The 102,568-nt window shown below is 40.6% G+C and overlaps 5 protein-coding genes across 9 annotated transcripts; 3 read left to right on the top strand and 2 right to left on the bottom strand.

The window, feature by feature from the left end:
* Window positions 1-1,542: 1,542 nt before the first annotated feature.
* c17h6orf136 (chromosome 17 C6orf136 homolog) lies at window positions 1,543-28,574 on the bottom strand. Of its 2 annotated transcripts, none has more exons than XM_046417419.1 (7): window positions 28,322-28,574; window positions 17,304-17,475; window positions 13,109-13,783; window positions 7,197-7,285; window positions 6,899-7,099; window positions 6,627-6,696; window positions 1,543-3,056 (listed from the first exon to the last, which is right to left on the bottom strand). In XM_046417419.1, exons 2-7 carry the CDS (start codon window positions 17,334-17,336, stop codon window positions 2,913-2,915), a joined length of 1,212 nt encoding a protein of 403 aa, XP_046273375.1. In that variant the 5' UTR covers window positions 17,337-17,475; window positions 28,322-28,574; the 3' UTR covers window positions 1,543-2,912. The 2 variants fall into 2 exon arrangements, with proteins under 2 accessions (XP_046273375.1, XP_046273374.1); XM_046417418.1 differs by having other exon boundaries at window positions 17,238-17,475; window positions 28,322-28,569.
* Window positions 28,575-31,828: 3,254 nt separating this feature from the next.
* abcf1 (ATP-binding cassette, sub-family F (GCN20), member 1) lies at window positions 31,829-59,842 on the top strand. Of its 3 annotated transcripts, none has more exons than XM_046418465.1 (27): window positions 31,829-32,040; window positions 35,831-35,877; window positions 35,995-36,072; window positions 38,422-38,539; window positions 38,634-38,668; window positions 38,751-38,834; window positions 41,592-41,642; window positions 41,901-41,978; window positions 43,088-43,144; window positions 43,247-43,327; window positions 43,410-43,505; window positions 44,308-44,430; window positions 44,632-44,732; window positions 48,391-48,476; window positions 48,559-48,698; window positions 50,327-50,475; window positions 50,564-50,647; window positions 51,948-52,072; window positions 52,485-52,597; window positions 52,940-53,114; window positions 55,388-55,462; window positions 56,519-56,589; window positions 56,666-56,698; window positions 58,437-58,605; window positions 58,693-58,757; window positions 58,832-58,904; window positions 59,385-59,842. In XM_046418465.1, the coding sequence occupies exons 1-27, from the start codon at window positions 31,980-31,982 to the stop codon at window positions 59,549-59,551; spliced, it is 2,535 nt and encodes an 844-aa protein (XP_046274421.1). In that variant the 5' UTR covers window positions 31,829-31,979; the 3' UTR covers window positions 59,552-59,842. The 3 variants fall into 3 exon arrangements, with proteins under 3 accessions (XP_046274421.1, XP_046274420.1, XP_046274422.1); XM_046418464.1 differs by having other exon boundaries at window positions 31,841-32,040; window positions 35,828-35,877; XM_046418466.1 differs by lacking the exon at window positions 43,088-43,144 and having other exon boundaries at window positions 31,841-32,040; window positions 35,828-35,877.
* mrps18b (mitochondrial ribosomal protein S18B) lies at window positions 59,835-67,717 on the bottom strand. The gene is made up of 7 exons (XM_046418469.1): window positions 67,567-67,717; window positions 67,101-67,260; window positions 66,923-67,020; window positions 66,343-66,411; window positions 61,687-61,753; window positions 61,538-61,597; window positions 59,835-60,215 (listed from the first exon to the last, which is right to left on the bottom strand). The coding sequence occupies exons 1-7, from the start codon at window positions 67,657-67,659 to the stop codon at window positions 60,019-60,021; spliced, it is 744 nt and encodes a 247-aa protein (XP_046274425.1). The 5' UTR covers window positions 67,660-67,717; the 3' UTR covers window positions 59,835-60,018.
* Window positions 67,718-68,402: 685 nt separating this feature from the next.
* On the top strand, window positions 68,403-81,395 carry ppp1r10 (protein phosphatase 1, regulatory subunit 10). Of its 2 annotated transcripts, none has more exons than XM_046418468.1 (18): window positions 68,403-68,887; window positions 71,960-72,068; window positions 72,180-72,266; window positions 72,574-72,709; window positions 72,812-72,863; window positions 72,958-73,047; window positions 73,139-73,267; window positions 73,349-73,454; window positions 73,598-73,701; window positions 73,817-73,944; window positions 74,216-74,375; window positions 74,506-74,649; window positions 75,474-75,720; window positions 75,851-75,926; window positions 76,051-76,269; window positions 76,924-77,047; window positions 77,172-77,537; window positions 77,997-81,395. In XM_046418468.1, the coding sequence occupies exons 2-18, from the start codon at window positions 71,962-71,964 to the stop codon at window positions 78,155-78,157; spliced, it is 2,436 nt and encodes an 811-aa protein (XP_046274424.1). In that variant the 5' UTR covers window positions 68,403-68,887; window positions 71,960-71,961; the 3' UTR covers window positions 78,158-81,395. The 2 variants fall into 2 exon arrangements, with proteins under 2 accessions (XP_046274424.1, XP_046274423.1); XM_046418467.1 differs by lacking the exon at window positions 68,403-68,887 and adding an exon at window positions 70,200-70,222.
* Window positions 81,396-83,636: 2,241 nt separating this feature from the next.
* On the top strand, window positions 83,637-86,397 carry agr2 (anterior gradient 2). The gene is made up of 8 exons (XM_046418618.1): window positions 83,637-83,747; window positions 84,499-84,623; window positions 84,740-84,803; window positions 84,912-84,964; window positions 85,125-85,201; window positions 85,678-85,741; window positions 86,148-86,231; window positions 86,343-86,397. Exons 2-8 carry the CDS (start codon window positions 84,512-84,514, stop codon window positions 86,390-86,392), a joined length of 504 nt encoding a protein of 167 aa, XP_046274574.1. The 5' UTR covers window positions 83,637-83,747; window positions 84,499-84,511; the 3' UTR covers window positions 86,393-86,397.
* The last annotated feature ends 16,171 nt before the right edge of the window (window positions 86,398-102,568 follow it).

Raw genomic sequence — 102,568 nt, 5'->3', positions numbered from 1 at the left:
TGCTCCTGCATTTTTTTTTCCCAGTAAAAAATTCTATCAAATTCTGATTATTCTTCCCAGTGAAACTATTCTTCATTTAATCCGACTGGTGGGAATACAATGTAGCACTTTAATCTGACCACAGAGAAGTAAGGTCAGGTTTGCTCAAAAGACAAGCTTGTCAGTCTGGTTGTTGAGCTGTGTGGAAATGAATGGATGTCCAGTGTTTGGTTTATTGGTACTCGTAGTCTGCAGCAAAGATACCGCAAGATCTTGAAAATATGATGATCCGAAAAATAATTTTTAACTGTCACAACATAAAACTTTAGCTGCTTTCACCTATCAAACCAAAACACACACAAACCTGTGTATTCATGTCAAATCAAAGCTCATATTGATACACAATGATACTGGCACCATGGCTTCCACTGTCTTTAACTAGGATATACTGGAAGATATTCAAGCTGATTTGGCACTAATTAACTCTTCCCAAGTATTGCTGGCCAGTTCCAAATGGAGAACAGCAACAACGACAGACAAAACAACTATGGGAAAATCCTTTTGATATGGTGACTGAGATGCTGGCATACCTTTCTGATTGAAGGACATGGTGGTGGCAATAATATTAACCAATTATATTTGAGAGTGCTTTGGTTGCATGCAGATAAACAGTCTGTGTGCTGAATAAGAGAGACGGAACACATTATCCGAAATGCACTCCTGGAACCCATCTTCGATCACTGGTTTAGCTTAGCTTTAACCGTAAACAACTAATGGTGCAGTATATTTATTTATTATTAATTTTTTTTTCATCGTCATGCAGACAAGCAGACGTCATCACAGTGAACTACCACACCAACATTCGTTCCTGGGAGGTTGGTTTGGAGGTGAGACACTGAGCAGGGTTTGAATACATCCTTAAATCATTATACATTCTGCTTTGTACAGGAATTCCTACTTTTAATCTTTGTTTACTGCGCTTTTATTAGTATTTATTGCATGCACTTTTATCTTAAGTCTGTGGACACTGCTAGAATTTGTGAATTTCTCTTGGGGATGAACAAAGTATCTATCTATCTTATCTTCTCTCTCAATCTTTACTCATTCATCCCAATTTAGTTATTTTTCATGAACATCGAAATCACAGCTCCACAATTACAGGAAAGACCGTCTAAAAGTGTGCACCCCATTCATGTAATTCATTGCTTGTACTACAGAACATAGAATGCTCCTTACATATTTTTTTTCTTTTGTGTGTGTTTATAAGCATATAATCTGGATAGTTTGTTTAGGTGACGACAAAATGAAATCTTAACCCTCAATCCTGTCAAGATTTCTATAGTTCTATAATCTGAGCCGAGTGAATTGTGAATAGTTTTGGGGAAATGAACCAAACCAGTGGTAAAAGCAGCTGTGGTTTGCATGAACAGGAGTTGTATATATAATCAAAGAATGATTTTGATCAATAGCACCACATCCATACCACCCTTCTACCTCAAAGTTCCCATCACTGTACCCAAACATGTTTGAAAATAGTATCTCTAAGAAGACTAAGAGTCAAAGTAGATTTTAAAACAAGTTTTAATCTATATAGAGCTAAAGTTGCAGTGAGTGTGCTGAGAGACTCATCAGTCTGTGTTCCATGAAAACATCCTCTTTGAGTTGATTCTAAAAATGTTGCAAGACACTGAAGAAATCAGGCATTGTAATGTATAAGAATCTGGCTTTGGGAATATGCACTTTTTTTGTCCAGTAACGCTGGTTATGATATGATGATCGAGCATCTGCTGTGGTAATGAACACACCAACTTCCCCAGGACCAGGCTCAGGTCAGCAATCGCTGATCAACAAGAAGCCACTGTGGGTATTTAATAATAATTCAACATTTTAATAATTCAACATTTTTTTGAAATGCACTTATTCCTTTTCTGAGAATGAAACATCAATCTTATGTCTGTGGAAGCAGTTAAAAGCAACTAGTCTAGCTCTGTCCAACCGTCTAAAAGTACATCTAACAACATCTCCACAGCTCAGTGGTTAACATGATGTATCCTGTAGTAGTCAAACAGAAATGTCGAGAAGTTGTTCTAGCAACTCTCCCCTTTTATATTTCTGTTTGTATAAAGACTAAACAAAAGTATCAAACGTTTGATCTGCTTTATATCCATTTGAAGTTTATCTATAAAGCTCTGGGAGACTGCTTGCTCTAATATATGTTTTTTGTTTGTTTTTTGCATCAGATTCCATGCATCCCAAATCTCTACAACATACATGGTGGTTGCAAATTAGATGGACCCATAGTCAGAATTGTCACAATGACAAGATCCAAGTTGAAAAACACAAAACTTTCCTTTAATACACAGACATGAGCTTGACATTGATCTTCTCACAATATAAAGAAAGCAAATTTTGAGCTATTCCTTTAAGGAAGACCAATTAATGTTTAGTTGCTCATTTGGTGACAAGCTTCGTAAAGCAGCACCATCTCAAATGTGTTGCAGCAGTAGATGTTAGCACTGCATCACAAATTTTAACTAAAGACCTACATCTTTGAGATTTCTGTCACCATATGTATGTACTGATGTTAGGCAACAAGTGTAATGCTGATCAGTTAAATATTGTATTCAGTTTATTAATAGAAAACCTGAACTTTATGTCATGAAATTTCAAATTGTAGATATTTTTCTTGGAGTTTTAAAGGACCCATCTTTAAAGGAGTAGGAGCAGCAGTTTCTATTTTGAAATTTGAAAAATAAAAGCCAAATTTACTAATTTAGAAAAAGGAAAAACAGTTTGAATTCTTGACTTTGCATTTAACTCATGGGCAACATTATGAGACTTCAGGGAAGAGAGCTGAGAATGAATTAAACCTTTCAGAATCATACACACTACTGATTCCAAATGGAAGTATTTCTCCAGTCATTGTCCTTAGGTCAGTTTCTGATCTGTTGAAGCGAGGACAGGAAGAGGGGCAGCAGACTGAGTGTAGGTCGTTGTTCGTGCACACCAAGTGCTACCAGAGCCCCTGCCATGAGGGACGTTACTCTGGGCAGGACAGGGGGCTGAGCCGGCATCATCTGTCACACAGAGACAAAGAACAATTATACAAGAACCTCTGCACGATGCACAAAACAGCCGTGCAGCTAGTCATTTGGTTGACATTCTAAATTGACACACAAAATAAATAGCTTCCGTTCAGTTAAGGTGTTCTTTTTTTTTAAAGGAAAGGAAAGTGACATATCTTGTCATTGGAGGGAACTCACTCCAATGAAATTTGTTCTCTGCATTTAACCCACCCAAGTGACGTGCACACACACACAGCAAACCCGGGGCAGTGGGCGACCGCGTGCAGCGCCCGGGGAGCAGTGGGGGTTAGGTACCTTGCTCAAGGGTACCTCAGCCATGGACACCGGGACGGGGAATCGAACCAGCGATCCACCGGTTACGGGTCCGACGCCCTAACCGCTGATCCACGACTGCCCCCCAATATTGTGGGATATTAAGCAACTTAAACTGAGAACATTTGTTTCTATTTTCAGTTTCAATTAACTTGCAAGCTCAGCAACACCAAAAGGCCTGGAAGACCATGCAAAACAACTAAATTGGACGGTCGCAGAATTCTGTCATTAGTGAAGAAAAACTCTTTCAAGTCAAGAACACTCTTGAGGAGCGAGGTGTTTCACTGTCAAAGTCTACAGTCTAGAGACGGCTTCATGAATGTAAATACAGAGGCTTCACAACAAAAGTGCAAACCACTGGTAATGCTCAAGATTGTAAAAATTGTATTGTATTGTAGGTTGTATTATATGTATACTACTACATGTTTATATGTTGGGCATATAGAGGGCTAACATCTACCGGAGTCAAATTCCTTGTATACGTGACTGTACTTGGCCAATAAACCTGATTCTGATTCTTTTCTCTCTTTCCGGACATCATTGGAGTGCCGCTGCTTGCAAAAGTGTGTCCGTACCAGCAGAGCCACCTGTACCTGTTCTCAGTGCTACGCAAGCAGACATTTATTGGCTGAAGACAGTCCACACCTCCATCCTCTTGCTACCAGGTCACAGTTTGCCTCACTGAACATGACCATCAGTATGCAGCACAGACAGTGGCTTAAATCATCAATATCTCATTGCTGCTCAGCGCAGGACTCTTCCTCCTGAACTGGCGACAGAAATAGGGAAGGCAATGGCAGTTTGTCCTGATCCTCTTCACGGTTGCAGCTGTGGCAGGGGCCTATCTTATCTTCCCCAGCAAATTAGGAAGGGTTTGCTCGCTTGTCCTGTGAAAAAAAAGAATCCCAATCCTTCCTGATAGCATCAACCACATGCAGACAACATCTGAGGGAGCTGTCAGAGTGAGCGAACAGACCCCCTTGAGCACAGCCAAGCTGCAGAATCAGCTTGCACAGGGTTCCTAGCATGACTGGAGGGATCCCCGTCCCAGACGGAGAGGAACCGCAGCCACTGCTGTCACTCAGTCTTAGCAAACAGCCGCCCAGCCCTCCTCTCTGTGCCTTTCTTTCTGCCAAGAACAGGCAGTCAGTCTGTACCATGTCCATCCTATGTGGGGAATGTGTACTTTTTAGCAACAAAAGCTGGACATAGCAACTCCTTTCAGGGCCTGCCATCTGCTATAAAGAGTTTGTTTGCCTCTCTCCCCACTGAATGTAATGCAACTGTTCAAGCACACTTCCTACCTTCACCCGCCTGTCTCCTCTGCCATGCACAGACATAATACATGAGCAGCATGAATCTGATTTACAATATGAGCTTTTCGAATTTTAGCAGACTTTTGCTCTCACAATACCCCAGCAGTTCTCACAGCAGCAGAGAGGACTCTTTCTTGGCTGTCAAAATGCCCACAGAGGCCCCACATCACATAGGATGCAAATTCATTTTTCAGACCTCTGTTCAGTGTAGTGAAATCTGCTGTCAATGAGAGAATGGATGACAGAATTCATAGGAAAAGTGTTACAGGATACTGTCATATCATCTGCATCAGAAGCAGCCACTAAGAAGTCCTGGGAAAGGTCCCACCAAGCGAGGTGAACTAGGGTAATTATTCTTGTCCTGTCTTTAGTGCCAAAGAGAACAGGCGAGATCAATTCTCAACCTGTCTCTCTTCAACAAATCCATAATGGGTTTTTTTTTGTAATTCCGGTGATCATGAAATGCATGGAGAGACTAGTGTTACAACATGTCAAGGCCCATATCCCATCTGGCTGTGACCCACATCAGTTCGTCCACAGGTCCAACAGATCCACAGATGATGCCATCTCCATCGCCCTCCATAACGCTCTCCGCCACATTGTAAGCCCCAAAACATACATCAGGATGTTGTTTGTGGATTTCAGCTAGGCATTCAACTCCATCAGCCCCAGCTGACTGATCAACAAACTGCAGGCACTGCAACTTGGAACCTCCCTTTGCCTGTGGATCAAGGACTTCCTGACTAACAGACCCCAACAGGTCAGGATGGGCACCTCCACATCCTCCACCATCGTCTTCAATACTGGTGTGTGTGTGTGTGTTCTGAGTCCAGTCCTGTACACTCATAACTGTGCCGCCATCCATGGCTCCAACACCCTCATCAAATTTGCAGACGATACAACCATTGACTGGTCAATAATGATGACGAGGCACCATATAGGCAGGAGGTCCAAGCACTGGCAACCTGGTGCAGTAACCTCAACCTCAACACCAGGAAGACAAAAGAACTCATCATCAACTTCCATAAGACAAGGACTACACCACACTCAGGCCTGAGCATCAATGGGGAAGAAGTGGAGCGGGTCAAAAAAATTCAAGTTGCTCGGACTGCACATCTCAGAGGACCTGGGTTGGATTGTGAACACCACCCACATCATTAAAAAGGCCCAGCAGCAACTCTTTTTCCTGAGAACACTGAAGAGGAACAAACTGCCTCCACGTCTGCTGAAAAACTTTTACCACTGCACAATACTGTCCTGACCTACGGATGAACAGTGTGGTATGCCAGCTGCACTGCGAATGAAAAGAAACAACTGCAGCGAGTCATCAAGACTGCTCAGTGGATCATTGGCTCCCCAGTACCACATCCACTACTCAAGCCAGCTCCTCCGACAGGCCATAAAGATCTACAACGACCCAGTCCATTCAGGACACACTCTATTCTCCAACCTCCCATCTGGCAGACTCAGACCCCCCCCCCCCCCAAAACCAAATCAAAGTATGGTCTAGACCTACTCTATTTGGAAAGTGTCATGATAACTTTTGTTGTGATTTGGCAGTTTATAAATTAATTGAATTGAAATGAAATAACCCCCCCACCACACACACACACACACACACACACACACACACACACACACAACCCTGAAAGATAAAACAGTACAGAAAATGGATGGATGGATGGAAGGGAAGCACCTCCTCCCCAGTTACTTTTAAAGGGCAAACAAGACTGAAGCCTGATTATGCTAAAAAGAACTGCTAGTTCGATTGTCTAACATTGTCAAAAACCAGCAGTGGTATCGGGGGATGGTTGCATCCAACAACTTTGGGAACTTGGAAATACAGACTGAAAAAAGTTTGGGAGCCAAAACAAAACACTAGGCACTAATGTCAGCAAGTACTTAATGGTATAAAAGACAGTTAGCTGCTTACCTTTTCAACTTTATGACAGTGAATGAGTCCATCCTGTCCAATGTAAAATGTAGAGAATGCATCATATGACCTATCAGATGAAATATGGATTGAGTTCAATTGCAAACCATTGAAACAAAAGACTTAAAAATACTTAACATTTGAAATTGAAACATTCTGTATACTGCATGCTTAATAAAGCAAGGCCCTAAAAACTTCAAAATTCTCCTTCTCAGACTAAACCATGTTACACCACTTAACAACAGATCCAGTTTGGATGTATTCTATGTTACCTGTACAGGTGAGATTTGTCTTTCTGATAGAAGTGCAGCAGTAGAGAGTGGAAGGGAAGGCCCCTGATCCTCCAGCGAGCCTTAATGGTCCCATCCTCAATGTGCTTAGTGAGTTTCAACACCTCTAGCCGAGCCTCAGCATAGTAACATAGACAAAGGAGCCGCCAGAGGGAGAGGATGAGCTGGTACACCACACGGCCTCTACACCAAGACACGCAACAGCAGTCAGGTCAGGCAAGAAATGACACAATAAGACCTGCATGTAATAATGCATCTTCGTTAGACAAAACATATTCACCTGGTCTTGGTATTCATGAGTCCATTGATGAATTCCATATCATTTGAGTACATGGTGTAATCATGGCTCTTCATAAAGAAACTTGGAAGCTGCAAAAAAATACAGAAAATTCATTCACTGATATTGAGGTCTTCATATCTTTACACTTAGTTACCAGTACAGTATTATACTACATACAGTTAGTTCCATATACTGTATACTTGAATAAGTATAAGTTTTTTGAAAAGCTCTATGGGTTGAGATCAGGTGACTGACTTGGCCAGTGACGAACATCTCATTTCTTTGCCTTGAGAAAGTCTTCGGTTGCCTTTGCTGTATGTTTTGGGTCATTATCCTGTATCTGCAGCCTGAAGCAGTGTCCTATCAGTTTTCATCATTAGGCAGAATCTGAGCAGAGAGTATAACCCTTAACACTTCAGAATTCACTCCACTACTTTCACGAGCAGTCAGGTCATCAGTAAACACCAGTGACCCAGCTTCATTGGTAGCCATACATGGCCCTGCCATAACAATACCTCCACAGTGTTTGACAGATAATGTGGTATGCTTCGGATCATGAATTGTTCCTTTCCTTCTCCATACTTTTCTCTTCCCATCTTGCTGGTACAAGTTAATCTTGGTTTCATCAGTCCAAAGAAAATTATTCTGCAACTGGGTAGGGCTTTTAGGTCTCCTCTGGCAAAGCCTAATTTGGCCTTTCTGTTCTTGAGCATTACCAGTGGTTTGCACTTTTGTTATGAAGCCTCTGTATTTACATTCAATGAAGCCGTCTCTAGACTGTAGACTTTGACAGTGAAACGCCTACCCCCTCAAGAGTGCCCTTGACAGAATTTTTTCTTCACCAATGACAGAATTCTGCAGTCATCCACTTAAGTTGTTTTGCATGGTCTTCCAGGCCTTTTGGCGTTGCTGAGCTTGCCAGTTAATTTCTGTTGTTTTGGCCACTTCCAATGTTTTTGCTATTTCTCTGATGGGTTTAATTTGTTCTTTTTTTTCCCCACCCTAAAGATGGCCTCTACCACTAGCATAGATATTTCTTTGGACTTAATGTTGAGTGTTCCAGTAAACAGCTACCAAATGTAACACGCAGAACCAACTCCAGACCTTAATATGCTTGATCTGTCATGGACTAACAAGGGAACAGTTCATACCTGGCCATGAAACTTTTACCCTGGAAATGTATATATATTACGGGTGGAACGGATCACAAAATTCACGGTTCGGATCGTGTCACGGTTTTTGATCCACGGTTCAGATCATTTTTCGGATCAACAAAAAGGAAATAAATGGACCAGAATAACAAAAAATCCCTTTCAATTTATTTTTGGAACACTTCAAAACATATATGTAGTAAAACATATACAAAACACTTAAAAAAATATATAAACATAACACTTCAAAGGTTTTGCCCACTGAGTATTTAGAAAAACAAAACACTAATGAAATCTTGGAATTTGTGCAATTAAGTGCAATTAAGTATTTGGAAAAACTAAACACCAATGAAATGTCTGAAGTTAACATGTTTAAAAAAAATGTCTGCAGCTATAAACAACAATCAATATAAAAAACAATCCGTAATCTTTTTAATACCGCGCTGATGTTGTAGGAAAAGGCTGTGAAAAGTTGCTGTTGACTTTTTTTTCGGTTGTCGTCAGTGACACAGTTGGGTGATGTCGCTTCATATGGGTCAACATGCTAGATGAATTGCCATGCTTGTAAGACTTTCTCATGCCACAGTGCCGACATATCGTAACAGTTTTGTCCACTAACCTTCTCCCATCGTTACTGTAATGAACAGGAAAGGCAAAGTGCTGCCATATAGCTGATTTAAAAGACGCCGGTGGCCCCTCTAGCACTTGATCTCGTGGTCCTCCGCTTGCCACGCTGACACACTGCGCTTGTAACATACACGTGCAAACTGGCCTGCTCACGTCAGCGTACGACCGGCTTGTTTTAAAAATAATGAACCATTGAATCATTGCCTTCCAGAATAAAACACAGCCAATCCGCGGTACACATGCGTTCCGAACCGTGGCAAGTGATCCGTAATCTTCCGATTCTGAAACTGCTTGCCAGCCATTTGTCCCATCATTTATGAGCCACCAAAACTGGGACTGGGTGTATAGAAATGCTTGTAATTCCAAAATGGTTAATGCCATTGATGCCATGGTTAAAGCTCAAAGCCTTTACACATCTTGAGTGTTTCATTTCAAAATCAACGTGGTGGTGTACAACAATGTCAGCCACCAACTCATACCACCCAAGAGCAGGAAAGCGTGCTTGAGACACTCATTTGTGCCCACTGCAATCAGATTGGTAAACAGCAGTGGAGACCACTGACATCACCATCACCAGACTGTCAGTCCACCATAGCCCCTTTCACTGTATACTGCACTATCCACTTTTCGATAATACTGCACTACACTTGTGCATATACGGTGTGTGTATTCTGTTGTTACTATTAAATACATCTTGAGTGTTTCATTTCAAAATCAACGTGGTGGTGTACAACAATGTCAGCCACCAACTCATACCACCCAAGAGCAGGACAGAGCACTTCAGACGCCCAGTGCAATCAGACTGTAACAGTATCATCGTCGCCAATGTCGCTCAATGTCGCCACTCAGATACAAAAGATTATGTCCTACATCTATTAACAGAAAATGACCAACGTACTGATACGCCTCCGAACATTTCAGGTTATTCATCACCTCAATGTCTGTAGCAATAGAAACAGCTAAATATGCTAAGTTATTGGTGGCCACCTCTTTAGTTCATCTTCCTATTCCAAGATAGTAGAAGAGGTATAAATATGTTGTCCTTCTTAAGGTGTAACAGGTCATGTCCCCACATCTTAAATGGAGATTGAATGATTGATTTGTTTATCTTTGCCACAGAAATCATTAGCTTCCAGTTTAGTGACAAAACAGACTACGCACATAATGCACATAATCCCCATAATCCCCACACTTTGGCTTATCAGACCACATCTCATTGGAAATGATTCAAGCCTTCAGACCTCTGTGAAAACTGTCCAAGTATGGAGCAAAGAATCCACTTTGCTGCTGCAGGCCTGTTTTGAAAACAGACTGGGAATTGTTTGTACAGAGTACGGACTTTGAGGAATACAGCTCATCCGTTTAAACTTACATAGCCTTCTGCACCGACACGGGATTAGCCAAGAATACCATCAAGAGGTTCCCAAACCAAAAGCCATGGTTCAACAGGAAAGTACATTCCCTGCACAGGACATGAGTCGCTGCCTACAGGTCAGGGGACAGGCTAACTTACAGTAATGCCCCGGAGAGAACTGAAGGAGGGCAATAAGGTACGTAAATACAGATACCAGCAGTGTCACTTTGGAAACAACAACAACCCCTGCAGCATGTGAACAGGGATTAAAGCTACAACAGGGGCAGCACCTCACTGACCAACCATAACACCACACTCCCTGACACCCTGAATGAGTTCCGGGCTTTAACAACCACACCAGGAGTGGGAGCCCAGACAACAACACCACCACCCAAAGAGAAGTCCATACTCGTCACCTGGTACGATCGACTCTGAGGAAGATTAACATCACTGAAGCACACAACACTGAACTTTCATCACAAACTGCACTCACTGTAACACACAGCCTAAATCATGTGATGTCACAGTCACTGTATAAATACATTACATGAAGACTTTCTACCAGCAATCAGTCCAAAGCCTGAACTCAATCATAATTCATTATTCTTAGCCTTTCACACCCAACCTGGAAAAAAGTGCAGCTAATGTTAATTGTTACAGTACACCGCGCTCCAGGTATATACTCTTTTTTATCTGAATTCTCAGAGTTTATATCAAGTCTTGTCCTTAAAACAAATAAATTATTGTGGGTGATTTTAATATCCATGGGGACAACAAGAAGAGCCACTGTCTACCCACAAAATCCTCTTTTATCAGACCATTGTTTAATATCTTTTTTTTATTATTTCCATTACCTGACTACAAGCCACTAGGAAAAAATTCTGACACTAGGTGTCTATCTGATAGTAGTGTGGCAAAATTTAAGGAAGTGATACAATCAGCATTTATTTCCGTATCACATCTCAGTATAAAGGAACACTCTGATGCTAAGGAAGAGTCTCATGCTAACTATTGCCCCTCTAACCGTTAAGGCAAGAGGCTATTGCTGTGGTACAACTCTGAGATCCGCAGATTAACGCAAAACACAAAAAAATTAGAAGAATTTTGCCGGATCTGGCACAAGAGTTTCAAATCATACAGAAAGGCCCCATTCTCCTCCTCACAAATAAAACCCTAAATAGTCAACCAACATCTTATCTCAAAGGGCCTATAGTACCTTATTATCCCACTAGAACTCAACACTCCCAGGATGCAGGGTTACTTGTGGTTCCTATAGTCAGCAAAAGTAGAATGGGAACCAGAGCTCAAGTTCCCTTCCTATGGAATCATCTTTCAGCTTCGGTCAGGGAGGCAGACACCCTCTCTATGTTCAAGAGCAGACTTAAAACTTTCCTTTTTGACAAAGCTTATGGTGAGGGTTGGCCCGTAGTTATGCTGCTCTTGGCTTAGACTGCTGGGGATCTCCTATGATGCACCGAGCTTCTCTCTCCTCCTATTATTCTCCTTCCACACATATTCATGTCCCATCAATGCATGTCACTAACTTGACTTCTTCCCCAGGGCCTTTGTGCTTCCTCGTTTCTCAGGTTCCCATGGATCATGTCTGGACTTCCTGTTGCGGACATATTTCCCACCAATGACCGTTATTACCATTATTTCTGCATTATTGTTATAATTAATACTACTACTATCACAATCATTATTGTTAATACTATTATTGTCATTCCAATACTCTGTTATCACTGTTGTTATGTATCTCTGTATATGTACTCCCACACTCTCTTGCCCTCGCTCTCTCTCTCTCTCTCTCTCTCAAAACCCAACCAAGGCAGAAGGCCACCCACATTGAGCCTGGTCTTCTCCGAGGTTTCTGCCTTCTAAAAGGAAATTTTTCCAAGCTTGCTCATGGGGTTTTGTTGGGTCTCTCTAAAAATCATATTAAAGAGTTTGGTCTGGACCTGCTGCAATTGTTATGAGACAACCGTTGTTGTGATTTGGCACCATCTGTGAATTTCCCCACTGTGGGTCAAGAAAGGAAATCTTATCTAAATAAATTGAATTGAACTGAATTGTCCAAACCTAATATAAAAATAATAGGGGGCAGTATTTGTTTTTGGTGTTGTTGTTTGTTTTTTTGAAGCCACATACACACACACTCATGCTCAAACATGGGCATTAGTAACATATTTAGATAAGAAGCTATTTCTTTGATCTCCTGACTGACCAAAATGCATGTAATTATTAGCTTACCATTAGCTTACTAAGAAATAATATATACTTTAGGCAGCTAATTTTTGATGGTTTTAATTTAATGTAAATGCTGCCAGCTGAATATGTTAACCCGCTTTCTGCCATTTTTGTTATTAATACTGTGCAGAAGAACTAGGCACAGTAGAGGGACAGAGCTACTGTTAGCTACCAGACTGCTGCTGAGAGCTCTAAAGCAACTGCCAAGAGTCAAACCCAATTCTGCTCTGATTCGCAGCCATATACCAGCTCGAAGAAAGCAAGCTGGTATATTTGTTAAACTTTTGGGATTAAAATACATCACAACATACACAGAGAGTGTGACTTCATTCTCTGCTTCGGACGCCATTGCTTCAATATATCTTCATATAACAAATTGCAAGTCGTTTGATGCCACATTATTGTTTAGAATCTCACATATAGAATCTTTAAATAATGATACTTATTAAGTTGCAAAACCACTTCAGGAATGACAGACAGTAAAATTCAATTCAACTTCAATTCACTTATTCCGACACAGTGCGCATTCTTACCTCTATCCTCAGTCTTTCATACATTTTGGCCAGTTTCTCCTCTTTTTCACAGTCTCCTTCAGTATGGTTGCCCTCCACTCTCTCTGTATGGCTATACAGAGAGGTAGGAGGCAGCAGAATCAGATCCAGAGGCTTTGTGTCAAGTTCAATATCCTGCCTTGATTTCAGCCTTCTCCCAGGCTCAGCAACCGGGCAATGAAAACAATAAAACTGAGAGCCACACATGAATGGTGCAGGACACCTCTCTGCTTCAAACAGGCTTCTGAAACAGCCATGTTCTCTCTTTACAGCATCAACACTGTTTCTCTTGAAGCTGTCAACGCTTATGTCATCCTCCCTGCTACCATCCACTGTGGTCAACGAGAAAAAGAACTCAGGGGGCTTGTGAGCCCCCAGAGCAAGGAGGTCTCCTAGTTTATTTTGACCAGACAGAGGGAGCTCCAGCAGGGTGTGGATGTCATCTGACTCACCCTGTCGCACCAGCACACACACACTGAGCGATTCTTCGCAGTCTCCCTCATAGTAACCCCCTCTCTGAGGCTGGCTGGCATGATGAAATGGATGAGACAGTTTTGGCTGCTTAATGTTCTGATATCTCAAGCTGTTGGGGGCTGCCAGGGCCCATGGTGCATTGCTCAGAGTGCGTGTCTGACGGATCCACTGCCAGTCAATCGCCTGAAAGAAAGATAAGATTACATTACAATAGCAGTCTGACATTGTAAGAAAAATTATTAACAGTGTTAATAGAGAAACCCAATCTACACAAAATTTTTGAGGCTGATACCAATATCTGAGGGAGAAAAAAGATAATATATTGGCTTGAAGTGCTTAATAGTTATAGCACTAACACATTTAGATAATAATCCTTAAATCCGGTCACGTGGTTATTACACTTTTTGTGACCAAGATATATAATAGGCAGGCTATTTCACCACTTGTTAGTGTATACTGTACTTTTGTGTATTGAAGGCAACACTGCAGGGGTTTCCCTCGGATTCTGGAGCCAGGGCATGGTTAACGTTCACAAAAATGCAGAGGGCAAGGGTAAACGATTAACTTCTGTTCTGTTGAAACAGTTAAAAAAAGACTCTACGGGAGGGGTCTCAAACTTAACTTATCTGGGGGCCACTGGAGGTAGAGTCTGGGTGAGGTCGAGTGGCATCAAGTATTCCACAAAAAAAGGGTTTCAAGTATTCCAAAAAAAGTACAACTGATCCAATCTTCTCAATCTTTATTAATAATAATTCAGAACATGAACGGTTCTTCAGAATATAGGCTTCTCTGACCTACTCCTTGCTGCCAGAGACCTGGCAGTGCTTCCTCTTACACAGCTGAACCACATTTGGCTTGACGGAGGAAGCAGTTGAGACCCTCAGTATGGCCTGAAGATGCTCATCAGTAAGTCTGAACCTGTACTTTGATTTATTAAAGTTCATGGTGGAAAAGAGCTTTTCACACAGATAGGTGCTCCCAAAAAGGCACATGGTCCTCTTGAACATCCTGGGAAGCTCAGGGAAGGTGGGGGGCAATTCCCTCAAAAAATGTCCAAGCTTGTCTGCTTTTCCACTCACCTCCCTGAACTTGGCTTTGAGTTCAGAATTGCACTGCAGGTCAATTAGCTCCATCTGAAGCACAGGAGGGGCATCTTCCACATCGAAGAAGGGGTCAGCAAGAATTTGAAAAGTGGCTGTGTGTGTCTTGAAGTCCGCAAACCTGTGATCAAATTCCTCCTGTAGCTTTACAATGGCATCAGCAACTGAATGGTGTGCCCAAATCCATGAGTGCCTTGCATGCTGGGAAATGGCAGAGGTTTGTCTGAGAAAGCTGGGCTTTCCATAACACAAGTTTTGTGGAGAATGCTCTGACATTGTCACAGGCAGCACTAACAAGCTGCCCCTGACCTTGTAACTTCTTGTTCGGTTCATTCAGCTCCTGTGTGATGTCAACAAGAAAAGCGAAGTCCATGAGCCATTTGGGATCACTTAGCACAGGAACAGCCATCCCATCCTTCTCCATGAAGGCTTTCACTTCTGCTCTCAACTCTAAAAACCTCTGGCTCAGCAGTTTTTCGCCTGCTGTGCCAACGTACCTCAGTGAAGTAGAGCACATCCTCATATGCTGACTTTACTTCTTTCAAAAAGGTGCAGAACTGCCGGTGCTTTAAGCTCCACAATCTGATATAATGCATTTCACAATGACAAACATCACATTGTCAAACTTCAGGCAATTGCTCCAAAGGGCCTGCTGATGGATAATGCAGTGCAGAGCAATGGCCTCCTCCACACCCTCCTCTTCCAGTTTTCTTTGAACAAGTGCCACCAGTCCATTTCTCCTCCCTGTCATTGATGGCACTCCGTCCATTGTTATTCCAGCAAAACTCTTCCATGGTAAGCCGGCATCCACAATGGTATCACACAGCCAGCGGAATATCTCCCGAGTGGCGGTCTGGCCATACACTGCAATCACTGTGAGCAACTCCTCTGTCACTTCAAAATTGTCGTCAACACCACGAACATACATTACGAGCAGCAGCCAGTGACATCTGTGCTTTCGTCAAGAGCAACTCAGTATGCATGGAAATGTTTGGCTTTCTCACGCAGTTGATCGTAAATGTTACCCGACAGGTCAGAAATGCGCTCTGCCACTGTGTTTCTAAACTGACCCTTCTTTTCCAGACAGACTATACTTGCAGCCTATAACATGCACTTTTTGATGAACTCGCCGTCTTTGAATGGCTTTCCTGCCTTAGCAATCATCTCACTCGCCACGTAGCTAGCTTCGACTGCCACATCACTCTTTTTGCTTGCTTCCTTGAAAAAATCTTGCCTCTGTAGACATGTTTTAAGATTGGCGACCCGGTCCTCTCTCATATCTCCCTGGTATTTTGCATACTCCTCTGCATGTCTAGTTGAGTAATGACGTCTGATGTTGTATTCCTTGTGCACCGCAACTTTCTCTGTGCATATAAGACATGTCGTGGTGCCCCTGTGCTCAACAAAAAATATTCCGTCTCCCACTTCTCCTGAAATTGTCTGTGCTCATCGCCAACCTTTCTCTTCACGACAGGTTTTGAGAAAGACATGACTGGGGCTGGGTGACAAAAAAATGCATTTGTACTGGGTGACACTTTGTGACATTCCCGAATCATGTTTCAAGTGACTAACATTGCTAGTGCGCTTGCTGTCACAAGCCTGAGCTATGGTACGCCACAAGTGCAAATACAAAACACCCAGGGCAACGACCCGCCACGTGCGTATAAGGAAAAACACGCGGGCCGTACTAAACTTTGATGTCGGGGGGGCACAAAATATCCTGTGGGCCTCAAGTGGCCAGTGGGAAGCAAGTTTGAGACCCCTGCTCTAAGGTGTCTTATGTCTTTCACACATTGTATTTTATTTATTTGATTTGAACATGACCCAAAATATAAAAAAAACAACAAGCTGTAATTTTAAGGGGAGCTGAACGCTGGAACAATATCTAGACCATGGTTTATAGCTTTAAAACCAGGGTCTGAGGTAACAAAAAGTGGAAAATTGTGCCACTGTCTGACAAGTCCACATTTCAGGTTGTTTATGGAAATCTTGGACATTATGTCGTCTAGGCCTAAACTGAAACAATATTTATTAACTAATGGTTTTTACAATATCTTATTTTAAGAGATGCTGCAGCCCTCCTTTAAAAAGTCACAAAAAATGACATTTTCTTAAAACTACTCCATTTTGTAATTTTATCCTTTGAAATATACCAGAATATTAGTTATTTCTCTGATTATCTATTTATTTCCAAAGCATTTACTATAAAGTTACGACAGAAACAATGTGAATTTGTTGCACTTGTTGGTGGTGTTCCTAAATGTTGTGCTGGTTTACCTAAAATTTTCATGAGGGAGCACCGGTGCTGTGAAATTTTTTTTTCCTCCTCTCTCACAACAAAAGCACTTCTTCCCAGTACTCCACAGCACCCTGCTAGTGCATGTTTGTCTGGACAAAAAGCTATGTGGATGCTCTTACTGAGTGTTGTTGAATAATTGAATAATTGAAAAGTTGATGTAACAGAGTGTCCCAATATTTCTGACATCTTACATTTTATACTGCATCCTAAGTTGTGAACATGACATAATGCAGATTACCTGACTCAGACTCCAGATCTGTTTTTTGATGGGTTGTCTTCTGCTGTGGCTGCAGACAAAACTCACCCACAAGGCAATGCCCCCTCTGCTCACAGCCATTCACCACAGGGGCCAGGGCAACTGCAGTCACCAGCTGATCATCACCCAGAGTATGGTGAGCACCACAAAGACACACAGACAGTATCTTCAGGACCTTTTTGACTCAGAATGATACAGCAGGCTCTTCACTTCAACAGACCTGAAACCACAGAGAGGGCAGAACTTGTGACAGATAGCACTTCACTGGTTGGCAGGATGTTAAAATCAAGCAATGCTATACTACTAGAACACTACAAAAAAGCATAAAATATAACTGATGAAAATATATGCCTGCCAGTGTTCAAATTCATGGGTTGGGAAACAAACAGCCTCAGAGACCGGAGGCCAGTTTAGAACTGTAGCTTGTGAGTGTGTATGTTAAGGAAAGACAGAATGTAGGTCTTTTTAAATCATTTTCATCTAGGGCTGACCTTTCTTACATTGAGGGTCATCCATTATCATGTTAACCAACATCCAAATCAGAATTCGAATATTGTTTTTGTTTTTTTGGTCCAACAGGAAAGAAGCACTGTATTGGCTGCATCAAAATAACCAAGCAAAAGACTGATAAAAAGAAAGAAATGTCCTCTTTGGAATTTAACTCGTCGCCTGTACACATAAAAACCAAGCACCTATCTCTTAGTACTTCTGCTCCATGCACAAAAGCTGTTCAGTGAGCAAGGGGCTGAGATATGGACAGTGGATGATGCCCCCTCCCCTTTTACTAAACACTAAAAATTACAATAATAGCAAGTTCCATAAATCAAGCCCTGGTTCTTTTTGTAGGATTCACTCTACTAAGACCACATTGCACTCACCTACCACTCAGTCCCGGATCACCCTGGTATAACCCAGTTTATTTCTATGCACTCAGAGATCAATTCTGAGTTTACCCGAGAGCAAAATAATCTTTATCTTGTTAATCAACCTTGTCGTTAAACTTATTTTTTTTGCTGTCATGAGTGTTCTGCATTATGGGTCTTAGGTCCCTCCCATTATGGGTCAAGAAAGTATGACATAATGAATCGAGGAAGAATAGACTTTTTAAATCAGAAGTGTTTTGAACATCTTTGGAAACCATCACACCAACACCCTTTTCCTGGAAAGTTTCTGGACAACGAAGCACAAATTATGAGGACTTGCAAATGAACATTGCTAGTACATGAGTGTTTGTGTTTTCCCCAAGCCCCCGAGAACAGCACTGGGCTTTGAAGCCAATTAGTGGCCAAACATGTGACTACAACTTCAAGTCACACACACACACACACACTAGCTGTTAAACATCACAACCCCCATGTTTCTATATCAGAATTTGATCCATTCGGTCCAAGTGTGTTTGGAAAATCTAGAAAAGCTACACAATTAAATAATTTCATCCCCATTCAATTTAAATTTTTACATAATGCCAAATAACAACAAAAGCTGTCCTGACATAGAGCACAGAAATATAAAATATAGAAACATGTAATTAATACTAAAGACAAAATTCAGAAAAAAACAAAGCATACACACATCCATAAAGTTTCAACTCAATTCAGTTTATTTACATAACGCCAATTCACAACAAAAGTTATCTCATGACACCTTCCAAATTCCCCCATGAGCAAGCGCTTGGCGACAGTGGTGAGGAAAAACTGCCTTTTAGAAGGGAGAAACCACGGAGCAGACCCTGGCTCTAGATGGGCGACCACCTGCCTTGACCGGTTAGAGTTCAGTGCATTGTGGGAGATCCCCCAGCAGTCTAAACCTATAGCAGCATAACTAGGGACCAGCCTAGTCCAGCCCTAACTACAAGCTTTATCAAAAAGGAAAGTCTTTAATCTACTCTTAAAAGTAGAAATGGTGTCCGCCTCCCGGACCGAAACCAGGAGATGGTTCCATAGTAAAGCAGTTCGATAACGAAAGGCTCTGGCTGGCTGCCGATCTACTTTTGAAGACTCTAGGACTTGTGGTATAATTTTTTTAAAAAAAAAACTTTTATAAAAAGTTGTGATGAGCTAAAGTTGTAGTATGCATTGTCATATGATAGCATGAAGTAGTCGTGTTATGTTCTGATTTTGATTGAAAGAAAAGCAAGATACAGCTGTATTAAAAAGGTACAACTGTTTAAGGGCCTGTAAGCTATGGAAGGTTAAATAATAACCAAATAACCGAATTAGAATAAATCAGATAAATAAATCAAAAATAATGGCCTGGGGAAAGTAACCAGCTAACCCAGGGTGAGCCAACCTAATGGTGTAAAATGTCCCCAACTGACCCAAGGCTGACCCAGGGCAAAAAGATGACTTAATGGTAAAAATAAAGATGGTAAAGGGATGGACAATAGGCATGGAAAGGTCCAGACCTTAAGGTATATAAAGAGAAGCCACCAGCCATTTTATTCAGAGCCCTTCATGTGTACTCAGTGTGCATTGTGAACAAGCTGTCCTTTTCTGTCGACATTAAAGTCTTTGCTGCTCAGACTCCTGCCTCCTGTTGACGATTATACCGGACTTCGAGAGAAGATTTTCCCTGAACAATTAGACACAGCTAAAACTTAATGAATTTAATGTTTTGTGGCTCTGGGCCTCGGCTCTGAGTCCGCACTACAGAACCACAAGTAACCCTCCATCTTGAGAACGTAAAGCTCTGATGGGATAATAGGGGACTGTCAACTCTTTCAGGGCTTTATACGTGAGGAGAAGAATTTTGAACTCTATCCTGGATTTTACAGGTAGCCAATGTAGAAAAGTCAGTAAAGGAGAAATATGATCTCTGATGCTGCTTCTTGTGAGAAATTGTGCAGCAGCGTTCTGGATTAGCTGGAGAGTCTTGAGAGATGTATTGGGGCAACCTGATAAAAGGGAGAATCCAGCCTGGAAGTAATAAATGCATGGACTAATTTGTGCCCAATTTTTGCAATACTGCAGAGGTGACTCTCTGAATAACTCTTGGATTCCTTACAGTGGAGCTTGAGGCCAAGGCATCTAGCATTGCTATATCATTGGAAAATTTGTTTCTAAGGTGTTCAGGGCCCAAAACAATAACTTCAGCGTTGTCTGAATTTGGACTTCAGACATGCCCGAAGTTTGGCGAGCTAATTTGTTTCATCTGATTTCATTGACAAGTAGAGTTGTGTGTCATCTGCACAACAATGATTAATGTGTGATTAAAACAATGAGTCAGTTTATATACACTGACAGAAGCTGATCGAATCTAATGAAGAGATAAATGCTGTACAAAGACTATCGTTGTTATTGTTCACATGAATATTGAAATCACCCACAATAATGACTTTATTTTTTATACTTACCAATACTTTATTAGGACTAGGGTGGCATGTTGGTGCAGAGGCTAGCACTGCTGCCTCACAGCAAGAGGGTCCCAGGTTCGTATCCCAATTCTGTGCGGAGTTTGCATGTAGGTTAATTGGCTACACACCTAGGGTATTCTACACCCTAGATGAGTGTGTGGTTGTCTGTCATTTTGTGCCAGCCCAGTTACTGACTGATCACTGACACCACCTCTTGCCTATAGTCAGGCTCCAGCCCCCGCGCGACTCCATCTGATAAGCGGTATAGAAAATGAATGAATGGAGGGAGGGATGGCAGGATGGATGTCAAGGACGAGTTTTTCCAGGTTTGGTGTGAAAGGCTACGAATAAGGCTTTCAAATGAATTATAATTGAGTCTCGGCTTTGGACTGATCTTTTAGACAAAATAAGTCCATATCATAATCTGACATTAAGCCATTTACTAAAACACCTTTAGATGACAGAGACCACCCCCCTCCATTTGTCTCTTTCATTATATTCTGCACTATTGCACTAACCACTTTAGGACAGTACCACACCACTCCTGTACATAAACAGTGTGTGTATTCTGTTTTTAGTATTTAAAGCATTATAGTTTACTTGTAGAGTTGCAGTTGCAGGCTTTTTTGACTCAATTTTATCATTCAGTCTAAAGCCCAAAGTCAACTACCGTTTATTCAAAAGCCTTATTCTTAGGCTTTCACACCCAACTTGGAAAACGATACAACCAATTTGTATTGTTGTAGTGTACTGTGCTTCTGAACCTGTCTGAATTTCTACTGGAATTTTCAGAGTTTCTATCGAGTCTAGTCCCTAAAACGAATAAAGTAATTATTATGGGCGAGTTCAATATCCGTGTGGACAATGAGAACGATGGCCTTTGCACAGCATTTATCACTCCATTAGGCTTCGGTCAGTGTGTACATAAACCCACTCACTGTTTTAATCACACTCTCGACCTTGTTTTGACATATGGCATTGAAATAGAACATGTAATAGTCTTTGAACAAAATCCTCTTATCTGACCATTGTTTAATAACTTTTGAGTTTATACTACTTGACTACATAACACCAAAAAAAACTCCTACACCAGATACCCGTCTGATATTGCTGTGTCTAAATGAAAGCAATTCTATTGTCATTTACTTCAGTATCATGCTCTATTACTGCAGAACATTACAATATTAAAGAAAAATCTTATGCCAATTGTAGTCCGTCTCAATTCGACCATTTTGTGGACAGTACAGCCAGCTCATTAAGGACAAAAATCGACTCTGTTGCCCTGCTAAAAATGAAACACATAAAGCAAAAGAGACTAACACCATGTAGGGAAGGGCGATATATTGTCAAAAACATTCCCCATGATAAGAATATGTCATTCCACGATAAAAACGATACATCCTCATTGATGACGTATGTAAGTGTGCGACACACTCACAGCCCAACACGTGTGGAATATTGACAACAATGGCGGAAGACAGAGCAGATACGCCAGGTAGCGAGCAGTTCGTTCCGAAAAGGGGCTCCAGCTCCGTTATCTGGAACTGGTTTGGTTTGACGAAGTCTGACGCTGAGCAGCAATTTACCACGTGCAAGGTTTGCAAACAAACAGTGCATACAATGGACAGCAACACGATTAATTTGTTCCACCACCTCAAACACAAGCACAAACCGCAATACGACAATAGCCAGAAAATGGCCAAGGATGCAGAAGCAGTGTCAACTTCATCCAAAGAAACCATCAACTGAGACGAAACTTGTATTTGCATTTGCTCATTCCACACTGTATGATGATCAGAGGAAACAGTGTCAAAACGTTTTAATACATTTTTAATAAATAACTTGTTTAGACTTGTTTGTTTGGTGTCACTCACTACATTTTTGCAGTACAGGTGTACTACTTTGGCGACAGATTTATAGTCAAAAAGATTAGGTTGAATTGGTGTTTATTTTATTTATCGTCATTTTTATTGTTACCGTGATTAATACCAGAAATTATCGGGATAAATTTTTTAGTCCACATCGCCTATCCCTAGCGCCATGGTATAGTACTGAGGTTTGCAAATTAAAGCAAAATGCGCAAACACTTGAAAGGAAATGGCTCCTCCAAACGCACAGAATCTCACTCAATTTGGCAAGACAGCCTTAGATCGTACAGGAAGGCCTTACGGAATGCAAGAGCAGAGCAGGGTAACAAGCATACCCCCAGGTTTCTGCAGGTGTACTGATTAAAAACTCATTTTAGAGATCATATTTCTCCTGTATTGGCGTCACTACACTGGCTGCCGGTAAAATTGAACATAGAACATTCTCCTCCTTACACATAAAACCCTAAATAGTCAGGCATGATCTTATCTCAAACAGCTCATAGCACTTTATTATCCAAGTAAAACTCGACGCTCCCAGGATGCAGGGTTACTTGTGGTTCCTAGAGTCAGCAAAAGTCGACTCGGAACCAGAGCCTTTAGTTATTAAGCTCCGTTCCTATGGAATCATCTTCCAGCTTCGGTCTGGGAGGCAGACACCCTCTCTACGTTTAAAAGGAGACTTAAAACTCTCCTTTGTGATAAAGCTTATATTCAGGGCCTGCCTAGGCTGGCCCCTAATTATGCTAGTATAGGCTTAGACTGCCAGGGGACTTCCTGTCATCTGAGTGAACTGACAAAGCTCAGGTGTAAATGGATTCATCAGAGGATCTTGGCAAGTGTCATACCTCAGTCAAGAGGCAACCTGAAATCCACAGGAAGAGGCATCAAAATGAACACTGTGACCTGAAAGCTTGCTATGCATAACATGAAACGGAAAATTCAAATACATTCCACTAAATGTGAAGATTAGGACCAGAATCAATCAGTAGCACTATTAAAAAACTATTTAAATTCATTTTCATCAGAAAAAAGTGTTTTGGGGGTTTAATTACTCTTTCAAGATTTTTTGTTTATTATACATCACTACAGATTGTCAATATTGACTTTAAGCATCAAAAACATGTGCCCATGCGCACACACACCAAAAGAAAAAGTGATCCATTCTAAATATTTATTTTTAAAAATTAACTAGAATCACAATGGTTTCATTTTTAGAACCTAAAATAGAGTAGGCCCTACACCCTCAGCCTATCATAATCATAATAATGATGAGGTTGAGAGGTCAGAGAGGCCAGTAAGGCCATTATCCATTATGTTTGTTGTTATGATTTTACCTAACATGCAAATTTCAAGCAAACAGGTTGGGGTGAAAAAAAAAAAAAAAAAAAAAAAAAAAAAAAATATATATATATATATATATATATATAATAAAAAGTTGATAGTTCCCTATTATCCCACCATAGCTTTACATTGTGGTTCCCAGAGTCTTCAAAAGTAGATTGGGAACCAGAGCCAGAGCTATCAAGCTCCTCTACTGTGGAACCATCTTCCGGTTTCGGTCCAGGAGGCGGACACCCTTTTAACATTTAAGAGTAGACTAAAAACTTTGCTTTTTGAGAAGGCTTATAGTTAGGGCTGGCCTAGTAATGCTGCTATCGAGCTAGACTCCCATCATTATATACAGCTATGCATCTCTGCTTGTGTGCTCCTTCTCTTACGCCCCACCCCCCTCTCCCTCTCTCCCTCTCTCTCCTTGTCTATCTTTCTCCTGCCCTCTCTCTCTCTCTCAACCCAACCCGTCAAGGCAGATGGCCGCCCATCTTGAGCCGGGGTCTGCTCCGAGGTTTCTGCCTTCTAAAAGGCAGTTTTTCCTCGCCACTGTCGCCAAGTGCTTGCTGGGGGAATGTTGGGTTCTTTGTATTACAACATAATTAAAGAGTTCAGTCTAGACCTGCTCTAATTGGAAAGTGTCATGAGATAACTTTTGTTGTGAATTCACGCTATGTAAATAAACTAAATTGAATTAAATTGAATTTTTTCAAAAAAAGCGCAAGAACATTGCTTGGATTGATATAGAAAACGGGGTAACCTGGGTCTAGGATTATTTCTCAACAAAAAATGTTGCAGATTTTAAAAGATTAGATACATCAGTTTGGCTTACTTGAAAGAAAAAATGGAAAATTTGTTAAACGTGTCCATCTACCTGAATTGATCTTTGGTAATAAGTTGTTGTTGTTTACCAACACAAATCATAAAATCACCATCATCATAAAGGTAACATTATCAGTGGCAACTGCCCACACAGTAGAGTTATTATGACTAGATGTCGCATTGATTCAATTACAGAATCAGAACTGCATTCTGTGTGAGAACAACCCTGCCACCCAGCCAATGACGTTGTTCCTCCTGGATCTACACTGTTCTCATAGGTGACAAAATCAGATAATCTGCAGCACAGTCCTCAGCTGCTTCAGTTAGTGAGAAGTTTTTCAACTACATAAGCAATTTACTTTCTGAGATCAGCAATTCCTTCAGTTGCATGGTAACTTGCATGATTCTGCTTCACTGTGGTGTCACTTGGCAGACAAAACTAAGGTCTATGTGCCAAGATTACATTTGGATTTAGTGGTCTTTTCAAACCAGAAATAATTGCTTACTTGAATATTTAAAATTAATTGCTGTTTCATATTGTACTTTCCACCCCGCATGCTGATAAATACTCGGTTTTCTTGCACTACAACCTTTACAGGTGAACTTAATTTAACCTTCTCTATACTTTTGTATGCACATGTCCAACTGTTTTGTTTCAGCACTTTTTGCATAACATGCTGTTCTCTAACAAGTGTTTGATCCATGAATTGAAAAATTAAAAAAGTTAAATGTTCTGCTCAATGACAATTTGTACTGACACAGTCCTCTTCATCATGTTGTTCACATTTTGACATCATGAGACCAAGACAACACCTAACAACTGAGCAACAGTACCTGGCCATTGCAGGGTTTCAAACAGGATGTTCTCAGAGGAAAGTTGCCTGGAGACTGGAAGAGTCACAGAAACAGTACCGGATGATGAATGCGTCTGAACTCAAGGCATGTTGAACTCCAGGCACCCGAGTGTCATGTCTGACCAATCATCAGTACGATCCGCGTGCTAGATGACCTGCAAGGGTATCTGACCACACCACCAGGCACAGCCATCATTGCCTTGCATGGGCCAGGGAGCATTTGCATTGGACAAGGAACCAGTGGGCCTAGGTGCTGTTCTCTGATGAAAGTCGATTCACACTGCGGAGAAATGATGGTCCCCAACGCTGTTGGACACATCAAGGAGAATGCTGTGCATCCACTGTTGTCACCAGATGAGCCTTTGGATGTGGTGGCGTTACAGTCTGGACAGGTGTGTCTAGTCAATGCAGAACTGCCCTACACCTTGTGAAATGGTGCCATGACAAGCCAATACTACCTAAATAACATCATTAATCCAGTCATAGTGCCTCTACATGAGCAACACAGCCCTGATTTCATCTTCAGGGATGACAATGCCCCAGCTCATCAAGGCTGCATCATCAGGGAATGGCTGCTGGAGGCTGGGGTACCATAGCCCTGCACCCCAGAACCTCGATGAACTAAGCGCAGCGCTTCAAGAAGAGTGAAATGCCATGCCTCAGCAGACAATAAGTCAACTTGTGAACAGCATGAGATGTCATTGTCAAGCTGTAACTGATGCTCAAGGAAACTTGACAAGTTATTGAAACAGACATTTTTTGTTGCGGTATACCCACCACTGTTGTTAGCTTTTGTTTCAATAAATTGGTTGAGAAGAAAGAAGTATAAAGACCAGTTTGACAGTAAGCGAAACACCAGACCAGTATATCAAATTTTATGACCCAGCGTCACACTTGACTCAGCAATTGCTCTCATTGTACTGTAACGGTTATTATTTCACATAACAACCATTCAACTTTTCCTCTTCTAAAGTTTAACATTAAATTTTAAAAAAATGCACCTTGATGGCAGCTCCTATTTTTGAAGTGCACATGTGAATGTGAGGGCTTTTAATTTAAAAGACAGGAAGCATTTCAAGGTTTCTGTAACGTTAACAGGACAAACAGGAGAAGACCACACAAGGCTTTTTACTAAAGTATTCATTCATATATTTTCTATACCACTTGTCCGTCAGGGTCATGGGGTGGCTAAAGCCTATCCCAGCTGACTGCGGGCGAGAGGTGGGATACATCCTGGACTGCTCGTCAGACAATCACAGGGCTCACACAAAGACAGACAACCACACACTCACACACGCACACCTATGGGCAATGTAGAGTAGCCAATGTAAAGGAAGCCGGAGAACCCTGAGAAAACCCACACAGGCACAGGGAGAACATGCAAACTCCTGGCAACAGTGTTAACCACTGCACCGCCGTACTAAAGTATTATAGTGAGTAATGTTAGATGGCATAAACTGCACCAAATAATTGCCAATGAGTTCTCTCATATGGACATTAGTCAGAGTTATAAAGCAGCACTGTTTGCGCAACTCTCAACTACAGTACATGACAACAAAACAGGGAAGCACCACCCTATGGTGCGGATCTGATCAACTATCTCAAGGCACCTGCTAACTTGCATAGCATAAATTCAAGTCAATTTAAACATGTATACTGGACAAGACCACCAAAACCCAAAAATCAGACTAACCTTAATTATAATATTGTTGTGATAATATTCACAGTATATTCACAGTGCTGCTAAACTGGGTCCAATAACTGATAATGCCATAAGCTAACCAATTTTGCTAGCAATGAACCAGAACAATACATTTGCATTAAAACTGAAAGATTAAAAAATGCAGCAAAAGATGAATGCAAAGTCCTGATAATTATGTGAAGATTTGAAGAGGGAAAATAAATGCTGCATTGGTATCACGTTGGAACTGTAAAGCCAAGCAAACTCTAGTTGAAAGAACTGATGGATTTTTCCCTGATTTGGGTCTTCCAAAGAGGCTATTCTAGGAGCGCATGACCTGCAGCTCACCACAAGTTAATAATCAGAGACTCGATGGTGACAGTTGAGAATGAATGAACATTCAAAAAATGAAATGTGTCCTTACAAAACATACGTCCAGAACTGAAAAGGAACTGCACAGCACCTATAAGTCTCGACCAAGTATAAATCTTCTCGATGAATACTGTCGGGTTGAGCTCCTTCGGCAAAGTTGTTTTCAGATCATCACTTGGTGACATGTCATGGGGACGCCGTGGTTTTTAACATCTTACAAAATAGACAATTTAGCTAAAATGACCTAAATAGTGAGTAATAATCAGAACCTAAAATTGGTCGCATCACTAATATAACACAGTGCAGCACGTGTCATTACCAACTATTCTCCGTTAAAAACCTGGTAATTTCTAGGCGTGACACCACTCGTGAATGATAACCGTGAGAATTAAGAATGAGCATCTGGCAACACAACTGAGACAAAGTATGACAGTTATTTAAGTTTTTTTTTTAAAAACGGCACAAAGGCAAGGTCGTCGCTACTATTTATCACACTGACCTAATCCTTTTTGTAATGCCAGTCAACATTTACTTATATCATGTTAAGTACCCACTGACTTAACAGCGCCTATATATTGTTAATTTTAACAATTACACAATCTCTACAAATAGCCCGATCATGGGGCTCGAGATAGCTTCCCTTATGGGTTGACGTTAGCTTATATGCTGTCAAATAGCGCTGTTTGTCTACAGCGACAGCTAATGATAGCTGCTAGATAGCTAAGCGAACTAGCTACCTGCTACTATTAAGCTAGCTACCGGCTTCTCAAACGTAACTGCAATATTACCTTTTACTAAAGAAAATCCGCTGAAATCAGTTGAAGTGGTTGTTCAGGTCAGGTCAGGCTTTGGGCAATAACTTCGGCAGCAGGTTTTGCAAGTAGGTTATCGTTAGAAAGCACTACTTTGCTAACTTACACAAATGTCATTCTAACCCTGTATGTCCTTGCCAGGCCAAACACGCCTCACGCAGTAAGTCGTTATGCTGCCTTCACTGCTATTGGAAATGGTGGCACCTCCACTGTAGTATAACTACCATTTATGACAAACGATGTGATACAAGACAGAGAAAACGGGAAATGTGTTAAGTCCTTGCAAGGAGTGTACCATTTATTTATCACATCAACAAAACGTTTTTCGCCCTGAATTTAAGAAGCGTTTGAAATGCGTAAGCTATTTAAAACGAACAAACAAATGAGCGTTTTTTATGACGTTATAAAAAGCCCACGTTTGTCTTTTCTGCTTCCGCTTAAATGGACATTTTTCTTTTTCTAATGCCATTATTACTGTTATTTATAAAAAAGAAAAAAAAGGAAGACCCTCTGAAATGTTCAAGATTCAAGAGATTCAAAGCATTTATTGTCATGTGCACAATAAGGAAACAGGTTTCCCTGTACAATGAAATTTTTACTTTGCAATTTGAGAAGAGCATGCAAAAAGTAAATATAAAATATAAACAATGAATAAGTAAGGTAAAGTAAAGCTATATACATAAATGTACATGTGTGCTACATGAGCTGTTGTGTAAAGAATGAATAATTGTGCAAAAACTGCCAGGAGGTAAACAGCATGGTACATGTGCAATTATTGAATATTAAGGTGTACGAAAAGTAGACAATATTGCAGTTACTGTGTTACTAGATGTAAACAGTCAGAATGTGCAATTGTACAGTCCATTGTTACAGACTCCTGTCAGCTGTTGAGCAGTCTGATGGCGGAGGAAAAGAAAGAGTTCCTGAGTCTGGCTTGTTATCTTATCTTTAATTTCATATGCTTAATTTCTTTGCCTGCTGTACTCTAACTCTTTATTTTCAAACTATTGCACACTTTTTCTTTTTGCACTCTATTCTCTTCTTGTGAGCTGAAAAATGAATTTTCCCACTGTAGGATCAATAAACTTCATCTTATCTTACTCACCGGCACCAACCTCCACCTGCATCATCTCCTTCCCTCTGCTTCTACGCTCCCTGCTGTCCCTGCTCATCAACCAACCATATCTCATGTTGTTAACTGCTTTCCTGCCTGTACAACATCCATTGCACGTCTGCCTGTCCTGGGTGAGGGATCCCTCCTCTGTTGCTCACCCTGAGGTTTCTTCCATTTTTTCCTGTTAAAGGTTTTTCTGGGAGTTTTTCCTTAGTCGATGTGAGGGTCGAAGGGCAGAGGATGTTGCTGATGTTATGTTAAGCCCTTTGAGACAAACTGCTTGTAAAAATGGGCTATACAAATAAAGTTGTCTTGTCCTGTCCTGTCTATTGTCAAGGCCTTGCCATCAGCTGACTCTCCAGCTGTTCCTGGAGGAGACACAGGAGTGTTTGTCATTTGAGATAAGTGCAACCGCATGGCCCAGGTCAACCTTTACTCTCAGGGGTGATAACAGAGGAGTAAAAAGAATTCCCCTACATTCGAGTTTCAGATCCTTTTTTTCTTTTTTCTTTTTTTTTTAACTTTCGGGTCTCATTTTTTCAGTTTCAAACTTTTGGCCCACAACTGGTGTGGAGGGTGTGGCATCGGCTTTGAGAAGCATGGAATCATGAGTGACAGCATAACAAAGAAAGCTGAGGTCACGTTCTTTTCAGGGAACATAGATACTGTGAGAAGTATGACTCCACACTTTCTATACATATCATATTCACATTATTGGCTGTGAAAAAACTGACGCCTTTGATAAGGTTCTGTTTAGCAAGCTGTTTTAAACTGAACTTGGCCCTGATTGCAGTATAAGAGCAATAAACGATGTCAGATTGTGTAGTTCAACAGCTACACTTTTATTATGTATTGGCTAGCAATGGGACAGGACCAAGACAACCGGCAGGTTGAAATGTCAGCGCAGAAGAAATGAAAGAGCTAGTTTTGAATAGATACTCTGCTAAATTGGCTAAAGATACTTCTTCCACCACTGTAAGTCTCACAATAACACATACTAATCAACTGATCTTGGGATACTCAGCATCTAACCCAGCAACTCCTGTGTTCTGCACAGTACAATTACTGTTTTTGTTATTGGAATCTGGTTGAGATTGCCCAGTAACCTATTTATTTGGCATATTTTCCACCATGGGTAGGGGGGCTTTGCTGAGTTCACAGTTACATGTGGAAGTGGGAAACGTCAAATGTGAAAATGTAGCTGTTGAACTGCACGATGAACTGCACAGTTTATTGCTCTTAAACTGCTACTGGTGCCAAGTTCGGTTTGAAATGGCTTGCTGAATCTTATCAATGGCATCAGTTTTTTCACAGCCCATAATGTGAATATGGTGTTTGGGATGGTGTATGGGATAGATGGAGAATGTTCAGTCAGGGGGAGCTGATGGAGGCAGCTCCTGGTGGGCAAACTGGGCCGTGAAAGCCAGGAGCAGTAGATTGGTTGATGAGCAGGGACGGCAGGCAGAGTAGAAGCAGAGGGACGGAGGTGATGCAGGTGGAGGTTGGTGCTGGTGGATGGAGCTCTGGAGAAATCTGTGAAGACACAGAGAGAGTGCGAGATACCAAGGCCAGACTACACAGTATAACAGATAAAGACAGAACAGCAAATGTGTAGAAGGAGAAGAGAGGAGAGGAGATGGCTCCTTGTATCCTGGTGTGTCCCCCAGCAGTCTAAGCCTATGGCAGCATAGCTATAAAATGGTTCAGTTACGTGAGCCAGCCCTAACTATAAGGTCTATCACAGAGGAATGATTTTAGACTGGACTTAAATGTGGAGAGAGTGTCTGCCTCTTTGACCCATGGAGAGAGTTGGTTCCACAGTGGTGGAGCACGGTAGCTGAAAGCTCTACCTCCCAGTCTGTTTTTAGAGATACTGGGAACCACTAGCAGACCTGCATTCTGGGAGGGAATGCGAACGAGGGAGGTATTCAGCCTTCTTTGTTATGCTGTCACTCATGATTCCATGCCTCTGAAAGCTGATGCCATGCCTCCCAAGACAAATCTGGGCCAAATGTTTGAAACTGAAAAAAATGAGACCCAAAAGTGAAAAAAAAATAAATAAATAAATAAGATTTGAAAATATAAAAAGAGACGAATCTGTAAACACAAAACCTGCAACTGAAAAAATAAAACCTCAGATATTGAAATAGATATGAAAGTGAAAACTTAAAATAAATAACTAAATAAAAATTATATTTAAACTGTAAAAAAATTCCTATGCTTAATTTTAGTTTGAGTACAATGTTGTGTTGTATTCAGCTTCTTCAGGAAGGCACAACTGTTGAAAAAAAAAAGGTAGGAATTAACTTACTCCAGAAGATGGCAGTAATGCGACATTAAGGATGCCAGTTGCCCTTAAACCTCAAAGAAGAAGAATTAACTTATTGGTTACCCGGCATGTGCATCATCATCACGTTGTTGGGCCCTAGGACATGAATGTGGCCGGTAAGTCTTCCTGGATAGAAACAGGACATAGTTATAGCTACGTTATATCCAGAAAGTCGCAGTTTAAGTAACAAAATGCCCAAGAAATTGAAAGAAGAAGCAGAGTGGGTGGACGACGACGTCACCCCGACAGCTGGTAAGTAAACGTTAATGTGAAGTGAGAAGCTAACTCGTAGCTTTATAGCTAGTTGACGTTAGTCCAGCAAGCCGTAGCCCGCATGAGCCTTCAGTTATGTTAAACTCCACTGAAAATGTTCCATTTTAAAATTAGACTACTTATTGGCAACGGTGTATGTCGGGACATAAACGATATGAATTTTTTCATTAATCTATTTTTTGATCAATTCAGATTTACGATCATTCACGTCAGGAAAATAATTTCACTAAAATCTAAATCTGTATAAACAAAGAAAATTCCTCACTAGGTAGCTAACATTAGATGGCGTTAAATAGGGCCTTTAACACTATAGGTAGCGTTAAAGTAATCGTGCAAATGACAGTGTTATGAAGAAGCTAACCAATGTTTGATAAGCATCTCATCTACATAAATGTTGTATGTGCGTATGCTTTCGATAGGTTTTTCCAAAGGACTGTAATAAGCAAAATATGGCTGCAACCTTTTAACTTCAGTGCAGCACTACGATACATACAACGGGTCACTTGGCCATCAAATGTGTCTATGGCAACATTATACCACAATGTTATACTTCAAGTGATAGAAAACTTGGACGCCGTCATGTTCCACAGTGACATGAAGAGAGCCATGGCGTGTCGGTCGCACTCATGAAGATGATGCAATACTATTATAAGTCTCGACGTAAGTTAAATACGTGAAATAATATCAGTTTATTCTCAGTTGGATTGAGATTAAAATTCCAGACCCTCATGTTTTAGGCTGTTCACATCCCTGTAGAGTGAACAATAAAGACCACTAGCTCTTTAAACAGACGGGTGACAAATGAATTGCAACGTAACACTTTACGTTGCAGTTCATTTGTTAATAACATATTGTTCGACCCTGAGCCTCCAGAACAGCTTCAGTGCCTCTTGTCATAGAGCATTCTTCATGGTGTTGACAGACAATACAGATAGCCTTCAGTTCTCATTGACTGCCTGCAAATAATTTTACACCAAACATTAAAAAATGGTCATTTGATTTAAGTGGATCTTAACTTGACCTGTTGTTCATAAAGGTCTACAACCAACACTGTTTATCTATAGATGTAAACACTCTGAAAGCCGAGAGTCCGTGTTTAATCTCTGTTTAATTAATAATGTGTAATACTAGATTATAGATGCTATAATGTAGAACTTTTATCCAGAGGTTGAAATACAAAATAGGAAATAGTGATCCACCAATCCACTTTTTTCTGTTCCAATATCATTCCAGTGCCTGAACTGAGTTAACTACTGATATTGATACTAATACCGATACCATAGCTCTTTTTTTCTTAATTATTTTTGTTGCTATTATTGTTGATGTGTGTAAGATTACCTGAGACTGAAACTGACCTTCAGTTTAGCAGTGAAAAGTGTTTGGGTTCATATCCAGTCAGAAAGCTTTATAGTTTTCTTTCAGGCTCTGTTTAGGAGTTATGCAGGGTTTGAAGTTATTGTCAATTATTGTATCATTTTTGTATTGTTTTGACTGGTATAGCAGTTTTTATTAGACATCCCATTTCTTTTTCATTTTCCCGATTGTTCTTAGCGTTCCACTTGCCTGAACACAGAGTTGATTTGTCTCTGGCAAGAGTTAATGCCAAGACTTGCAGTGTAGCATTAACATTCTCAGCTGCCAATTTCACTGTTGTTAGTGTTGTTCATGGACTATTGAAAACATCAGGCAATAGAATCTCGATCAGAAAATTGATCTGTAACATCTGTTTGATGTTCCATGAGTCGGTTGGGTCAGAATTCAAATCACAAGTGCAATATTTAGGATTACTTTCTGGACTACCTCATACTTGTACACACTTGCGCATGCATACTTAGGCTGCTATATGTTAAAATCGGCTTATTTAAATGCTTAGCTTATTTAAATGTATAGTTTTATATTCTATTTTCTGTTTAGCTTATATTCTATTACTTTGTACATATTTTTATAGTTACTTACTGCTCCCGGGACCTGAGTCCTAATTTCATACCATAAACGTGAATGTGAGCTGGTATGACAATAAAGACTCCTTGAATCCTTGAATTGTAACCTGATATCAAAATTGGATTGTTCTCAACTTTTGAACGAAACTGTGCAAATTAAATATATAATTAAAAAAAATATATAAAAAGTAGAAATGTTGCAAATTAGCCACTGGTCATTGCTGACTTTTGAGCCGTCTACCATCCTAATATTATGATTTAAAATCTACCGTCCAATGTCGGTGCCGTTAGCGTCCAATTGAATTGAACTCAGCAACGAGAGAGAGAGAGGAAGAATGGGAGGAAAAGAGATGGACACACAGACAGAGATGCAACAGCAATATTAATTAGTATTTGAATGATAAAAATCAATATTAACAATAATATTAATGATAGTAGTAGCAGTAGTAATGATAATTAATTATTATTTATTTTATTATTAAAAAATGTGACACATCGTAAACAGTAGTTACTGTCAAGCAGGACCACAGCAGGAGGTCCAGACACGATCCATGGAAACCTGTGAGACGAGAAAGCACAAAGACTCTGGGGAAGAAGTCAAGTTAGTGACACGCGTTAATGGGACATGAATGTGTGTATGGTTGTTGGTGTTAATCTTAATTAAGTTTTTATGTAGAACTTCTCTTTTTGTATTTGGTGTAATTAATTTAGGTGGTCGGGGGACAGACACAATCTGTATGGTTTTTAGGGTGGATAACTTGTAGAGGAAGCGCAGAGAGGCGTGTAGGACTTGACTCTCTTTCCTGGTCTGAACTTAGTTTGTTAAGAATCACAGTCAGATTTTGAGTAGGATGAATTCCGTCTCTCCTAATCAGACCAGGTTTTTCCCCAGAAAGTCTGCCAGTTGTCTCCAAAGTCCACATTGGTTGCTGGACACCACCTCGACAGCCAGCGATTGAAGATGACATGCGGCTAAACATGTCATCACTGGTCAGATTGGGTAGGGGTCCAGAGAAAACTATGGAGTCCGACATAGTTTTTGCAAATGTACACAGTGATTCAACATTAATTTTAGTGACCTCCAACTGGCGCAGTCGCAGTCGTTACCACTAACTTGTATTGCAGTCTTACTGTATATATATATATATGCTATCGTTAACCAGCACTTTTAAATATGACTCTGTGTCGCCCACTCTGACCCCAGGAATGCATTCGACTATGGTCGCTGGTGTTGCTAACTTCACGTTTCTCACTATGGAGCTATCAGTTACCAGAATTGGTTTGAAAAGGAAATCACGCTGGGGGAACCATGGGCTTTTGCTTAGGACTTTGCTTCCTTGGCACAGCCACCCAACCTCCCTGGCCACCAGCTGGCTAGGAGGAGCTGCACTAGGTCTGTCCACACTGGCTACTGGGGACTGCCTCACTGTTGTAGATAGTGATTTGTTTTCAGTGTTGCGTTGCCTTGCGTCCAGTTCGCTGAGCCTGGCCTCCAGTGCTGCAAATAAGCTACATTTATTACATCTAAGACTGAGTGAGAGAGGGAAACTATTGCTGATCAATAAGCTAAGCTAGCTAGCATTAGAGAACTAAACGACTGCAAGATAAGTGAGAAAAATGGAACATGGAAGTGAGTGAGGTGAACAGATGTGGATTCAAAACCACAAGAGACCAACTATGGAAAGACAAAGTATGCTGCAAGTACCCCACACAGCAGCAGGAGCACTGTCCTAATAATATCAGACAGCGTGGTACATATTAGTTTTCCCATTTCTCTGAAGCCCACTGATGGTTTTGTGAAAGTAAAAATCTTTTTTTTTCCTCAGCAGAAAAACCTGTGAAAAAGGGGAAGAAAGATAAAAAGGGAAAAAAAAGTGTGAGTACTTACAATGGCTTATGTGTTATTTTCCACGCACTAAAATGTTGATAGCTGATGTTTCTTCGACATTTCTGTGTCATAGTATGGATTTGTTGTGTGAATATTTTTCTCCAGTTCTTTGAGGAACTCGCCACAGAAAGCAACCCTGTGAAGACAAATGAGGAAGTTGTGAAAGACACTCAAGGAAAACAGGTAATCTTCATTCACAGAGGGTCTGACTCAGAAGAATACTGGATTGTATTAGTGCTGATCCTGTCATATTTTAAATGATAACGGTTTTTAAAAAGCCGATCAACATTTTCTTTTTGTCCACTGAACTCTAATATATTTTGTTAACATTGGCCTGCCAAGTGTTGCAGGACTTCTCTGTTGTAACAAATTACTCAAATTACTGTCAAAATTAGTGAATGAATGAATTTATTTGTGGATCACAGCAAATGAGTCTGAGTTCTGGAAGCCATTTTACCAAAATAGTATTGCCCTTCAGCCTGTTTTCCGCAGGCAACGCGATGTGACGATGTCATCCAGGGCAGGTACATGGTTGATGATGTTCTGTGCACACCAGGATGATGTGTGTGAGGACACCCTCAGTGGAGCAGCAGTAGAACGACACCAAAAGCTGTTTGACAGGTTTACCTTCCTGAGCATTCTTGGGAAGTACAGCGGCTTTTGTGCCTTCTTGACCAGTGCTGTGATGTTTGTTGTCCATGAGAGGTCCTCTGAAATGTGTGTGCCCAGGAATTTGAAGCTGTATACCCTCTCAACTCTCTTCCTGTTAATGTGCAGTGGCACATGGACATCCTGCTTTTTCCTGAAGTTAATTATGAGTTCTTTTGTTTTTTTGATGTTAACAGTCAAATTGTTTTCTGTGCACCACTCTGTCAGCCTCTGTACCTCCTGTCTGTAGGCAGACTTGTCTCCGTTGGTTGTCAGCCCCACCTTAGTTGTGTCACCTGTAAATTTGACTGTGGTGTTGCTGTTATGAGCAGGTACACAGTCAAGAGTATACAGAGCATAGAACACGCAGCCTTGTGGGGCTCCTGTGCGAGTGTCAGAGTAGAGGAGTGATGTATGCCCATCCTAATTGACTGTGGCCGGTTTGTCAGAAAGTCTTTAATCCACAGGCAGATGTTTTGCTTTATGCCCAGGTCGAACATCTTGGAGAACAGTCTGCTGGGTAAGATGGTGTTAAATGCAGAGTTGTAATCCACAAACAGATGTGCATGTGCTCCTTGTTATTCCAGGTGGCGCAATACAATATGGAGGGCGGTGGAGATAGCATGTTCTCTCCACCTCGAAGGATTGGTTGAGTTGATCTGCCACTAAAGTGCTGCTCCTGATCAGGCTGCTGGTGTTATTCTTCCTAGTGATGCTCTGCCATGCTGCTGGTAGGCAGCTTTAGAGTCTCTCATGCCCTTCTTCAGGTTTGCTCTGGCTGTGCTGTACTGGTGCGACTTACCAGACCGGAAGGCAGCATTGCAGGTCTTCAGCAGAAGTTGCACATCCCTGGTCATCCACAGATTTCAGTATTGTCATCCCCAAATACAGTCCAGTCAGTGCAACTGAAACAGTCCTGCAGCTGTCCAGAAGTCCCCCTCTGGTCACACTTTTATTGCTCCTGCAGTTGGTTTCACTATGTTGGTAAGTGGTCTGTATGCTGGACTCAAAAACAAGATGTGGTCAGACTGTCTGAGTTGGAGGAGAGGTGATGCCTTAAACTCATGCTTGATGGTGCTGTGAACATGGTCAAGTATGTTCTTTCCTTTCGTGGGACACTGGACATGTTGGTGAAATTTGGGAAGGACAGTCTTTGGCTTTGTTGAAATTGCCTGTGATTACAATAATTCCATCAGGATGAGCCTGCTGTTGTTTGCTAATGGCAGTTAGCAAGTGGCCCAAGGCTTATGTGGTGTTGGCATCAGGAAGTATGTGATTAAGACAACTGTAAACTCTTGTGTCAGACAGTAGGGAAGACATCTTACAGATAAATATTCCAAGTCTGGGATGCATTGAGTGTCGGTTGTCACGGTCTTTGTGCACTAGTTGTTGGTCATGCTAACACAAAGCCGCTCTCCTCTGCTCTTACTGGAGTCTGTTGTCCTGTTGGCTTGGTGTGCTAAGCTGCCGACTAGCCCAATAGCTTGTGCTGGGATAGTAATCCACGTCTACGTGATTACCATAACACAACAGTCCTGAATGTCGATTTTGTTGGAGAGTGAGCTTGCGTTTGTGAGGAAGAGGCTCGGCAGTGGAGACTTGTGCGGGTCTCTGCCTAGCCTAGCTTGTATCCAACCTCGCTTCTGCTTCCTCCGTCTGTGATGTCTTCATCACTTCCCTGTGGGAAGACTGATCCATGGAGAGCCTGGTGGGCTGATGAGCTCTGACAGGATGTCGTGTCTGGGGTTTTCCAGGTTGAAAATACAGCTTCAGGACATCAAACTGATCCATGGAATGCTGAGCCACTGCATGTACACACACTGCCATCGTACTCTAAAATACCCTAAGATGTCTTTTTCCTGATTCTGACCTTTTCAACCTCAGAAAAAGAAGAAAGACAGACGAAAAGGAAAGGATGGAGATGCAGATGAGGATGATGAGGATGTCATGTTCAAGCTGAAAAACCTTATAGTGCAAGCAAGTGATGAGGAAGACGAGCCAGGTCTGCCATTTTTAGACTGATTCTTGAAATTAAATAATTCTTATTCTCACATTTGTGCAGTCATTGTTCAGTAAACTGTCTTTTCTTTTTGCAGTCATCACTCCCAGTAAAGGAAACACAAAGAAGAAGGTTTGTCATCAGTTTGTGCGCCATCTCTATTTTCCTGACTTTTCACATGTTAAAGGTGTAAAGCATCTCTGGTGTCCTTCAGGGTGGAAATATTTTTGCTGCTCTCAGCCAGGGGCAGAGTGATGAGGATGCTAGTTTGGAGGAAGAAGATAAACCAACAAGCAAGGTATGGTGCTGTATTTCATATAGCTTAAAATGCTCATTTTTAGGTTTATACCTTTATTTTTGGGGTCTGTTAATATATTTACATGATTTAATGGTCAAAACATATTATTCTCATACTGTTCATTGCCATGTACCCATTTTGCATTTTAGGCCAGTTCTCTTTAAGACACCCCTCCCAGTAAATGCAGTCTGTTCTGAGTGGTCAGCCACACAGGCCTGAGCCAGTACCTGTCATTGTGTTTGTGCTCAGCTTTGCCTGTGGTTTCCTGTTAGCTTCAGTTCTACTGTGAACGTGACCACAAAAAGCGCCACTGAACCACAAACTTTACCACCACGCACACAAGAATCTGATCTGTGGTAGCCCTGGCCTCACTTTCCAGACAAGACAAGACAACTTTATTTGTATAGCCCAAATACACAAGCAGTTTGTCTCAAAGGGCTTTACATAACATCATAGCAACATCCCCTGCCGTTTGACCCTCACATCGACTAAGGAAAAACTCCCAGAAAAACCTTTAACAGGAAAAATGGAAGAAACCTCAGGGTGAGCAACAGAGGAGGGATCCCTCACCCAGGACGGGCAGACGTGCAATGGATGTTGTACAGGCAGGAAAGCAGTTAACACCATGAGATATGGGATAGATAGTGAATGTTCAGTCAGGAGAGAGCTGATGGAGGCAGCTCCTGGTGGGCAGGCTGGGCCGTGAACGGTGAAAGCAGGAGCAGCAAGTTGGTTGATGAGCAGGGACAGCAGGGAGCGTAGAAGCAGAGGGAAGGAGGTGATGCAGGTGGAGGTTGGTGCCGGTGGATGGAGCTCTGGAGAAATCTGTGAAGACACAGAGAGAGTGCGAGACACCAAGGCCAGACTACACAGTATAACAGATAAAGACGGAACAGCAAATGTGTAGAAGGAGAGGAGAGGAGAGGAGATGGCTCCTTGTATCCTGGTGTGTCCCCCAGCAGTCTAAGCCTATGGCAGCATAGCTATAAAATGGTTCAGTTACGTGAGCCAGCCCTAACTATAAGCTCTATCATGGAGGAATGTTTTTGGGCTGGACTTAAATGTGGAGAGCTTGTCTGCCTCTCTGACCAATGGAGAGAGTTGGTTCCACAGTAGTGGAGCACAGCAACTGAAGGCCCTACCTCCCAGTCTGTTTTTAGAGATACTGGGAACCACTAGCAGAATCAGAATCAGAAGCCTTTATTGTCATTGTACATCCAAAATTGTAACATCCTTGGAGTGGTGTTGTTCTATATCTACATTTAAATATGTAAAAGACAAGACAAGACAACTTTATTTGTATAGCCCATCCAAGGTTTGTCAGAGAGCACACTCCAACCTCAGGGATCTGAACTCTCTGTCTGCCATTGCCTTGTGTGCTCCATGCCATTGACTAGTGTGACTCCTGTGTGGTGGATGCACACCTATAGCGGCAGTATTGAAATTGCTGCCCTTTGTTGTATTGTTGTGCTACAGTTAAACAGTTTTGTTTTGTTTTTTTTATCCCTGCCAATTCTTATTTTGTCTTATTCAAGACAATTCTCACAAAATTATATTCAATTATTATGTGTGATTATAGATTTAGGATAATGCTTAATTAATTAAATAATTACAATAATTATATTGTAATATACTATTATTTTTTTTAGTTATTGTTCTCTCATATCCCTCTCTCCTGGTCTAGACGGTTTTTCATTGCCACTGTCTTATTTAGGCTATATCCACACTAATTTGTTTCATTTGAAACACTTGTTATGTTTGCGCCTCTCGTCCACACTACTCCAGCGTTTTTCAACTTCTGAAACAAAGCAATTTTGATACGCTGAATGGTCTAGTCTAGTAGTCAGCCTTGAAGTAACAAAAGTATGTAAGAATTTTTCAGCATCACTCTGAGAGAGGACGCTCCTAATCTTAGCAATATTACGGAGGTGAAAGAAGACAGTCTTAGAGATCTGTTTAATGTGATGGATAAATGACATGTCCTGATCGAAGATAACGCTGAAGTTCCTCATGGTCGTACTGGAGGCCAAAGTAATGCGGTCCAGAGAGAGAATATTATCAGTTATTCTAGTTCGGAGATGTTTGGGGCCAAAAACAATGGCCTCGCCTTTTGTCTGAGTTTAATATTAAAAAAAATTGAGGTCATCCAGACCTTTATGTCCTTAAGACATGCCTGGAGCCTGGCTAACGGCTCTGTTTCTTCAGGCTTTAAGGATAAATACAGCTAAGTGTCATCAGCATAACAATGAAAGTTTATGTCATGTTTCTGAATAATATTTCCTAGAGGGAGCAGGTATAAGGTGAACAGGATTGGCCCAAGCACTGAACCTTGTAGAACACTGTGATTAATCCTTAAATGTAAAGAAGAAACATCATTAACGTGAACAAAGTGAAATCTATCTGATAAAAATCTGTGTAGGTGATCAGTTAACTGACTTGCAACCACCCTTTCAAGCATCTTAGAAACAAATGGGAGGTTGGATATCGGCCTATAGTTTGCTAAGGTGTTTGGGTCAAGTGAAGGATTTTTAAGTAAAGGGCTGATAACAGCACTTTTAAATGCCTGTGGTACATAACCTGTTGTTAAAGACAAGTTGATTTGAACAACAATGTAACTTGATAATGTCGAATCCTAAAAGCATCCTAATGTGGTTTCCTTTGAATTTGATGCTTGAGGCAGCATGTTATCTGCTTTGGCAGACAAACTTTTTTAAAGTTTTGGGTGTATCTTTGTGTGTCTGTACGTCTGTGATACAGGAGAAAAAGACGGACAAGAAAAAGGACAAATCTAAGCCCAAGAAGACAAAGGTAGAAGCTGGAAAATCTTCCCCATGCCTTCTGTTTTGTGCTGTTTGATTTGTCTTTTCTATCTACCCATTAATCTATGTGGACAAAATATGATTGTGGATCACAGATTAGCATCACAGTGTATTTTCTTTTTCATGTGTTCTCATGTCAGACTCTAATTTCACTCTGTTGTCTGCTTGGCAGTTCACAAGTCTTTTCTGTATGAATCAGTCAATCAATCTGAGTCTCTTGAGTGGTTTTTGTGCATGCACTTGTTAGGTTGCATCTGATGAGGAAGATGAGGATGATGAAGAGACAACTATGAAACAGACCAAGAAGGTAGAAGCCCAGCCTAAGGTGGGTGCTGTGAAGATCTAAAACTTTATGAATACTCGAGCTGAACAGGCACTATATGAATTTTAACACATATTATAAAATGGCTACCTTTTATATAGATAGACCTGCTCAATGCTCTGAGCCACAGCTGCCATCACTGGTTGCCTATTTGGTAGTCGTGCACCCCCAAACAATGATCGTGCATTCATAGTTTAGCAACTGTAATTAGGATAGCAGGCCTATGTTATGTAGCATAAATAACATTTTAATTGGTTTTATTTACAATACTGTACTATAAATCTAGGCCTAACTGGCACTTCTCTAGCTCTGCCTGTTAGCTTTAATCTCAGCCTGTTTGCGTGGTATCAAGTATGTAGCCATCACATAGAGGGCACTTATAAAGAAAATAGTGGCTGAGAAACATAAAAAAGTCAGATAGAAAAGACATTTTCAGCCAACTCTCTCAAATGATGTATTAACATCAGTTAACAGTAGCGCACAACTGAATGCGTCTGTTAGAAAATAAAAGATACTGTTGTTTAATTTTGTATAAAATCAAGGACTGTTCTTGATTGAATTTACGCCTCAAGGTCCTGTGTCCCTTCCCCTGACAGATCAGAGCTGTTTTGGCAGCACTAAGGGGACCTAGAAAATGTTAAGCAGGTGGTATTGATGTTGTGACTGATCGCACGATTGATTGTTTTGTTTTTTGTTTTTTTTTTAAACTACAGAATTACTGTCTTACATGTTGTGGCTAACAGGTAGTTCTTTATACCTAGGTTCATTTTCGGAGAGATGGAAGGATAAAACGTTAGGGAAATACTGACCTAGGATTTATTGTTTACATTTTACATAGTGTTTACATACAAGTAAATTTCCCCACTGCAGGATCAAAAAAGTTCATCTTATCTTATTTAGTGTTGTGACTGGTCGATAAGTCTGTTCACTGTCTTTGATGCTGTGACAAATTTCTTTTGAAAACTAAAACATTGTACAAGCATTAGACCTGTTCACTCAAATTTTTGATGCAGAATAAAAAGTGTTGATTTTACCACAGACACATTTTTAGTCACACGCATCTCTATATCTGTGTTTTTCTCTGGGTTTAAAAACAAATTTTTTTTTTTTAGTCACCAGAAATTGATGAGGGCGAGAAGCCAAAGAAGGATAAGAAAGAGCAACACCAGGCAAGTAATAATTACTGATCACAGTGATTACTGATGACCCTTTTCTTTAACCTAACGTGGAGAATCTGTCAGTCATGATGTAATGTAACTCTGCCTATGTAGAAAGGAAAACCTGTAGAGAGATCACGGAGTCAAGATGAAGATGAGGAGGACGATGAGAGCGATGGAGGTGATATGATGATGGTATGTTTGTCCTCCATATAGCTGTCTCTTCTCTACTTTGGATCAATGTGTGAACTTTTCTTTCTCTGGCTGTAACCACCAGAGTGCTGAGGATGTAATTGCAGAACAGGCCAAGCAGCAGGAAGATGACCCATTTGCTAACCTTAGCAAAAAGGAGAAAAAGAAGAAAAAGAAACAGGTAATCCTTACAAATGCTTTTATGATCCTTTAAATTAAACTACAAATCTCAGTCTGTAGTGGTTTCCAGACTTTCGAACAAAGCATTTCCTTTTCATTTTTTTTATGATGCTGTGCAATGAGCAGATAAATAGTGAGCATAAAATGATCAATAATGTAAGTTAAATATGTTTTTCATTTTGTTGAAACAGTAAAGCTAGCTTACATTTTTGTTCTTTATTGTGTAGTAGTGTTTTGTCTTTTGTCATTTGATGTCTCTTGACCTTATTTGGCTATTGTAAGTGAATCCACATCTTGAAGATTTTCTTGATAATACACTGTCCTGGACTTGCAATACCTTATAACAACACTGGCACAGTACTTGCAGCTTGTCCTGTGAGATCTGCACATCACCTGACATTTCATAAGTAAATGATAATCTTTTGCTGGGGCGGGGTTAAGTACAAGCTGCTCATAATAGTTGAAACATCATAAATATGTAGCTGTGGTGAGACAAACACCGAGGTATGTTCCGCTTTGACCTATATGTTGATTGATAGGGTGACTTTGATATTTCTTAAGTTTTGACATGAAAATTTAAGGGGAAAACGAATAATCACTTTATCAAAACAATAATCAGCTTTTTCATTGTTGATGCAAATAACCTTTAAAAATATGGGTAATCTGAATGTTTCCTTGTGTTTTAATGCAGAAAATATGTATTTAGAAAAAATACGGTAAAAGAGAAAATAGAAGAATCTTATGTCATCTTCAACCTATCCTCAAGGCACCCTTTTCGGTGTTGCTGTTGTGTATTGTTACAGATGGAGTATGAGCGTCAGGTGGCCAGTGTTCGTGCTCAGAATAACTTGGAGGGAGATTTCTCCATTTCCCAGGCTGAGATTTCCTCCAGACAGGCCATGCTGGAGAACGCTTCTGATATCAAGGTTGAATACTCATTCTCAGCGAATGGCTTAAAATGTACTTTAATGGCCAGGGTCTGAAATTCTGTTCCCAGGAACCTAATTATTTATAAAGACTTTATGTCAGAGCTCTAAAGATACTTTTCACCTTATGAAAAATATTTTACATTCTGCAGAAACAGTCTTCAGTATTCTGTTAGTAAAGACCCCTTTTGTGTCCTTTAGTTGGAGAGGTTCAGCATATCTGCTCATGGCAAGGAGCTTTTTGTCAATGCTGACCTACTGATTGTGGCAGGAAGAAGATATGGTTTAGTCGGACCAAATGGGTAAATATTTTGTTTTTATCAATTACTAGCAATGAATACATGCACAGAGACTTGTCCTCTGAATGACATTTCCCTGATAGCCAGGTATTGGGTTGAATATATACAGCTGTCCTGCACACATATACACACTCACACATAGGCTGTCTTAGGTTTCTTTTGGGTATATTAAATAGACTTACATACATTTTCTGGAGACATATCCTAAACTGTCCCTAACCTTAGTCTTAGCCACTGATCCAAAAATCATTTTTCTTCTTTTTGTTAAAATGTTAAAAAATGCACCCCTCCAGCGCAGATTGGCCAGTCATAGCATAACATCAGCCAGGAGCTGCTTCATAGACACTCATGTGATAATTTGTCCTTTCTTTCATTTTCAGATTTTTGTGGGTTTGTGGATTTTGAGCTAGTCATGGTAATATAATAATCAATAATAAGTCAATAGCCCGAGTGGTTAGAAGCAGATATGTTTCTTTTCATTAACTAGATCTTCTGTGCTTTGCTAACTACTGAATGTATGCACATGCTGCTATTGGTTTTTAATTCAGTTCAATTTTATTTAAAGTGCCAATTCATAACAGAGTTATCTCAAGACACTTTACAAGTCAAGTCAAGTCAACTTTATTTGTATAGCCCATTTTTACAAGCAGTTTGTCTCAAAGGGCTTAACATAACATCAGCAACATCCTCTGCCCTTCGACCCTCACATTGACTAAGGAAAAACTCCCAGAAAAACTTACAACACATTCAACACACACAACACACTGAAAAAACAGAAGAAGAGAATCAGAGAGAAACAGGTCACAGGAAACAGGAAACACGCTGCATTTGGCGACAGTGACGAGGAAAAACTTCCTTTTAACAGGCAGAAACCTCAAACTCAGTGTAGACGGCCTTCTGCTGTGACCGACTGGGAGGGAGAGGAGGGAGAGGAGAGACAGGGAGATGGAGAGTTCTGGGGGACTTTTTAGGGCATCCTGACAAAAGACAGTTACAGTAATCCAGCCTGGAGGTAACAAAAGCATGGATGAGCTTCTCAGCAGCAGCATTAATTATTATAACTGTGAATAAAGACCTGCCCTGCTTTACAGGAACATTATTGTTCCTTAAAGGGGAATCCTGGTATTCACGATGAATGTAGCACATGGCTGTGTGTGTTTACATCCCCCCCACGCACACATGCAGATGAAGCTTGCAATGCCGTTCACTCAACTGTCATGAGACTACAGATGCAGCACCCTGAAGCCTCTGTGCTGATCTCCAGAGACTTTAACCATGTCACACTGGACTCTCCATTTTCCCAGTATGTGGACTGTACAACCGGGGCAAACAGGACAATTGACCTTCTGTATGCAAATTTTAAGGATGCATGCATGGCTACACCTCTGCCACCACTGGGAAAATCAGACCACAATCTGGTTCTGCTTCAGCCTCATTACAAGCAAGAAATAGTAAGACAACCCACCACCACAAGGTTTTTATAGGAAGTGGACGTCCAAAGTGGAGGCAGCCCTGAGGCACTGCTTCCATTCTCATGACTGGGGGTTGCTGCAGAAGACATGCAGTGAGGACTACAGGCTGTATCACTGACAAGTGAGTGGACAACTTAAGAAGCTCCGCCCTGGCAAAGCATATCTTCAACCTGAACCTTGCGACAGGGAAGGGTCCCTCTGCAGTGGAGGGCATCCCTGTCCTCAAGAAACCACACCCTAAGGGGCTGAACGACTGGGACTGTAATCAGCAGCACAGGAGCACCACAGGGGACTGCTTTGCCCTGTCCTGTTCACGCTGTACACCTTGGACTTCAAATACAACTCATAGTCAGTTCACTTGCAGAAGTTTTCAGATGACTGCAGTTGTGGGGTGTACAGGAGGAGATGTACAGGACCCTGGTGAAGGACTTTGTGGCGTGGTGCATGTCTCCAAAACCAAGGAGATGGTGGTGGACTTCCACAGGCCCACAGCCGACCTACAGCTGGTAAACATTGACGGGGAGTGTGTGAAGTTTGTTCAAATCTACAAGTACCTGGGACTGCAACTGGATTACAAACTTGATGGGTCTATTTCCTGAGGAGGCTGAGGTCCTTAAGCATCTGCCGGAAACTACCAGGTTTGTCGTAGCCAGTGTTCTCTTCTGTGTGTGTGCTGTGGAGGCAGCGTTAAGAAGAAGGACGCTTTGCGGCTGGACAGGCTGGTGAGGAAGGCTGGTTCTGTAGTGGGGGCAGAGCTGCAGCCTCTTTTCTGTGGCAGAGAAGATGATTCTGAACAAAGTGATGTCTATAATGAGCAATGGCACCCTCAGCACAGCACCTTAAATCAGCAGAGGAGCACATTCAGTGACAGGTTGCTGTCTCTGTCCTGCTCTGTGTATAGGTTGAGGAGGTCATTTGTCCCTCAGGCCATAGGGCTTTTCAACTCCTTCCTGTCAGGACAGAGTTGGACTGCATGGCTCACAATGCGCACTTTTTTTTCGTCACTTTCTCACTTCGTAATGGTGTGGATGCCACTGGACTGATTTTGTTCTTTTGTTCTGTTACTGTGTTTAATATATATTCTAGAATTTTTTGTCTTTATACTTCATGTTTTTGTACTTCATAGTTTAATGCATGCATATTTATGTTTTTTGTCTTGTACTGATGCTACTGGATACTGAATTTCCGTCGGGATCAATAAAGTATATATTTATTCATCTGTCTTCATCTGTGATGGTTAGTAACTAATAGATACAATAGATGTAGGGTCAATTTGAGCAGCAATATAATGCTTTTGGACAACTTCAACAATAAAAGTACATCAGCTTAAAGTGCTTGTTTTTCCACTGACAGGGTCACGTTGTTACATGTGTCTGAAAACATTATGGAAAGTATCCCTGCAAAGGTAGACCTTTTAAACAAGAAACAGCAGCTGCGTCTCTCTTGCCAAACACATTTGACTCCATTGGAAGTAATTTTACCTTGTCATAAAACACACAAGTTTTATGATCACCCAAACTTCACAGAAACTTCAGCTTTTCTTTCTGCCGTGGTTTGGTTGAAATAAACCCTTTATTCACCCGACTACATATGAAAAGATGGGAAGAGGGAGGGCAGACAAAAGAGAAGCAGGCGAGGAAAACTGTGGATCCAGAATATTAGATCTAACACAGTGAATAAAGGTTTTATTTTAATTAAACCAGACTTGGTGATTGTTGAGAATAATGACAAAGATGGTTATTTTTTGGAACTTCTGTCTCAATGGCTAGGTGATCTATGCTTCTCTCTGAAATTGCATTTTCATTTTCCCAAAAGTATTTCCTCAGGGAGAGCAGTTAGAAATGGTGTAGGCTCTTTGCTAGGTGTGGCAGCTTGACAGAGCAGTGGTGGCTGATAGCAAAGGGTTGAGGCTTTGCTAATGGTCAATTAACTAATCTGAAATTAGTCCCTGAAAGTAGCCCATGTGAGACATACACACAGATACATTATTGACATGATATTTTGGGGAGGCCACCCTAGTCTCTTGAATTTGCTGCAGCCTATGCTGCCAAAGCTCACTGCAGGTTTTCTTGTGTTATGATTAGCAGCCAGGTTATCATGGCTTGTAGTAGTACCCAGTGTCTTGCTTGATGTTGACTTGTACATTGATAACTGATTTATGGTGCTCTTTTCTTTGTCTTGTTGCTCAGCAAAGGAAAGACCACATTGCTGAAACACATAGCCAACAGAGCTCTTAGTATTCCCCCCAACATTGATGTTTTGCTGTGTGAACAGGGTAAGTGACCTTTTAGAATGTGCTCACCATAATTTCTCTGTCTCTGTCTGTACTGACTCTGGCATATCCTTGTTTCTGTTAGAGGTGGTAGCTGATGACACGCCAGCAGTCCAGGCAGTGTTGAAGGCAGACACTCGCCGTCTGAGGCTCTTGGAGGAAGAGAAACAGCTCCAGGCTCGTTTAGAGAAGGGGGAAGATGTTGTGGCTGACAGGCTGGAGAAAGTGAGTGTGTATTATCAAAATATTTTGAAATTTAGCGGCCAGGTTGACATAAAAAGTGGTTCACTGATTTCTTTATATTAATGTCTTTTCACTGAAGCTCTGGTATTATTCACAAAATTAATTTAGTCTTTTTATCATAAAATAAAGCCAGCACAACACAACACAGAGCATGATGAAACCACAAGAACACAGTCAGCATTACTGTTAATTGTAACATTTATAATTTAGTGTAATTTTATTGAACATTATTGAAAATTGTAGTTTGTTTGAAGTCACATTTGAGTGTTTTTGTTTTTGATTTAGTCAAAGAAACTCAGTCTTTTAATTTAAATCCAACTTTAGTCAAAATCTTTTCTGACAATTTCATACTACAATTTCATACTCCTTCTGGCTGTAAAAAAATTGAATGAGAAGTAAACATACTTTGAAAGACACATTAAGTTATCAAGGCTAAGCGTGTGTTACTGACTTACCATGCTTCTTTTAAAAGTGAATATCCATTGCTATTTGGTGCTCCAAAAATAAATTAAATTAATGCATTTTAAACCTAAACCAAAAGATTTGACTTAATTGACTCCCTTTTTGAAGCAGCAATCTTCACTCTAGCCATTAAACTGCACATGCTGCACAAGCTTGAACGAGCCAAGTTCCACATCATGCTTCACCCAGTAACATTTCTTTGTTCGGTCAGCAGTTGTAAAAATGTGTAAACTGCACCGTAAAGACACATCATGTTTTACTTGTTCTCTTTACATGGACATAAAATTAATACTGAATTATGTTAAAAGTTTTCTGAATTAGTATCTCTTTATAAGGCATAAGAAAGAGTAGATGTTCACTGTAAGCTCAGCCTTGTTAAATTTAACAATATGTTAACGGAACATTGAGGATAATCATCAGTTCACCATTAATCCAAAGAACTTGGAGCTACACTCACATTAGATTTATGCATACAAGGGAATTAACAACTATACATGTTCGGTCGATCAACATCAGTGTCAAGTCCATCTTGGCGGTATGGTGTGTGCAGGATGCAGGTTGTTGATAGAAATCAAACTGATTTTGGTTCTGAAATGGAGAATAGTGAAGAATATGGAAAATATTAGATTCGGCACAGCTCCAAATGATGCTAGTGCTGTTATGTGTTTGGTGGATATGTAAACAAGTAACTGTTCACTTTGTTAATTTCACAAGATGACAAAATGTCAGTGTAGTAGTTTTTTTTTGTTTGTTTGTTTGTTTGTTTTTTTGTGGGGGTTTTTTGGGTTTCCTGTGGGCATCTATTAATGCAGATTTAAGAGATAACTCCAGTGTACTTCAGGAAAAAGCTGGGTCATACTTTTTATTACTATGAATAAAGAAATCAAAGAAATTTGACAGGCCAAGAAATTAGAGCAGTCACATGATCAAACAGGTTGAAAACAAACCTTAAGGTTGCAAACAGTGCAATTTTTCCCCAGACTATTTGTTGTAAATATTTATCATATAGTCCATGCCCTTTGCCTGTATGATAAGGGATTATTTATGGCAATTGATAATCAGATTTGTAATTGGCTTGTTTACATCCAGTCCGATCATCTTACGGCTTGTGTATGTTGACCACTCTCAGTGTTTCTCCTCCTTGGCAGGTCTACGAAGAGCTGAGAGCAATTGGAGCTGCAGCAGCTGAAGCCAAGGCAAGAAGGATCCTGGCTGGTCTGTCATTTACCCCTGAGATGCAGAACAGAGCTACCAAGAGGTTTTCTGGAGGCTGGAGAATGAGAGTCTCCCTCGCCAGGTACAACATTGCAAATGTCATTAATGGATCTGGTCCAGCATGAACCTGTTAGTTCTGTTTCACTCACTGTTACCTTCTGTACTTGCAGGGCTCTGTTCATGGAGCCCACTCTGCTGATGTTGGACGAGCCCACCAACCACCTGGACCTCAACGCTGTAATCTGGCTCAATAAGTACATAGCAGCTTTTTCATCTAATGTGATTCCCTGTATTGTATCACTCAGTATATAATAACAGTGGTTATGAAATAGGTTTAAGAATGGCAAGGGATATTATTATAACAAATGATCTTGATCTGTGGATAAAGTTAACTTGGCTAAGCAAAGTTACATCTGATTTAACTTTGACTCAGGAAATTGCCTGCAGGATGATGATCCAGTGTTTGAAGACTACGTGACTGCCATTGTTAGCCAACTTGCCATGCTAGCTTCTGCAGTTTATGCCTGTATACTCCTTCAGGGGCCTGCTCGTGTAGGAACATTAGTGGGTTATCAGAGTCTGAACTAAGGGTTTTTGTTTTTTTGTTTTTTTAGCTTCACACCACTGGCTCACTTTTAACGGGGTAGATCACTATAGTAACCTACTGTAAGCTACTAAGTGGCAGATGATGATGACGATTGTTGTTGTTGTTATTACTATTATTATTATTATTATTATTGAATCAACAGTCAAAATATTGACATAGGTTAAAAGAAGGACTGCAATTAGTGATTTTCTTCATTATCAATTAATATGATGATCATTTTTACAATTAATCATGTAGTTTAGAAAATGTCAAAGCCCAAAGTTGTCTTCAAATTACTGTTTTGGGTCAGCCAGCAGTTCAAAACCCAAAGGCTCTTACTTACTATACTATATAGGCAAAACTATTGGAGCACCTCACCATTACACTTGGACTTCAATCACTTCACATTCTGAATACATAGATAGTGTAACAGGGAAGGCTTTCCACAAAATTTCTGAGTGTTTCTGAAGGATTTTTTCCCCATTCATGCAGTAGAGTATTTGTGAGGTCAGACACTGATGTTGGATGAAAAGGCCTGGCTCCAACACCAGACTCATCCAACCATGTCTTTGGATTGATCTTGCTTTGTGCACAAAATGTCTTGGTATGCTGAGTCATTAAGATTTCCCTTCTGGAAGTAAGGGCCCAAGGGCCCAAAGCCCAACCCCTGCAAAGCAGGTCCATAAGGGGTGTGATACTTTTTCTATATAATGTTTAATGTTCAGCTTCTAACAACACAGAAGATGTCAGCAAACTATAAGTGAATAATGTAAATGAGAACACATGCTCCACTTCTGAAGACATTTCTCATGAACACGGAGTCTTGTTTAATGATCTGCTTCCCTTGGCTATAGAAAATTTGGTCTTTTGGCCACAGTCTTAATAAGACAAATTATGTAGCTCTGTAGTATTGACAGCACTGTCTGTGCCACACCTTTACAGAGATTTGTGTTTTCACATTTACTTAGCTACCTTCAAGGCTGGAAGAAGACTCTCCTCATAGTTTCCCACGACCAGAGTTTCCTCGATGATGTGTGTACGGATATCATCCACTTAGATAACCAGAAACTCTACTATTACAGAGGGAACTACTGTAAGTATCCTTACACGTTGTGTTTACACTCAAAAACTAACTAAACTAAACTAAAAACTAAAAATCTTTTTTGGTTTGATTTTTCCATTTAGTTTCCTGTTTCAGGTGATCTTGTGTACATGTTTTTGTTTATAACTGCTGACTTAATAAATAAACTATTTGCTTACCAGTTTTATTATATATTTTTGTAACTCCCTTACAGCTGGAATGGAATAATGACTTTGAGTAATTACTGAGAAATGCTGAGAATTAAAAGGAGATTACAGCAACTCAGCTTATGTGAGAATTTTGTGGAAAACAAGCAGGACTTGGTTAGTGGTATGGTTAGACAGAATAAGAATAATGACATACACAGATGAAAACTGACACTGGGAATTCAGCTTTAAATCACTTATTTTTTCTTTTATTTAAGTGACCTTTAAGAAGATGTACGTGCAGAAGCAGAAGGAACTGCAGAAACAATACGACAAGCAGGAAAAGAAACTCAAAGAGCTGAAGGCTGGTGGCAAGTCCACCAAACAGGCTGTGAGTGTGGCTGTTCCCTCAGTTTCATAAAACCATGTCATAAAAATGAAATGACTTTAAAGAGAAAATCAGTCTTTTGACAACTTGAGCTAAATTCATTTTAGAAAATCAAACAAAATAAAACAGTTCAAATAATGTCAAGGATCCATTTGCTTCATGGATGAGTACAATAAATATCTCTGTCTTGATGTCTTTAGCAAATGCGTAACATAGAACCCAAGCTATGGTGTGCCACAACTTGAAATTCACAGTTGACACCAATGCCATTTCCATCCATTTTGTCTCATGATGTTTTTGTGTCTGACATGTTTCTTTTTATGTTTTTTTTATGTTTCCTCTCAGGAGAAGCAAACTAAGGACGCCCTGACCAGAAAGCAGCAGAAAGGCAAGAAGAAAGGAGGTCAGGAAGAGGAGAGCCAAGAGGCTACAGAGCTACTGAAGAGGCCTAAAGAATACACTGTCAAGTTCACCTTCCCCGATCCACCTCCTCTTTCACCACCTATACTGGGACTTCACAGTAAGAATATTTGCAGATTGCTGTATCATTGCATAATGCATTCACAACCATATGTTCTTCTGTGCACTGAATTCTTTATTATTACTATTAATATTTGTGAGACGAAAAAGTACAAGGACTCCAGGGAAGATGTTGAGTTAGTTACATGCATTAATGAGACATCAATGTGTACAGAAGGAGAGGAAGAGAGAGCTCAGTGCATCATGGGAGATCCCCCGGCAGTCTAAGCCTATAGCAACATAACTAGGGGCCGGTATAGACCAACTCTAACTATAAGCTTTATCAGAAAGGAAAGTTTTAAGTTTGAGTCTTCTCTCAAAAGTAGAGAGAGTGTCCGCCTGCTGGACCGAAACTGGAGGATGGTTTCTCAGTAGAGGAGCTTGATAACTAAAGGCTCTGGTTCCCAATCTACTTTTGAACACTCTAACCACAAGTAACCCTGCATTCTAGCAACGTAAAGCTCTGGTGGGATAATAGTATACTATCAACTCTTTAAGCTATGATGGTGGTATCTGCTTGACACTTGTAGTGAAATTAAAACTTTTACACAGTGCAGCTGTGTGCAAGTGTCTAATGCTTGCTGTTGACACTGAATCTGGTTAATAAAAAAAAACAAAAACAAAACAGTTCCGTTTTGTGATGCAGTGACCGTGTACCCTCATGGCACATCTAAGTCAACAGAGCTGGTGTCCATGTCTACAACTGCCAGGCACTGGTACGCTAAAGACATCATGCTAAATGCAACCTGCGTGATGATCTGCTGGAGAAGCTTTATGACCTCCCTGAGCAGTGCCATCATTCCAACGTGCTTCACAATCGCTACCATCGTCCCCATGCCAAAAAAGTCCCCTGTGTCCTGCTTCAGTGACTACCGTCCCATGCTGACCACACCTGCTAAAATCCACCATCAGCTCCTTTGTTTTTCCCACGGTGATCTAGAGACGGTTCCACTGCCATCAGTCCACATAGTCCTGGATCAGAAAATCAAAGAACATGATTCTCACAGTGCTCCTAGGCTTGTCCTGGTGAGACAGTGCCCTGGGAATACAGGGATGGGTGGCTGGGTATGAGGAGGGAAAGGCGACTGATCAAACCTGTTAAAGAACAGGTTTAGATCATTCACTCACTCAGGTCCCCATCAGTGTGGAAGTTAGTATCCTTGTAGCCTTAGATGGTTTTAAGGCCTTCCCAGACTCCACTGATCAGATCTTCCCAGGGGTGGGAGGGGAGATGAGTTATATGCCTCCTTGGTATTAGCATATAATAAGTCTAGTATTTTGTTGTCTCTGGTGGGGCAGGTGACATACTGACTGAAAGTGGGCAGAGTGTGTGAAGGAGAGGCATTGTTGAAGTCCCCAGAGATCAGAGAGAGTGTCTGTGTGTGCTGTGTATGTAGCCTGCCTACGACAGAGTGGAGGACATCGCAGGCTGCGTCCACGTTAGCAGAGGGGGGGAAATGTAAACAGCATCATCATGATGTGCGAGATAATATGGCCTCGTGCCAATGGCCAACAGTTTAGTGGTTCTATATCAGATGTGCTCCTGAATAGTGATGTGCCTAGAGTTACACCATCAGTCATTCACAAAATACTGCCAGCCCTTTTCCTTTTCTCTTACCGCTTCCCTTTGTCCTGTCTGCTTGCATCAGTTGGAAGCCCACCCAGAGTGATGTTTGTGTCCGGAGGTAGTCCGGTTAACCATGTCTCCATAAACAGCATTATGCTACACTCTCAGTATTCCCTCTAGTGCCGCTAGCCCATCCGTCTTACTAGGGAGAGATCTTACATTTCCCATTATGATGGACAAGATAACAGGTCCGTACCGTCTCCTTCTGGCACAGCACTGAACTTCAGCATGGCTCCCCCGTTTCCTCCTCCTCGGCTCTCAGGGGCCCCCGGGTCTCTCCTGGGGCAGCGCCTCTTTATTACGGAGCGCTACTGTAAACAATAGAGCCGTGTCTATCAGACGGACTCCAAGAGTAATGTAACTTTGGTCTCCATAGTGCAAAAAGAAAATTAAAGTTACAAAAAAGTTCTAAATATAAGGGAGGAAGGGATAGATAAGAAAAGAGTAGGAGCTGCTGTAACAGGCAGCCACTCGCGTGACGCTGTCATGAAGCATGGTGATGATCTTACCTGTGTGTTTTCTTAAAACGTCCAGCTCCCTGGTGATCTTTCTGTAGCCACGTGCCACCTACTGTATTTTAGGTTTTTGTATTAGTTTTTGCTTCAAAATTGTGCAAGATTTTGACTCCATGGATTCTCCCTATTCAGGTGTTGACTTTGGCTATGAAGGTCAGAAGCCTCTCTTCAAAAATGTGGACTTTGGAATTGACATGGACTCCAGGAGTAAGTACCCAACAACGTGTTGCTGAAACACACAGGAAAAGTGGGCTGCCTTTTCAGGTGCCCAAGGAGCAAATGGGGTGGGGGGGTTAAGTGCCTTGCTCAAGGGCACATCGGCTAATGGAGTGGGTGGAGAACAGTCACTTAAAATTGATTTTCTTATTGTTTCTTCATCTTGTTAACTGTAATTTCTGCACCACTGCAGTTTTGGTGATGTAACATTTAACCATGTTCCATGTAACACTGATGGAACAGCTATTTTCTTTTTACTCTAACAGCTATATATAAGTGACAAATGCCTTGAATTTAAATTACAGGTTGTTGCTAAAATCTGCTAAAAACAGTTATTTTTCTTTCCCTACAAATTTGCCATACATTTCTAAGTACAGTAACTATGTTATGTAATTAAATTCATATCATAACCATTTTAAGATTTAAGTAAAAAATGAACAAAGAAAAACAAAAGTCCCCAGTTCAGGTAAATTGCTGCTGTGACACGCGGTGATTAAATAAATCTGTGTCACAGTAAACCTTTTGAATGAGGTCCAATATATTTATGATCAGGCAATTGACATTTGTTTATTGTTATTGATATTATTATTATTATCAGTAATAGTAGTATGTGGTGTATATGGTGTAGTGATTACAATCAATAAAAAAGTAATGGTAAGGGCAGCCCTAGACTATGTTATACAGTCTTGAAGAGAGAGAAGATAAGACTTACTCCCCTCTCTCAGCCATGTTGATTATGCTTCCTAAGGCGTCAGCTAATTTTAAAAGAAAGCTTCAAAAAGCAATACTAGATGTTAAGCAGATGATCCTTTCCAAACAGGCATGTTTGGTATGGCCATTGCACTACTGCTGTTAATATTGATCATGGCAGAAAAATCTTCAGCTGCACCGTCATAGATTAGTTTCTCTTCTAACTTTCCTGCATCATTGTTGTGCTGGCATCACCTCGCATTATACACTGTCGACAGCATTCACTGTTTTAATTATTTGTTAGATAATTATTTCAGTTCTGGCTTTACATTTTCTTAATTTTGTTTGTTTGTATAGTTTGTATAGTTGGACCCAATGGAGTTGGGAAGAGTACCCTGCTGCTGCTGCTCACTGGAAAATTAAATCCTGTAAGTGTGACGATATGCAAAAATAATTTTTTGAAAATCTATCTGCTGCTGTGTTGACCAGATATTTATTTTTCAGACTAAAGGTGAGATGAGGAAGAATCATCGCTTGGTGAGTAACTCACTGTTAATGTTTACACATTGTCACTGTTATCACCAAATATAGATAGGGGCAAGTTTATGGAGAGGTGTCTGTAGTGACAACTTTCTCATCTGACAAGAAATATGTATTTACTGTTCTACCACTGGTTTGTGTAAGGCTTTCATCTTAACATAACCTAAGAGGTAAGAGCTAATGATAGGTGAAGCTGTTAAAGAACACTGTTGGGCAAATGCAGTTAGGTACATATATACTGGGACAAATATAAATCTTTTGGCATTTGGCCTCTGCATACCACCGCACTAAATCTGAAATGAAACACTTAAGATGTGAGCAAAGTGAAGTCTTTCAGCTTTAATTCAAGAGGTTTGACAAAAATGACTGGCTCATAAATGACATAACTAACATAATTACAAGTATAGGGATTGTTTTTAGTACTTGGATGAAAATTCTTAGTGGTCAATGACGGCCTGAGGTCTGGAACCCATGGACATCACCAAATGCTGAGCTTCCTCCTTTGAGATGCTTTGCCAGGCCTTTACTGCAGCTGCTTTCAGCTGTTGCTTGTTTGTCATTCTTTTTGCCTTCAGTCTTGGCTTTACTATGCGATCAAGTGACTGACTTGGCCAATGAATAATATCCCATTTCTTTGCCTTGAGAAAGTCTTCGGTTGACTTTGCTGTATGTTTTGGGTCACAATCTTTCTGCATTATAAAGCAGCATCCTATTAGTTTTCATCATTTGGCAGAATCTGAGCAGAGAGTATAGTCCTTAACACTTCAGAATTCATCCCGCTACTTTTGTGAGCGGTCAGGTCATCAATAAACACCAGTGACCCGGTTCCATTGGCAGTCATACATGCCCATGCCATAACACTACCCCGACTACGTTTGACAGAATGATGCGGTGTGCTTCGGATCATGAGCTGTTCCTTTCCTTCTCCATACTTTTCTGTTCCCATCATTCTGGTACAAATTAACCTTTGTGTCACCAGTTCAAACAATCTTAATACAGAACTAGGCAAGCCTTTTAGGTTTATTCTATCAAAGTTGAATTTGCAATCAAGCATCTGTGGAATGTGTCTGATCCATGGAGCCCCACATCGCAACTTACAGGTCTTAAAGGATCTGCTACTGACGGCTTGGTGCCAGATACCACAGCATACCTTCAGAAGTCTAGTAGAGTCTATGCCTCAAAGGCTCGAAGCTGCTTTGGTGGCAGAAGGAGATCCTACTCAATATTATGCGGGTCTTCATGTTACAGCTAATAGGTGTATATTACCTATTCATACATCTAGAAAAAAAGTTTTCACCCAGTCAAACCCAGTTAACTGACTCCATCACCATGGCTTGCTGTTTTACACAAGCTGCTTATGTCTTTCTACATCTAATTTCTGTAAGTATACAGTGTGAAATTGCATCTGCATTAACCTGTGTCATATAGCAAAAAAATTGCTATTTCCTGTACATAGTCCAGTACTGTGCCAAGGTCCTAAAACAATAACAACAACAATAAAATAATTAAATATAATGGGCATAAATGGGCATTGGTTATTGATCAGTGAAGAAAGCAAACCTAGTCTAGAAAGCCACTGCTAGCACTGATGATGGACTATTGGCTACTTTCCTTTGGGTAGAGAAGCTTTAACTGTTTGTAAATGTGTCACGCTGTGTGATCACATAGTTTGACAATACTTTGTTTTGGCTCAGTTTACATGAAGTAATAAATTGGGTGTTTTGTCTGCCTGTAGAAAGTGGGTTTCTTCAACCAACAGTATGCTGATCAGTTGAACATGGAAGAAACTGCCACCGAGTACCTGATGAGGAACTTCAACCTTCCCTACCAGGACAGCAGGAAGTGCCTGGGACGTTTTGGCCTGGAGAGCCATGCCCATACTATTCAGATCTCCAAACTCTCTGGTATGAACATGAACTGTCAGATATTTACTGTCAGCTGTAATGAAGGAGACATTTTCTAATATAGTGTCTGGATTCTATATCTAACAGGTGGTCAGAAGGCCAGAGTAGTATTTGCTGAACTATCCTGTCGCCAGCCTGATGTCCTGATCTTGGTAATGGTGACTTTTATCCACATTGTTGTACTACCAGAGAGAATTCTGCAACTAACTTCCTCTTTCTCTTAAAGGATGAACCCACCAACAATTTGGACATTGAGTCAATTGATGCTTTATCTGAGGCCATAAATGAATACAAAGGAGGTAAGAAGAGTGGTTCAGAACTCACTTTTCATTTTATTTTCGAACTGTCCATCAGCAAGAAATTAATTCTGATAACTGATGAACAATCAAAACGTATCAGTGTTTTGCACTTTTTACCTGCATACTGCAAATCATGCACTTGCATGAAACATTCTCCAGCGCATGATGTAGTGTTTTAGTTACATTGTATAGATTACATGGTAGCGAAATGAATTAAAATGGGAACTATGCTCATTGAATATCATGAATGAATAATAGTGAATTAAGTAAGTTTGGCTGAGAAGAGTGTCTGAATATAACAATGTCCCATCCTCTGATTATTGAGACACTTCAGTTTTTTTGATGATTGGGGGATATTCTTACTACCCGGCTTGTTTACCTTGATCATGTGTGGTGTGCAGTCGAAAACAACAGTAAAGTACTGCTTTATAAATAATGCTAACTTGTGAAAAATGTAATATTGTTTCACTTCTTGTCCAGCTGTGATGATTGTGAGTCACGATGCCCGGCTCATCACAGAGACTCAGTGCCAGATGTGGGTAGTGGAGGACTGTACCATCAACCAGATCGATGGAGACTTTGATGATTACAAGCGGGAGGTGCTTGAGGCCCTGGGAGAGACCATGGTCAACAAAGTCAACACATAATCACTGAGCCGCTGTCAGGACACACCATGTTACATTATGTCCATCAGTCATACCACACTCCATCTGGACCAGTCGACATGTCTCACAAAGTAATTAATGATAACGGTGTTGAATTTGTTTGGGCTGGTGCAGGTAAAGGGTATTCCTTTTCTTCTGGATTTGTAACATCATTAACGGGTTGGAGTGGGACAGATACTGGTGTGTTGATCCTGTTATTAATTTCTATAAATGTAGAGGAAGGTCAATAATAAATGAGTTAAGTTAAAAAAATAAAACTCATCAATTTTTCAACATGTTCTAATAGACTGTTTTATTTGCATACGTGTAGAATATTATAACAGTGGAAATTCACCTATGTCCTGTGGACATGTACATATGTACAGCAAATCAAAGGCGTAGTTACTGATTGTTTTAATGGCAGCAACATCATGGCTCGCTCAAGAGGAGGACTGGTTGTACAGTTTTCATCACTTTAAGTAAGCCTTGTACGTATTCTTGACTTTCGCCACTTCATGTCCATCAGATGTTATTTCACCGTACCATTTATACCAAATGTCACCAGAACGTAAGGACTGGGGAGGTGGTGTGGACCCCACAGCATCATGGGAATTGGTGTAGTCCTCTCCTGAAAATTCCACATAAGGAATCTGAAAGGGAAGTAAACCTAAAAGAGAATACAGGATATTGAATACTTTTGGCATCTGATGAGATTTTAATACATTCAACAAGAAATCCCTTCACTTTGGTGTGGGAAGATTCACTCAGTCTGTAAAATCTGATTTGCTCTACTTCAACAAGACGCTAACTACAGGTTTTTCCACTCCGAAAAGGAATCAAGTCCAGAAAATGTCTTGAAGTATACTATTTACTTAACAAAAGTAAACAGTTCAAATACTGTATGTTAATAAAGCATCTAATTCAAGTGTGTGCAGTGGAATCCCCAAGCCCCAGTATAGTAGCAATACAATGCAAAAATTAATAAATTAATTAATCCTTAATTTCATCAGTAATATTTTATTGGTTCTTTGCACTAAAGAACATAGCAGGAGAGCTTCATATTTACTGCTAATCAATACCAGTCACTCATTTTACCTAAATGGCAGCTGAGATCTTCAAATCAGTCAGTTCTGTGTTCCCTGAGAATGTTGAAAAATCCCTTAATGCTTCAGCATACCAAGACATTTTGGACAATGCGATGCTTCCAATTTTGAGGCAACTATTTGGGGAAGGCCATTTTCTATTCCAGCATGACTGTGGCCCAGTGCACAAAGCAAAGCTCCATAAAAACATGGTTGGATGAGTCTGGTGTGGAAAAACACCTGGATGAAATGGAACGAAGATTGCAAGCCAGGCATTTTTGTCCAAAGTCAGTTACTGACCTCACTATAGCTGGACAAAAATTCCCACAGCAATTTTCCAAAATGTTGTGGAAAGCCTTCCCAGAAGAAAGGAAGTACTTATAGCTGCAAAGCTGTCTATGTACTGTCATTAAAGTCCCAGAGGTGTAATGCCAGGTGGTCATCTTTGAAGAAGTGCATAGTTGAAGATACAGGTAGCATTTAAACATTAAAATGTCTAAAAACTGAATCTTTCTACAATCTTTATTACATATCTTATTGAGTTGTGTACTTAAGATTATCCCAAATGCTTCCAACAATGTTCAAACCCAGAGAAACCTCATTTTATTTAAGGTAACTGCATCTCATATGACCATCTGTTGCTACAACTTCCAGGAGAGATCTGTGATCTGCCCGAGATTTTTATCTGTAATAGTGGTTGTTTAATAATGAAGAAAACAACCCCCATGATTCCATACGTATGCCTTTTAATAGTGGGACACCCTTAGCAGCAGAAGCTCTGCTCTGTGAGTTTAAAATAGTACGTGTCATAAGAGAAAAAGATAAAAATGCAAGTAAAAAGGGACCTCAGCAGGGCTGCTTATACCACAGCACTGTTTCACACTAAGTAGGGTTTTGTGTTACATACCATGATTTTGTGCTGTGTTGATCGCCTCATTTAGCCTCTTCTGCTGTTTCATACACACACCTGGAGAAAGCAGAACTCTCATAACATGAGCCATGTGATATTCAAGTGAATTGCATGTTCTCACTTTGATGACAGGTTGACTTACTTACCAGTTTGAGAGTGATCAAACACCATCCCGGTGTGGGGATTTACGAACTGCTCCAATAATTTCACATTCTGAAGAAAAGAAGAAATATTTTCACTACAATACTTATGATAAACACTCAACCATATGTTCTTTATAAATAAAAATGCCAACTTTTTTTTGCAACTTGTTCCACATTTTAACACAAACTTCAAACCCCACAATATTCAGCTCAGTTAGGGCATTCTATTATTTTTCTAATTCATACCTTTCATACTTTCAAAATTATTTAGCAAATGTTCACCATTAAAATGAATAGATGCAAAGGTACAAGAATCCCACATTTTAAGTTCTTCATGGATGTTCAGCACTTTTATCTACACGTTCAGTTTCAGCTAGAAGCTCAACTCACCCTTCAAAATTTCTACATCTATTCTGTCTTTGAGAATTATTCAACTTTCAGATTCCATTAAAACTTAAAAACTTAATTTAAAAAAAAAAAAACAGTCAATCTTCCTTGAATCTTAGTTACTCTGGAAGTCCATTAAAAAAACTTTCAAACACACTCGCCTTAAAACTCAGCCCATTCATGCACAGATTTACATCTAAACTCTTAAAACTTTCAAGCATTCACAACCCTAGGGCCTTTCTCATATTGCTGACATTTTCATATCATTAATACTTTTCACAGTATCACAGCTGTAAGTTTTATGCAATTTCCAGCCATTCTCAGGTTGTTGCATTAGTGCGTCTTTGAAAGAATGTTCAGAGCGAGAGTGGGTGACATCACTGTTAGAGTGAAATGGAGATGCTCACTCCTCATACATATTTTCTACACAAATTAAGGATAGAAATGGATTTTAGCTCCCAGCCCTTAGTGAAGCATTGCAGTTAAGCTCCCAGCCATTATTCATACTGCTTATCAATAAAAAGAAATCCAGCAATTCAATTGAGCACAAGCTTTTCAACAAACCTTGAAATATTCCACATCATTTGTATGTTGTTGATAATACTCAGCTTGTAATGCCAGATTTACACTGGCCACTCATTCACAGTAAAAACCAAAAACATATCTTGTCTTAAAATGTTTCATGTCTGTAATAAATTATTACAGACATAAATTCTAATAAAGTTTATTCAACTTCCCATTCCCATTCATACTAAATAGACCGTTTCCCACTTTTCAAACTCTTCATATTCCTTCAGCTGCTTCTCCATACAAATTCAAGCCAGTAATGCAGTTTAGCTCTCAACCACTTTTCCAACTATTTATTTTCGTTTCTTTTGATCTGCTCATTCAGTCTTTAAACGAGAAACTTCATGTGATACGACATGGATTTCGTGTAACTTTTAAATAGTAGTACTCTTGTAGCTGGTTCTCAATTTAAAAGTCAAGCCCACAATTCAGATTAGTTCACTGCCATTAGTCAAGCAATGCAGTTTAGCTCAGAGCTTTGAGAGCTTTTTATATTGTTCCACCTGTTCCATTTTTTATTTTTCACTGTTCATACTTCTTCTGCTACTTTTTTGTTCAAATCAAAAGACAGCAATTCAGTACAGCAGAAGCTTTTCAACAAACACAATATTCAACATCTTATGGGGATGAGGGCCACTATAAAGGTTCACCAGATAGATCTGAGAGGTCATGAGATGACTCGTATGGGTGGAAAAGAGAAAAAAAAAAAAGTTTTGATATGTTTTGTTTTAATTTTCCTAGACCTTTCTGTTATCTTTAATTTTGTGGTGTAATATTGGGTAATTTTACTTCTTGTCACATTCTAACCATCTCAGGTGTGGGTAGCAAATAACTTGCTAACAACTCATAGACATCTGACTATTACATAATAGGCCCCAACTAGACACTGATTTTTTGGCCACAAAGAATGGGAATAAGAAGTTTAAATTTGAACAATGAACAAACAATAAGTTTTATTTTAAAAGCTTATATGTTTAATGTAAATACTGATCTGAAAAAATAATTAGCCAAATAAATGTAGTGAAGTATAAAATACAATATTTCCTTATTTCCTTCCTTTAGACTTTGGAATAATTTTTCAGTTTACTTTTCAACAAATCTAACCCAACTACATGTCTCTTAGACCCCATCCCAACTAAGCTCCTCAAGGACGTCTTTCCCTTGATTAGCGTTTCCCTCTTAGATCAGATAAACTTATCCTTAACAACAGGTTATGTACCACAGGCGTTTAAAACCGCTGTTATTAGACCTTTACTTAAAAAACCTTCACTTGACCCAGACATCTTAGCAAACTATAGGCCGATATCCAACCTCCCGTTCCTATCTAAAATACTCGAAAGAGTGGTTGCAAATCAGTTGATTGATCACCTACACAGGTACAGTCTCTTTGAGATGTTTCAGTCTGGTTTTAGAGCCCATCACAGCACAGAAACAGCTCTGGTTAAAGTCACAAATGACCTCCTCATGGCATCAGACCGGGGGCTTGTCTCCATACTTGTTTTGCTAGATCTCAGTGCTGCTTTCGACACTGTAGATCACAGCATTTTATTACACAGATTAGAACATGAGACTAGGATCACAGGGACTGCGCTATGCTGGTTCAAATCATATTTAACAGATAGATTTCACTTTGCTCAAGTTAATAATGTTTCCTCTTCATATATAAGGGTTAGCCTCGGTGTTCCACAAGGTTCAGTGCTTGGGCCGATCCTGTTCACCTTATACATGCTCCCTCTAGGAAATATTATTCAGAAACATGACATAAACTTTCATTGTTATGCTGATGACACTCAGCTGTACTTATCCTTAAAGCCTGAAGAAACAGAGCCGTTAGCCAGACTCCAGGCATGTCTTAAGGACATAAAGGACTGGATGACCTCCAATTTTTTATTATTAAACTCAGACAAAACTGAGATCATTATTCTAGGCCCCAAACACCTTAGAAATAGAATAGCTGATAATATACTCTCTCTGGACGGCATTACTTTGGCCTCCAGTACGACTGCAAGGAACCTCGGCGTTATCTTTGATCAAGACGTGTCATTTATTCATCACATTAAACAGACCTCTAAGACCGCCTTCTTTCACCTCCGTAATATCGCTAAGATTAGGAGCGTCCTCTCTCAGAGTGATGCTGAAAAACTTGTTCATGCTTTTGTTACTTCTAGGCTGGACTACTGCAACTCACTGTTGTCAGGATGTCCAAATTATTCTATTAATAACCTGCAGCTGATCCAAAATGCAGCAGCTAGAGTTTTAACAGGAATCAGTAAAAGGGATCATATCTCCCCCATCTTAGCTTCTCTTCACTGGCTTCCGGTAAAATTCAGAATAGACTTTAAAATTCTCCTACTTACATATAAGGCCCTAAATGGACTAGCCCCATCATACCTGCAGGATCTAATAGTCCCATATACTCCCAATAGATCACTCAGATCACAGAGTGCAGGTTTACTTACAGTTCCCAGAATTTATAAAAGTAGAACGGGAGGACGAGCCTTTAGCTATCAGGCACCCCTACTGTGGAACCAGTTGCCAATCTGGGTTCGACAGGCAGACACCACCTCCACTTTTAAGACTAAACTTAAAACCTTTCTGTTTAGTAAAGCATATAGTTAGCACCAAATAAAGTGTGTAGGGCTGGTAGGCATAGTTTCACCCACCTCATGATATATAGCCACAGGTAGAATAGGTCTGACTAACTGTTAATCTTTAAATCTCTATCATAGCTAAGCTGCTATAGGCCTACGCTGCCGGGGGACACAAACATGATCCACCAAGCAGTTTCCCCTCCTCCTTTTCCTCTTCTATCCTCTCCCCTCGTCAGATTAACATGCAGTTCATTATTTTATGTCACTAACTGTGTGTCCAGTGCTCCTCGTAGTCTTGTGTCTCTCCCTCCCTCCCTCTCTCTCTCTCTCTCTCTCTCTCTGTATCTTTCTGCAGGTATCTCTCCATCCAGATCTTCAAGTTGAACTGTAGCCGGCTCTATGACCAACCCAATGTGTATTGTTGACATCTGCCTGTCATTCCTCTATGTACCGACTATGGGCGGGGTGGTTCTCCCTACGGGCCGAAATCGAACTGATATGATAGTGATTCTCAACATCACACAAAAAAAAAGAATACATGAATGTTACAGCAGTTCATTATAATTTTCATTACTATAATTTTCTTATAACTTGTGAAATGTTAAAATCATATTGAGGTGGTAGCAAAAGTGAAACTAAACAGTTGAGATTTTGTTTTGCTTATCTTTTTAGTAATGTCATTTCTCATGTTGTTAATTGCTTTCCTGCCTGTACAACATCCATTGCACGTCTGCCCGTCCTGGGTGAGGGATCCCTCCTCTGTTGCTCACCCTGAGGTTTCTTCCATTTTTTCCTGTTAAAGGTTTTTCTGGGAGTTTTTCCTTAGTCGATGTGAGGGTCGAAGGGCAGAGGATGTTGCTGATGTTATGTTAAGCCCTTTGAGACAAACTGCTTGTAAAAATGGGCTATACAAATAAAGTTGACTTGACTTGACTTGACTTGACTTTTGATACTGAACAAATTTTGCATAAGCAAAATTATTAGAACAAACAAAAACCCTGAACCCTGGTGACAAATGGCTGATTAATAATGTATAATATAACACTGTAACCCAATAGTGTATGTGTGTTAAATGCACAGTAAAACCTTTGGAGTGACTGAAATCCTAACTCACCTGATGGTGGATAATAATGTTTGGATCTCGGCAAATTGGACAGGGGTTTCCACATATCTTGCTTCCCCTCTAAAGAGACAGAAACAGAAAAAAAATGTTACTTTAAATGTGAGAAGTGATACATGGAACCAGGTGCACCAGCAGATAATTAAGGTGCACATAAATGTTTTTCTTCATTGAAATCACAGCACACTGAAGAAAACACAACTTTCTCAAATGTTTAAAAAATAATCTAAAGAATTTAAAAAATGTGCTAATGTTGAAAGTACTTGCAAATTCAAATAATAATTTCTGGGCTTTAAACTTTGTGTTAAACCCAGTGTTTTATCTTGTCTCATTGGTATACTAGCTACATGCTGCTGACCCACACAGACATTTGTGTATTTCCTTTATTTTATTTTATTTTTTTTATCTGTTTATCATCATCTGTATTAGTCTAGTCTTGAATTCCTTGTGATGCTGTCCCTATCACAAAAAGGGTCAGACAGAGGTTTCATAAGGTAACGACGTTAAGTTATGTGTTAGCATTTAGCTAACATGCATATAACAAATGTAAAATTGATTAAAAGAAAAAAATTACAATGCAGGTCTTGCGTGTCTTCTGTGGGGGGATGCCTCCTTTGTGGTTCCTCTTGTAGCCTCCCCACACTGGATTGATTCCATACCTCTCAATGTACTCTGTCAAAGCAAGAGGATATATTTTAAAACCAAACATAACGTTAAAGGCTGACGATGAGACTTGATTTTCCTTTACATACCTTCACTCTCCAGGTAATCCCAAGGTCTGTCCTTATAGCGGGAGAGAGCTTCGGCAGCTTCCTTATCCTGGAGTGATGCTGCGTTGCAGAAAAAGTAACTTGGAGGTACAAATAGAGGGAGGTCCGGACATGTTCTTACAAGTAGCCTCTGCAGACTGGACTGAATGCAAAAGAAAATCAACACACATCATCACAACAACCCAAACCCTTAATAATTGTCCAGTTGCTGTACAATGAAAGGTGCCACTTATTCTGAATGTTATGAATGCAAGAAGTCCCCGCAAGGTTGATTCTACTGTACGTGAAGTGTCCCCTCTTAGTTAACTAGCTAGGCAGCCATCGCACGGCTCAACAATGTGTTTAGCATCCGGCGTTTCTTTTGACTTCAGCAAATAAACCCTGCGTACTGATCACACACACAATAATCGAATGATACGCATATCAACAGCACAATGCAATTTAATACCGGATGATGCCGTAATGGATGGGGAATTGAATGCGATAGACAGCTCAAAACCCTCGAGGTGCCTCGGATAAATGCGGCCATTTCTTGTGACATAGAAGGTTTGTAGGTCAAAGGTGAAAGGTGATATTGAATGCGATATTGTAGTTTTACTAAAGCTTTAAATTGTTATATCAAAATGTAATCAACAATAAATACTCTAGATGCTATGTCTTTTCTATTTATATATAATATATATAATTTTATAATGTGTCTATTTATTTAGTTGTTGTGACCGCTGCGTATGACGTGTTTTCTCTGATTGGCGAACCAGTTCTCTTTTTCTAGGATGGCTACGGAATGACGCGCCCTACTGTGACTGATTGGATAGTATTTGTTGCCTAGGTTGTCTAGTATTGGTTGGCTATGTTGAGGCATGAGGAGGTTAGGCTTTGACATAACGTTTGATGATTGGTTAGGGTTAGGACAAGAATATCGGGATAAGCCAATCAGGGGTAGCCGTCCTAGCGCAGTGACCACCATTGATAGTCATATACGTCGCCATTTTGAAGAAATAATATTACTAACTGTATGTATCAAATAATTATAAAAATCCGGTAAATTCAATAAAAATGCGTTGGTATTCTTTCTTATCTATTTAATTATACAACTATACGACACTTTCAAAGCAAGACTAGGGAATTATTCAATATTACAGATTCCAACATGTGAAGTACGCCATTATGTCCTTGGCAAGACAAGAAAAGTCAGTTGTCCACCATTTTGTTTAAGCGAAAAACGAAAAAAACCTGACCGTGACGTAAAAATCGTCACGTAGTATAAAGTCTCAGTCCCTCCTCTTCGAGCTCATTCCTGGATTTTGTCAAAGGTAAGTGGAGTCAGAAAGACAACGAGGCTTATTTATAACATTTCTCCGTCTTAAATGCGAAATTTATACTGAGTTTATTCAAAAGCCAACAAAGGACCTTTTGTATAGACGATGGACGACGGAATTTGTGAGAGTCGACATTAAATGTGTGTTTTTTGTGTGTTTTTCAGGTATGAATTCATTTTGCCGAAGACTGAACCGTCGAGGACTTTGAACAGCTCTACTCAAATTCATGTTTTTTTCCTCAAGTAATGGACATTTGATTACTATTTTTGCCTCCAGTTTGTTCTTGAAGGACAGGCTAGCCTTTAGCTATCTCAGTCCCACCCATTAAGTATTTCAGTTGATATTAAAACCATGAAGATTGACGATATAAAATTGATCAAATAAGAGATATAAGTGCCTGAAAAGCACAGTCTAACATACCCGAGACGCTGAGGACCTATATTAAAAATAGTAAGTTGATTTTGAAGTTGAATCGAGATCAATGAAATGAAAATAATTGTAGATGCTAGCTAGCGGTAGCTGGCTAGCAGGCACTGAACGTTAGCCTTTTTTTTGGCAAACAGTTTGAATGTAGACAACCATAGCATGAGCTCACACAGGAAAGTGGACGGAGGTAGAGTGCTCCGTTTCTTTGTGTGTGAGACCGAATTGACGATTTGTACAAATAAAAGATTATGGTAAGTTATTTTGTAACATAACCATAAGCAATCTATTCATAAAGATTGCCATAGGCATAGAGAGCAATGAAGCTCAAAGTCATTAAGTTGGACTTTTTTTTTTTCCTGCCAGACTTGTTTTGTAGGGGCTGCTCCACGGAATGAACACCCACCGCAATCTATACATAAAGATTGCGTTAGTTTGAGGATTGCATTTTATGAAGCACTGTACGTGCTGAAATGACGATAATTATAGCACAGGGATTTCCCGAAAGCCAGCATCATGAGCTCGGCAATCTGAGGATAAAGATTGCAGGAAAATTCAAGCACGGTCTTTCGAAGCACAAACAGTCGGGATTGACAAATATGGTGGATTGGTCGTGTTTTGCTTTTCGTCCTCGGACAGTTTCGGGGGCTTGCCGTCTTTTCTGAGCAACATTTGGGAATTTTTACTAACAAACGCAGAACAAAAAGAGACTGATGTACATTGCATTGTGTGAGTGCGTTCGGCTCGTTAGGTATCTGGTGCACACCGCCTTGTTTTTCTATCAAGCAGTGCGATCTTTGCTACGAGAGCCATTGTTGGTTGTGTAGGCATTGGTTTGCCGTAGTCGAAGAGGTTAATGGAGGGAGGGCTTGAAAAGCAGACGGCTTTCAGCTCCCTCCCCTTTGTCAAGCAGCGTAGCCACAGAGGCAGTCATGTTCTCAGTTTAAACAGATGTCAAGTTAAGCGCAAGCCATTTATAGGCTGCCTGAACTACCCTTATATAATCGAGAGAGTTTTATGTTGTTAACTGTATTCATGGGTTGTTTCCGTTTATTGTCTTATTCGTACTGATGTTGTTGCGCAACCTTTATAAAAAAAATATATATTTTTTTTTTGTCGTAGTGGGTTCGCTCCGTTTTGTCTTTTGTCACCAGTGGTATAAATAACAACAACACAGTATGACTATGCACAAATAATGTTCTTTCCCCACTGAATGAAGAGCCAGGGCCATGTTAATAGTGGTTTTTTTGTTTTGTTTTGTTTGTGTATATGTTTAATAACTGACGTTTACAGGAATTGGGTTATTTGCAGTGTTGTGGAGGTCTGAGACTATATAAAACTTCTACTACAACAGTTACACGGGTAAGCCCTGATTCCTCACATCATGACATTTCCAGTGATTGATTTCCAACAAATCTGCGGATTCTGTACATGAATTAACAAACAAGCTGTGTCATTATAAACACGCATAAACGGGAAAATGAGTGCATGCTTCTGAGGTTATATCATTTACTATTTGAAGATTATTCATAAGACCGTTTGTCATGATAGTTTTTGAAAACCATAAAAGTAAAGACACTCATAAAGGCTAATTGACTTGGTGTTGGCTGTTTGTGTGGATCATGTCAGACTCTTCAACAATCATAAGTAATGTTATTATAAATCACAAGTACATTTCAGGCATACATTATTTACAATTTAATGTATAGCAGTTCAGACCATTGTTATGTGATAGATTAATTTGTAACGGATCTCTTATTGTGTAATAACACATACAGTATAATGCCGGTGTGTAAACATAAATTAACCTGTAGGTGGCAGTTAAGTGTCCTCACTTTTACCCTCTGGCTGGAACAAGTGACGGTGATGGTAACCCTGCTGTAGTCTACATAGAAATACCTTCAATATGATAACCACAATTGACAATTAATTTTTCATACAGTTTTCTCCGGTCATACATAATTTGGTGGTGTGTACAATCCGAATTTGTAGCATTCATTTTTTTGCCATCAGATATCATTAATTAGTGAAAACAGGGTTTTCCAAGGCACTGCTTATGTTGTTGTTTTTTTTGTAATGTTTCTAAAAGATTGTGATAGATAAATGGTATACTATTAAAAAGTTGATAAATTGTCAGTAATGCTGATTTAAAAAAAAAAAATCATTTTTTTGGATACTTTGGTTGTAACAAAGCTTTGATCTTTCTACCTATCTATTTGATACATTTAAATATAATACATAGTATTATATTTTGTATGTCATTTTTTATAAACATGCAGTTTTGTTGTCTGCATTGTTGGTGCCCCTTCAATCATAGCATGAACCGGAATAAACAGTGTTGCCTTACACGAAATCAACCAACTACTAGTCACGTCCAGCAAATAAAAGTCCCAGAGAGAAAATACTCTGGCACCGAGGAATTGTTTCAACACCCTGCCTTTGTCCTTACTCGACTTGTGTCAAGTTGGCCCCACAACCAAATCCAAACATCTGGAGTATGAGGCAGCACTCTGAATCATCATGTACTGTCGATGTGAGAGCTGTGTGGCGTGGAGAAAATGCTGCTGTCTGTACTATAAAGGGGTTTGTTTGTGGCCATGTCAGCCACATGTTCAGTTCCTCAGTCTAATTATTGTTTTTCTGATCCCGCTATTGAAATAATTTAATGAAATTAGATTAGAGTGGTCTTCTCTGAATCCCTCTTTGTAAATTGGTTTGTAACTATGCGTGCTCAACCCTTGTTGGCTGGCTTGCAGTGGTGAAATGATGTGGGTGTTGTGCGTCACTTTGGACCTTGATGGTGATGGAATGTATTTAAAACAAACAGGTTGGTCTTGCAAACAGTGAATCACTGACATGAGACGACTCAGAGTGTAATCTGGATGGTGTTCAGTAGTGAGTTGGATCTGACTGATATTTATTACTTGCCCTGATGCAGCTTTTATGTGAACTAGCTGTTTAGTCTTGTGGGGGATCTTGTTTTTTTTTTAATTTGTTTCCTGGAGAGAAAGCTGTAGCATGGAGTTCCTCTTTCTATTTGGCAGGCAAAGAGGTTGCCTTGTACATGTCAGGAAATGTAATAGATCTGTGTCCTTTCAGATATGGCCGGGGGACTAGTAGACCCTAGAGAGATCTTGAAAGGGGTGGAGGCTCTGTTGGGAAAAGATGGAGAACTTCGCAGCCTGGAGGGGGTTCCGAAGGTGTTTAGGTGAGGAACTGAAATTGGATGTGACACCTTTCTGTGCCTAAACCTTAAAAAGCTGAATCATGAATCTTTTTACAGGGGATATTTTAATACGTTTGCTCTTTTTCAATGTAGCCTGATGAAAGCTTCTACCAAGATGGTCAGTAGATGTATGTACCTGAACATCCTGCTTCAGACAAAATCCCATGATGTTCTTAACAGGTAAGTCTTACTTCCACCTTATATATATTAATGTATATTTAATATTGCAAGTATTTGTCTCACATAGTGCATAGATTGATATTGTAAGTAGGCTGGAACCACACCATATTTATAAACAAATGTTTTTTTGAGTGAATAGCAGGTTAAAGTTTCAGATGTCTTCCAACAGATCATTGTCACAAACACTCTGTAGCGCCCCAATGGTGAAAATGAAAACAAATGGATGATTGGAACACTGTTCTGTTGAATACATGTACTATTTCCATTAATATAGTTGTAAATCTGTTTCAATCTGTCATTCATGCAGGTTTATTAGAGTTGGTGGCTATAGGCTACTCAACTCCTGGCTCACCTACTCCAAAACCACCAACAACACCCCCCTACTGCAGCTTATTCTGCTCACACTACAGAAGCTGCCTCTCAAAGTGGATCATCTCAAGCAGGTATTGCCTCAGTTTATCCACAAGAACACACCTTTAGTGTGCCATACAAGCAACAATACCATCAAACCATTTAAAACCATGTGTTCTTTTGTCTTCTCTCAGAACAACACAGCCAAGCTGGTGAAGCAGCTGAGCAAGAGTGCAGAGACTGAAGGTTGTTTTGCATGTACATCAAAAATCTAAACTCTTCTGTACAGATAGCTGTGTAACTAGGGTGTCAAACTAATATTCTTTTATTTTATCTTTAGATTTGCGGAAGTTAGCGTCGGTGCTCGTAGATGGCTGGATGGCTACAATCCGCTCCCAGAGTGTCTCGAGCAGTGGCAACTCCCCTGCTGGTACTAATCAGTCACTTTACTTTTTAAATGCTTGTTTTACAATGTCTCATCCACAAAAAAGTTTGTAACATCCACTATATTCATCTTATAGATAAGAAAAAGAAGAAGGAGGAGAGCAAGGTACCAGTGCGAGATTTGAAGGAAAAGAGTGGAGATGAGGAGAAGAAGAAGGAGAAACCTAAAGCTCATGCACCCAGCCACGCAAAAATTCGCTCCATAGGTAAACTACCCCTGATGAGTAGAGATGTTGTTGGCCCTGAAGGTTAAGAATGAAATAATCAGTATGATCTGTGTTGTGTAGGATTGGAGATGGACACTCTTAGCCCAGCCCCTGCTAAAAAGACGCCTGCTGCCCCACAGCTTGGTGACAAGTACAACATTAAGCCTCCAGTCCTCAAGAGGCCAAGGTAATGAGCCTTCTGTCTGATGCCTCACTATCTCTGGGAGCACAGTACCATCTTGTGGTGTCTTCATTCAACTGTTTATACTTTGCTCCCCTGAGGTGGCTGGTGACACTATTGATGTGTTTGTTTTGTTTTCCTTTCATCAGTTCTGGTCCATCAGATGTTCCACCTCTGGAGAAAAAATACAAACCTCTGAATACTCCCTCAAACTCTGCAAAAGAGATCAAAGTCAAGATCATTCCAGCACAACGTAATTTCACACATATATGCATTTAATGTCAATAATACAATTTAACTGTAAGAGATGATAGCGCAGCTGATGTAGCAGCAGTAGTGTTCACTGCATGTTTGTGTCATCACTGCAGCAATGGAGTGCACAGGGTTCCTAGATGCCCTGAATTCTGCCCCGGTGCCCGGTATCAAGATCAAGAAAAAGAAACCTGGTATTAGTAGTACAACTAATACCAAAGCAGTCTCTCCTACGTCTAACAAGGTACTGGTTGATCTCAGTACACAGGTATCAGTATGCATTATGAAAGTTATTGAAATTATTAACTTCCATTTCACCAAAAAATACACTTAATACCTTTTATTAAATTCAAGTGTTCACTTCATGTAGAGTGTGCTAATAGTATGGACAGATATGGATGTGAGCTGAAAGTTGACTGGTTGGGGAAGGCAATAATTCCAGTTACACATAAATGTGAATGTAAAACTTACATGCAAAACCCATCTTCTCACTCTTGTTCTTTTGTTTTCTTCAGGCGAGTCCATTTGACAGCAAACCCTCTTCGTACTCTACATCATCTACTAAACCGTCATCTCCAGAAACTTGTGCTGCCACCACTCCTGCTGATGAAAACCAGGAGGTAGAGCAGCCTGGGACCCCTGTTCCCTCTGAAGACCCTGAGGCTTCTGAAAATGGTATGGTTCCTTTTGGTTCTTAGTGATAATAGAGTTTAATGATCTTTTCTGACATGATATCATCTTATGCACTATGTGTTCTTAATACTAAAGTAAAATATTTTTTCTCATCCTCTCTTGTTGTTTGTAGGTGAGAAACCTAATGCTCTGGCAGAACCACGTGGAGAAGAAGAAAGCCTGACCAAGAAGGGCAAAAAGAAGAAGACAGTTCACTGGGCTGAGGAGGAGCAGCTGAAACACTACTTCTACTTTGATCTGGATGAGACAGAGAGAGGTAAGGCAGCTTGTGAATACTGTTCTAAAGACACCAGTAGATCTGTAAACCATCTAAGAAATGTATATATTTTGGTACCTTGACAGTAAGTACATTTGCAAATAATATGTGCACCACTTGCAACATGACATCAGCTCTGTTCTTTGTTTTTCTGTTCTAAATGCACTAAAATATAAGCAGCATATTGACATGAATACATAGACAAACTCTGGTCAACATGGTTGAACTGCTTCACTCAATTATGTAGATGATATCATCAGAGAACTAAAAAAACATTAATGCACTAAAGTCCCAGCCACACACACACACTCTCTCTCTCTCTCTCTCTCTCTACACACACTTCCAGCAGGGATCATTGTCCCTTAGTTTGACTTTAGCCAGTTAACATGGACTCTAATAGAGTCTATTGTTATGATGAATGAATAAATTGTAATTTCATTTGTGTGAAGTTGAAACAATTTTAGTCATTTTATCTAACAAAATCTTCAACTTCCTTTTCCCATCACGTTTTTAGTGCATCCCTGATATACTCATCCCTTTTTTTACCATGTTGTATGGAATAAATCCTGAATCCCAGTTTATGGAATAAGATCGGTTGTGAAGTTGGAAAACATACAGTGCCTCATTTGTAAGAATATACAACCTCTGTTACAAGTTTCCTGCTGCAACATGTGGAAAATTTATGTGTGAGACATGGGTTAATTTTGTGGTATGATTCTTCAAAATTTCATGACAAAATGTAACACTGGGTTCCTTGATGGTATTGCTCTTCCCAAAAACATTAATTTTAATGATATTAATGCACTTTCCATTACAAATTTCAGTCAATGTTAACAAGATTAAGGACTTTGGTGAGGCTGCCAAACGAGAATTGATGATGGACAGACAGACATTTGAGATGGCCCGTCGGCTTTCTCATGATACCATGGAGGAGAGGGTCCCCTGGACACCCCCAAGGCCCCTCATGTTGACTGGCAGCCTGGTCACCCCTGGGGCCAACAGTACAGAAAAGCTTACCCAGAGAGATCGTGAGATGGGTATCCTTCAGGAAATCTTCCTCAGCAAAGAAAGGTGAGACACAAACAAACCTGTTGTATCCCGAGAGTTTCTAAAAAAATTTCCAGGCTCCAAAACATGTGAGCTAATAAGGATGAAGACTTGCAGTGTTGGTTAATAATTTCCTGTCTTTTCTTATTTCAAGTGTGCCCGACAGTCCACATGAGCCAGACCCAGAGCCTTATGAACCCATGCCTCCCCGTCTTATCCCTCTGGATGAAGTTAGTATATCCAGAACACACACATACGTTTTCTGTTTCTCATATCTCTTTCTTGTTTCAAACATATTCCCTACATGTGTGTAATTTCTTGCCTGTTAAGCTGTTAGTCTGATATGTTGTGCAGGACTCTTCCATGTTGGATGATGGCTACAGTGAACCCATGGACACCACACCACAGCAGGGCTCTGCCATGGCCCAGACTGAGAGCTCAAAGCTGCCACCTGTCCTTGCAAACCTCATGGTCAACCTGAGCAACAGCTCTCGCAGCCCGCAAGCCACGAACACTGTCAACAACCCAGTGGCTCCCACTGTCAATGTACAGGAGCTGCTTTCATCTATTATGGTAAATATTTGATAGCATAGTCAACATAAGAAGCTTGTTTTTATCCATTATTTCCAGTCTTGATCCTGGTTCTTTTTACTTTATGATTACTCTAGACACACTGTATTCACTTTTAATTTTTTATAACATTTAATTCAGTTCAATTCAGTTATTTATATAGCGCCAACTGGTTGGGTTGAGAGAGAGAAGGGGGGGGTGGCAAGAGAAGGAGCACACAAACAGAAGTGTAGCCACAGCAATAATACCAGAAGTATTGGAATTATGATGATGATAATGATGGCGTATACAGAAGGTACTATGATGATTATGATAACAATAGAGAAGAGAACATAAATCTCTGGTGGATAACAGGGAACTATCAACTCTTTAAGATATGATGGTGCCTGGCCGGGCTTTATACGTGAGGAGAAGAATTTTAAACTCAATCCTGGATTTTACAGGCAGCCAAGGTAGAGAAGCCAGAACAGGAGAAATATGATCTCTCATGCTGATTCTAGTGAGTAATCGTGCAGCAGAGCCTTTAGAGACTTATTGGGGCAACCTGATTAAAGGGAGTTATAATAATCCAGCCTGGAATTAATAAATGCATGGAATAATTTGTGTGCATCTATTTGTCATTGTAGTGTGTAGCTATTAACAGCTGTTTGTCATCAGGGTGCATCTGGTAACCAGTCTACTGAAGACTTGATAAAGCAGCCCGACTTCTCAGACAAGATTAAACAGCTACTGGGCTCCTTACAGCAGACCCAGAACCAGAACCAGGGTGGACCTCCCCCAGGTAAATTCAGTCCATCTTACTGTTAAACTACATAATCTGTCTGCCTGCTGTCACAGTATGATGTGCACTTGTTCTGCTTTGTTTTGTTGCTCGTTGTTGCTAAGTTTGTTTTTTCTTTATCTAGTTAACCAGGGTTTGCTGGGCCACAGTCCAGGCCTGAACAGTATGAACAACATGAACATGCACATGCAGATGCCCATGAATGGTGGCTACCCACCCAGCAACCCGCCTGGTGGGCCTCGCTTCAACCACCCCCCTCCTCCTCACAACCATGGACCACCTTTCAATGCCGGTGGAGGCCCACGCATGATGGGGCCACCTCCGGGCCAGGGCCGAGGAGACAATGGCAACTACTGGGGAGACGACTCCATGAGAGGAGGACCTCACCGAGGGGGTCACTTCCACCGGGGAGGCCGGGGCCGAGGAGGAGAGCCGGGCTTCAGGGGCCGGGGACGAGGAGGGCCTAGAGGAGGACACAACAACATGAATGGTACGTGGGACATATGCTTTATTCTCAAATAATGCCTGAGTGTGTGGCCAGTACAATCCAATAAAGGCCACATAAAAAGCCGAGTAGGCCTGACATGTCTTGTACTAATAATTCCCAGAGCACTGTCATCAGTACAGCAACAGTCATGTGATTGTCACCACTCAGTTGCTCTTGCTTTTATTCATTTATAAAGGAGTACTTGAGCTTGATGTTTCAAACTACAACAGCAGCTTTTTATCAGCACATCAAATTTACATACTAACTTCAAAGTTGAGCTTTATGGTTCATTCTTGAGAAATCGCAGTCAGCAAAATATGTCAGCTTACTGGTTCTGGAGCTCTCGGCCAGTTGTTGAGGACTATGCACATGAAAACGCCAGGGGCCATCTCTGCTCCCAGTGTACACCGGGTGCACTTCAGTGTGATGTGATTGTAATACTCTTGTGTTTCCTGCTGTCAGACATGTCCAAGAGGCCTGTGTGTCGTCACTTCATGATGAAGGGAAGCTGCAGGTATGAAAGCAATTGTGCCTTCTACCACCCCGGGGTAAACGGACCGCCACTGCCCCCCAATCACCCTGCTAACAACCAACACAACCAGCACCCACAGCATGGACACTAGGCAACACTGCTGCCAACCTGGGCACAACTCCGGTAACTGCTGGCCTCTGGAAAAGCCATTCTCTGTGATCAAACCACTGTAAGGCTAATGTTTAACACACAAACAAGAGTAGGAAGTTGTTCTGTCCTACACTCTGAAGTGTATGTGAAGTCATTCAGCTGGTGACTAACCTGGAGCAGAGCTGTGCTACACCTGAGAACAAACAAGAGAGAAGGAAGTGTATCTGAGGAACTCCATGGCTGTGAGATGGTAGCTGATGGGACTGTGAGTTTTTATTGTGATCAGTTTTAACAGTGAGACTGAAACAAGTCACTATACTTGACCACTGTGTGTGGATTGCTGCAGCTAGTTGTCCATCTGCTTGTCACTGAACAATAATGTCTTCAACCAGATGGAAGTCTCCTTTCCACACGACTGAGTTCCTTTCTTATTGTGGCTGCTGTACTGAGTAACTACATGTGATATTCCCTGTTTTGATACTCCATTTGCCATGTTTGTACAAAAGAGTCAGAAATCTTTTCCCTTCTTACATGATTCTTAAATGTGAGACAAATACTTAGGAAGCACTTTATAAAGATGAAGGCCAATAGAATTAAGCCACAGCTGTGATTTATTAAAACTGGGCCTAAAGATAAAGAATTGTTTAGTATTAACCTGTTTTTTTTTTTTTTGTTTTTTTTTCTTTTCAACCAGTCCAAAAGGGAAAAATAGAAATGAATTCTGCTGACCTAGTGAGGAAGGCCTTTTCGTTGTTTCTTTCAGCAGCTGGTCTTGAATGTCAAGAGATTGTGAAGAAGCAACAGCATCGTGTGTTATCATGTGTAAGCTTTCCCTCTGTGCAGCTCACAGTCACACTGGCAGCTTTGTGTGTGTGTGGTGTGACAACCTTGAGTGTCAAAAATACTGTGGTCCTGTCAGAAGAGCAACTTGTCTCAGTGCTGCTGCCTGTGTCCTCTCTACTCCCATCTGAACCCAGGACAGGTTTCTCTTGTCAGTATTAAGGAGTTAGATGAATGATGAACTGCTCTGTGGGTTGGCTGTATTGGATGTTTTCTGTGAAAACAATGGCCTTTGTGTCTCTTGTGGGACTGTTAGAATGTCATGGTTTCTGTTGCTCCCTCCACCTTCCATGTGCTTTTTTTTATACTATCTTTACAATGTTGGCCCCTTTCAAAATGGGTTTTTGTCATTATGAAATGTTTGTATTCATGTGTTTGTATGAGTACAGAATACACATTCATAAATATCATATTTTCAGTTGGATCTTTTTGTACCAGTGTATTTGAATAAATGCCCAAGTATGGAATGTGCTGTGGGTTTTTTTTCAGTGGGATTGCTGAGAGCATGTAGACTGGATGAAATGAAATCATGTGCACTGAAATAGTTTTCAGACATTCCCTCTGCCCCAACTGTCCATGAAGTGATCCCCACCCAAGCCAGACTCCACCATTAAAGAGAAAATAGGACACACAAATGCAGATTCAACCTTAGCCGGGCAAGTTTACAAATATCTATTTAGTTTATGTTTGCAGAACAATGCAAACAGCACAAACTGCAGCCTTAAAATGACTTGAAATGAAACAGATAAACTTATTTAGGAGGCACAAGGGTTGTATGCATCATGAGGATTTATTTTAATGCTCTTATCTTGTCTGGACTAAAATCTTAAATGGTGTGACACTACACCACTACCACCCCAGAAGTTAGTTTGTGCTGTTAGGTTACACCAGTTCAACAGTAGCAGACCAGACTGAAACACTCTGGGCCAGGCCATATCTATTTACCTAACATTTCACTATCATGTTGGGCTTCCCAGACCATCAGCATCGCCTCTCATATAATGGGTTTGCCATCTGAATACAGTTATTGAAGATAAGATGACAGGACATTAAGTTATTTTCAAATTATATATTAATATCCTATTACCCTATTAAATTAGTTAAATAGTTACCTTTTTATAATTATTAGGGGGTTCCATATAAAGTGTTGCCTCTTTAATTTGAACATGTGATCATTTTGTGTATTATTGATTTTGATTTCTACTTACTATTACTACTTACTATACTTATTATTGATTTCTTCTTCTTGGTCTTACCTAGCTGAGTAGTTTTAAAATTCATTATAACACTCAGTTTGGATGTTTTTCTTTTTGGCACCAAGGAATACATTTACTGCTTTATCCCAAGGCAGAAAAAAAGAACTAAAAAGCTTTCTTCAACAAAACAAAAGTAATTAAGGTGGAGCAGTGAAAGCAGTGAATAGCTGTGTTAAGTGAAAATCTCTTGAGTTAGTTAACACATGTGCTAGTATTTCACTTTATCTCAATCAAGTTCAGGTGTTCAAGAGCTGTTGCACTGGGCTCCGCATTAAACCAGGAAGTTGCATCCTATTTGAGTGGGTTGGCCAAAAGAAGTGTGTCTGTATGATTTATGTTATCAGGGCAGGGCTGAGTGCAGTTGGTGAATGTGAAGTGCTAATAGGAGTGGCCTTTAACACTGCCCTGTAGTTCAAATATTGACCATGGTGCTGTGACAACACAGTAACAGAGAGAAGCATGCATGGAGTGAAAGCCAGTAAAGAAAGAGCAGGGGGTTAAGGACACCTCATCACTAAACTGCTCCCACATCCTGGTTACAAACCAACATCACAACATACGGCATCTAAAACAATTATTTATTTAGTACAATGGGACATTTGGTTTGTCAGGCACTTTACTGGAAGAATGCAATGAGTATAATACAGAAAACAGTACGAGCAGTATAGGAACCAGCTATTTTAAGGAATAAAACAGGACTCAAATAAAATCAAAAGTAGATAAAATGATATAACAATAACCTATCAAAGTTTTAGACAGTAATTTGAAATCAGTGAATGTAAGGGCATGGAAAACATTTTTTGTTTTGTGGGTGTTACAATGTGTTATCCATTACATGTCATGCTTAAATGAAAGTGTTTTAATGATGTACAGTCTGTGACAAGACTGTCTAACAATGGCAGTCCATATTAAAGAGACAGACAAACATGGGGAGACAAAGATGTGTGTGACAGATACCACAGGCCATGGCTTATATCAAACTGTGCTTAAAAGTTGGCAAAATTGGAATGGGAATTTTGCCTTTTTAAGTTTCCTGAAGTAGTCCTTTCTTGATCAGTCTTTACAATGTATAAATCTGTAATAACATGTGCCTTGTCTGAAGTTATACTATGTGTCTGACCATTAAAAACATGGCTATGTTTACAAAAACCCAAATGTGGCTCATTTATTAGCAGAAAATGTAGAAGTTTGACTGAAAGAATGAAAATGTAAAGTCAAAACATGCATAATCTACTTTAAAATTTGTTGTCTTCATCATGTATTTCATTTCTTTCCTTTTACTATTTATTATTTCCTTATAAAGCAATGTAAGTTTGCTAAAAATGTGACATGCGACAAAAAAAGCTTACTGAATACACAAGAAGTAAACATGATGATGGTATGATGTTTATTGCATGTATGTTTCTCTCTCTCTTTCAACCTCTTCTTCTCCTTCACCCAGCCGACTATCAGCAGGATAGTTCTCCCTTGCAAGCTGGGTCCTGCTCAAGGTTTCTTCCTGTTAAAAGGGAGTTTTTCCTGCCACTGTCTACTTGCTCGGGGGTTCAGGCTCTGGGTCTCTGTAAAGCATCTAGAGACAATTTTGACTGTATAAGGTGCTATATAAATAAATAAATTGAAATTGAATTGAATTGTAAACAAAAAGCTACTTGAGGACAGTTGGGGGAATGCCCCTTCTTTTAAAGAAACAAAGCAGTAGAGGTTTGACTGTGTGTAGAACTGAGAGTAACTCTTGGGTTGAAAAGTTGCTGTTCCAGGGAAAAAGGAACACATTAAAGCGAATCACTCAGTTGCTGAGTGGTAGATTGTTTGTCAGAAGGTCCAGACCACACTGGGTCTAAACAAAGCTGCCATTGATGCCAGCCAGGTACACTGGGGCTCCCTACTGCAGGACAAAGGAGACTGTTGAGATGCTTCAAGATAAAGCTCATGCAGACTGGACACAGCATATGCAAATCTGAATTTCTCATGTCTGTTAAAGTTCAACGATTGCACATTTTAAGATGCTTTCATTGCAGACTGCTGAAGTTTTTGAAATATGTTTTAAAATGTAAAGAATTGGTTTAATTAAAATAATACAGTTTATTCAATTATATGTCTGTATCCTCTTCTATTGGTGTTCACAGCTGAGCTTATGAAACCCAAATGTGAAATATTATTCATGTACTGTTTATCTTGTTGGCTTTGTAGGAGAGAGTGATTTGAACCAATCACATAAAGATCAATCAGTATCCAGCCTCTGATCGCTTTCCATAATTAGGGTGACTTGTCCTTGGATCCAAGCCAAACTTTCCCTGTCAACTACAGGCTATTGTACATTAACCACATAATATGAATACAACTGTAGTGTCTGCAGTTATGTAGTCTGTCTGTAGTCATTATGGTTCATGTTTTGGTAGGGGTCCCTAACTCTTAAGAGGTATCGATTACATAGCATGAAGAGAGGGTCTTTTCTCCCACTCTCTCGGATTCCTGAAAACTGAGATCATTGGATGAGTTCCAGATGTATACTTCTCTTCTGTCGTAAAGAAGTACCCTACATAAGCAGAGGATTGGAAATGTTTCGGCAGAGTGATCGGTATTGGCTGGGCTCCTCTCACATGCACATGCTTCATTTGATGGTGAGCTTCATGTAATAAACTTTATATACAAGTAAGACGGTGTCAGCGGAGATTTCCTTCAACATCATTACATCATCGCTATCAAATATACTACACAACGGATTATTGTTGGTTATTGTTATTGTTTAATCTGTCAAATTAGATAATTAATATTCTATAACCAGAAATAAATCCCAGTCATGAACATGCACACACACACACACTAAGATTAATTGTTAAACTATGTCTCTTCGAGCCGTTCTTTCAGGTGTGACTGAATGCCAAATCCCTAAAATAAGTCATATAATTTAAGAGACAGATTTGGCGTATCAGCAAACTCATGTGAATAGTAAACGGCGCATAATAGACTGTAGCCGTAAACAAATTGCAGTCTTCTGATACACTTGGCATATTGAACACATACTAGAAACATATAAGAGAAACTAAAATCTTTATATCTATAAATCTATAATAGGTTCCTATTTCCCTCCTCCCCTCTGCAATGATAGGCTATATTTTAAAGGAAAAAGATTAACAAAATAATAGATGCTTAACAAAAGTTACTTACAAACAAAAGTTTTTTAATTATACCATACCATGGCGCATGCCAATCATGCCAATCATCAGGGTTTATCATCATCATATAAAATATTTGTGCTCATGGTCTTATACAACGTCTGTCTTCCAATACATTGGTGAATCTCAAATTACCCGTTCTTCCAAGGGAGTTTGGCTTGACACAAACGTTAGGAAGTTTTTTTTTCCTGCATCCGTAAGGGATAGGAAGAGGGCTGGGCCGCAGGGGAACAGGTGTTTAAATAGAGCACAGGTGAGAGGTGACTTACAATAGATCCTGGAGCTGCGGTACACCTACACTCTCACCAGTCAGGAAGAGGTAAGATACAGGGCTTAACCCCAGAAGCCACTCTCTTCACTGCTTATTTTTAACTGTAAGAAAATCAGATTTTCGAGAAGTTTTTCACTTGCATTTCCAACTGCAAATAATGCGCAACTACGGTCAAGAAGGTGTCTGGGTTTCAAAACTTAGTTCAGTAGGCCATTGTAGAAGTATTTAAAAACAAAAAAAATGCGGGCTAAACTATCCTATCTTAAAAATTAGTGTTAAAAAATTACATAGATAATAGAGAAAACACTGGTTTTCTTTTAAATCTCACATATATAAGTCAAAGTAGCCTATATACAAAATCTCTTTTTTCATGACCTTCTGATATAACACTGTACAGAAGTGTCTGAAGCAGGAAAAAGATCATACCAAACCATAGTCACCCTCTGCTGGTAGGGTGTCGCTTTAAATTTTATTCTAAATTATACTGCACTGTTTTTTTGGAGTTATTATTGCAGATGATCTCTGCTCCATGACATTTGTTTCTTTTCTGATTTTTGAAACACTGTCATTGCAGTATGCACCAAGGCTGTGATTCGAATTCTTTTGGAGTCTAGTCAGAGACTTGAGTTGCATTTCATACCCTTCTCTTCCTCAAAGGGAAGGGAAATTTCAAGTTTCCTCCATTCCTGACTGATGCGATGTTATTGATTAATACAGTTTTTTCTGTGATCATACAGTTTGAACATTTGAAAAAGGTCATGTTTTTAATTTGTTTTGCCCTTTGTTTCTTATTCTCCAGCAAGACTATAAAGATGATCAAAGCAGTGTTGTCTGTACTCTTGGTCCTGGTGGCTGTGTCCTGTCATGTGTCAGGAAAATACATCCCGAAGAGTGGCAAGAGAATCCCTCAGACCCTGTCCAGAGGTGTGTGGACATCTTCACCTCTACGACTAAATGATTGAGATTAAAGTACCATGTGATAAATATGGAAATAAAGCAGAGTGTGTCACTGTTTTCTAATGGAGTTCTTGTCCGTTCAGGTTGGGGTGATCAGCTGATCTGGGCTCAGACTTACGAGGAGGCTCTCTACTGGTCCAGGTCAAGGTACAAAGTAGTCCTGACTCACTCTGACATTAAAATGTCTCTTTATCACTGACTCAATGTTCAGTGAAGTTGATGATTATATGTAAGTAAAGCTGATTTATTTTATAGAAACAAGCCTCTGATGGTCATCTTTCACCTTGAGGACTGTCCACACAGTCAGGGTAGGTCTAACTTTTCGGGAAATGAAAATGCTGCAATTTGAGTTAAGTTACTCATGCAGGGAAAAATGTTCTGTTGAATTAAGAGCCAACTTGTTTGAAGATTCATTTGTTCACTTATATGTGATTTCTTCTTACACATCCTGGACTGTTTCTCCCACAGCACTGAAAAAGGTTATTTCTGATGACGATGAGACCCAGAAGGTTCTTGATGAGGACTTCATCGTCCTCAATCTGGTTGTAAGTCACAGGTCTTTTTAGATCAGATTACCTGGCTAAAGAAAGTGTATGCAGGGTTTTTCAGTTTTTATTTTTTATAGTTTTTTTTAAGTTTCTAAATTAGATTAAACATGAATACAGATTTTATCATAGTGTTGAAAATTATGTATTTCTATGTAATATTAGATACATACAACTACAAACATCACAGTTCATTAATGTTAAGTTAAAAGTTGCAAGTTGAACATTTTTAGCCATCGTTTGACAGGAGTTAAACATCGACAACATCAATTTCTTTGGCCACGATAATTGTGTAGTGAAAATCGGATACATGACAGCCTATGATATCACCTTTTTCAAATTGAACCTCACCATCTTAAAACCAGTGAGGAGATTTAGAGCATAGTTAAAAAAAATAAAAACAAAACAAAGCACAAATCCTTTAAGATGGTTCAGAGTTTGATATGTTTGACTATTGTTATTTTTCTCATTTACAGTATGAAACCACAGACAAACATCTCTCTCCCGATGGACAATATGTTCCCAGAATCATTTTTGTTGGTAAGAGCTATAGCTTGTCGTTTGTTTCCTCTAGCTTGTTAATGTCTTTCTTTCATAGATTAGGCTACTTAGCTCGTACTTTTTTTGTGGGATGGATGTGTGAGCACATGACGTTTTGACCTTTGTTACAATACTATTAGGGTAGTTATGTGTGTCCTTTCAATAGTCCTTTCAACAGAAATGTTTGTTTTATTGTGTATGCATTAAAATATTTGTAAGGAAGATTGTGTTATTTCTTCATTGCAGCTTTAAAAACATGCAAATGCATGTAACTGGTAGCATTTTGCTACATAGACTACATCAAGAAACACCTTGACATTGATGTCAAGACTCACAATTCTGAGATGACAACTGACTTACTTTCAGAGATTCTACTCACCCACACTACCAATAATGTTTCCCACAGACCCTTCAATGACGGTGAGGGCCGACATCAATGGTCGCTACTCCAACAGGATGTATGCCTATGAACCAAGTGACCTCAAACTCTGTAAGTAACATGCTGTAAGGTTTGCACAAATTTGAACCTGGCCAGCAGTGTCGGTTTGTGTTTATGAAACACAGACTCATTAAATGTAAATGCTTTCTGCCTCTCCCTCAGTGATGAACAACATGAAGAAGGCAAAGAAGCTTCTGAAGTCTGAGCTGTGACCACAGAAACAAAACTCATCTACAGTTTATTTTCACCACAGATGCCACTAACATGTTGTTCCCACAGTTTACACATGGAAAATTAAGCATTGGAATGTTCCTTTTCTTCACCTTCACTTGAAAAGAATCCCTGCCAATTCCTACCTTTGTTGCTATTGCTGTACATCCAAAATGTCTTTGAAATAAATATGAAACTGTTCATACGTACAAGGATAGTCTGCCTTTTTTTTGCAGATCACAAGGAAGTGTAAAATTACCGTAAAAAGATCTTTATAATACAAAAATATGGCACTTCAGTGTGGAAGCACTCTTTGCTGCCCTACTACTACTACAACCCAGATTCTAAATCATTTTGGAAAATGTACCAAATATTACTTAACAGGATTTGCTAATCCCTTATGCGCAACCAAAAACAGTACAAAATCACCTTCATTGATTTTTGTGAATACAGTTGTTATGGTTATCACAAAAGGAGGACCCAGAGTGCAGACACAGACATAAGGGATAAGGTCAAAAGAGGAAACTTTAATTAATAAACTCAAGAACAGAAGCAGGGAAACAAAAGATGACTGGAAGTCCAGGAAAGAAGATTTAACAGAATTATACAAATAACATAGGAAATAAAGCTAACACAGGGAACACAAACAGAGAAACACCGAATGCAGGGGACACTGGAAACACTGACAGCAAAAAACACAAGTAAAGCAGTTAACAGAACATGGAAAACACAAAGAAACACAGCAACAAGGAGAACAGGGAGCTCTTGATGAGGACTGAGGAGGACTCTATATTTCCTCATAAGGTCTGTGGTCTGTCATGAGTGAAAGATCAATGATGATTCTGTGTTGTCTCACCTGCCTAACCTACAGTGCTGTACAAAAGTCTTAGGCCCCCATTAGATTTGCTGTTTTACAGAAATTTTAATGACCATCCATATTTATTTTTGATCTCTTTGTTAAGATACAAACAGAAACTACAGGAAATATGTACACAATATTTAAAAACACAATTTCCATACCAAAATGGCTTCTGACACTAAATACTGACCATAGCATCTAGTGTGACCTCCCTTGAACTCTTCTGGTGAGACTGTCATGAAGTTTTCTAAAGTAATCTTCTGCTATGTTATATCAGGCTTTTTTCAGCACTTCACAGAGTTCGTCTTTTATTTCGTTCAGTGTTCAGGTGATCCCACACTGCCTCTATAATATTCAGGTTTGGACTCGGTATAGACAAGTCCATGACTGTCAATATTTTATCAGCTGTTTTTCTATAGGATTTCACTGCATTGGCAGAATGCTTGGGATCATTATCATGCTGAAAAATAAAACCATTCCCAATCAGGCACTTTCCAGAAGGAATGACATGATGAATTAAAAACTGTCTGTACTTTTTGGCATTCATGAGCCCATCAATTCAGACAATTCATTCCTGATCAATCTTCTTCAGACTGTAGAAGGATCAACTTGCCATCCCAATGAAGCTACCTGATGCTGAGCCAGATCCTTGCTGGACTTCTTCTAGTCTCTCATAGAAGAAACTCTAAGAAACTGCTCATCAGATGTTGAAGGTTGTCTTGGTCTTCCAGTCTTTTTTTTTGTCTTGACCTTTCCTGACTTAAAATTTCTTTAGAATAGCTTGAATACCACATCTCGAGTATCCAGTTTGTTTGCTGATTTCCCTTTGAGAGTGGCCTTCCTGATGCAAAATTAGGATTTTATGTCTGTCACATTCTGTGATCTGTGGATCCGTGGCATTTTGAATGGAATGATGTGATTGAAAGATGGCCGTCTACATATTAGCAAGGTTCCAATGAATGAGATAAGATAAGATGATAAGATGAACTTGGATCCCACAGTGGGATAATTCACTTGTCGTGGCAGCTCTCAGGAACAGAATAGAGTTCCAAAATCAAGAGGTGTCCAAAAACACTTAAAAAATATAGAGATAATAAATTAATAATTTACAAGTAAACACAGTACAGTATACAGCTATATACAAGTCTGCATAAGGGAGGAAAAGAGGACTAGACTGTTGAGTTGTACAGTCTAACAGCAGTGGGAATGAAGGACCTGCTGTAGCTCCTTCCTACACTGAGGGTGTAGCAGTCTGCTGCTGAAGGAGCTGCTCAGAGCCTCCACTGTCTGATGCAGAGGGTGAGAGGTGTTGTCCATGATGGATGTCAGCTTGGCTAACATCCTCCTCTCACCCACCTGCTCCACGGAGTCCAGTGGGAAGGCCAGGACAGAGCTGGCCCTCCTGACCAGCTTGTTCAGTCTCTTCCTGTCCCGGTCCGTGCTGCCCAATCCCTAACAGACCACAGCGTTGTGAATAGCAGAGGCTACCACAGAGTCATAAAAAGTCCTTAGGAGGAGCCTGCACACTCCAAAGGACCTCAGTCTCCTCAGAAGGTGGAGGCGACTTTGGCCCTTCTTGTACAGGACATCAGTGTTATGTGACCAGTCCAGTTTATTAAAACTGTCCACCATCTCAATGTCCGAGCCCTGGATGTTTACTGGTGTAAGTAGTTATGTCCTTCTCCGGAAGTCAATCACCATCTCCTTTGTTTTACTGGTGTTTAAGCACAGGTGGTTGCACTCACACCAGTCCACAATGTCCGTGATGGCTGACCTGTACGATGACTGACAGTAGGGGACTGTTTCACTTGCTCAGTGCTGGTTGCCTTCACCTGTCCCTCTGGCTCCACTCTGTCCATGTCCTGTGATGGTCTTCAGGCCCCTCCATACATCTTGTGTGTTGTTCTGCTCCAGCCGCTCCTCCAGCTTCTTCCTGTAGCTGTTCTTGGCCCGCCTGATTGCGTACTTGAGTTCACACTGAACTCTCTTCCGCTTCACTTTGTCCCCAGAAAAGAAAGCCCTCTTCTTCTGGTTCAGCAGGGCTTTTAGCTCAGGGGTCACCCAGGGCTTGTTGTTGGAGAACACCGTACCCTCCAGGTTGGCAAAGTGTTCTCCACACAGAAGTTAATGTGGTCTGTGATGCAGTCAGTCAGGGTATTTATGTCATCACCATGAGAGGTGTAAAGTGTCTCCCAGTTTCTAGTTTGGAAACAATCTCTCAGTCTCTAAAGAGAATAAAACTCATACAACATGTATATGTAATGCTTGAGCACGTCTTGGACAAACCTGGTGTAATAAACCTTTTTCACTGCAGTCATTTTGACAAGAATGAGCAGGACAAATGCAGCTGTTAGCAATGACAATAATTAGATAATAATTAAATAATTGTCAAGATTATCAAAATTATGGCATTTTACAGCAGAGTCCTGTGCTTGGTTCATCATTTATTACAAAAAATATTACTTTCCAACTTGTAAATACTGTACAATTCATTCACATCAACATCTAAAGTGGTAATTATAGGAAATTAAAGGCAGCAACAGGGCATCAGAGGTGGAGAGGAGTGACTAAGAGAGTAGCAGATAAGCAACAGGAGGTGCAATTCCAAGAGGACAATTATAGTCGATTTAAGTCATTGATTAATACAGCTTTGAAAGCATTTCTAGACTTTTTGACTTAAAAAATACGAGGAAAACTGGACACACAGTTAGTGGCGTAAAAATAACTTATCAAAGTGAGTTTTGTCAAAGCACACCTCTATCTGCACCACACGGGAGTTCCGTGAGGTGCAGATGGAGGTGTGCAGGCGAAAAGCAAAAGGTAGAAACCTAAGAGGGTACAAAAGTTCCTTGAACACATTTTTCTCAAACGCATTCTGGGAAGTATGTCAAATAAATGTCTAAATCATGTTGATGATTCATTTTGTTCAGTTCAGTTCAGCCCAGATTTTGTAATCACCTGACTTCATTCAAATTTTTGCTAAGTTTCCTAATCATCCTTCACATGGCCACAGCATTTTATTTGTGGTCCAAGCCAAGATTATGATTGATTATCATGGTTTTTGTGGCTTTTGTTATCTTGTAATTAGCTTTAAATAAGAGAGAAATGCAGCTGACAATGACAACAACGCTGAGTCACGTGGAGCTCCAGTACTAATAGTGTCGTCTCTGACTGGTAAGATCAGTAAGGAGGAATCCGTGTTGTTAGTTTGGATTAAAGATTTGTTGACAAAGATTTGATCATGCATGTACTGAACATCTGAACAGATGGCTGACCACATACATTCATATTCCAAACACAGTGCTGAGATGGCCTTCCACAAATTATTCATGACTATGTACACTTTAAATGTTATACGGTATATCATCCATTATGCTAAAAGAATGATGATGGCACATCAACTACAGACCATTTTGATTAGGCATATGTTTTTATTCCATGTTAAGAATCGCTACCATGTCCTTTTTATACAGCTGGCATTGCAGCTAAAAGACTGATTAAAAATTGATTAGTCCATTGGTTTTCAACACTGATAACATTATATCACTAAAAATTTATTTAATTTTGATTTGGCAAGAAACTGATGATTCCAATGATTCCTATATCCTTCATTCAATTCAGTTCAATTCAGTTTTATTTATATAGCACCTTATACAATCAAAATTGTCTCTCGGTGTTTTACAGAAACCCAGAGTTTGAACCCCCAAACAAGCAGACAGTGACAAGGAAAACTCCCTTTTAACAGGAAGAAACCTTTAGCAGGGCCCCGCTCACAAGGGAGAACCATCCTGCTGATAGTCGGCCGGGTAAAGAAGGAGAAGAAGAGGTAGACAGGACAGAGAGGATGAAAGAGAGAGAGAAACATACACACAATAAACATCATACATTACAAAGGACAAATATTCTGCCCTAGCGATGACTGCCTATGCCTCTGACAAGGCATAGGCAGATAGCGAACAGTTTGAATGAATGTGAGCACACTTGTCTAGGCGAATTCTTTACCGAAGACATTCACCCATAATTCCGTAAAACTGCAAGAAACACAAATAAAATATATCACCGGACTGCATAACTGTTACATAGGTTTTACACAAGCCGAAACATTCTAAAACACACAGGCTACTAGCAAGCTAGCGTGATGTTAACTTAAGCTGACCAGTTAGTAATACTAACATGAACTACACTGTTTTTCAAATCTAGCAGTTTACTCAATTCTTGTCTTTCTTTTGGTTCCATAACATTTACAGAAGTATAACATACATAAAACATAACTTACAGGCATATCTACTCCCTAGATTTGGAGACAAACAGTACTGCATACAGATTTGAGCATGTGTGGAACTTGAGAGACTAAACTAATGTCTCGTCAGTGAAAGTAAACCAATTCCTACTAACATACCTTGCAAAGCCAATACCAACCAGTAGATGTCACCCACGTACCATGAATGACACCGGATGCACCATAAACTTCACACAGAGAAACAAAAAAATAAACAATCAATGAATGAACTGAGAAATTACTTTTCAAAGTCATAACAACAAACATGACAATGTAATTGGAATGCTGAAAAACTATGAATTGTATTGTTTTTTTAGCTTATATGTTGTTCAAGTTAATTATAGCACTACATAGAAGAACGAGAGAGGCAGATGTTGACGGTAGACACTGGGAAAGGAGAGGAAGAAGAGGAGAGGAGAGAGGGGAACTGCTCGGTGGATCATGTTTGTGTCCCCCGGCAGTGTAGGCCTATAGTAGTGTAGCTATGATAAAGATTAAAGACTAAGAGTTAGTCAGACCTATTCTACCTGTGGATGTATATCAAGAAGTGACTGTAACTATACCTACCAGCCCTACACACTTTGCTTGAGACTAAGTATACGCTTTACTAAACAGAAAGGTTTTAAGTTTGGTTTTGGTTTGGACTTAAAAGTAGAGAGAGTGTCTGCCTCTCTGACCCATGGAGAGAGTTGGTTCCACAGTAGTGGAGCATGGTAGCTGAAAGTTCTACCTCCCAGTCTGTTTTTAGAGATAATGGGAACCACTAGCAGACCTGCATTCTGGGAGCGAACTGCTCTACTGGGGCAATAAGGAACAACAAGGTCCATTCTGGACCAACTGGAGACTCTTCAAAGAGTTTCTAGAACATCCTGATGAAAGAGAATTGCAATAGTCCAGCCTAGAAGTGATGAATGCATGGATCAACTTCTCAGCGTCACTCTGAGAAAGGATGTTCCTTATTTTAACTGTGCTACAAAAGTGAAAGAAGAGACTCCCAGTTATATGTTTTATATGGGACTGGAAGGACAGGTCCTGGTCAAAAATAACTCCAAGGTTCCTCACCGCTGTAACAGAGTTAAAGGTGATGCCATCCAGGGTGGCAGGGCGGCTAAAAAAAGAGTCCTTGAGGTCCAAATACAATAACTTCTGGTTTTTTTATAAGAAGTTGGAGGACATCCTGGACTTAATGTCTTTTAGACAGTTTTCCAAATTGGTAAGGTGGCTTCTGTGGTTTTATAAATAAATATAACTGAGTATCATCAGCATAACAATGAAAATTGATGGAGTGCTTCCGAATAATATGATATTATTAATGGAAACATGTAGAGAATGAAAAGTATCGACTCTAATACTGAACCCTGAGGTACACCATAAGTAACTACTATACTTGGAGCAACTATGATTAATGTTGACAAACTGGTACCTGTCAGATAAATATGACTTGAACCATCGAAGGGCGGATCCTTTAATCCCAATTTCATGGTCCAGTCTCTGGAGAAGAATATTGTGATCAACGGTATCAAATGCAGCACTGAGATCTGGAAGTACAAGTAAGAAGACAAGACCTCTATCAGATGCCAGGAGAAGGTTGTTAGAAACTTTTATCAGTGCTGTTTCGGTACTATGGTGTTCTCAAAATCCAGATTGGAAAGCTTCGAAAAGGTTGTTAGAGTGGAGATGTCGATGTAGCTGCTCTAGAACAACCTTCTCAAGGATCTTGGAGATGTATGGAAGGTTGGACATAGGCTTGTAAGTAACTAATACATCTGGGTCAAGGGAAGGTTTCTTTAATAGTGCTTTGATGACAGCCACCTTAAAGGCCTGTGGTACATAAACTGTGACTAAAGAGAGAATGATATGGTTCAGTATAGAAATGTTAACTAAGGGAAAGACATCCCTTATTTAACATTCCCTTATTTGTCTACCTGACTCGGTCCTGACGGGTCAAGTAGACAAGTGAATGCTTTGGATGAAGTAATGACTGAAAATAACTCTGAGAGGTGAATTGGGGAGACGCTGTCCAAAAATATTATAGGTGTGGAAGTTGCTAAGAGAAACTGTATTTGGTGGAGTATTACTACCAATCCTTGCTCTGATGTTCACAATCTTATCAATATTGAAGAAGGTTCATCACTGCTGAGAGTTGAGGGGATGCATGGCTCAATAGCCTTATGGTGTTTAGTTAGCCTGGCTACAGTATTAAAGAGGAATCTAGGATTGTCCTTGTTCATTTCTATTAATGAGGAGTAATATGCCCTTCTGGTGCTATGAAGTTCTTTTTTTATACATTAATAAACAATTTTTCCAGGTTTGACAGCCTTCTACACATTGGCTGGAATGTGATTTTCTTTCCAGCTGTTTAGTATTCTGTTTCAGTATGTGTAGATTTGAATTGTACCAGGGAGCTATGGTACTCCCTTCTGGTTAATGACCTTGTTTTTCAGAGGGGCTACAGAATTAAGGGTCCCAAGAAGTGATGTTGCAGTGCTATCTACAAGAAGGTCTATCTGTGAGGGAGTGAAATTGGCATAGTTGCACTCCATTGTGCTAACGTAGGGCATAATGACAAGCTCTGTTGAAACAAGTTCTTTAAATTTAGATACAGCAGTGTCAGAAAGGCATCTGCTGTAGTGGAATTTTTCTTTTTAGGCAAATTATAGTTTGCTAAAGTAAATTCAAATGTTATTAAGGAGTGATCACACAAGACAGGATTTTGGTGGAAATCTGTAAGGTGGTCAGCCTCAATGCTATAGGTTAGCACCAGGTCTAGGATATGATTAAAGGAGTGAGTGGGTTTATTTACCCTGTGGGAAAAGTCGAATGAGTCTACCAGTGATTTGAATGCAGAAGCTAGATAATTAGTAATTTCTTTAGTAATTTTACTATTAGTAAATAGTAATTTCTAGTCTAGTCTCCCACTATGATAACTTTGTATGAGTTTATTGCTAAGTATGATAGAAAGTCAGGGAATTCATTTAAGAACCCAGAGTAAGGCACTGGGGGACGGTACACCACAGCAAATAAGAGTGGTTTATCTGCTCTCCAGTCTGGGTGTGAGGAGCTAAGAGTAAGAGTTTCAAATGAATTGTATTTAGCAGTAGGTCCAGGGTTAATATGCAGATGTGAGTGATAAACAGCTGCCACTCCTCCTCCTCTACCAGTGTTTCTGGGAACTTGGTAGTTAATGTAGCACGGAGGGGTTGATTCATTTAAACTGATAAATTCATCCTACTGCTACCAGGTTTCTGTGAATGATATTACATCAATATGGTGATCGAGTATCAGTATCATTTATTAGCAGAGATTTGGACATGAGGGACTGAGTATTTAATAAACCACAGCCTCAAGGCAGACAGTTTCTATGGGGTGTGAAGAGGGTTGAGAGGGGGTGACACCGGGAGCCAGGATTTCAAAGCACTAAGCCTCGTCTCCAGGGCTGCAAAAAGGCTACACTTATTACAAGTACCATTATCAATAAAGGAGGCAGAGGAGTATCTAATCATTAGGCATACGGAGCAGGAGAGAGGTGAGGAAGTGGAAGGAGAGAGTGAAGCCATAGCAAAGAAAGCTAGCTATCTGACTATAAAAATATAGGTCAATCAATGAATACAGAGGCAGTTTTCTAACAAGCTTGTGGACTAAGCTCAGGTTGATGTAGTGGCGTTTAATGCTATAAAACACTATAAAACGCTATAAAACGCTGTAAAAGTTACAAGTACAAGATATATGGAGAGCATCTACCACACAGCAACAGAGCGCTACATACACAAACAGGAAATCACGCAATACGCTCACCATGATTTGGAGGAGGAGTCCAAGAGTCAACGCTCCTATGCCGACTCCGATGGTCCGGTCGTCCACCACCTCGAGTTCCACAGGCCAGGCTGGCCCATGCCCTGCACCCAGGCTGACTCCTTAAGTTATTTGTTTGTTGCTTCTTGGTTTCATGCTGTTGTTTCCCTCAATGCCAGGATTTACTTGTCTTGTCACGCCATGTTTTTGTTGGCACAGTTTTCATGATCCCATGCCACAGTAAGTGTGGGCCTTTTGAGTTTTTGCTATTATTAAAAGACTATTAGTTTGGACCTCTTCCTCTCTTTGTGACTCTGCATCATCATTCAGCCCTTTGTGTCAGCGTTTCGTGACAATTCCAAATGACCTGAAATGACCTATATTCCCTACATAACAGAGATGAAAGAGTGGATGTATAAAACTAACTGCAATAACAATAACAAAACACTGGCTTGTTTTACATTTTAGAACTTCAGATTTTTTTAGATTTACTTTTTTTAGATTTAAAAATCACTCACTATTAATCACTTTTACTATATAACTCACTGTAAAAACACAAGTTCAAGTTGTTCCAGGGTATATAAGCCTGTATATTGTCTCATAACATCTAATAAGCTTCTTGCTGTTCCCAGGGTCTGGGGTGCATTTCCTCTACAGCTGAGATCATCCATCCATCCATCCATTTTCTATACCGCTTGTCCGTCAGGGTCGCGGGGGAGCTGGAGCCTATCCCAGCTGACTACGGGCGAGAGGCGGGGTACACCCTGGACTGGTCGCCAGTCAATCGCAGGGCCAACATACAAAGACAGACAACCACACACTCTCACACTCACACCTAGGGGCAATTTAGAGTAGCCAATTAACCTAATGTGCATGTTTTTGGTATTGTGGGAGGAAGCCGGAGTACCCGGAGAAAACCCACGCAGGCACAGGGAGAACATGCAAACTCCACATAGAAGGGCCCAGACCGGGATTCGAACCTGGAACCCTCTTGCTATGAGGCGACAGTGCTAGCTGAGATCATCAACAATGTAATTTTGACATAGCTCTATCCATTTTCCAAACACCTATCCCAGCTGGTAACAGGCTAGAAGCGGGGTACATCCTGCATTGGTCGCCAGTCAGTTGAATTGACATATTTCTTTTAGCATATATCACATGTAGGCAGGGGTACTGTGCTGTGTGTGTGTGTGTGTGTGTGTGTGTGTGTCCTCCTGTTCTCTTTCCCACTCCCTTGTTTTCCTCTGTTGCCAGCTCCTAGAATAGATCCTCCCACGTGGTCAGGTTGTGTTGCTGATTGGCCCATTTGAACTTGAAGGTGGTCAGTGTTCTTTGAGGATCTCCTATAAAACCCAGCACACTGTCTCTCTCTCTCTCTCCCTCTCTCTCTCTCTCTCTCTCTCTCTCTCTCTCTCTCACTCACTCACTCACTCATCCCCTCATCCCCTCATTAAATACGCTAGGTTTATTGGTTGGTGCCACCCATTTCTGTTCCACTGCTGACCCCAGGAGCATGTGGCAGGGCTTGCAGTACATCACGGACTACAGGAGCAACTCCAGTACCATCAGTGTCGCAGACAGCCCTGAGGAGGATCAACCCCCGCAAGGTAGCAGGACCAGACAACATTCCTGAACAAACCCTCAGAGCATGTGCTCACGAGCTGGCAGACGTTCTCACCTTCTCACATTAAGCTAAGAAGAGCCCCCCACCCCCCACCTGCCTGAATGACTATAGGCCAGTAGCACTCACTCCAATCATTATGAAGTGCTTTGAGAGAATGGTGCTGACCCACATTCAGAGAAGCATCACGAACACACTGGACCAACAGGTCCACCTCAGACGCTATCGCCGCAGCCCTGCACATCTCCCTCTCACGCCTGGAGAATAAAGACTCCTACACTCACCTGGACAAGCCGGCAAGCACTGTGAGAATCACGTTGTTCGATTTCTCGAGTGCATTTGACACCATCAGGCCGGCTCTGCTGGCGGAGAAGCTGACAGCGATGCAGGTGGATGCCCCACTGGTGTCCTGGATCGCAGACTATCTGACGGGCAGACCGCAGTATGTACGCCTGAAGTGCTGCCTGTCAGATGAAGTGATCAGCAACACCGGGGCTCCACAGGGGACCGTCCTCTCTCCCTTCCTCTTCACGATCTACACCACAGACTTTACGCAGTGCACAGAGTCCTGCCATCTTCAGAAATTTTCTGATGACTCTGCAGTGGTTGGGTGTATTACTGGGGGGGATGAGAGAGAGTACAGGACGGTAGTGGACAACTTTGTCACATGGAGCGGGAAAAACCACCTACAGCTCCATGTGACAAAGACCAAGGAACTGGTGGTGGACCTGAGGAGGACTAAGGCTCCAGTGACCCCTATCAACATCAAAGGGGACACTGTGGAGGTGGTGGAGGAGTACAAATACCTGGGGGTGTACTTAGACCACAAACTGGACTGGTGCAAGAACGTGGACATGGTCTACAGAAAGGGCCAGAGCCGCCTCTACTTTCTGAGGCGGCTGAGGTCCTTCAACATCTGCAGGACGATGCTGAGGATGTTCTATGAGTCGGTGGTGTCCAGTGCCATCACATATGCCGTTGCCTGCTGGGGCAGATGCCTGAGGGTGAGGGACACTAACAGACTCAATAGAATCATCAAGAGGCCAGCCATGTTGTGGGAGAGGAACTGGACTCTCTGACAGTGGTGTCTGAGAGGAGGATGTTGTCCAAAATAAGAACTATACTGGACTTTCCCTCTCACCCTCTCCACAATGTGCTGATCGGCTACAGGAGCTCGTTCAGCAAAAGACTCATACTGCCACGATGCACCACAGAGCGACACAGGAAATCATTCCTGCCTGTCGCCATCAAACTGTTAAACTCAGCACTGTGACGGACACACTCTCTTATATATACAATGTATATATTGTTTTTTTTTTTTTTACACATGTACATACCTGTATTTTAAATTTTCTTAAAAATTTGACTACAGTTTTTGTAAATACCCGTACTTTGAGATTTTAGTTTTTATATTGTTTATCCACAGTCGTGGATCAGCGGTTAGGGCGTCGGACCCGTAACCGGTGGATCGCTGGTTCGATTCCCTGTCCCGGTGTCCATGGCTGAGGTACCCTTGAGCAAGGTACCTAACCCCCACTGCTCCCCGGGCGCTGCACGCGGTCGCCCACTGCCCCGGGTTTGCTGTGTGTGTGCACGTCACTTGGGTGGGTTAAATGCAGAGAACAAATTTCATTGGAGTGAGTTCCCTCCAATGACAAGATATGTCACTTTCCTTCCTTCCTTTCTTTATTGTTTATCCTATTTTTATACTATACTTTATAGCACTTTTCTCCTTTCTTGGTCGGGAATACTGCATGTGCAATGTCTGTAAAAACAAGAATTTCCCTCGAGGGATAAATAAAGGAATTCTGATTCTGATTTTAATGGCATTCTGTGTGGACAGCAAAGTAAGAATTTCATTGTACAGGGAAACCTGTTTCCTGTTTTCCTGGTGCCTCATGTCGGGTCCTGTCCCAGCATTTGGGCAGACCATCTGAGGCACCAGGGATCTGGGATCTGCCCCTTAAGTGGGAGGGGGTTCTGTCATGCCCTGGGTTTTCTGTCTGTTGATTTTTGATCCATGTGTGTCTTGTGTTTCCATGTATTATGTTCCAGGTTTTTGTCATGTCCTGTTTTATTTTGAAAGTGTCACTTCCCCTGTGTGTCTCTTTTTCTTGTAGCTTTGCTTTTGGTTATCCTGATTGCTTTCCACCTCCTAATGTGTTTCACCTGTGTCTCATTGTCCTGTCTATTTAGTCCTTGGACGGTGCACGGTGCACGGTGGTGCAGTGGTTAGCACTGTTGCCTCATAGCAAGAGGGTCCCAGGTTCGAATCCCGGTCTGGGCCCTTCTATGTGGAGTTTGCATGTTCTCCCTGTGCCTGCGTGGGTTTTCTCCGGGTACTCCGGCTTCCTCCCACAATACCAAAAACATGCACATTAGGTTAATTGGCTACTCTAAATTGCCCCTAGGTGTGAGTGTGAGAGTGTGTGGTTGTTTGTCTTTGTGTGTCAGCCCTGCGATTGGCTGGCGACCAGTCCAGGGTGTACCCCGCCCCTCGCCCGTAGTCAGCTGGGATAGGCTCCAGCTCCCCCGCGACCCTGACGGATAAGCGGTATAGAAAATGGATGGATGGATATTATTTCTACAGGCAGGTTTGTTGAAATGGTGGAGACAGTGGATCCAGGAGCATACTGTAGCGACAAGAGGGCATTTCTTGTGTAGGAGAGCCACAGCCCTTCACTTGTACCTGGTGATATCAGAAGCAGCTGGGCTGGCATAACCAACACCAAAGCCAGTGCGAGGAGAACCAGCTCCAAGCACGCTGCCATGTTCCCTACTTCGGGCTGTTACTTATACAATTAAATGTCTGTGACCACACAACATCAACTGAACTCAAGGCAAGTGATTAAAAAACACTTTCAGGTAGTTGAAAGAACACTGTCAGTACATAAATAAGAAATCACAACAGCAAACATTCTGAGAACGTAGCAGCATGAGCCCGGGTCACCGCAGAGCAGCTCCTCCAGAAGTGAGGTTCTTGGGGCAGCAATTGTCCTCCAACCCAGAGTGGGCAATCCACCCTTTTCTGGTTTAGAACCATGACCTCAGCAACCATTTAGAGGTGCTGATCTTCATCCCAGCTGCTTCACACTTGTCTGAAAACCTAGGTGCTATGTTGTCAAGGGCTAATTTCCCCTAGTAGGATCTCCCAAGACAAACTGGTCCTGGGAGAAGGGTAAGACAAAGCGCCATTCACTGAGACCTCTATGAAAGGCAAAAACAAGGACAAGTGTACCTTGGGTTACTAGGACCCTAACCTGGGGAAGGGGACCATCGGAAAGCACTTTGTGGCCAGGCCTTTGCTCACGGGGCCTGGCCGGGCCCAGGATGAAGCAGGGACGTAAGTCTTTCCTCCAGTGGGCCCACCACCTGCAGTGTCAAAGGGGAGTTTGGCGGTCTGATGCCCGGTTGGTGAAGCTAGCTGTGAGAACATGAGATGTCACCCACTACAAATGCATAATACACATTCTCCTTGAACACTAATAATCTGTATCTCCACCTCCCCCCCCCAAAAAAAATAAATTCCAAATTTACAGCCCTAACAGAAACAAAGAGGGCATTTTTATTTTTCCTAAAGCTGGTGAGTGTGTTTTTACATTATACATACATGCTATTTTCTCACATTGCCACTAAAACGGCACCTAAGAAAGCAGTTAATTTCCTGGGAAATGTCTTTCCGTGTCTTTCTTACTTAAAACAGAGTAGCTCAACTCTAAACTCAACTCAAAATGATTAAAGCAAAACTCATGTCAGTTCAAAGGTCAAGTGTTTGCAGTCAGAGCATTAGCAAGTATTACTGTCAGCCAAATAGAATGCTGAGGGCTATTGTTTAATGCAAATACACTATATTGCCAAAAGTATTCGCTCATCTGCCTTTACACGCATATGAACTTAAGTGACATCCCATTCTTAATCCATAGGGTTTAATGTGACATTGGCCCACCCTTTGCAGCTATAACAGCTTCAACTCTTCTGGGAAGGCTTTCCACAAGATTTAGGAGTATGTTTATGGCTTTATTTTTGACCATTCTTCCAGAAGCACATTTGTGAGGTCAGACACTGATGTAGGACAAGAAGGCCTGGCTCGCACTCTTTGCTCTAATTCATCCCATAGGTGTTCTATTGGGTTGAGGTCAGGCCAGTTAGAGGGGGAGAGGGGGAGAGGGGGAGAGGGGGTGGGGCAGGAGAGAAGAAGCACACAAATGGAGCATATCAGCAGCAATAATACCACAAGTATTGGATCACAGTTTGGTGGTACTACCATGAATGACCTCATGGTTGAGTAAGGTCCACTCCCAGTGTCCACATTCACAGACCCTTGTACTTTGAGGTACATTCCCAGGAAGACCACAAGTTCTTAGGATAATTCCATGGTCAGACCATAAATTGTATTAGGGTTTTCAAACATTTATTTCGAGCTCTATATGCCCGTTTCCATATGTCTGCATTTCTGCTGATTGTCTAAGGGAACTACCCAAATACTGCTTGTGGAACCGGTTTTGTAATAGCAGTCTTTAGCTTGGACCAGCTGTAGCTAAGGGAGGAGCGAGTTAGCAGTAACTTTCATTGAAAAAAAAAAAAAGCAAAATCTTTAAATGGGTTCACAAATTGAATCTGACCCCACTCTGGATTGTCACAGATTTTACTCAAATATAACAAATGGGCTCCAGCCTGCTAGCTTACTGAACATACATAGGTATGGTATAGGTAACAACAGAGGAACTATGAACTAGATTGTCGAGAACTGCATTTTTCTTCCTGTATGTAATATTATGACAATGTGACAATTTAATATTGGGGCATTCTCTGAAACACTACCTTAGATCTCCCCTTTCCTCCTAGAATTAAAATATGTTCTTAAATCACTCAGTTTATTCAACAACAAACACAGTACTGTCCCATCCCTATTTATACCAGTTCAGGCCAATGCAGTCTCTCAGACTTGAGTACTAACCAGGAGACATCAGCTGAGTCACTGAGGGTTTTCTCTTTAAACATCCATTTGTAGTTGGTTAGATCAAATAAGCCTTACGCAGACATTACTGGCACAAACTATTGGTGGGATGGTGTTTCCTTTGTATTAGTTTGTGTTTGCTGCTGTTTCTAATCAAAGGCAACATTTACTCTATTGTAACACAAGAGGAGCACTTCTTGAAAATGGAACATTTTGATGAAGAGGAATAAAAACTCCATTACCAAAGAAAGTAGCCTACTTCTGAATTGCACTAAAGCAGAGAACCTGAGTAAGTACACTTATTTACAGTTGTCTCAATCACTGTGTGCTGTGACTTACAGCAGTTTACACCTGGCATCAAAACATGTCTTGGGTGATCCAATCATGAGTGGACAGCTCTGAGTAGATCGGTTCATGATAATGATGATAACATCAGTTGAAGCAGTGTGTTCCAACACCTAGCTACTAAATTCTGCCTCAAACTGACACTTGACAGGCACACCCTAGATATTGTGCTATTTGATGTCCTCTTACTTCTGTTTCTAAACTAAACACAATCTCATTGAGCAGCAGTATCTGTGCTACATGAGCAAACCAATAGGGTGATAAAGGCAAATGGATGACTATGCTGGCTGGACAAATTACTTTATGTGGCTCTTCCTTGGGTGAC

This window comes from Scatophagus argus, chromosome 17 (assembly GCF_020382885.2).
Source record: "Scatophagus argus isolate fScaArg1 chromosome 17, fScaArg1.pri, whole genome shotgun sequence".
NCBI lineage: Eukaryota > Metazoa > Chordata > Actinopteri > Scatophagidae > Scatophagus > Scatophagus argus.
This window is presented reverse-complemented; position numbering and strand designations above follow the sequence as displayed.

Coding starts and splice junctions, on each gene's coding strand:
- c17h6orf136 (XM_046417418.1), bottom strand. CDS start 17,336: ATGGCTGTGAGCAGAGGGGGCATTGCCTTGTGGGTGAGTTTTGTCTGC. Junction 6,697..6,898: donor GACAAATCTCACCTGTACAG/GTAACATAGAAT, acceptor TTCATCTGATAG/GTCATATGATGCATTCTCTA. Junction 3,057..6,626: donor ACTGTCATAAAGTTGAAAAG/GTAAGCAGCTAA, acceptor TCTGTGTGACAG/ATGATGCCGGCTCAGCCCCC.
- abcf1 (XM_046418464.1), top strand. CDS start 31,980: ATGCCCAAGAAATTGAAAGAAGAAGCAGAGTGGGTGGACGACGACGTC. Junction 43,328..43,409: donor ATGGAGGTGATATGATGATG/GTATGTTTGTCC, acceptor TGTAACCACCAG/AGTGCTGAGGATGTAATTGC. Junction 56,699..58,436: donor TGAGGAAGAATCATCGCTTG/GTGAGTAACTCA, acceptor GTCTGCCTGTAG/AAAGTGGGTTTCTTCAACCA.
- mrps18b (XM_046418469.1), bottom strand. CDS start 67,659: ATGTCACAAGAAATGGCCGCATTTATCCGAGGCACCTCGAGGGTTTTG. Junction 67,021..67,100: donor GGATTACCTGGAGAGTGAAG/GTATGTAAAGGA, acceptor TTGCTTTGACAG/AGTACATTGAGAGGTATGGA. Junction 61,754..66,342: donor ACATTATTATCCACCATCAG/GTGAGTTAGGAT, acceptor TCTTTTCTTCAG/AATGTGAAATTATTGGAGCA.
- ppp1r10 (XM_046418468.1), top strand. CDS start 71,962: ATGGCCGGGGGACTAGTAGACCCTAGAGAGATCTTGAAAGGGGTGGAG. Junction 73,702..73,816: donor CAAGATCATTCCAGCACAAC/GTAATTTCACAC, acceptor TCATCACTGCAG/CAATGGAGTGCACAGGGTTC. Junction 75,721..75,850: donor ATCTTCCTCAGCAAAGAAAG/GTGAGACACAAA, acceptor TCTTATTTCAAG/TGTGCCCGACAGTCCACATG.
- agr2 (XM_046418618.1), top strand. CDS start 84,512: ATGATCAAAGCAGTGTTGTCTGTACTCTTGGTCCTGGTGGCTGTGTCC. Junction 85,202..85,677: donor TCATCGTCCTCAATCTGGTT/GTAAGTCACAGG, acceptor TCTCATTTACAG/TATGAAACCACAGACAAACA. Junction 86,232..86,342: donor ACCAAGTGACCTCAAACTCT/GTAAGTAACATG, acceptor CCTCTCCCTCAG/TGATGAACAACATGAAGAAG.